We start from the raw sequence: 144,179 nt of genomic DNA on the forward strand, positions 1-144,179 counted from the left end.
TATTTGTAAGAACAAATCTCTTCATGTTCCAGGCAGCAGAAGGAAAAGAGAAACTATTGTAAAATACTTTCAGAGAATTCTCCTTAAAAAGTCACACTGCAATTTCTACTTCTTTGTCTAAGAAATGTCTGTTCATTTCAGATGCCCATTTTTGGATTGGGTCTTAAATTTGGGAGGTCTGATCTTTTTAAGTTCTTTATAGATTCAAGATAGTAGATCTAAAATGTACCAATGATTAGAATGAATAATTGATAATGTGAAATAGGAAGAAAAGGTCCAAAGGGGTAGGGGTAGTGGGAGGGGTAGGGGAAAGGAAAGAAAGGAAAGGAAAAATGATGAGAAATGGAAAACATGGAAATAATGTCTTTGTAAATAGGGAAGGGTGGAGGGGGTGAAGAGGGGGCTAGGAATGGGGAAAAAATAAGAACCAAGATATATCATGTAAAGGTATAAGTTCCCAATGAGAAATGCAAATGTGTTGTATACCTAAAATGCACCAATAAAAGAATTTAAGAAAAAAAAATGTCACACTGCAACAGAAAACAAAACAAAACAAAACAAACAACATGTGTTTTACTGTATCTTTGATTTAGGGGAATACTATTATGCTCTTCATTCTAGCTTTATGTAATCTTTCAGTTTCATATTCACAAAGAACATGACTTCAGGAAAATATATTTGGGTATTTGCATAAAGACAAGAGAGAACAAGGGAAAATATACACTTAAGGCACAACTTTGAGGTTAGATCATGAGATGAAGGGTCGTAAAAACTTGAAACTTAATAAAATTTCAGCCTCTATTTTTCCTTATGAGTACACCAATACGGCTCCAATATAAAAAAAATGATGATTATATTTTAAAAACCTATTCAGGAAGCTAAGAGCACATCAAGCAAAAATAAATAAGTACAAAGGATATGTTGCAAATCACAGTCATACTGCAAGAAACCAAAGAAAAATAAAACATATTGAAAGCAAATGGGAAAAAAAATTTTTAATTGTAACAGAATAACAATGAGGATAACAGTGGGCCACACAAAACAAAGAAATTTAGGGGTATATTTCAAATATTGACAAGACAAAATTTATGTTCTTACATTTCAAAATAACTAAAGAAAAACTTTAGAAAGATTTCATAAAAAAGAAAATTTTGAAGAGCTTAATATATTTCATTTGATTTAAACATTATAAATATGTATAGCACACTGAATATTTACATTGTACACTATTAATACACACGTTTTTGTTTTTTTGTCTGTTTTTTTTTTTTTTTGAAAGTAAACAGGCCTTAGTTTGGCCAGATGGTACACCCAAAGCAAAGTATCTTAGAGAGGCGACTAGCCCAGAGTGGGAGGCTCTTTTTATAGGGGGTTGCCGGGGAAGTTAACAGGCGAAATTTACAGAAGAGGAACAAAGGTTAGTGGTCAGCTGACACGTACTGATGGTCAGCAGATGTTTGTAGATTGTTCTATAGATAGCAGTGTCCGGAACATCAGTTTGGAACAAAGAGTTGAGTAATTTACTTGGGGACCTTATGGCTGATACAGATCTTATCTAGTGTCCGAGAGAGCTAACAAGCATCTTTATCTATTTACTCACATTCAATCACAGTTGGGGCTAGGGGAGTGTTATGATTACAGAGTTATGCAGTCCCACATTCCTCACTGATTTTACAACTTAAGTAATCTTACGTATAAATGTAGGCATCCATTGTATACAACAGCATGACAATAGTGAGCATATACACACAACTATAACAAGGAGAAAAAGTTGTTTTAACCATTGTAGGTTGGGCAACCATTTAGTTAGCCATTGGAACAAGTTCCAGCCATCTTCATTATGTACCCTTGAGCCAGATCTTCCAATTGTTTTACCTTTTCTTTGATTTTTGGACTATTGTCAGTAAGATTGAAACAACACATATTTCTAATTTTCTCACAACTTTGTTGATGGAAGAGCAACAAATAGTCTATTGCTGCCCTATTATCTAAGATTGCCTCTGTTCTTGTAACTCTTGGTTAATTAATGCCAAGGCTAATGAGGTAGCATTTAACCCTTTGACTACCTTGCATGCTAATTTCCGTACTGCCTTTTCAGCATGGACTCCTATAGAAGGCAAGGCAACAAAAGATGCTATCATAGTTATTACTTCAGCATCTGTCAACAGACCTACATCATCATCACATCCTGGCGCAGTATAGGGTGACCAACGTTTAGTTCTGTTTGGCATAATCAAATCAGTTCTATCGGTAGAACCACAGCTAGATGACTCAAGCAGCAACGGGTTTTGGTTAAGTTGGCTGGGATATAATTAAAAGTTATTCCTTCACAGGTATAAAACCATCCTATTGGCAGGGAGATATGGCAATTGTTATACACAATTTTTCGGGTTTTATATGGCAGGGCATCCCTTCTGACCATTTTATCCTCAGACACTTGGTTGTACAATTTTCATACATAGCACATTGGGTATTATTTGACATAATTACCCTGGGTGTATATAATTTGACAGCATTTTTAGTTCTACTCCATGAGGCATGTCCCCAATACACGATGGAAATTTACATCAACATTTAAACAGAATTCAGACAAATTAAGTGAGTTTGCCAATTGAATCCATACATTTTTTGTGTGATCTAGTCCTCTTGGGGGCAATACTGCCAGTGTCCCAGAGAATATTATCATGAAGGCGAAACATCTCCAACCCACTCCAATCTTAGCTTTTGGTCACCTGGTTGGCTGATAACCTTCCATTTGTCCTTTTTTGACGTCTGCAGGGGGTCCTGCTTTCAGATGGTTGTGATGTATCCAGGCAGAATGTCCAGCCACCTTCACCACCAAGGGAATTGACAGGACAACAGGAAATGGTCCCTTCCAATGAGGTTCCAGGGTCTTGGAATCAAACCTGTGAATAAAAACCAAATCTCTCGGCTTATAGGGTAAAGGATGTAAAGGTTTTTCATTGGGATTAGTCATTTCCTTTCGTAATGTCTCATGTAGCTCTGATTGAAGCTGATGAACTGCTTTTAAGGATTTAAGGAGTCGAAGGTGGGAAAACTTTTCCTTTAATTCTACATCTACTAATGGAATGATTGAGGGAGATCACCCATAAACAATCTGGAAGGGGGACAGATTGAAGGAAGGCTTGGGAGTGCACTTTGTTCCGAGGAGGGAAAAAGGGAGAAGCTCTACCCAACCTAGTTCAGTCTCCAAGCATAATTGAGTCAGAATCTCCTTTAAAGTTCAATTTGTTCTTTCTACCTATCCTGAACTTTGAGGCCTATGGGTACAGTGTAGATTCCACTTTATTCCAAGGATATTACTAATTAATTTAGATATCTTGGCCATGAAGGCTGGACCATTGTTGGACCCCAGAGCTAAGGGCAAACCAAAACAGGAACTATTTCTGTCAGGAGCTTTTTAACTGTTACTTCAGCTGTCTCCCTCTTAGTGGGGTATGCTTCTACCCATCCTGAAAATGTATCCACAAAAACTAGCAGGTATTTGTACCCATACATGCCAGGCTTCATTTCAGTAAAGTCCAATTCCCAATGTTCTCCTGGAATTAATCCTCTGTGTCGGACCCCAGGGGGCCTGGTTACCCGATTTGCATTTACCTTGAGGCAGGAGAGGCATCATCTCACCATGTCCTGGGCCTTTTGGGCTAATCCCTCGCTGACAAAATGGGGTCACAGGGCAGCCATCATCCTTTTCTCGTCGAGGTGGGTGGACTCATGGAGTTCGAGCAACAATGTCTCTGCTACAGCAGCGGGGAGCACCACCTTTCCATCCTTAGTCATCCACCATCCATGTTTTCCTTGAGTCCAGTGCTTCCCATTCATTTTTGCCACCTCTTTATCTGTGTATTCAGGTTTTTCTGGGAGTACTGGCATGGGTAGCAAAACCATTTGCTTCCCGACTGATTTTTGGGCAGCTTGCTTTGCTGCTTGATCTGCAGCATTATTACCAGTTATCTTGGGGCTAGACCCCTTTTGGTGCCCAAGGCAATGGATGATGGTAACTTCTCGGGGCATCCACATGGACTGTAGCAGGGTTAATATCTCAGTCTTGTTTTTAATTTCCTTTCCTTCGGAGGTCAACAGCCCTCTATTTTGATAAATCTCCCGATGTACATGGGCGGTGGCAAAAGCATAATGGCTATCAGTGAATATATTTATCCTTTTTCCTTTTCCCAGTTCCAGAGGCTTAGTCAAAGCAATCAGCTCAGCCCTCTGTGCTGATGTCCCTTGAGGTAGCCCCTGCTCCCATTCCACCTGTTGGTCCTGGTTGACCACCACTGCACCAGCATACTGTACACCATCACAAACAAAACTGCACCCATCAGTATAAAATGTTATCTCTGTGTGAGGGCGGGCCTGGTCCGTCAAGTCCAGAATCCTCCCCTCAAGTTTTCAAGAGTCTCGAGGCAATCATGGATGGGCATTTGTTTGTCAGATTCCAGGAGTATAGTAGCCAGATTGAGGCTAGCAGTGGTGGCAAACTTAATGCATGGCTGTTCTAACAAGAGTCCTTGATAATGTAACAGTCTGGCATTAGACAGCCATTTGATGGTGAGCTATTCAACAAGGGCTCAATAGCATGGGGAGTGATCAATGTCAAATCCTGTCCAAAGGTCAATTTGTCAGCCTCTTGGGTTAAAGCAGCTGCTGCTGCTACTGCCCTCAGACAAGTAGGCCATCCTTGGGCCACTGGGTTGAGCTTCTTTGAGAGGTACTCCACGGGTTGCTTCCATGGCCCCAAAAGCTGAGTAATCACTCCCTTGGCTACCCCATTTTTCTCTGCTACATACAGGGTGAAGGACTTGTTTAAGTCTGGCAATGCCAGGGCTGGTGCCGATGTAAGCTCAGTCTTAACCAATTGAAATGCCTGCTGGCAAGCCTTGGTCCATTTAAGGGGCATATTTCCTCCCACAGTGGCTTCAAGCAGGGGTTTGGCAATCTTAGAAAATCCAGGAATCCAAATTCTGCAATAGCCAAACACCCCTAGGAATTCTCGCACCTGTTTCTTTGAGCTCAGCTCTGGAATCTGGAGAATTGTGGATACCCTCGATTCTGCCAGCCTCCTCTTTCCCTTTTCAAGAATATAGCCCAAGTAGGTTACCTTGGTCCAGCAGAGCTGAGGTTTCTTCCAAGACACCTGATATCCCAGGTCTTGGAGAGCTTTCAGGAGGCCCTCAGTGGCTGCAAGACACTCTTTACCAGTTGATGTCGCCACCAGGAGGTCATCCACCTACTGAAGAATAGTCGCCTGGGGAAACACTTTTCTTACCTCGTGTAAATCCTTGCTGAGAGCTTCCCTGAACAGAGTGGGGGAGTTTTTGAAGCCAGGTCCATGTCAGCTGTCCGGTAGTTCCAGTGTCTGGGTCAGTCCATTCGAAGGCAAAGAGAGGCTGTCTCACAGGTGCTAGAGGCAAGATGAAAAACACATCTTTAAAGTCTAATACTGAGTACCACACATGAGCGGGAGGGATGAGACTCAACAGAGTATAGGGGTTTGGTACTGTTGGGTGAACAGTCTCCAAGGCTGTTTACCTCCCACAAATCCTGTACCAGTCTGAAGTCTGAGGTGTCAGGCTTTTTCATGGGAAGCAGGGGTGTATTCCAGGCTGACTGGCAAGGGATCAAGATGCCAGCTTCCTGGAGTCAGTGGATGTGTTTGGAGATCCCCACTTTGGCCTCATCAATCTTTTTTTATCTACCAAGAGAACTCCATCTCCTTCTTTCTTAGTCTCTTTCTCTCTCTTTCTTTTCAACTTTTTCACAATCCCTCTTATAATGGCCCTTCTTTTGCAATACATGCATTGGTCCTTCTCTAGTGAGGGCCACACCTTATTTTTATCCTTCTTTTTATTTTTTCTTTCTTTTTGGACAAAACCCCCATCTGTCAAGGCAGCAATGTTCACCTTTCCTATCTTTTTAGCCATTCTATCCTCAAAAGGATCCCTGTTGTTAAACACCTTCATTGCCACACTCATCAATTTTTCCCTTTTTTCTCCCTCAAATCCCTCCATCTGCTGTAATTTCTTTCTAATATCTGGGGCCAACTGAGTAACAAAAGCCAAATTAATCACCTGTTGATTTGCAGGGGCATCTGGGTCAATTGGAGTATATGTATGGTATGCTTCCAACAGATGCTCCAGAAAGGCAGAAGGGGATTTCTCAGGTCCTTGGAGGACCTCTCTTACCTTGCTCAAATCGGTAGACTTTCGAGCGGCTCCCCTCAAGCTGGCTAGGAGATGCTGACGGTAGTTTTGGAGAGCTTCTCTCCTGCCCAAGGAATTAACTTGCCACAGGAGATGGGTGGATGGAAGTTGTGCCTCAACACGGGCCCACTGTTGCTCATCGAGTGGGCCCTCTGTTCCTCCCAACACTGATTTTATCACTTGCCCTCAGATCCTTTCTCTCTCTCTCCTCAGAGGTGAAAAGGGCTTGAAGGAGTTGTTGACAATCATCCCAGGTAGGGTCATGGGTATGAAAAACAGATTCTAGGAGGGAGATCAAAGCCTGGGGCTTTTCTGAAAAAGGGGGATTTTAATGTTTTCAATTGTACAAGTCACTGGTAGAAAAAGGGATAGAGACATAATGACACTGTTCTATTTCCCTAAGAGGCAGAAGAGGACCTGAACTAGTCCTTTCAGTGGGAGCCCCACTGGGACCATAAGAGGCTCCTGTTTGCATATGGGAGGGGGAGGTTATAGAATCTGGAGATTTTTCTTCTTCAGGAAGAGGAGGGTAGAAAGGGTTTCGGGATCTGGGGCCGGTTTTATCAGAGGAGGAGGATGGCTCCACATAAGGTGGAGGTCTTATAAAGGGGTCTAAGGGATCAGGATCTTGTGAGAGCACCAGCTTGGGAGCCTGAGTTTTGACCTCTCGGGGTCCCCTTGGTGCCATAACCAGAATGTGAGTGTCTGTCCTCAGGGAACAGCACTGCAGCCAAGCTGGAGGCTCTTCACAAGCCTGGGCCCAAATATTTATATAAGGAAATTGGTCAGGGTGGCTGGGGTGACTGGTGACTTTTCCCCATACAGCCTGGCAGAGGCTCAGCTCAAAGGAGCCCTCAGCTGGCCATCCAACTCCAAAGGCTGGCCATTCCAATTGACACAGGGAGCAAAGTTTTCCATGAGAGAATTTAACCCCATATTCATCCTCCTTTCCCCTGTTCAGGGGAAAAAGCCAATTTAAAATTAGTAAGAAAACAATCCAATGGGGTATTCTTGGAGCAGGATCCTCCCATCTCTGCCCTGATGGTTTGGAAAGAAATACAAAATTAAACACACAACAGACAGGACACTAATGTATGAACAACAAGATGAACAGGCACCACAACAGAAATGAAACTAAATCTTCTCTTGTTCCTCGTCAGGAACCTTGGGGTCAGGGGAGGCTTATGGGTCCATCAGCCACCTCACTCCTGACTTAACAAATGGTTGCAACCAGCCAAAAGCTTACCTCTGGAGGTTTTCTGAGGTCTGTGCCTGAGAGTCTCCTACTGGATCCCACCACAGAGTCTTGGCTAAACTGGGGTTCCTGCCCAGGGATCTCACTGGGACCTCCAAAATGTAAGACTGAGGACCTTACCAAATGGTCTGAGGAGCTGACTGCAGTGAAGAACACCCGGGAAGGAACACACCGAACAAGTTGGAAAGTAAAACAGACCTTAGTCTGGCCAGCTGGCACTCCCAAAGGAAAGTAGCTTAGAGAGGGCCACAAGTTTTTGTTTATCAGCTAAAAATATCATACTAGAATTTTACAATGAGTCAAATTTTACTTCAAATGGAAGGACAAATTTAGATTTACTCCTGCAATTAAAAAGAATCAATTAGAAAGTTTCAAAGGCCAACCCTCCAAGATATACTAAAGCTCCTTCAGTAAGAAGGAAAATTACATGGAATAAAAATTTGAATCTATCTAGCTGAGAGAAAAGAGTCAGAGAAGGACTCTGTAAAGAGAAATTTTATTGTTATTTGACTAGGTAAATGGTATTCCTTAAAAGTAATAATAATAACAATGTATAGGATGACTCTGTGATGTAGACAAAATGAAATGAATGCTACATTGATGAGAGGGAGAGAAAGAAAATATTCCATAGTATGATCAACTACACAGCCTGTGAAACAGTGTTTATGAAAGAAGATTAGCTAAAATGTACATGGTAAACTTTAGAGAAATCAAAATGATTTTTGAAAGTAAATATACTTGTTAAGCTATGAGAGAAAACAGAATCATATCAATTTTCAGTTCAAATGAGAGAAAGTACATGAAAGGGGCAAATGCAAAGAATAAAAAGTCAGATTCTTGGATTTCAACCTATTAATAATTGCTTTAAAAGTGATAGTTCCAATTATACTAATTAAAAGTATAATTTTCAGATAAATTAATAATATGAATTATAAAGTTTATAAGAAGTTATCTTTTAATGCAAAAATTTAGAAATTCTTTAAAGGTTAAGGAAGATTTTTTCCATGTTAATATTATCAAAAGAAAGCTAGACTACCTTAATTAATTTCAAAAAGATTCTGTTATAATCCAAGGAATATTATTAGGGAGGATAAGGGCCATTGCTGAGTGAAAAAAAGTTCAGTTCTCTGAAAACACATACCCAAAATGCGTGTGCATTTGACAACAGAGTCAATATGCATGTGGTAAAACTGATAAAAATTAAATGAAAAATCTACTGTTTTTGATCTGTGAAAACTTCCAAAATACCTTGTCATTGCTTTACAGATTAAGCAGACAAATTTTAATGAAAATATTGATGTCTTGAACAGAAAATGAATCAACCTGATAAATGTATATCTATAGGATACTATAAGTCTTGGTTACTTTTCTCATTGCTGTTACAAAATACCCAACACCCAAAATTAAAGGAGGAAAGGTTTATTGTAACACAGTTTGTAGAGGGTTCAGTTTACAGTTGGTTGACTCTAAGGCAAGGTAGCATAGCAGGGTGGGTACCACAGACAAGAAAGAGTCCATGGCAAAGTAAGGCAGTCAGAAGGCAGTAAGCCACAAGTGATGATGTAGTAATAAGTGACTGAGTGCCTCATTCTATTTTAGGCAGGCCACCCATCCTTATACTCTTAATCCTAGCATCACACCATGAATCAATTCCAGCATTACATCCTTGATCCCAGCATCACACACTCTAGATCCAGCCACCTCAGAAAAGCTCCATTTATGACACAACGAGACTTTGGGGCAACATCTAGTTATGAGACAACACTACATAAACCAACAAAATAAATATATCCAGTAAACTACTCACATGGAATATTCATCATGATAGACTGCCACCTTTAAGGCCACAAAACACCCTTGGACAAATTTAAAAGAATAAGTCATAGTATGGTCTCAGACAACAAAGGAATTAAATTAAATACAAATAGCATATAGGTAAACTTTAAACTCTAAAGAGAAATTTATAATCTTTTTAAATGGAATAAAGTAAAAATGCAACATATCTAAATTTGAAGGATCCAGGATAATCAATGTGTAAAGAAAATTTCAGAAAAAAATGTATATTCAACTAGAATAAAATATTTTAAAATCAATAACTAAGTATTTACCTTAGAAAGACTATTTTTTCCAAGGGAAAAAAAATAAATGAATTATAGAGTAAAAATCAATGATAATGCAAATAATTTTTAAAACTCAGTGAAATCATTGCTGGTTATTTGAAATGAAGTTAAAATGATGAAATCTGGAATGACCAACAACATCAAAAGGAGATAAGACACAAATTAGCAATATCTGAGGTGAAAAGGATGCATCATGACTAACTGCATGGTCATTAAATGATCATAATGAGTGACTACAAACTAGCTTAGGTTTATGGATTTTTAAATTTAGGTTAAAGGGACCAGTATTTTAGATTACAGAACAAAAAACCTCACAGAAATTGAAGGATATAATGAGAATATCACTAATAAACAAAATAAATAAATAATAACCTTGTACTCAAAAAGCATAAATCCCATAAAATTTTGGTTGTGAAATATACCAAAAATTAAATAATGTACAATGTAAATACTTAGCAATCTCTTCCCAAAATAATAACAAAGGGAAAAACTTCCTAAATCTTTTTATTTGGCCAGTATTGCCCTAATACTAAAACAAGATATAGCATTATAATAAAGTGAAGCTACAAACCATTATATTTCATAAACAAAGGAAAAAATTCCTAGCAAATATTAATAATTGAGCCAAAATGTATATAAACAAGAATATGTCAACAAAAAAAGTGGAGAGCTGCTCCCAGCGCATAGGAGGAGGCTTCCAGGCTGCTATATCACCCCCCGAGTACAGAGGAGGTAAGCCAATGGGTGCCAGCAGCACCAACCTCCCTATCCCCGTTGAAATGAGAAGACATGTAAACAAGTCTCAAAACCAGACTTCCGGATCACCTAAAGCAAGCCCAAAGGCAAATGAGATAGAACAATCTGATACTCAACAGCCTGTACTCCCGGAACTAGTAACAAAAGACAATCTGCAAAAAATGAAATCAGAAATAATTTCTTGGATAACAGCAGAGATTGTGCCCAAGTGCAAGACATGATTAATAAATTTAGAGAAGACATAGATAAAAAAATAGAGGAGCTGAGGAACATGATGAAATCCCAACATAGGAAACAAATGGAATCCATAAAACAGACACAAACAGATTTCCAGGAGTTTAAAAACTCCATTGAAAGTCTACACAGCAGAATGAGTCAATGTGAGGATAGAATTTCAGATATAGAAGATAAGATTGCAATTAGTGACCAGGAAAAGAAAAATTGCTTTAAAATTGTAAGGGACCGTGAGAAATCAATCCAGCAGATGCTACACCATGCAAAGAAGAATAACATAAAACTGATTGGAGTCAATGAAGAAACAGGAAAGACTGCAGATGACATAAAAAAATTGTTCACAGAAATGATGGCAGAAAACTTCCCAAGGAGGGGAAAAGAACTTGACATACCGATAAGTGGGACATACAGGACTCTAACTAGCCTTGATCAAAAAAAATCTACACAGGCATATAATAGTTAGGATTCCAGAAACCCAACAGAAGAACAAAATTCTACAAGCAGTGAGAGAAAAGAAACAAATTACATACAAAGGAAAGCCCATCAGAATCACAGCAGACTTTAAGAAAATGCAAATCAAAATCATAATTAACATTCACTTCCACGATGAGAGTTATAATTAAAAAGACAGATTATAAATGTTGGTGAGGATTAGGAAAATTGGAGCATTTATGCTTTACTGATGAAAATATAAAATAAAAAATCTATATTGGAAAAGAGTTTAGCAGTTCTTCAAGTTGATAACTATCAAGTTAAAATAAGATCCAGCAATTATTCTCCTAGTTGTATATCAAAGAGAAACAAAAACTATTGGCATGTAAAAGTTTGTGCACTAATTTCAGGGAAGCTTATTTCCTAACAGCTAAGAAATAGAAATAATTCAAATGTTTATCAACTGAAGTATGAATAACAAATCATGGTACATTAGTATAATATGTTATTCAGTAATAAAATATTTAAATTCTGAGTTACTTTGTCATTGTTGGGAAAATTACCCAACACCCACAAGTTAGAAGCAGAAAGGTTTATTTTAGCTCACACTTTGCAGAGGGTTCAGTTTGTGGTCACCTGGCTCCAAGGTAGCATGAAGGAATAGATAGATAGATAGATAGATAGATAGATAGATAGATAGATAGATAAACAGACAGACAGACAGAGAGATAGATAGGTGGATAGATATAGAGCCATTCTCAAAAGGACCTACTTTTTCTCACCAGGCTTCACGTCCCAGTGTCACATCCAGCCAAAAACCTATCAGTGGACTAATCTGGTATCACACACTCATTATTCAGTCACTTTCCAAAAGCTCCACCTATGATGGCATGAGGCTTTAGAGGAACATCTACGTATAATTCATAACATTCTGCCTTAGGACCCAAAAACTCATGGACATCCCTTCATGCAAAAAGCATCTAGTCTATCTCAAAGAGCTGCCAAAATTCTAACAATTTCCCCATTGCTGGAAGCTCCATGTCCAAATATTCCTCTGAGATATAAGGAAAACTCTTATACAAATGAAAAGAAAGTTAATTCCAACATAGAATGGCACAAGATAATCATTTCCACTCCAAAACATGCAAATAAGAAGATAGAAAGGAATGGGACCAAAGCAAAACCAAAATTCAGTAGCACAAACATTAAGTCCTATAGTTTCATATCCACCATCTAGTGCAATTTGCAGCAAGATGGTAACTCCAAAGAGCTTGGGTGGCTCTCCCCCTATGGAACTACATATGATTGTAACTCCAATGACTTCTCTTTCTGGACAGCCTTGCTCACTCCTTGTAGCTTTCAACAGGAGATCCACATTGCTGGATTCTCCAACTTTCTGAAGTCTCCAGTGCATCTTGGCTTCACATTCACAGCTTCACATACTCCCCTGTCAGTGATACACTGCCTGGCCTCCTAGACCTTCCTCTAAAATCTGTGTTGAAGCCTTCCTGACTCCACAATTCTTGCATTCTGTATGCACATAAAACCAGCACCATGTGAGTGATGCCTAGGTCTTCTGCACAGCAATAGCCACACTTTCTTCTCTCAGTTGTAGGGGTTGAGTGCGTGGATTGCTAAGTGTTATGAACCCAATCCCAAGGAACAAATTCTCTGGGATTTCACCATTCTGAAACATGCGCTGCTTCTCAAACAAAGTCTTTCACCTTTGCAATTTTGAGGCTGTAAAAGGTAGAGTCCCACTGGATTCTTAAGAGAGATAGGTATTTAGTTTAAATTTCCTGCATGTAGATATGTAGTTTTTCCAGTATCATTTGTTAGAGAGTGTCTTTCCCCTAACATATGTTTTTGGTCCATTTGTGAAAAACCAAATGGGTGTAGGTATTCAGGTTTCTTTCTATTTCTGTATTCTATTTCATGAGTCAACTTATCTGTTTTTATACCAGTAGCATGATTTTGTTTTTTCCTCTTTGTTTTATATTTGACTTTAAAGTAGAACTTTAAGTCTGCTTTGGTGATGCCTCCAGCATTGCTCTTTTTGCTCAGGGTTGCTTCATCTATTGTGAGTCTTTTCTAATTCCAAATGAAATTCAGAGATTGATTTTTCTCATTCTGTGAAGAATAAGATTAGTATTTTACTATGGACTCCATTGAATTTTTAGATCTCTTCTGGTAATATGACCATTTTAACAAAATGAATTCTGCTGATCCAAGAAGAATGGATTTCTTCTTATTTGCAAATGTCCCCTCTCATTTCTTTCTCCAGAGTTTGACAATTTTCATTTTAAAGTTCTTTCCCTTAGTGACTTCTAGGTATTTATTCATTGATTGTTGCTATTGTAAATGATATTGTTTTCCTGATTTCTTTCTTACTAGCTTCACTTTTGGTGCACAGAAACATGGTTAATTTGGGGATGTTGATTTTGAATCATGCCATTTTTATCGTTTGTTTATTAGATCTAAAATTATTCTGGTCAACTTTTGGGGGTCTTCAATATAAAGAATCATGTCATCTGCAATGAATTTGACTTTTTTATTCAAATCATCTCACACTTTTTTCTTCCTTTTTTTTCTCTTGCACTATGGCCCTGACTTAAATTTTGAGTATTTTATAAAACAGGAGTGGATAAGTGTAGACACCCTTGTCTCACTCTTGACTTTGGAGGGATTTTTTTCCAGTTTTTCTATATTCAATGTGAGTTTTGCATATATGGCTTTTTCATTTGAAGATCAGATCATTTTACACCTACTTTCAGCAGGGTTTTATCATGCTGGGATTCTGGATTTTGCCAGACTTTTTATGCTAATATTGATATGATCACGTGAACTTTATTCTTGATTCTATTAATGTGGTATGTTGCATTAACTAACTTACATATGTTAAACCAACTTTGTATTCCTAGGATAAGAAAAATTGAACATGGTGTATGAGCTTCTTAATGTACTATTGAATTCTCTTTGCAAGGATCTTAATAAGCATTTTTCCACTTTTGTTCATCAAGGATACTAGTCTGTAGTTTTCCTTTTTTGCTGCATAATGAGGAGGCACATATGCACCTATGTTTTTAAAAAATAAGACCTAACTGGAAAAAAACCTTTAACTGTAATTAATAACTAGCCCTTACCATGGATGGCCAGTGACATGCAGATTATACCTCAGCATTGTATTAATATGTATTATGTACTATGTATTACATTGTATTACATATTACTTTGTAATGGCAGGTGAGGCAAGGGTAGGCTAATTGGGACTGGCATTTGTGATCTCTAGTTATGCTTTTTTTCACAGAAACATGGTAACACTGCAATTTATAATACCTAGTTGTGAAAAGAGCCTATATATCCATCAACAGATAAATTGATAAATAAAATGTGGTATATATACACAATGTTATACTACTCAGTTATAAAGGACAAAATAGTGTCATTGATGGAAACATTATGTAAAGTAAAATTAGTCTGACTCTGAAAATTAAATATCAAAGATTTTATCTATATGAGAAACCAAATAAATAAAAGAAGGACAGGAAACCAAGAAGAATACTTCTGGGAATGAGAAGGGATTAATTGGATGGGTAGTGGAAATGGAGAGGAGATTAATAGATTTGAAATTAAAATGTGAAATGCATGTACCAACTTCATAAAACAAAGTTCTTCATTATATACTACTAACATGCAATAATAAATGTATTTTGTAAAAGAAAGAATAGAATATAGAAGAACTCAATATTAAATATTTTGTATCAGTTTGGTCTCATCATTTCTTCAGTACTTATTGAGTTTGTCTTAGGAAAGTTCATAGATGTCTTTTGAATTCTGCTACATCAGTTGAGAATTTGCCAAAATACTTATTTCATCTTTTTTGTTTGAGGATAAGTAGTATTTAATGGTGATATAATCTTCCAAAATCTAAAGCATTTGCATCAATACTAAGACTAAAAGAGTGTAATCCATGAAACAGATCTCTGATTTCACTGGAAATCTATCAGATGTCATACAGTGACTTCAAGTTAAACATATCACATTTATTAATACTTTCTCACCTAAAATGACATCAGTTTGAACATAAACAGGTACTCAATAAAATGAGGCTCTTGTTTTTTAACATTTTAATCTTCAAATTTCAGGAACTGAATATTTGGATTCTAGAGAAACAATGTTTTTCTCTGAAGGGTTAACACGTGAATCTACAAATTTAATTTTGTAAATGATTTCATTATTTCAAAATTTTGTGTAGTATCTCATTTGAATTTAAGGGTTTTTTAAAAATTAAAATAATAGAAATTGAGACTACTGTGTCATTTTGACTTTATTTTATATTGATGCCAATGAAAACTCACAGAGAAATTAAAACATGCATGTAAATATTGTTTTTTCCTCCATAAATAACAATATCAACATCTTCCAAGTAATGAATTAAACCCAAAAGCTTAATTTTAAGCACATTATCAAAGCAAACTGCAGAATTTTAATACTGTCAAAAATGCTACCATCTGCTTTGTTGTCCTATAAGTGAGTGGCTGGCAGAAAGGGAACTTTACTCATTAAAATAAATTATTTTGCTTACAAAGATACCAGCATTTACCAATGTAGTGAGGTCTTTACCACTTCCTTTCATTCCTACAATCAATTTGAGAGTTGTGCTAAAAGCTGTATAAAGCGTGTTGTCTTCTGGCACAAAATCAGACAGCACATTTAAATTTGGCTGTGCTATAAAAATCATGTAAACAATAAATAATTTTACATGGAAATATCCCCAAAGTAAAATATGTTAATTGACTTCTATAGTGAATCAAGAAAAAATAAAATTTTAAAAATTATTTTTGAGTGAAACTTTCTGGAAAATGTACAACTTAAAATAGTGCATATGAATTATTGGCATTTATTTTATTAGTTAATAAATTTACATTTTTTCAAAAGTATAAATTAATAATATTTTCCAGCTTAAAGTTTGGACAATTGTCCCATTAAAATATTAGGTATATTTTTTCAGTTATTTCCCACCTTAATTTTTTGAAGTTAGGCCTCATGTTATATAAAAATACATATAAGAAACATTATTGTTCAATTAACTGTTTAACTTCACTAGGAGTAAATTATGGAGCAGAGATTCAAATTAAGAATTCTGAAGCCCAATATGAAATGAAAAAAATCCTCATGTTCACTTTGCAATTACTCATTTTTTTTCATTGTCAAAGTGGTGTGTTTAAAAAGAAGATAGGTTTTTTGATACATATTAATTTGATATTTTTCTGTTAGGCTCTCTCAAGTTGGAATACCCTATAGCAGTCTCTCTGAAAGAAACTTTTGTAACTGTACTAAAAGCTTTGTAATACATGGAAATAATGACCCAGAAATTATAATTCAGAAAAGTATGCATATCAATGGCTCATTTGGAGTAGAAAGTGATCTATGTAGATTACCTGAAGTGAAAGGAACTAGTTGCAGGTCTATTGAGAGAAAAGAATGCACACAAAGCATGCTTGAAAAATACAATGGCTGTTGAAATTAAATACATAACAATAAAAGAAGCTAGGTGAGGACACACTATAAGATTTCTACAAGCCTGCCTTTCTGTTGGATGGACTCAGCAGAAACATTTATGGAATTCTGGTCATACCTTATAAAGACTCTTAATGAGAAAGAAATTCCAGAATTGTTGTGGAAAGTCAAAAGTATCATGGGATACACATCTTGGTAGACGGGAACATTTTGGGGAGATTGATGGCAATATGTTCTTCTATTATAATTTTTTAAAGAAATTTAGGCACTATTTTTTTTTTATACTGGGGATCAAACTCAGTACCTTGCAATTGCAAGGCAGGCGTGGTGCCACTGAGCTAAATCTCCAGCCCTTAAGCACTCATTTTGTATTTTGATAGTCTTTGTACAAAGTTACATTTCATTGAACCCAAAAGACAAGAAGTACTGAGTGATGATGTGTTACAAATATTGTCTAAACTACAAACCAAAGCAAATTTGTTTTAAAGTTGGGGACACAACTATTTAGCTATGAAGCTTTCATAGAAGACTTCCAGACTAAGTCCCCATATTTAGAATTTGTTCCCATTATTTGAAACCAGGTAGTATAATAATCATACAGGATACCTACCTAATTCCCTGCTCCTTAGAGTGAAAACAGGTATAAACTTTCACTCATGGCAGGTTAACATCAATAATCCACTTCACTCAAAGAAGATAATTCAGTACATGCACCCTAGAGACCCTTTGGCCTTTAATTGGCAGGTCTGGATACCACATTGGAATTGATCCTATATAATCCTTTGGCTCTGGTCCTTCATTTCCATATGGGAGCATAGAATACAGATTGCCGGCAAGCTGCCAATTTATATTCTACAATATCAGCAAGAACTGTAGGGAAAAAGTAGGGAGATCTCAACTACTTTTACAATTAGTAAACATCTACTTGTCTTCTAATTTGAGAATGTTTTTATCTTCTCTTATCTCGGGAGCTGCCTAACCACATATCTAGACACAATATTCTTCATGTTTCATTGATCCAACTGGGCATGTACTCTCTTCAAGAGCCTTGAATTTGTTCTTTTCTCAGTCTGTGTTATCATTTTAATAATAAATGGGATTGCTTCCCTTAAACTTTTACTCTAATGTCAATTTTGTGTTGATATCGTTAGTGTACGTAAGTGTCTAAATTTCCTTGCATTCCCTTTTTTTTTTTTTTTTTGGTACCAGGGATTGAACTTGGGGCCTTGCTTGCGAGGTAGGTGCAGGAACCACTGAGCTAAATCCCCAGCTCCTTACATTCTTGAGTACAGAAAAAATCACAATATTCAGCCTAACTGGAAACTAAAAACTCATCATATCTAGTGAGAGGCATGAAAAAGCCTACAACCAATGGAGTCATAATTTACTTTGTTGTGAAAACCTTCTGGAAGAAGTTAGCATAGAGGGCTGCCACTTAATAAAATTAGCAGAGTTAATTTTGTTTTTACTCCAATTTACCCACCTGTATAATATGTTTTGGGAACATACAATTTAAAATTATCACTATTTAAATACATGCTCTTATTCCTACATCATTACATTTGTAATTTAGATATGCTGTACATTTTCTTTTTATTCTAATTTTCACCACCATAAACTGACTAAACTACAATCACAGAAGTACACGGATATTTATTTTTGTTGTTGTTGTTCTGTTCTTTTTTGTTACTATGTGGAGCCAAACTCAATATAATGGGGAGGATCCATAAGTCCTTTTAGAAAAACAGAATGTATGAATTAATTAAAGATTATATAATTGAATCAGGCTTACATAAGATTGACTAATAATTTTTCTACTCACATTTATTTCTTTTAGAAAGCATCATTTGTCTTTTGTATAATTTCCCATGGCTTGAGCAAATTCTGTCTAATTAGATGGTGCTCATAAATCAAGAGGTAATTCCACAGATCCTTTAAGTTATTACTACTGATATGAATACTATAATTATTGCAATTAAGTGTAATCTTAAGCTAATTTTAATTTTTCTTTCTTTGGATCTAATCCAAAACTCATAAACTTGCAGATTCATATATTTAATAGTGTTTAAAAATAGTTGATATTTGCACCAAAAGATGTTGAAAGTGGATAAAAATTCAATTTCCTTGAAAACATGCAAGTTCTGAGTGTAAAGAATTTCATATAACTTATTAACTCAATATTCATCTTTATTTTGTGCTCTTACTGATGATGTAATATATCATTTTTTGTTTCTATTTATAAAGATAGACTTTGCTAAGTATACTGTCTAAATTTGACCTATTCTTCATGAGCTATTGATAAAATTTTGAGAATTTTGGTGTATACCATGCACTAAATCTATATGAAAAGGAAAAAAATCAGAAAACAATATAAACTGATAAATTTGTTTATTCATTTATGGTATGTTTCAAAGAAGGAAATTACTTATTTAATAAACAATATTATTAGAAGGTTTACCTGATTTCCCAACTATTTTATTTTAGAGTTTGGAGAGTTCAGAGTGACAGTCAATACCATTTTAAACATTAATTTATCAATAATTAATATGCAGAAATGGAATGGAATTACCCACATGTTTATTGTATGAACAGTTTTTAATTTTAGAACCAGTACCTTAATCCATTATTTAATACCATCATTATGTCTTGATATTTCTCCACTTGCTACCTGTATCTTTTTGTGTCTTTCTATTATCGTGGGAAAGAAAATCAAAAGCTATTGGACAAATAACTTATTATCAAGATCCTACCTATCATTACTATATATGTGAAATAGATATTGTGTAATAATATATTACTTATTCTAAGAATACTTGGTAGTTTGATTTTAGAAAGAAATACCACTATTTGGGGGTTTAACATAAATATATAGATTAAAACATGCAATGATGGAAGACTGGCTCTATGATTATCAAAATTTATTTTTTCTGTTTTTCTCAAGGTCATTAAACATCTCAGTATATATTATTTACTGTACATAGATTAATAATTAGGTAATACTGGATCATTCTTTTTAAATGTCATATATTTACATAAAAATATTGTTTCATATGTTCAGTTCTACATTGAAAATTATACAGCTTGGCTTTTTTTAGTTAACTATAAAATACAACAGAATTATTTCTTTGAGTATAATAAATAATTTTTTATTTTGAAGAGACACTGTCACAGGGGAAATGTTTATTTGTTTAATTTCATGGGTAAACCTATTTTGTGTGTTCTCTCCTCATTATGAGCAAAATTGCTAATAATTGCACTCTCTGAAGCATGGCAGCACTTTAATCATTCATCCATGGAGCTGATTTCATATTATTCAGACTAAAAAGCACTGCTCCATGAATTTGATCACTCTTGAGTAATGTTTGTCTTTCCTATCTCTCCTGCAGAATTTTACTTGATTATTTACTCTCTGTTGGGATTGTCTTTAATCAGTTAGACTTAAAATTCAAGAACTAGAGTGGTAGGAATGAGATATTATTGAATTACTTAAAAGTACATGGAAAAATTCATTTAATACTCTGAGAATAATCAAAATCCTGGAGAATTTATTTTGTTAAAAATGCCAAAGGAGGAAATTGTCCAGGTAGTAGATGTAGTGTAGGGAAATAGTGTTAGAAATTAAGTGTTTTAAAATAAGGAGCTGTTAAAATACATAAATTAGTATGTCTTCTATATTAAATAATATATTACAAAGGAAAATTATTCATCTTCTAATATATTAATTGCAATTAATAGTGTTATTAGTGTAAAAGCAATAAAAGTATCTTTTCCTTATCTTAATTATTCCAAAAGCATAAGTTTTACAATTTTGACTTTTGAAACTATTGGTGTTGTACTAATCATGCAACAGATGAAGAAGTAATGTTTTTATGCTACATATAAGAGTAAGGTAATTATGATTGACAGGAATTAATTGTTTCAAAATAGATAGTAGAAAATATTTTGAATAATCTATACACAAAGATATGATAACTATTTGGAGTAAGGAATATGTACCAATTATCCTGTTCTGATTATTACTCATTGTATTTATGTATTGAAATTTCAAACTGTATCACATGAATATGTAAGACATGTCCAATTGTTAAGCATCAACTAAAACTACATCTATACATTTATTTGTTTTCTAAAAGATAAGAATGGAAATTTGCAAAGTTGAATAAAAACAAAAATTAAGAAAATAATATTTCAATAAATAACAAAAGCATTGTGAAATCAATAGAAGAGAATTAAGCCAAGTAATTCTTTTTTAAAAAATTAATTTTATTGGTACATTTTAGGGAAACAATATAATGACATTCATCATTGGAAATCTGCACCTTTACATAATCTCTTTTGGTTCTTATTTTTTCCCCATTCCCCTTCTCTCCCTTCAACCCTTCCATCCCTCCCTATTTACAAAGATTTTGTTTCCATTTTTTCATTTTCTCATATTAATTCCATTCCCTTCTTTTCTTTCCCCTACCCCTTCCACTTCCCCTTCCCCTAATCCAAGTAATTCTTAACATTTGTGTGATATATCCTCAGGCCAAACAAATGATTCTACTGAACTCGATAGGCTTATTTTTCAAGAAACATAGTTAGAAATTGAAAGATTGAATGATTATATAAGTATAGTTTGGATAACTGGAGCTTAAATTTTCACTGCAGAAATAGAAGTTGTAAACACAGAATAAAAAAAAATGAAATGAGCCACTGCTCTTGAGTTGGAATGAGGGTTGTCAGTGTGAGCTCAGATGTTTATATAGAAACACATACACGTACACATTCAAATACCTAAAATGTACCAATAAAAGAATTTAAGTAAAAAAAACCCAAACAAACAAAAACAAATAAACATGCATGTAGGCACAAATGTAGATATATGTTTAAATGTAAATACTATGTAAGCATAGATATATAGGCATTCAGTTTTAAGTATACTTTTAAATACAGATAATATATATTCTAAGTATAGATATATAGTATAGTTTTATTTTTATTTATTTTTATTTATTTCTTTTGTTTGGTACTGGAGATTGAACTCAGGTCCTTGTGATTGCGCAGCAGGCAGCGAAACCACTGAGCTAAATCCCCGGCCACATAGTATAGTTTTAAATATATAGACATATGTATATAGATACATACATATATGTATGCATATATTCACATATTAACCCCAGAACAACAATCTAGTGATTTTCCACTCATGTCCAAGCTATGGTTGATACATACAATTCTTTAGTAAAAAGAACTGGAATTCTCAGGGAAAAGGCCTAATTCAGGGTGAGGGCAGCAGAAACCAAGGTGAATCTGAAATATATGGTCTGGCAAATGACAAAGTACTGATAGAATAAAAACAACTAGCCAAAGGACATGAGAAAAAATTTGAAGGTCTTTCCTTCAATTTGAGGCAATTTTAAACAAATAAAGGGTTATGAACTTTTGAATAAATTAGAAGTTTTTGAGTCTAACCTGATATAAAGAAATAATGAGATTCTTTGTGCTAGTTCCTGTGCTACTGAGGGGTATCTTCCCAAAAGAATTAAAAGAATCATACCACAGAGATATATGTGCACCCATGTTTATAGCAGCACAGTTTGTAACAGCTAAAGTTTGGAAACAGTCCAAGTGCCCATCAACTGGAAACTGGATAAAAATGTGGGTGTTTTTTTTTTTTAATAAAATGGAGTACTACTCAGCCATAAAGAACAAGAAACTAGAGACATTTATAGATAAATGAATGCATAGTGAGGCCATACCCTTTTTTTGAGGGGGGACAGGCACTGGGGATAGAACTCAGGACCTTGTGCTTGCAAGGCAGGAGGCAGAACCACTGAGCTAAATCCCCAGTCTGAGGCCATACTTTTAAGTGAAGTAAATAGGACACACATGTGTAAATATTGAATAGTTTCTCTAGTGTGAGAAACTGAAAGTGTAAATACAAATTAAAATGATTTATAATGAATAATTGATAAGTTGAAATAGGAAGAAAAGGTCCAAAGGGGTAGGGGAAGTGGGAAGGGAAGGGGAAAGGAAAGAAGGTAAAGGAAAAATTATGAGAAAAGAAAAAATGGAAACAAAGTCTATGTAAATAGGGAAGGGTGGAGGGGGTGAAGGGTGCACAGGTAATGGGGAAAAATTGAACCAAGATACATCATGTATAGGTACAAGCACCCAATGATAAATGTAAATGTACTGTATACCTAAAATGTACCAATAAAAGAATTTAAGCAAAAAAAAAGAAAGAAAGAATGAGAAAGGAAAGCCCTTTTTTACAATAGAAAATAAGAAAATAAGAAATTCAAATGAAAATATTAAGAAATCAACACTTTGGAAACATTATTACCCTATTTAGAAAGCAATTCTCAAAATACTAAAGGTATTTAGTGAAAATTTGAAGAGTAAGTACACATTTGTATGAGATCAAAATATTTTCTCCAAAAATAATAATGAAGTAACAGGGGGTAACAAATAGTTACCTCTGGTAGAGAAACCTCCCTATTTACAAAATGTAAGTAAAATTCAATTCTATGAACTTTTCAAGATGCATGTTTGGAAGAATATACAATTACTCATGTATTATTCAAATAAAAAGAGTATAACCAGACTAATTTTCAGGTAAAGTTAGAAACCCCAACTTCAGACTTATTTTACAGAATACTTGACCACTATTCTGTAAAAATGTCAATATTAGGAAAAATGAAGGAATACTGAAGAACTCTTTCATTTTAAAATCAGTAGTGGGAGAGGAAAGCTAAATACATCCATGATTACATTTTGCATTTGGTATAATATACATTATTGGGTGTATTTGTAAGCGCTGAATAAGGTCTGTTAGAAAATAATTTTCAATCATTGTTAAATAATTTTAAATCATTACAATACAGTTGAGAACTTTAGAGAGACCATAAGTCTCCAATTTATTCTCAAATCGCTTAGTAAATAATATATATTCAATGTAACATATATAACCTACATATCTAAACATAAAGTGATAAATAGAAATAAATATAGGAATGCCTATTTGTGTGTATGTATATGTGCATATATATGCATGCACACATTCATATATTTATATGTGTATATGTAGGAAAAAATGGCCGTAATATTTTAGCATTTTAGGAAACTAAATGAAACATGTAATTTATACTTTTCTCAAAACTTTTGTATATGTGTAAAATTATTAAATAATTAAAACCAATACTGTCAAAGCAATCATAAATATGTCATATTAACAATTACATAGTACATTTACAAACCAGACTCAATTTTTAAGGTTTGTGTCTCTTTTGTTCTCTCTTTTGTTCTTTTTCTGTATTTCGATTTTTGTTATGATAGGAATATGCCAATAATTCACCACTACGATTGACTTTCTGACCAGAAGATAAGCCTGTCAATTAATTTTAATTCGTCTCATCTCTTTTTTAACATGGTTTGTAAATTAATTCAATATATTTGTGATATGATACTATTATCTTGAATTATGACTTTCTCCAAAAGCTATGGGATTTGTGTCAGATCATCAACTTCATATGTATCATAAAGCAATACTTTCACACCAAAATTTGCTACTTGCGTGTATTTGAACATCCTCTAATATTGAGCAATTTTTACATATTACTAGTCAATAGATATTAAAGAATACCACATATTTTAGATAATTTTTGTCAATAGCCTGTTAGTCCTAACAATAAGTATGCCCATATAGAGAGGCAACAAGTTATGTTTGGGGAAAAGTTTATGTTCTGTTCCCTATTTACATTAAGAAGTAAATACAAGGTAAAACGTTAATGACTTTGATTAACTGTTGTAATTCAGCTGGGCATAAAAAGTATTTTAGTATATACAAGATGAGCATGAATTTTGTAATTTAGCAGGTTCTACAATGGTTGTTTTGAATAATCATTAATTTGTATAAATTAAAATGAGTATGATTGATTTTTTTCCTGTTTTATTGTGATAAATACCATTTTCTTTACATTAGAAAGCAAACCTAATGAAGCATTACATTTATAAATATCCATATAAATCATAATGCATATCTTAATGATAGTACTTATGAAATTTTATACATGAGTACTCTCTGGATATTGCCAATAATTACTTTTGCTTATTTATAAATTATTGTTTACATTTGAATTTTTTATATTTTAAATATTATCTTTCAGTAAAAAATTAGCTTTCCAAGCTGTCATAACAAATACAATAGAGTGTGCTTTATTTAAACAACATAAATATTATCTCCTCACCATTCTGAGGCCTCTCTACATGAGCATAGATAGCCATTGTTATCTGTTGTCTTCACATAATCTTACCCTTGCATATGTGTGCCCTAATATCCCTTTATAAAGACAGTATGCAGATTAGAGGAAGGCCCCTCTTAAAACATTTAACTCAATTACATTTTCAAAGACTTGCCTCTAAACCTATCCATCATCCTCTTCTGAGACAGGGGATCAGGATGTCAATACACAAATTTGGAAGAGATACAATTCAGCTCATTTGGAGGTATTTTAAATTGTACAATAATAATGTCACAAAATTTTATTAGAATTATTCTTTTATTAAAGTAGTGCTGAGATATAAAAATTTTTCTAAGTCATGTCCATTACATTATGATTGTACTCTGATATGTGGATTTGTAATGAAGCAAATATATATAAATAAAAAATACCTATTTATTTACTTTGTCTTTTTGGCAATCATATTTCCCTCCTTCTCAACGTTGTGGATGGATGAATTACATCCAGTTTTAGGAACTACTCACATTTGTACCTCGTCCATTGATATAAGGTTTTGGAACATTGATAAATGTATACTTCAGGTCTATTGCTAGAGATAATGGTTGAGAAATTGAAATTAATTTTCCAGCAGGAAAAAAAAAACATGGAAATGAATCCAGTGGTAGAGAAATATCTTTCTTCTCTGACTGTGGAGATATTCCTTTTGATCCCAGATTATTTAACTTTAAATCTGTCCCAAGTTGGTTTCTCTGGAAAAAGAAAGCAGGATGGAAATTGGGATAAAGTAGGTTATTAGACTTCCTTTTTTTATTTGCTTTCTATGGCTTCTGTAAAAATTTACAACAAGCTGAGTTACTCAAAACAACAAAACTTAATTAATTCTCTCCCAGTGCTGAAAGTGAGAAGTCTGAAATTAAGCTGTAGATCAGGCTGTATTCCCTCCAGACACAGCACTAGGGGAAAACTTCTTTCCGCTTTTTGTTGGTCATTGGAATTCCGTGAATTACAACTGTGTCTCTTTACTTCCGTTTTCATGTCACATTCTCCTCTGAGTGTGTTCCTGTCTCCTTTGAGTGAATGTTCCCGTGTCACTACTTTCTTTTCCTCTTTCATTCAAATGTATTTGGGGCTGACCCAAATAATTTAAATTAAACTCCTCTCAGGAGTTTACATTCTTTTGTTTTTTTGGTACCTGGGATTGACCTGGGGACCTTGCACTTGCAAGGCATATGCTGGAACCACTGAGCTAAATCCCCGGCCCTCAAGATTTTAATTTAAGCCTAGTATGGTAACACCTGCCTGTAATCTTAACTCCCCTTGAGGGTGAGGAAGAAGGTTACAAATTCAAGGCCAGCCTGGGCAAACTAGCAAGACCTGGCCTCAAAATAAAATTTTAAAAAGTGTGAGTCTAGTGCTCTGGAAGGCTGAGGCAGGAGGGTTGCAAGTTCAAGCCCACCCTGGGCATTTACTTGAGCTTGTCATGAAATAAAATATAAAGAAAAGAATATGTATCCTCAGTATCTCACACACACACACACACACACACATGCACACACACACACATGCTGAGATGCAGATCAGTGGTAGAATGTTTTCTTAATATATGCAAAGCCTTGGATTCAATTCCAAACACTGCAAGTATCTTTAATTACATATTTACTTAAGTATGTATTTATATTTAATTACATATTTCTATATATATTATTTTGCTATATAAGGTTATATTTATAGATTCCATTGATTATAAAGTGAATATATGTTAAATGAGGGTTACATTTTTAGTTAAGCACAAAATGTATATTTGGAATCACATGTAGAATGAAGGAAAAAGGAGCAGGATTGAAGAGAAGGTGGGATTTGGTTGTCAGGAAATCTCAATGAAGACTTTAGTAAAACCTACAGGGACTGAAAAAGATAAAATGCACAAGGAAGTGTGAAGACAGATTGACTTTGCAGCACTGTCTTACCTTTGGCAACAAGATAGTAAATACAGCCTTTTCCAGGCAGTAGGCATTATATTGGGCAGATAATTCACTCCAGCTGAGGCAATCCTCAATGATGGATGAGGATTATTGATCAGTAGAACTTCCAACACATGATAGAGAACTTGCTTTATTACTGTGTGGGCAAATTGCTTGTGGTACATCACAGTGCTCACTGAAATGTAACTTTATAGGGAAATAATGCCTGGAAGACAGAGAGAAACAAATTCAAAGAAATTCAAATTTCAGATTTTCCAGACTCTAGATCCAAATGGTGACATTCTTGAAAGTTTTACTTTGATTTTTAAAATGACTCAAAAATTTTGCTTAGGGAACACATAAAATATGGTTATTTTACTTAATGTTGAAGCATCCAAAATAATATGAAAATATATATATTGCAAAGGTAAATAGTGAGAACTTAAAAAATATAAAAAAGTATTTCATTAATGTAGATATAAGAACAGTTGTGCACGTTGTACTTCAGTTTATTGCCTGAAATCCTACATTGACTAATACAGTATTTTCTTATTATTGTTACAGGCAATAAAATTCAAGGTTGACTCGATAAAAGCACTATACTACAACACTTTCAAATATTTTCCCAGGATAATAAACATCATTTTTTTATGAGTGTTTGTCAGATAATCACATTATTGGACTCTCAAGTAATATAATTTGTATTGAAATCTTAGGAAGTGAAACCCAAATGCTCTCAATTACCAAGCTGTCCATGATTTTCTTGCCAGAAGTTCATATTTTAGGTTTGGGTGTCTGTTATTATTACTTTTTAATAACCATACAATCATACCTAATTCTCATTTAATTTACATTCCCTAGTGTTTGAAAACAGTAATCATCATCTCATACTCTTATCTGGTAACATCTCCAGATCTATTGTTCATTTTTTGCTGAGTCATTTACACTCCAAATTGAAGTCACTTATCAGATACATCATTTGAACATACCTTCTCCCTGATTCTGAATTTTCAATCCTTAACTTTGGATTTGAAGAACTAGAGTATATTAAGTTTTATAAGGTCTATTTTACACACTTTTAGTGGTGCATCCCTTTAGTATCATTTGGAAGAAAATCTTCAATAACAAATAAGATTTCATCCTAAACTTCTACAAGTCATGTATTTTTACAGTAGGTCTGAAAGAATGTCTATTTTTTAATCTGTTGCAGCCTTATATTTAAGCAAGTTCTAATATTCTTGGTTTGCAAAAAAGTGTTTGTCTCAAAGATTCTGCCTCTCCCTCTTTCTGTTTTTATTCCTGACATTTCCAGGGGGTGAAGTCCTATTTTCTCTCTCTGTTCATTTTGTTTCTCCACTGGTGAAATATCTGTTTCTGTTCCCTGAGCTATCTAGGCTCTAAGGAGAAATGATCTCTCAGTTTGTCTTTTTCTTCTTTTCTTTCTTTCTTGGATTAGTTGTGATCTCCCTTCCACATTTTTGCTCCACAGAAGATGTTTTTCTCTGAACTTTCATAGAATTTTATTGTGCCTCTAAATCTTTTTTTATGGATCTATAATGAGCTCTCTGGAAAAGAATCACCTGGATGTAATTGCACCTGCACCTATTTTTCCAAAGATTATAAACTCTCATACCAGACTAAACTTTGCCCTTTTACATTTATTAAAACTTTTATTGAATTTTGTCACTGGATTGTAAGCATTTAGCAAGGTCTAAAGCTCAGCAGGCTCTCTATCTCATTCTTATGAAGAGGCAGCCATCATGGTTGTGTTTCAGGTGAATTTTCCTGTGATCTCAGTTGTCTAGGGGTCTCAAGAAAAGTTATGATTTTGCCTGTTATCCCAGATATATGATGTTCGTAGATGCAATTTTTCTTTTCACCTTTCTACATTACTTCTTAAAAGTGGAAGTTTGTGGAGTTTCAAAGCTGAAAAGTTATAACTAACTCTGTATGAACATAGTGTTTATTTTCTCAAATGGTTTATTAACTTATGATGGAATGAAACGAGTGTCATGTTTTACTTCCCATCTTCAACACTCAGAATTAGACATGTAGATGGTCTTTGTAGTCTTTTTAGTAGAGAATGTATAGTGAGAATCACTGGTGGTCATTGTCCTGACGTAGAAAATGTCAATGTTAATTATGATAGTGTGATGTAGCTATATCAGAAGTAAATGGCCCAAGACATAAATGAGAACTATGGGATTTTGAATATGAAGGATTTCATATCATGCCCTATACAGTAGTGTGATTAGAAATGATATATTAAAAAAGCAAAAAATTGAGCAAATGGCACTTCTGGTAGATGTAGAATTTAAAGTAGTCACAAATTATATTTATTTTTAATCAGCAGATATTGGTGTGAAAATTAATATCCTGATGATGTATTTTACCTTTTCAACTAGACACAGGTTATTTATTTGAGGTTGTAATATTGATATATTGTATATGCATTTGTGTATTATATCTATATGTTGTATATTTATCCCACTACTGTGATCATTGACAACAGCTAAAAGTCTGAATTGTAAATAGTCCTGTGTTCCCAGGTAAGCATTTAAATTGCTCAAATTGATTGTGTTTTATAAAATTGGGGTGTATATAACTGATACTCTGAAAATTTAATACTCCATGACTTTTCAGGCTATATTGAATGTGGGAGGCATTGAGAAGTATGCATATCAAACTTTTTTAAAACATCTTTAAATCCAGAAACCTATTTCAAAGCTTCCAAATTTCAATCATGTATTTGTTCATTTATTGAAGAATAAAACAAGAAAACACACATGAAAATAAATATGAAGATTGATATAAACTGATCTTTGTTTTCTTCCTTTAATTTTCTCCAAGGAAATATTATCCTTTACAATTTTGAAATCGGAAACTTTAATACATTTAATCCCCTTTTTTAGGACTTGTTTAATTTCATAACTCCACTGGTTTCTTCTCTGTCAATTAACACGACAAGGGCTGTTGTAGAAATGCTCCAGGTTCCTGCTGTCATCTAAAGCATTCTCCTGCGCATGGTGGTACATGCCTCTAATCCCAGGATTCGAGAGGCTGAGACAGGAGGATCACTGCAAGTTTAAGGTCAGCCTGGGCTACATAGGGAGTTCAAGGCCAGTTGGAACTACATAGCGAGACCCAGTCTCAAAAAACCCAATAAATAAATCAATAAATGTCATGCTTTTTTTCTTTGGCATAGATTTTACAGTGGTGACCAATCTATGGCAGGTGTGCTGGAGTGGGCGTGCAGAGCCCTCTGTCAGCATGTAAACCAAGTTGCCCCAGCACGGAGCATTGGATAACAGTTGTTTTTTCTAAATTAAAACCTCAGTATTCAGGTTGAATTGCAATGTTGGCACTTTGCAATAAGTAAGTAAATTTTGGGTTGCAGTTTGGGTACTTGGTCTCTAAAAGTTTCACAACTAGTGAAGACTGAAAAAGAAGGCCAAATCTGATTCTGGAATTGGTTCCTCCTCCTCCAATACTAATTTTTCCCCATTATTTTTTATTGCCCTGGAGTCCCAAGAATTAGTTCAAAATTTAATGAGAAAGTGAATTTTTGAGTCATTCTGATTTTGTTTTTCTCTTTTAAAGATTTCCTCGCTCTGCTCTGGTAGAGTGACAGACAGCTGAAAATTCTTAGGAAGCATCATCTATATGTAATACTACAGTTCCCTTTGTCACAGATGTCAGGAGCCTCATGAAAATTTGCCCAGCCCCATAAACCTACATCTCTTTACCCCTGTATCTTTATTTATTGTTATCATAAAGGTTTATGCAGAGAAAAAGAGGTTTAAAGAATATGTTTAATATTCCACACTGAGCCAGAAATCCCTACAGGTCGTGGAAGGCACTGGTTTCTGTTTTCATGAGGGAAATAAGTATTATCATGCAGGCACTTGATATTTTCAAAGAGTCCAGGGTGATAAACAAGTATTACAAGGCTTTGCTGTTCAGTGAGCCCTCTATCTGTCTTTATAGAATTTTAAATATTCTTCTTTGTCAATGATAGTAAGGTTAATACTGGTCCTGACAATAATTATGCTTAGATCAATGCAAGTGACCAAGAGTTTTTTGGCCTAAAGCAAATGCCTATTTTTTCTTTTTCTATTTTCTTTTAAAATATATAAATAATTTTTATTATTATTGTTTTATTATTTTTTGCTATAGAAGCCCATAGGTTGACTAATATAATAACAGAAAAAATAAAACAAGGCTTTTGATATTTTTGGAAAATTTTACTGCAGAGAGTGGTTTTTTTTAAAGAACAATTTACATTCTGATCAGAAATGTATGGGAGTACCTCATTTCTCTGCTTCTTCACCAAAGGATTATTATTACTGTGCACAAATCTTGCCTTAACAGAAGAAAGTTGTACTTCTTTTTGTTTGAATACTTCAACTTGAAAGTGAATGACTCAAAATCACTAGGTTCATTATATCAAGGTCTTGAAGGTAAAACATTCCATCAGGAAAGGAATTCTCCACTGACAATAACTCAGAGTATACTGCTTGGGAACAGAATTTATGTCCAGTATGAATCCACATATTTTAATGGAGTTGTGAATCCATCCTTTTCACCTATATTTCCCAGTGCTTTTTTAATGGTAGCTATATAATGTGAGGTTCTATGAGTATTTAGGTACATATTTTCAAATACAACTTTGTAAATATTGTTAAAAGATTGAAATCTGCTTTAGATATGACTTGTTATAAATATTAATAATAGTATATTAATTTCCCATATTTTGCTAACACTGCAAAATTACACAAATGTCTTTCTTTTTAACTAAATTTCAACCCCAGCTTCTGCTTTATGTATTTCTGATTACTTATTCACATAATTTTTAACCGTCTTGAAATTGTTAACCTTCCTTTGACAATGTATTGATGGGAAATGTGTATAGAATGTTAGAATTTCTAACTTCCTATTTCCAAAAGCACTTTCATCTGGATGTTGTGCCACATGCTTGTAATGCCAGCACTCTGGGATGCTGAGGCAGGAGGATCTCAACTCAAGTCTAGACCAGGAAATTTACTAACTTGGCAAGATATTGTTTCAAAATAAAAAGTTAAAAAGTGCTATAGATTTAACTCAGTATGAAAGTCCTGGAGGGGTCACCTTGACACTTAGATATATATTTCTAATATAATTGAACTGTCTTGAATTTATACATATATACATATATATGAATTTATATATCATTGCACTTGTTTTATCATTTGAAATAAGGTACATTTTCTTCTTTCAGAATCACACATTAGATATATTTAGCTATTGATAAAATTAAAAATTTTCACTAAAAGTAGGAGCAATTTTCTTTGAGTAAAAAGACAAATTCACGGTAAGTTTGAACAAATACTGGAAGCAGAAAAAGTCATGCACTTTACTTTAAAAGTTATAATTAAATTATGTGAATTCTAGATAATCAATTGATTGGTAGACTACATGGATCATCATGCCTTAGTTTTCTTCCTCCTACACAAGTAACTATTACTTTTAAAACAAAAACAGGACACTGCAATGATGATTTCAAATTTTATTTTATTGTTGAGGGATCTATTATTGCATAAAAGAAATGAACAAAGCCTGTAATTGAATTTGGATCATTTTCTTTATTGTACAGAAGCAGGTCCTAACATTTCCAAATAAAAAAGAAATAACATGTACTTCTCACATCTTTTGGTTGTAAAATATATACTTTCTTCTAAAATTAACTACTTTTGTAGCATTTCTTGATTATTAGCTGTTACTATTTTCTCAGCATTTATATGCACAGAATACTGCTTAATTGACACATATCACTAGGTTTTTCACCTTTATATTCTGGTATAATTTGGGTATGTATTGTTTAACTAGTAGTTTAGACACTGGAGATAATTTTATGTGGGCAATTATCTAAGTTGAATAAGCCACTGAAGCTAATGAGATCAAGTCTAAGTTCATTCAGAAACTGTCTTCCCTGAACCCTGACATGAAAATGTGTTTTGCTGTGCACAAAGGGGATAGACAGTGCAATGTATGTGTTTTCAAAACTAGTGTCTTACAGTAGAATAATTCTAATAAAAGTGAGGAAATTGTATCATTTTCAATGACTAAGAACATAGGAGTAGCTTGTACAGTCCTTGCTGAGCACATACAAGGTCCTGGGTTCTATCCCCAGCTCCCCAGAACAGAAAAAACAAAAGAAAACTAAAAACATAACGATCACATTTTACAAGTTTCTATAGCATAGGAATAGCATTAACTGAGTTTTTTCCCCCTTCAATTGTTTTGATTTTCTTATAAAGCTAATAATACATTCTGGCACTTTTTCTTGGCTCTAATTTGTGTATTTAGGACAAACTGAAGTTTTCATCGTATTTCCAAGACTCTAGGAAATTGTGTTGATCACCCTAGATTTGATTCCATAGATTTCATAGAATTGAAGGGGAATTTGAGAGGAATTTGAGGTATATAAAGAGAACAAATGTTTCTAAAAGTGAATGCAAAGCAAGACTAAGACATGTTAGAAGTCGTCGTGTCTGTATCTATCTATATCTACATATGCATTGGAGGGATTGCCTGATACACATTGGAAAACTGGTTTCTGGGCACTGAACATGGAGCCTAGGCACATATTTCCATTCACATTTTTTGTCATGAAAATGACAAAATAGATTAGATGTCAAGAGTATACCAGTTGCTACAGCATTCATCTAAGCACCAGACATGAAAGAACCCTATAATTATATTAAAAATATTTCAAGGATGTATCATGCATTTCAACACTAAGAAAAATGGACAACAATTTTCCACTGTCATCTTAAAGGGCTATGGACAGTAAAGAAATGAATCAGTAATTGTGTCCTGTATTAGAAGATAATGTCTTAAGGAGAAAAGAGCTAAAAGTATAGAATGAAAAGGAAGACACTGATGGGGGCTGAGCCTTTAACAGAATTACAGAGGAAAGTTTTTCTAAGGTAACTTGTGATAAAAGACTTGAAGGAAATGAGGAAGATTGTCATGCAGGCGTCAAGTGGGACCAGATGTTTCCAGGCAGAGAGCATATCAGGTACATATCTTGCTGACAGGGAATTTCCTGGGAAATTTGAGGATCAGGTAGAAGTCCTACTTGTCAAGATCTAAATAAGCAAGGAGAGAGTGAGAGAAGGTAATGTTGGGCTCCTAACCCAGCACCAATTTTTCTGGGGCTTTGCAACTGTCCCATGAGCTTCTGTTGCATCATTTAAAAGGAATGATGGTTCCAGTAATGATTCGAAGTGAATTTTTAATCAGCCAAGAATGAACACTTGGAAACTAAGATGGAGCTGAGTTTTTGGAAAAAAATAACGTAAAATAAAATCTTACAAACACTGTTTTTGTTCGTGCACATGGCTTCTTACTGGTATACCATTATATATCCTTCCCAAGAAGTAACCATTTCAAGAACTAAGATACATTTCTATTTAAAATATAATTACATTGATACATGTATCAATAATGGATTTATTTTCATTGATTAGGATTCCATTTTCTGAACTAATCATGGGTTACTTACCTATACTCTGGTTAGAGGCATTTTAGTTATTTCTGATTTTTTTTCCAAATCGAGTAAGGCTGGTATGGGCAATTTTAAATATTTTGCTATTATCTCCTTATTCACATGTTGCAAATACTTTTTAAAAGTATATATCTACAAGTGTAATTTTTGAATTTCAGGGATAAATTTACAAAGTACAATAATTTATTTCTATGTACACTTTAGTGACATCATCCACACACTTGGATATCTCTACTTTATCTTAGTCACTATATTCTTATAGGTTCAAGATTGCAGTTGGAAAAGGTCATATGTGCAATTCTTGAGCTGTCCTGTGCATGGCTGAAACATCACTTTGTGCGCTGGACCACTACATGAATACCAAATCCTCAATATGTCACCTTAACTCCTGTCTTAGTTATTTTTCTCTAATTGCTGAGACAAAATAATCCACACCCAAAGTTAAAGGTGGAAAGGTTTATTTAGCACACAGTTTGTAGAGGTTGTAGTCCATAATTGGTTGGCTCTAATGCAGGGTGGCAGAGGAACAACGGTAGATGTCAGACAGAAGGTAGCAAGGTACCTTAACAGTGTCTTCCTGCCCCTTTTAGCTTGTTGAGACTACTTAGGGCAGGTAGCAGTCAAGCCCTTAATCCTAGTGCCCTCGGGCCCAGCTCCAACAGGAATCAATCACACACTCTAGATTCAGCCACTTCTGCAAAAGCACAAGCCTTTGGGGAGACTTCTAAACACAAGCCATAATTATCTCCAAACCCAGAACCAATTCATCATATTTATAAACTGTTGAAAACAGGTAGTATTTTTATTTTTAAAAAATTTCCTCCCTTTTATTAGATCTCAGGTACTTATTTAATGAGTATGTCCTCTATCTGGGACTCCAGTATTTTATATCATGTACTCCAATTCATTGAAATTAGACTTGTGCCATGATTTATGGGGAATGCACAGGTTAGATGTATGTTTACACCACTCCAACACAGCTTTAAATATTGTCTCTCTCTACTGAACTTCTGAATATTTTGGCGAAAGGACTGTGTTTTATCAGTTTTCCTTTGCTAATTCTTAAATTTTTTCCCTTCATTGTCATTTATTTAATAAGACCACTTGTGTGTATTTAAAGACTAATAAGGATGGAAATGTTGTATATATGTAATATTTCTTTGAAGGATCAAAATGAGGACTATTTAAAATAATTTTATACCCAAAGAAAGGGATCAAATAGATCTACCTAGAAGATAACCTGAGAAAAAGATCGGAAAGTAGATAGATTTAAAGAAGTTGGTTAAATCACATTTAAAAGATAAGTAAATAATGGAAGTTAACATAACTCTAAAAAGAAGTTACTAGAAAAAAATCTTTAAATATTTAGCTTGCTTTACTTTCCTTTTAATAAGCATAGAACAATCAATTTTAATGAATAAAAAGAGTACAACCTAATAACATTTTCCAGAAAGTCCCTATCATCGTATTCAGAATTATTCTCATTTTTAATATTATTGTAGTGGTGGGAACTGAGATAAAGAATCTATTGTGGAAATTCCCATGAATATTTATAGTTTAGTATTAGATGGTCTGAGAATACTTTTTTCTGATACTCACCATTACTATAGTCAATATATTATAATGGGAGCTGCCTACTGAATGAGATATGCATATTTCATGTTATCATTTTTCTCCCTGGGTGTCAAGCAGAATACATTACATCTATTCCTGTGAAGAGTATAAGATGGTGTAAAAACCATCTGACAAAAAAGAGGACTTTCTTTCTTAATACGAACTAAAACCTAATCAAATAATAATCAATGCTTAGTAAATAGCTACTTTAGTTACAAATAGAAATTTGGAAATCAACAGATGAAACCAATAATGGTGAAAAGGAGATTTCTTTTACAAAATCTAGAGTTTTATTTTCTATCATTTTGTTCAAAGGCTGTTGATCTTTGGCATGCATTTAGCTAGTCCAGTCATAACAAGGGCATACAGGACTTTACATATATTTTTCTGTGCAAATCATTTCAAACATTTTTGAATCTCAGTATTCATAAAATAGAGCATTGCTGTCCAGAAAGACAATGCATTCATCTTAATTTTATTACTTTTATAATAATGCTTTCATAAAATGCACTGGAGACACAAGTCATGTATTTATCATATTACAGTTCTGGATGTCAAAAGCCTGAAATGAATCTTTTGGGACTGAAACCAAGTTTTCAAAGAGCTGTGTTCTTTACATAGGTTCCAGGGGAGTCATTTTCTTGTCTTTTTAAATTTTTAAAAAATACTTTTAAAGAAATTTTTAAAAAGGAATTCGGGGTTCACAAAAAGTTTAAGAGGAAAGAACAGAGATTTCTCATATTTTCCCTGCCACCACACCTCAGTATGCCCAATAATATACATCCTTCCCTAGAGTGGTTCATTTGTTATGACTGATGAACACTCCTGGACCTATTGTTTTCACTGAAATTCATTGTTTACATTGTGGTGCATTCTTGGTGTCATCAATTCCATTGATTTGGACAGATGATTAAGGACATGTGTCTGTCATTATAGTGTCATACAGAGAGTCTTCACTAGCCTAAAAATATCCTCTGGGCTCTACCTATTCAAATCCCTGCTCCCATACATTCTTGTGAAAAGTAGAACCTTTTCCTGTCTCCATAATACTGCCTTTTCCAGAATGCCGTATTATTGAAATCATAGAGTATGTAGCCTTTTCAGATTAGATTGTTTCGCTTATTAATATCATTTTAGGTACTTCCATATAATATTTGTGTTTAGATAGTTTCTTTTTAGCACTTAATTCCTTTATCTTAATGTATTTTTTCATCTATTTACCTACCAAAAAACATTTTGGTTTCTTCCAAGTCTTGACAATTATCACTAAAGCTTCTATAAATATCAGCATCCATGTGTTTCTTTGGACATATATTTTCAAATCCTTTGAATTATATTAAGGATCATGATTTTTGTGTCACACAATATCAGTATGATTAATTTTTGTTTTTCACTTTTATGATTTAATTTTATTTCTTAATGTTTTAGTAGCATATATTTGTGAAACATAATGGATATATTTACAATGGGGTATAGGTAGATAGGCATATCACATCCTGATCCTTTTTACTAGAAACAAATTTTTTTGTCTTTCAAAGTGGCCATACTATTTTGCCTTCCCACCAACTATGAATATAAATTTCTGCTGTTCTATATGCTCACCTGTGTTTGACTTTGTCAGTGTTCCAGATATTGGTCAAATAAGTGTATAGTGTCCTTGTCCACTTCAGTTTCTAAAGTCACCTATATCTCTTGACTGATTGTCTCTTCCTCCATCTTCAACCCCAGTCTCCCAAAATTTTGGTTCATTGATATTGTCTCCTTTTCTTTCCTCTTATACCCTAGTCTTTACTTACAAAACCTATTGTGATGACAAAGTTCACCCTGAGAATTCAGAATAATCCTACCATCTCACAAATTGAAAGGCTTTTTTTGTCATGGAAAATGACATATTCAATTAGAGAGATTAAATAGGTTTTTAGAGGGAGTTATTATTCTGTATAACACAGTTCTGAAGTCACTTCAATACTTTAATGACAATGGACAGCATCTATGTGTTTCTGTGTGTGCACATATGTACATAGGAGTTTGTGTGCATGTGCGTTTGTGAGCTTATATGTGTAGCAGAAACATTACATTCTATTTACCTTTGAGAAAATTGGCATGCATATCAAGGAGATCAAACATTTATAATCATAAGGCAGGTGCAACTTTTTTAAAAGAATGAAATGCCTACATCATATTTTGTGAAGGAGAGATTCATAATTTAGTAATATTTTTCCTGATTGTATTTTTGGTATATATTTTTGGTATTTTTTATGGTTCATCGTTATGCCTTTTAAATTTGCTTTTATTCATTTCAGGGTGTCAGTTTTCTGTCATTTTATTAAGACAAACAAATTTAGGGACATTTTTCCACTAATATATCTAAGAAAAAAAATCACTTCTAAAATTGTGCTGGCTCTTACTTCTGAACTGAAATTTCTTGGTTTGAATTTTTGTTCTTTTTAATTTTAGCACCTCAATGATTCTGCCTTAGAAAATACTAAAGGATTCTAATTTTGAAATTGGTACCTTGATTTTATTTTTTTCTGAGACCTTTGAAACTATCTACAAGGGGCTGCAGAGCAAACTTTGCAAATAATATTAACAGATTCTCTTAAGACTATCGGTTGCTTCTTAAGAAGTGCTTTCAAGAGTTTGCTGTGCGAACTCATGAGTCAGATTTCAAGACTACCTTACGGTTGTTTGTTATGATTTTTTTAAATGAGGTAAGCAAATTTCACTAAGGTTTACCCTTTAGTTTTATAACTATTTCTCTAACTATTTTATAACTTTAGTGTTCCGTGAACATATAAGTCCATATAGCGCAATATATACACATGCAAACATATTTAAAAACATTATATGACTATCAATGTTTTATAGCCATATATACAGGAAGAATAGACTTGGGAATTGAGGTAGAATGTGGAACTAAAATTAATTACTACATATAATAAATTCGTGTAGAGTAAATATTTCAGATAAACCTAGAAAATAGATTAAAATCTCCAATACTGTACTTTATCCAACATCTATGAAATAAAATAATGAAAATAAAATAAATATATTCAATTTGTTTTATGAATATTGACAATATTTATAATACAGTATTCATAACTATATACTAATAGTAACTTATAGTAGCTGCAAGTTATTTTAATTAATATTTACAGTTTGCTGCTCATATCAAGACTGTCGCTTGCATGTAATGTTTTAAATATGCTTGGATATTGAGGAGCCTGGAAAGAGTTCTGTGTTACCTTTTAGTTTTGTACGAATGAAACTGTAATTCCTTCTTTAATGGTTGGTTAGTTTCATCTTTTTTTTCAATTGAAAGTCAGATGAATATAGACTGTAAGACACTTTAGTTGACATTACGTGTGCATGCAAATTTATGGCGTTCACTGAATTTGACAAAGTAGTATAAGTATTTTGATAGAGAAGTAGAAAAAGCTTGAAAAAAGTAAGATGAAAAGAGGTACACTTGATTGACAGGAAGATTCAACTGCTAAATCATTTTCAAAATTCTTTTTAAGAAATTGGGCTATGAATAGTACAAAAGCAGATAGGAATTTAAGAAAAAATTGTAGGGGCTAAAAAGAAACAATGTGTGGAAGCTGCTTTTCTTTGGTTGGCTGACATTTAGTTTCTAATTTTAAAATATTGTATTTGTTTTCATTTGTTTCATTAATATTTTCAGTGATGAAAATATAAATCATGTTTAAATTGCAATTTGTTACAAAACAAGTAAGTTAAATCTTTGTGAATACTATGTATTCAAAACCAACAATTTATGAGTTCAGAAGAGTTATGATAGATTACTTGTTATTAGCACTACATGAAAAGGGGATTGAGTTTTCTAACATTAGAGATGATACAAAAGATTACGCAAAAAATTGAATTAACTGGTCTCTGGATCTCTTTCAAAAGTCTAAAATAAATGTGCAACAGCTCAAGAAACTGACCAGGTAATCACAGTGCCATTGCAATTGGAAAATTTTAGAATTTGTGCTGCTATAGCTGAAGCAACTGCTGATAACTCCATTCTGTCTCCCAGACAGTGGAGAGATCCATTGCTTCCTCCTCCAGCAGGTAAAATATGTTTAAATAATATATGTACAGAAACAAAGTTTATGTCTTTTTTTAAATCTTCAAATTAAGTCATTTTTAATAATCTCTGACCACTGGAGTGACCAACTGTGTAGGTTTGCCCAGGTTTTGTTTTTCAAATTTATGGTGTTAAATCATGAAAACTTCCCTAATTTCCAAGCAAATCTCTCTCCATATTTATAAAAATGCATTTTTTTCAGCATGAATCTCAATCATTATGAATAACAGAAGTCACATTAAAATTCTCTAAAGTATTAAATATAATTTTTGAAGACTACCAATATCTACTGATCAGCCCACCTTTCTGAAAGACATTTGCATTGCTGCCTTCCTCTTCCAAAATAATAAAAATGAGATTTGTTGATGTTTAATTACCTATACAAATATAATATATATGAAAAAAGTTCAAATGAGAAAGAAAGAGACAGAGAAACAGGCAGGATTGGGATTAATTAGCAAAACTCCATGTACCATAACAAAACAGCTATTGTGAGAAAGAAATTTTTTGATCTGTAGCATATTAGCCTGATTCATACCACTGTCATAACAGAAGAAGGTGACCTGGAGGCACATTTGTGATGTATTAGCTGTGCTAATTTGGAACTTCTTTGCCTAGCATGTAGTAATGATATACTGTTACAGGGACTTGGAGTTCCTTAGAGATCTCACTGTAGAAAAATGTAAAGCATTGGATTCTTGGATACATTCATCCAATTTCTCTATTGTTCATTAAGCAACACTGGTGGTGAATTATGGAAGGAAATTCTATAAATATTAATATGTTGTTAGATGTAGTAGTTTCTAGCTTATTATTCTCAAATATTTTCTAGAACTAGGATTCTTGTAAGGTTAAAATATTGTTCAGTTGTAAGAAAGTACTGGGAAAACAAATTAAGCCAAATTATTATCACTCTGACAACACAAGTTACATTGCAACTAATTTTGTTTCTGAGCTTTTTTTTCATTTAAGCTCTCACTGAATATCCTTGACAACTAAAGTACTATAACTTGTACAATAAGAAAGTCTCAAATTGAAAGAGTGATTCTCCAGTTTAACAGTTTTGCTTTATTAAACAGTTATGCAAATTTTTTAAGCCTCTACTTCATAAATTATAAAATTTGGTCACCTATTTTTTGTTATGAACTTTCAAAGATAATATATATGAACATAAAGTACATAGCAATGTTTATTTTATTGCCATTTAAATTTGTTCAAAAAATCACTAACCACAAGGACAAAAAGCATTAATTATTTTTTCCATATATGGATATTCTGAGGTTGTCAGATCTCTCTGGCTTAAGTGAAAATAGAAAGTATTCTTCTCTCAAACAAACAGCAAAAGAGTGAGACCGTGGGTAAAAGAAAGCGGGTTGCAGCATGCTTTTCCACTAGATGGTGACTGCTTGTCCTACATGGTCATAACTCTTTTCCTGACTGAAAAACTCATAACCATAGAGTCATAATATTTTTCTTCATTTTTTCAAAGCATTTTTCTAAATTTCCTGTATTATCATTTGTATGGATAATTGGGTGTACAATATGTACAATGTATTTCAATATGCATTGTAATGGATGCAAATAAGGATAGTATAAATACATTACAAATATAACAGTTGTTCACGTTGAATAACAAGTAATAACTATTTGCTGAGTTGCTAGTACCTGCAAACATCTTGAGAAGCATTATTGATTTTAATTACCCTCCCAAATTCTACCAAATTGATGTTACTGAAAATTATCCTATTCAGTCCAATTTTTGAAAAACTAATCCAGCCTCTTACAGTTGTAACACTAAAGTAAGTTCTTAAATTTCAAAGCTAAGTGACAATCTACATGACAGTGATGGTAACAATGTTGTGAGAATCAAATGAAATAAACACCAAATTCAAAAATCAGGAGAGTATTGGTATGAAAAGTGACCCATTATTAGTCTGAAAGTATTATTACTGGGAACAACTTTAGTAAGTAATAGTAATAGTAACTAGAAGTTACTGTTCATCTATAGGTATAAATAAAAATAGTATTCATAATATAAATAGAATATGTTCATTTTATTTTTAATATTCAAGTTTCATATTTTTGCAAAAATATTATCTATTTTAATTTTTCCTCTAGGGTTACCTGTAGCAATGTTGTTTGTTCTACAAGAATGTTCTCCATGTTGTAGTTAAATCTAATTCCATATTCCAATTCAGATTTCCTGTTTAAACTTACTGCCTCTATGATAATTTCTACAATACTCTCTTATCTGGAATTAGGGCAGTGTTTAGATATTTAAATGTTTTTATTAGAATACTATGATTTGCAGTTACATTTTAGAGTAAATGAAATCTTTGGACACATGAAAGCAGTTGTAGTTTATAATCTCTGATGTTCTTTAAATTCTTACCTACATATCTTACTCAAAAGGCATGTATGATTGGACTTCAAGTAACCAAACCTACATTTATCTTCAAATTTAGCTCAGATACTCTTGGCATTCATTCTTGGATATATTCTTTTGCTTCACTTTTTAGTGCCCACCCTATACAATGATACTGAGACATTCAGCACAGAAATGTTTGGACTCACTTATCACTTGTAATGAGAATTTCAGAAATGAAAATCAATACCAAAGAAAGGACAGATCAAAGTGGAAAAAAAAATCCCTATTTCTGCCATTTATAAATGCATTTTTACTTTTTTTATGTCCACATCAACTGACCATTGGAAAATAAAAACAAAAATCCTCAAGGAGCAGAAGTATATGTTTATATTGATCTTTCTCAGAATTATGTCTCCCATTTCAACACTGACTCACAAGCCTGAAATTTCCCCTTGGCACTCCTGTTTCATTTGCCTTAGGGTTTTCTTTTCTTCTGTCTCTTGCTGTTTCTTCAGCTTCTCCTCAAAAATATAGATAATTATTTTGTTAAACTGTATAAATATGGAATGTATTCTTTTAAAATTGTAAGAATTCAAATGGAAATGACAGCACTTGCTTTATGAATATTTCACTTTTGCCATCAACAGTTTTTAGTGCCTTTTATAAGTGGAAAATTCCACTAACAGGTTTTCAGTGTTTCTCAAGGCTTAGAGGAGACATGCTGCATTGAAAGCTACTTGAGATCTCAGTTGTAGTTTGGTTAAGGTGACTGAGTTAGTGTATTTAGGAGTGTGAATAGCAGACATCTAAATATTCAAATTTCAGAGTGAAGGCTAAGGAACATCTAATTCTCTACCCTCTTGAAACAATTTTCTTAATCAATTAAGTAATCTTTTTAGGGTATCACCACGCATGGAATGATGGGCCATATGCTTTCTTAAAAAAATCAATTAGCTAAAAGTATTAAATGTCTTTGACTGCCACTGTGTTATCAAGAGGTGATAAATGGCCAATACAGGATGTTTTATTTGACAATTACTATTCTTCATGATTTATCATGCTATTGACTTTGGGATATTTATTTTATTTACTTGTGAATCTATCTTGAAGAGGATTTGTTTTTCTGGAATAGTTTGTTTTTGCTGCCTCCCCATTCATGCCTTTATTTTTCTCTCCTGAAATATAGTCCAATGAATATTTCTTTTGACTGATTTGAAATTTATTTTTAAATACTGTAGTTTTAAAATTTCTTTAATAGTATAGTTTTCTTTAAATATGATAATTACTATTTTATAGCAACTCTTTTCAACAATTGCATATTTAATATGTCCCTGAAGTTGAATATCATGTAACATCCTAATCTTGACAAGAAAAGGTTACCAATTTTACAGGTCAAAATAAAACCAAATGTTTATGAATTTCTTCAATTGTCTTTTTTTTTCATTTTATTTTTTAATTTTAAGGAAAAAATAGAGAACAAATTCTTTCAAATCTCTAAATTATAAATACACTTCTAAATATATATTACTTGTGCAGTTACTATGTCACAAATATTCTAAGTAGGAGAAAAGTGGGGTACTCAGGTCGAAAATTACTTCACTCTCACAAAGCTTATAATAAATGAAATCAATGTGCTGACAAAATCTCTAGAAATTATTTTCACACAATATTCCAGCAATAATTATCTAAGATTATAGCACATCAATAAAGATGCACATTAAATTTGCATTCTCTTTGTCTTAGTTCATGGTGTTTTATTTATTCTAAATATGTCTCATAGCCTAATATTCTTCTCTTTATAGACCCCATAGTAAACACCTAAATATAACAGTGTAAATTTTCCTTATCTGTCCTTAATGTCTGATAACATGATACATATTATTTCATAAAAGTTTGAAAGACTATCTGATTGGAAGGAAACCAAAGTTAGGAATGTTCTATGTATATTAATACAGAAATGCCTCATTTACACTGGTTTAATTCAGGAATTTTTTGGTGCCATGAAATTAATATTCAGAGAGACTGAAATTTGAAGTTTGAATTTTTAAGTTATCCCTGATGATTGATATGCAGTATGGTGTTATTTAGATATCCTGGACAACAACGTTGAGCAAGAGCTCCTACATAGCCAGGTGATCAGGGTGGCAAGTGATCAATATTCTACAACGTGGTGTGAATACAAGATGTTGGATAAGTTAGAGGTATCAAATCCATTTGCATCTTGCAATATTTTCACTTTAAGCTGAGAAACTATGTAATTATTGGGATTAATAAAAGCTTAAAGTATAGATGGTTGAATTGATCTATCAATTATTAATCTGTTAATAATGAATCTGCATTTCTTTTCTTCTCAAAAGCAATGAACTGCAGAAACAAAACAAAACAAATTAAAATCTAGTCTTATGCTCTCTACTTGTTATTTCATGATATTATCAGTTTAGGAGTAAATCATTTAACAAAGGCGAGTCAATTGCATACTGTAATTAATTTGAATTTTAATTAAAGAATGCAATTTGATCTAACATATAAACAAACTAACACAACATTTCAAAAGAAAACAAAAGACAGTGATTCAAATAATATTGTTGAATATAAGAAAAGTTTAAAAAATTGCTAAAGTTCTCAAAGTAATTTCTATTTTTTATCAGTAAGTTTTGTACTTCTATAATACTGTAATTGTTATTTTTTGTTAAAATATTTATGAGATAAAATAATAGTAAATACATTTCTATTATGTTTTTGAAAGAGCTCAATTTTCTTTATTTTAATGACATTGTATATTTTCAAATTAAGCTATATGATTAGAAGATCATTTTATAGATTACTTACCAAATTAATTAAAGAAATTTCCTTCACACTTTTCCTTTCTGAAATATTTAATTGTATCAATTTGATTTCAAACTTTATGAGCCCAAGATGTGTATTCATTTTTTATAGACTTTTCAAGTTGTTTTTGGACAGTGTCTCACTATGTAATCCAAGCTAGACTTGAACTTGTTATCAATTCTGGCCTTGAACTCATAATCCTCCTGCCCAAGTGTCTTCAGTGGTGGGTGTACAGGCCTGGAAAACCATGTCCAGCTGACTTTTTATGAGTTAACTAATAGCCAATTCATAATAACATAGCTATTTAAAACCTATTTCTGTTTTTGAAATCTTAGTTTTGTGATTACTGTTTGTCTACCTTAGTTTTAGTACACTTTCACTTAATATAGTTACACAGAAAAACTGTAGTATGTAGTAATATTTCATATAGAACTCTCTTAAGACTTTTGTATATTATGTAAGATTTTCAGCAGTCCCTATGTTTTTGTAACAAAATATACTACAGTCTTTGCCTCAGGATTGTTTTCTATCATAGTGTCATATTCCTGACAATATCACTGACAAATAGCAATTTTTAGGGCTAAAGATCAAACCCAGGGTCTTGAACATGCTGGGTAGGTGTTCTAACACTGAACTATATATTCCTAGCTCTGAAATATATTTTCTAAAAATATTCTGTCACAATCAGAGCTCTTCTTACATCTTAATTATTTTTAATAACATTCAGGTGTTACCTTAGTTATTGTTGAAAATTAATCATATTAATTTTGTTTCACATTAATTTATATGTTGGTATAGTATGCTACAAGTTTTCATTATTGTGAACTAAAATTTGAGATCTGATTTTACTCTTTAGCTTAATATTTTTCTGTATGCCTTGTGTACAATTTTATATGTGGGCATTAAAATGAATATAAATATCTTATGCATCTGCAGATGATCAAATCACAAAGACCACATAAAAAAGTTAGAGTATATGTTTGATTTTTCAGAATCATTTTAATAAAAGTTACTAAAAGCAGGGGATACTGGAGTGATGTCTATCAAGTGCTCATCTCACTTTTCTTTTTGTCTTTATTCTCACAGAACAAATTTAGATATAAGAACATTATGAGAAATAAACTTTCCAGTCAACATCAGCAAAGCAGAAATATTAAATAATTTTATACATACTTTAAGCATTTGATATTTAAAATTTGCATGGAGCTGGAGAATACTTATCATTGTCTCATATATGAGCATAATTAACTAACACTTTCATTTTTATTTAAGGCAAAATGGTCTGGAGGTAAAAGTGCATATTAATTAGGATATATCTGACTTGAACAGTTCTGAAGATGTTCTGTATTATTTTATTTTTAAAGCATTTTAGTTTATAAATCAAATTTTAAAACTTTTAAGGATGACACTTTTCCTAGATACTTACTTTATAAATGTACTATTTATATGATAGATGCATATTTATGTTTAATATATGCTGATGATTCTGATATAAATTCCCCCTTGGGAAAATGAAATAATAACATTGGCAATTTGGATAAACGGTAGTAATGAAATCTTCATTTTGACTGTTATCTGGAAAGTTCACTGTATATGAAGTTTTGCAGAACAGAAATTTAAAGTAGAATCTCAGTATATTAATATTGCCACTTCTGAAACAAAATCCATTTTTGTTATCCCATCTCTCCTAAGATAAAATAATATTATATATCAGTTTAGTCATTTTGTCCCATAAATCTGACTGAATTGATTTTAAATTTGAGAAGATAACCTGTAAATATTTTTTACTTATATGATCTGAAATTAATATTGACTTAGCTATGAATATGTCATTTGCTATCAAAAAATTTATTTTGACATTTTTTCTAAAATAAGTGCATGTACACACACCCACACACAAATTTTAAAAAAACACTGAAACCATGCACTTAAAATTTTTGCAGAAAAAAATGAAGGACTTGCAAAATTGATTATAAATCATCAATTTTACAAGCTCAAAATTGATGTTTGTATCAATAACGCTTACTGGCATTATTTATTGATATGTACATGACCATTAAAAATAATAAAAATAAACAAGAAATATGACAAGCTCTCAAGACCAAATCAGCCATGTTGTATTAGTTATTTTACCTTTGCTGGAAACAATAGTCAATATCTATATCTTAAAGGAGGAGAGATTTAGTTTGGCTCATTGTAACAATCCATGGTTATGTCTATGGCAGATACAGGATGGCAGAGGTATGATGGAAAAAAGGATGCTGACTTCATGGTCACCTGAAAGCAGAGAGAAAAGTGAAGAGACAGGAACAAGAATCAGTTCCCCCCAGGTTACATTCCCAGTGACCCACATCTTCTGACCAGGCCCCACCTCATTTACCTTTGAACTCAAAGCTAACTCATTAGCATGAACTCATTTAGTATATTTAGCTTTGAACTCAACAAAGGACCAATAAAATGATGAATATAGGGCCACCATGATCCAGTCACCTTCTAAAATGCCATCTCTGAACATATGAGACGTTTTGCTGGACATTTTAGATCTAAACCATAATATTGTGATTCCATTGCCTAAAAGATTCATGTCCCCCTCTTTATGCAAAATACATTTAGTTCATCTCTAAAGTCATCAAAATCTTAACAGTTCCACCATTGCTGGAACATACAAGTATAAATTCTCTTTGGAGACTCAAGACAAACTCTTAACTGTAAGTCCCTGTGAAAATCAAAAAGAAAGCTAAAAAATATCAACATACAATAGCACAGATTAAACTTGGAGAAATAGGGAGGTTATAATAAAATGGATGAAAGTAACACCTAAACCCAGGAGGGTAAACATTAAATCCTGTAGTTCCATGGGACAGCATCTATATGTTGTAGCAAGAAGTCAGCACCAAAGGGCTTAGGATATCCCACCCTCAGCAATTCCTATTGCAGCACACATGGCATCTCTCTTGGCATGACTCTGCTCACTGCCTATAGTTTTCCTCTGCATCCATTGCATATTTTTGTCTTGCAACTTCCTGGAATCTCCATTGCACTTTCAGCTTCATTCTCATAGCTTTATGCACCTGTCTCAAAGTTATTCTGCCTAGCCTCCCAGGCATTCTGAAACTAAGTGGAATCCTCCATTACCCTATATCTCTTTCATTCTACATGCCTGTAAAAGTAGCATCATGTGCATGATGTGAAGATCTGCTGCCAGGTCCAGAAGTAGCTAGGACATCTTGGACAATGGCTAAAACAGTCTCTGAGTCCTTAGATGGCCAAGCACTTTGAAGTGACTACCAGGGAAACAATTCCTTAAGTGGGCCTTATCAAGTACAGTCCTAAGGGCTCTCTTTTCAAATGATTGTGTTATAGTTTTGCAGCCTTGAGGCTGTGAAGTGAGAAGTATTGCTCATTCCTGATATGCCCTCAAGTCACTTTTTTCTGTCTTCCTGATGCAAATTTCTTGAATTCTTTTTTTTTTTTTTTTTACTTCTTTTTAATGCTAATCTTTTCAGCAACTGTTCTCTTTTTGTCCCAATTTTTCATGTACTTCTTTTCCGGCAAAATTGAAAACTTTAAAATTACTCATCTTTGTTCTTGATTTTTCTCTGTAAATCTGTCTAAAAGCAGCCAGCAGTGCCTATGCCAAAGCCTTACTATTAGGCTGACTTGAAATTTTCTCTGAGAGCCAGCCATGGTGGTGCATACCTGTAATTCCAGCATTCAGGAGTCTGAGGCATAAAAAGCACCATGAGATCAAGGTCAGTCTGGGAAACATAGTGATTTGAAGGCCAGCCTGAGCTACTTAGTGAGACACTGGCTCAAAAAACCAAAAATATGAAACAATAATAGTAAAAATTTAAAAAAGAAATTTTCTCTGACAGGGTAGACTGCTCTAAGTTACTCTTCTACCCTTAATCTCAATTTCTTGCAAATTCTCAGAACATGGGAAAAATGTAGATAAATTTTCTTTCAGAGATTAACACACATGGTCTCCAGTCCAGTGGAGTCTTTATTCCCAATTGACATCTCCTGCCCATTACAGTCTGTATTTTTATGAGCATCATAGCCTTCAAACAGAATCTCCCATCAATCATAGTTTTCAACATTCTAAGATTTTTCTATCCAGCATCTCCAAACCTTTAGAAATTCTTCTTGTAAATCATTTCTGAAGGTTTCTAAACCACGTGACCAGGTACAATTATAGCAGTGACCTCAGTTTCTGATAACCAGTTTTTATTTTAGCTCTTTTCCCATCACTGCCTGTGATACCCAACACTCACAATTTAAGGAGAAGGGATTTAATTTGATTCAGATTTTCAATATATGGTCATCTGATTCCAAGGTAGAAACAGTGAGTAGAGAGATATGGCACAGAAAAATGAGCTCAATGCATGGCAGTCAGAAAGCAGAGAAAGAAGGGAGCAGTCAGGAAAAAGAATACACCCTCTGAAGTCACACACCCCAGTGACTCACCTCTTCTGACCAGGCCCCATCTCCTTACAGCACATTTCCCTACAAATTCATGAGTGGACCAATGATGAGTACAACATACTTATGATCCAATGACCTTAGCAATCCCGATCTCTGACAATGTGAGGGTACTGGGAGACATTACTGATGTAAACACTAATACACATCTCCATTTACCTGGATTTTTTGGTCCTGTTTACAATAATCCCAAGTTTAACATAGCCAATACTAAACCACACTTCTCTCCCCAAAACCACCTTCTTTTCTTAATTCTTTGTTTCTCTTCATCTATATTTTGATTTTCAGTGTCTATAGATACTTTTGAATCCTTACTTTCTGAGATTCAATTGGTTTTCAACGTCTGTGCAGTCTTAACTTACATACTTTTCGTACATGCAAATTCTTACTCTGTTTTTATGGAACACATCTTGAACTGTACACTCAGAAATTTTTGAATACCAATACTCACTCTTTTTCTCCACCAGACTGTACTCTATATCAGTATCAAATTCATCTCCCAGAAATGATGTTTTGGTTGTAACACTTTCCAGTTTATTTTATAGAATCTTCACTTACCTCTCAATAAAATCTAAACCATTTAAGTAGCATTCACACCTCCTTCCAGCTTTTTTGCTAGTTGCTAATGTCATTCATTCAAATCTTAAAATGCCACCTCATATGTCAACTCTTTGCTGATTTTTTTCTGATATTCATAAGTCATCTATCATTATTCTTGAGCCTTTGTTTTTGATATTTAGATTTTGACTTGTGTGATGAATTATACATTTTATTTATTTATCATTTTTAAGAAGTAGGAAATCTTTCCTAGATACATAAACATCTCTCAGTGTTTACTCAAAAACTATGCATATAGTTATGTAAAATTTTCTTAGAGAGTGACAAGATTTTAGAAAAATTATTAAGGCCAAGAAATCAAAAAATAAAAATAAAAATTACTTACTGAATTTGTGCTGACATTTAAATCTATAAATTGTTATATGTAGTATATATATGTGTATATATATACACACACACACACACATATATATATATATATAATGTACTGTTGCTGTTAAAATGATAAAAACAAGTGATAAAAGCCAAATTATAGATGGTATCTGTGTTAGTTTTCTGATTGCAGACACCAAAAGTTAAAGGAGGAAAGGTTTATTGTAGCCCATAAGTTATAGATCTTTCAGTGCATAGTTGGTTGGCTCCAGGGCAGCATGTAATGGCAGATGGGCATTGCAAAGGACAAGCAGTTCATCATAGCCAGAAGGCAGCAAAAGCAGTGAAGAAGGAAGAGACCACAGCAGCCCTCTTTCTATCTGTCATATTCTATCCAGGATTCCTGCCCTTAGGGCAGGCAACATTCACTCCCATTGTGGGGCAGCCTTAATCCTACACAGAACCATACCAAACCAATCAGTAGAGTGATTTAGTAATCATACATCCTTGATCCAGGCCTCACATAATTATTCCCAGCATCACAAACTTTAAATCCAGCCTCTTCTGATTAACCCCCCATGTATGACCTCATGAAGATTTCAGGGTCCATCCAGACACAAGCCATAACATTCTTCCCTACCCCTCAAAGCCTTATGCACATAGCTTTATGCAAAAGACATTTAGTCAATCTCTAAGAGTTGCCAAAGTCCTAATAATTTCAGCATTGCTGAAAAGTCCAAGTTCCAAGTCTCTTCTGAGATTTAAGGCAAACTCTTAGCTGCCAGCCCAAGACACAAGATAAACATTTTCTTTCCAAAAGGTGCAAAGAGGGGGATAGAAATGAGTAGGAACAAACCAAGACAAAAATCCAGCAGACCAAATATTAAATCCCATAGTCCATATATTACATATATTTAGTATCAATCTTGATGTTCTAAAAATTAGTATCATTGATTATTTCTTTGAGACCACAATATAAACATTGCATATAACACAAATCTCTATGCTGTAGCATAACTGTTAGCTTATATTCAAAACTGAAATAATTTCTTGTGGAATATTGCATGTCAAATAAGGAAAAAAATTTAAGCCTAGAAATCTAACATGAGTGTAAGAAAGCACAAATTTTTCTTCACATCCTTATTCTGTAAGTAGAATAAAAACCTGTTGGTTTAACTATTTGATAAGTTACTGGTAACCAAAAATCCCAGAGGTAATTGCTATCAGTTTGGTGGCTATTGTTGCAAGCAACATACATATTTAAAATATGTATGGGGCCGGGGTTTAGCTAAGTGGTTCCTGCACCTGCCTCGCAAGCACAGGTCCTGAGTTTGATCCCCAGTATCAATAAATAAATAAATAAATAAAATCTGTATATATAAAATAATGTTTGTATACCTTATAATAACAAGTTGTATGTAAATTTAGCATATATATATATATATATATGTATATCTTTACCATATTGCTATGAGTATAAATGTTTGGAACAAGCATATACTAGTATATTCAGTATGAAAATCTTTTTGAAAATGTTAATATTTACCTTTTTTGCTTCTTCATACACACATATATTGGATAGTAGTGAAAATAAAACATCTCAGATTAATTTGTAATATATATACATATGTTGCATATTAAATATATAATACATAACTGTATGTACACAGAATAGGAGTTTTTTCTTTGGACTTTGGGTGTTTCAGTGCCTCAAAAGAAAGTCAGAACCTTGATAAAGTAGAAAACTCATTCTTTAAGTATTAACAACTCACTTCCATTGATTTGTCAGGTAGAGAGTATTCTCATCTTACAACCTACTGTAGGATATAAATAGATCTTTTTTCTCCATATAAAACTTTATTACTTTCATATAAATAAAAATTTGTAAAACATATGGATATTCCCACATATTATTCACCTTGAAATTTCATAAATCTCCCAAAAAGATTAAGAAAATTATTTCTTAATATGTATATCTAAGTATAAATAAGTATTTAAATAAGAATACATTAAATTCAATTCATTTTATATATTAAAAATATAACACAGTAATATAGTAATACAAAAAGAACAACTATGAACAGAACCAAAATTTTCATGTGTACTACTCATGCACACTGCTCTGTGTCGGAAAAAATGTGTTTGAAGCCCAGGGAGTCAAGTCATTGGTATTGTTATCAGTTATTAGTACTTTGAAAAGCTTAGCACAAAGATAAATGCCAATTTTCATCATTTAGTTTCAGAAAATTAATAATTTCTAATTATCATTTGCTGAAAAGGTAAAACAATAATAAATTAGTGAACATGGTGTGAGAATTGAAAAGGAAATATTTTATATAGGATGACAGCTATTTAAAAGTTACTGAGGACACAAATTTTATTTAATAGATATACATGTATAATGCATATTATATACAAAAACATAATATGTAAAAATAACTCAGTAAATCCATTCTTGGTGAAAATTATACAACCACAAAAATTACACATAAATCTTTCTAAAAAATAGGATCCAAACTTTTCTCACTCTTTGTTTTGTTCATTGTTTTTAGCTCATTGAAAGTGTCTATATTCCACTGCAATTTTCCAATACACTGTGGATGTGTTTGAAATATGTTGTGAAGTACAAATTTATTTTTATGCATTGAAATTCAGTATATTTTAAGCTGTGTCCAATTTTAAGAACCATAATCAGATTTGTAAAATTCTATGTTGTAGAGGTTACTTTGCTCAGAATTCAAAGTTTAAATTATATTTTGTATTGTTAATGTTGAGTATGAAAAGGTGTCAGTCAGTGTCCAGTCCATTCTCTGAAATTGTACTATGAATTAGAATAGGAAATTTCTGGTTTGGTTTTGTTTTGTAGGCAGGATCTCATTAAACTTCCCAGGTTGGCCTGGAAATTGTTATTCTCCTTCCTCTGCCTCTAGAATTCTGGGATTTAAGGTGCTTGCCATCACAGAAGGTCTGAATGGGAAATTTTTAATTATTTTTTTAAATTTTATTTTATTGGTACATTTTAGGTATACAATATAATGACATTCATCATTGGAAATTTGCACCTTTACATAATCTCTCTTGGTTCTTATTTTTCCCCCTTCCCCTGCCCTCCCTTCAACTCCTCCATCCCTCCCTATTTACAAAGACTTTGTTTCCATTTTTTCATTTTCTCATATTAATTCCATTCCCTTCTTTCCTTTCCCCCACCCCTCCCACTTCCCCTTCTCCTTTGCCCCTTTTCTTCCATTTCACATTATCTATAATACCTTTGGGAAATTTTTTTAATGGAATAAATTATTATCTAATAACAGAAGATAAGCTCCCAAGGAGCTAAGAGTAGAGCTATAGTAGATATAGGAAGCAGTCACAATCTCTAGATTTGTAGGTACTTAGATTTGTACTAAAGAAAGAAACATATTTGAAAATAGTGGCTACACACACATGCACCCTATATTGGAGAGGATGGGATATTTATTCACTGGGTGGGGATATGATTTCACAAGGTGCTTTGAGTTCTGGCATGCCTTTCACAGGGCTGCCCATGGGATTTGTTGGAATAACTACAAATGGTGTCACATTGTAGAAGAAACCAGGAAACATCTCATTATAGGGAGAAACTTCCCTGTAATATCCTGCATTGACAGAACAAAATAATGTCAGGTGACAACAGAAAAGGATGTAAGGGGTTCAGTTCCACTTTCATAGGGAAAGGTAAAAATAAGGGAAGGTTTGGAACTGGGATGCAGCTGATTATTGTTGCAAAAGACAAAATGGAACATAAACAATTTATTGGCATGAACTAGGGGGAATTCAATGATTGTTTTTGTTTGTGTTTGTATTGGGGCATTTACTTTGGGTTTCATTATTCTCTCTTGGTCTTTGACTTAAAGGAATCTTCAATGTGTAAAAATGGTAAATTATTTGCAATATATTTATTTTCAATTAAAATTAAATCACATACTGCTGTTATATACTTTAGGATCACAGTGTACTTTCTATATTTGTTCTCATAAAAACATATATGTAGAATACATTCAAATCCTTGTTACCTTCAAGAAAGGACACAGTTCATGGAAGTAAAATGATCATCTAGGAAATTATAGTTTATTAGAAACAGAGTAATTATTTGGAAAACAAACAAATATTTCCTTCTGATTGTAAGGCGCTTGCTGTTTGTCTTGCACCATCATGATGTTTTGTTTCATGCATGAAGTCCCTATGACTAATGACTTTCTTATGTTCAACCAACTCTTACAGGAAGATGCATTAGTATTACAGCAGAGATTTCCTTATTTAGGTCTTTGCTTTCACCTTGTCCTCTGTTCCAAATGTACTATTCATGATGTTTGTGATGTAAAAGAGGAAGAAGGGGGATGAAAGCCAATGTGAAATACTCTCCTAATTTTTTTCAATATAGAGCTTTTCAAAGCCATTAGTGTCCCACATGTATTGGGTTAACTGTAAAAGCTGTAATACAGAGCTTACATTTATGTAAATAACATTCCTTGCCAAAGGTTTAAACTTTTTAAACCACATCTGACCTACCTACTTCATATTAAAATAAATAGTAGACTAAGAGCATTAGCTCCAAACAGAAGCTGCTAGAATATTTATATGTTTTGATTCAGGGTAAAATAAGATCTATTAATGTTGATTGCTGGCTAGAATTCAAGTTGATATTTATAGTTCTTAAAAATAGTCACTACTCTAATAATAAAATGAAAAAAAACTTGCTGTCTGTTTTTAAATCTTGACAAATTAGAAAAACACTTCAATGTCTGTACTATGGAGAACGAAAAAAGACAAGGACCCACTGGAATTTGTAGCAAATGTAGTTGTGGAAGAAGTCAACTAATTTTTCACTTCTGCTCTGTGTATGTTACTAGGGAATAAAATTGTTGGTCTGGGGGTTTAGCTCAGTGGTGCCACTGCCTGCCTCACAAGTGCAAAGTCCTGAGTTTGATTCCCAGTACCAAAAAAAAAAATTCATATATGTTGCTTTCTTTCTTTTTATTGTCTCTCAATCTCTTTCCATCATTTTATCATATTGTAAAACCCATTATCCCATGTTAACATAACTTTATCAGTCACTGGATTTTCTTTTAATGGAAATGGAATCTGAAATTATTTTCTTTTGAAAAATAATATATTTAAATTGTATCTTAAATTTCATATTTTTATTTTCAGACATTTTACTTTGAACTTCATTATTTCTCTTCATCATCTTAGATTCCTATTACTCACACATTCTTAGTTTCAGCCAAAAATACTCTTTTTCTATTCTCCAACATAAAGATGGGTAGAAGGATGTAGAATTTTTCTCTTTTGGAATAATTTTAGTCTTACACAGCATGTGGTTGGATCGTTCTCATATTTGAGGTGTCAGAATAAACACAATTTCCTTACAAAGTGGTTGCTTAGTACTGTGAGATTAAAAAAACGATTAAAAACAAAACAAACAATAACAAAAACACATCATTCCCCTCCACCTTGAAATTTTGTCTATTTTCAGCATTCAATTTTTTTAAAGACAAAAATAATTTTCTTTTTTATCTCAAATATAAAATGAAATAGTACTGAATCTAATTAGGATCTAACATGACCAAAGAAAGTAGACCAATGATATACACACATATATACACAAACACATGTTTGTGTGTGTTGAGATGATTTTTAAAACTTTATTATTATCAATTCAGTGACTGGTAGAAACAGATGTGCCATTGTATAGCTAACTTTCTCTGTGTCATTATAAAGGGGTCATCCAATTGCTGATATGAGTTGGTTCAAGGATTGCCAAAGCTGCTCCCTGCTTTTCATCAGTAGTCACTTTTACAAAATCCATATTAATTTTTAAATTATTGTCATTTTTGTATAAAAGAAGCATGATGTGAGTAGTTTCAATAACATGGCTGTTTGGGGCTGTTGAATTTCGAATGCCTTTCTTAATATCTAGAAGCCTATTTTTTGCAACACTGTCTAACCCCTAATGAATTCAAAACAGTAAACATTTTAAACCTTCTATGCATCTGCCGACACAGAATTTTTCGTTCATTGTATTTACTTTATCCTTGGAAATATTTCTGTCTACTTTCCCCTGGTATTGTTAAGAATGTAGTCTTTTTCAAATTTGAAAATTTAAAATAATTCTTAATAAAAAAGTCTCTATTTATAGCCATAGCCTAGCGGCAATCAGAAAAAAGTGATCATGGTTAATGTGCTCTTAGTTATTTTATAGGTATTATGTGTACAATCTCATTGATCTTATTATTAACCAAAACTGAAAGATAAATTAGTAAAGAGAAAGAAAGAATAAAGTGGAGACTACAAATGGCAATAAAGAAAATTATTTTCAGGTCTAATCTAGATTTATGGTTGGTTCGTATACTGAATAAATAGCTAGATAAACGACCAAACATTTGTTTCTATGGGTTCTCTTTTTTTTTCAAGTATGAGTAATTGAATCCACTGGAACAGACTTTAATACACTCTGTACACCACTGTGTAAAGCGTGGTAGCTCTAGGCTTTGCTTAAAGGAACTGAAGCTGCCATGTAAGATTATTAGTCTTTTAACCAATCACAAAATAAACTAAGAGAATAATTGTTACACTTGATTGCTCTTATATTAGCTGGATATATCCCAGCTTACCTTTTATAGATTTTTTTCTAATACTTTTGCACAAATGTTTGTTGTTGCTTCTCAAGGGAAATAATTGAGAAAATGATAGCAGTACTGCCTTCTACTCTGTGAATAGCTCATGAGTCATGCTTTGCAAATTAGTAACCAAGATTAGTTGGAATTTCTACATTATATAATTCAAATTCACAAATCTATCACCAAACTTATTGGTATTTAAGACCTACTGAGCTCTGAGAATGAAATTGGTGCTTTTTTGTGGGTTCTGTAATTTAACAAATTTCATTTTAATTTATTTTTTGTGAGGAAGAGGTTTGAAACAAGGCCTTGCTATGTACTTCAGGCTGGCCTCAAATTCATTATATATACCCCAAGTTATCCTTGAATTCTGGGTAATTCTTCTGCCTCAGCTTCCAGCATGCTGGGTTTACAGGCATTCACCACCATGCCTGGCTGTGCTTTCCCAGAATTATCATTCAAATAGAGCTGTGTAGTTCTATGAATTTTAACCATAGATTGACTTAATTATTACCACAAGGAGAATATAGAACAGATCTGTCACCTCAGAAAACTCCTCCTGCTAAACTTTGGCAGTCACATCCTCCACATGTGGTAAATACTAGTCTTTTTGCTTTAACTCTATTTTCATCCATTCAAGAATGTAATACAGATGAAATCATACAAAGGCATCTTGGAAAAACATTTCTTTGGACTTGGGGGATAAGTTATTAAACATGACACAGCACAATAAAGAAAAAAAAATTATAAATCAAGATTCCTGAGATTTTTTTTTTAAATTCCTATGTAAGATTGTTAAAAGAATAAAGATAATTTTTAGACTAGGAAATATTTATACATCATACACATCACAAAATATTTCCATCAAGAATGTTTTGAACACTTCTTAACTTCAAAGTTAGAAATAAACAACTCACATGAAAATGGGAAAAAGTCAATGAATATATGTTTATTTCTTAAAAATATTTCATGGCCCAATATTTGAATACAATTCACAGTGTAGATTTTAATTTGTTAAGTTTTCTTCCCCATCTTTCAGTTTTCGAGTATTAACTTTCCCAACAGTTGTATGTATTTGACTTTTATTGTTACATCAAATAAGTTCTTTTATTATTTTGAGCCCATATTAGAGTAATTCAATAAGAGATTGCACACACTTTTCAGGCTTCTGAAAAGCAAGTTACAATATTTGATAAATTAAAATCACAAACCTAGAGAGTGGATACAGAAGACCAGTATTCTTTACATCAGTTCTGAAAAAATGTATACATTGCACTACTACATCCTTTATTATCACATCTAATATCTTCAGAAAATCCTAATCTATTTCTATTATAATTATTATATGATTTTAAATATCACAAATACTTCTTGTTGGAAAACAGTATTTGCATAAAGAGCTAAGATTGCTGCAACAAAATGTCACAAGCTAGGTGTCTTAAAGAACAGGCATGTATTATCTCATAGTTCTGGAAGCTGGACATACATGATCAGAGTGCTGGAAGGTTTGATATTCCCTGGAATATCTTTCTTTACTCTTGCTGCCTAGTCACTTAGTCATCCTTGTGTGCGGAGAGCTGGGGTCTCTGAGTCCTAGTTTCCTCTCAGAAAGAGACACATCAGAATGCTCTAATGGCTAACCTCATTTCCCCTCTACAGACTCTACCCCCAGGGTAACCCTCTGAGGTTTAATGTATGAATCTGGAGGGAGGAATTCAGCACATAACAGCAGGAGTAATCTATGCATGAGTTACTGTTCATGCTAATACATTATAGAGAAATTCTGAAATACTTATTTCATAGTCATTTCCATTAAGATAATTTGCTTGTTTAGTCTATTTACTGTGGCTATCTTGCATCATATAAAAATATTTAACCTTGCTGTTAGTTAATTGCATATAGAATATTAAATTAATACTATTTTTTTTTCTTTTTTGGAGAAAAAATTCTCACTATGTATTTCAGGGGGGTAAGCCTCAAACTCGAGGAGAACCTCTTGCCTCAATCTCCTGGATTCTAGGATAACAGGCATGCAATATCATGCCCAGCAAATTAATACTAGTTTTTACCATATATATATATGGTATATAACATATATATGTATATACCATATATATATACATATATATACAGTCTAAATGAAATTTTATTATACATTAGCTGTAATATTATAGTACAGTGATAGTAATGTACTAGTAATGTATTTTGTAGCTATTAAACTTTCATAATCTGGCTTTTCAGACTTTTTAACCTTTCTCTCAAACCTTAATCCTACAAATAATTAAGCAATCACTCTATTTAGGTGAATTTTAAAAAATCAAATGTATATGCATTTAATAATCAGTTTCAAATAACAGCTATGGAACTTTTATCAGCTGTTTCAAAAGATTATTTGTCCCTGAGTATATAAATTTAATTAAGAAAATATTAGTGATAAAATTGAAATATAAATTAGATCAAACTAGTGTACTTCACAGTGTGAAAAATTAGTAGTGTATGACTTTGAGTATAATATTTTCTCCAAAAACTTATCTGCATGTCCATGGCTAAGAGCACAGAATCATACTTTGTCCACCTGTGTTAATGATCTATGATATTCTATAATTCCACCTCTAATACAATAGCCAAAATAATTATAATATATATACATTGAATATTGTAACTAACTCACAACTAAATTTAAACTGACAACTGTGATTAAGTAAGCACATCGTTAATTAAGTAAATTTTAAGAAATATGTTTTCAACCAAGCATCTAGTAAATGTATGTGTGTAAACTGTAGGCACCAGTAGGGTGTTGCAAGTCTTGGGAAGATAGGACTATAAGAATACACACATTTGACAGGAATAGAAACTCCCTGGCCTACCAGAGCAGAAACAGGGAGAGGATATTGTCCTCTTAAAATTCATATTAAGCATACTGTAAGACCTTCTCTCTAGATAATTCATCATCAAAGAATGAGCTGTCTTGAAAAGAATATACAACATACGTTTTTCAGCCTGGATCAATCAGCCTCCATGATTTAGCTTTTAGTAAAGGTAATTTTTTTAAAGAGGATCTTACTATGTAGTTCAGGCTGACCTGGAACTCAAAGCAATCTTCCTGCCTCAGCCTACGCATGCTGGGATTAAGGGCATGCATGACCATGCTTGGCTCATAAAGCTTTTTTGAAAATTGCTGAATGTAGAAGAAGGGCCCAAAAAGAGAGTGATTTGCTAAGATGGCTGCAATTTGTGGTCAAGGCCTACAGAAGAAAGCATAACAGAGAAAGAGTTCTGATAATTCCTTTAGGGGCTCTTGGCAAGTGAAGTTCTGAACTGCACAAGTTCAAGAACAAATTGCATATTTCTAAAGATAGACTCTGAAAAGAACTGCAAGGAATAGCTACTGGTGGTTGAAGAAGAAACAATGATTTTAGAGATTAAGTCCTGCTAATGAGACACTTGCTTTCTAACTTTGTCAGAGTGGATATTTCTCCAAAGGTATTATTTAAGATAGTATCTCATAATGAGAATCAATAACAATAAGACATATTTTGGGAATTTCACAGAAATTGAAATTTAAACTGAATATAAATTGTTAAGGAACTTTTGTACACATTAGGTGAGAAAATTATACTGTGGTTAACTAAGTCTTTTTATTAAGATACATGGAGGAGAGGCCTGGAAGACACCAGCACGAACAAGTTGAAATCATCTCAGAAGGATAAAGTTTGACAGTTTTTGATCTTCACACAATCTAGTGAAAAAACTGCAGTAAGTTGTCTTTCTCAAAATGACTGGAAGTTAAATGTTGCAACAGATAATTTTTTCCAAAATCCTGAACTGTGTATATGGGAGAGTGTAAAGGGATCATTAGATAGGAAGAAGTTAGAGAAATTATGCAATAGATACAAAGATCCTCAAGATGAAATTAAAATTGGAATAGATGGTATACAGCAATTCTGTGATGACCTGGCACTTGATCCAGCCAGCTTTAGTGTTTTGATCATTCCATGGAAGTTCACAGCAGCAACATAGTGTGAGTTCTCCAAGCAGGAGTTCATGGATGGCATGACAGAATTAGGATGTGACAACACTGAAAAGCTAAAGGGTCAAATACCCAAGATGGAACAAGAATTGAAAGAACCAGGACAATTTAAGGATTTTTACCAGTTTATTTTTAATTTTGCAAAGAATCCAGGATAAAAAGGATTAGATCTAGAAATGGCCATTGCCTACTGAAACTTAGTGCTTAATGGAAGATTTAAATTCTGAGACTTATGGAAAAAAATTTTGTTGGAACATCATAAATGATCAATACCAAAAGATACTTGGAATCGTCTTTTAGACTTCAGTACAATGATTGCAGGTGATATGTCTAATCATGATAAAGGAGGAGCATGCTCTGTTCTCATTGATGACTTTGTGGAATTTGCACCCCCTCAAATTGCTGGGACAAGAAGTACAACAGTGTAACACTAAAAGAGCCTTCTAGAATGTACATAGTCTGTACAATAAATACACCGGAAAATTGCACGGTCAATTTCTGCTGGCTGGACTGAACTGAAGATCAATCTTCACTGTTCAGACTAAGAGACAAAACTTTAAGGACACATTTTGGACCATATCATATTTCATTCTTCAAATGGTGGTTTGGGCTTGTCTTCTAGTCTGCGCCACTCTAAACATTTATAATTCCAACGTTGTGGATTTCATCTTGATATTTGTGAACCATCCTAGTTTATTCTCCCATAAGTCTTAGAAGCTTTATGGTGATTATTTTGAGGTTTCCATTCTTGCATTAAGCACAATACTGTCTTCTAGTTTGGCATTAAGAATTAAACATAATGAAATTCACAAACAATTTATAAAAACTTCTTAAATATATGCTTTGGGCTAGTTGCAAAGACTATGCTGGTAGCACTTCCAATGAGAGTGACATATTTAAGTGTATGCGATCTGGAATGGTGTTTTGGTTTGGAAGGATTTTTTTTTCCTGGCAAATCACATGTATTGTTGACGTAAGTATAATATCTGATGAGAGAAATGTCAAAACAACCATGGTGAAAATTTTTTAGGATAACTTGGTGCCTACTTGAAAAATGTATTGTGTTTTAGACTCTCAGTTTCAAAAAGGTTCCACAGAAGTAGTCTGCACTCACCAATGGTCCTACAGGGAGCTTTTATTTAGCAGATGTCTGCGTGATGTTAGATTCTTCTCTTGTCTACATTATGCACCACATAATTGGATTTCATTATGCTTTTGAAATGCTCATTTGCCTATCAAATAAATTAAACTATTTAATTTGTTTTGAATGTTTTTAATTGCTATACAATACAATATCCTAAATTTAGGCATGAGGATTTATTTTTGTTTTTATTTTTTTTTCTTCCTTTTTGGTCATTGCACTATGGAACACAAATGAAATTCTCTTAATTTATGAAAGGATAGTATGAATTAAATTTTGGAAATGGTTGTGATGAGCCATGAAGTTCAATCTATATAATATAGGTACTGCTCTTTCAGACAAGTAGTCCATTTTTGATGATTTATTATTTTGTTGAAATTGCTTTAACTGCTAATCACTGTGGTTGCCAAATATTTACTTCAGGATCAAAGATTTTCAAACAAGCATATACTTGATAAAAGAATACCAATCTGGCTTCTATTTTTGTAAATTATTTAGTCTCTACTGTTTTTGTTTTACTCACATTAGCTATGTTTTCACATCAAAGCAGAATCCTGTCTTGCACGGAACTCCTCCCCCACCGTTTTTGGTTTTTTGATTTTATTTTTTTGGTTAGGGGACCCATGAACAGCTTTCTTGCCTAAATTGCTCATTTTTGTTTACTTACTGTCATGTGAAGAAGGGTTAATTGCTTTCTTACACATTTCTGTAAGGCAAGTTTAAAAATGCTGAACTTCAAGTTTTGGATGACCATGATCTTTACTAGGAACAGCTTTTGCCTGGTATATCCAGGTACTCTTTAGGGTCTAGTATTGATATCAATAAAGGACTGCACTTCAGAATAACAGTTCATTTTATGCTGATGCAGAAATGATTTCAAGAAACAATGACTTATTAAAATTGCTTTTTATTTACATAATTTTGAAATTGATGAGATATTTTATTAATATTCCAGTCATAACTTGTAATTCAAGAATGAAATTTTACCAAAAGAAAAATTTGAAAATTTCTATTCAGGTTATTAGAATTAGTTATTGAAAGAAAACAAAAAGAGAAGAATCCTGCTCTTTTCAGTATTTCCTGATTTCATTTTTGTACATATGAAGAGGAATTTCAACTACGAAAAATTTTAAAAAGATATAAAAATATATGTACTTTTATTTCCTGTCTTGAAGATTTTGAGTTACAATATCATTTTCAGATTATTTCAAGTATGCTGTGTTTTGAAATGAGACCCTATTTTTTCTCCATTATAAATTGTTTTCATAAAATTCTGATATTGGTTGTGGCCTAGTGCCTTGGGTTTTACAGATTTTTCTTTTAAAGGCAAAATCTTAAAGAAAAAGATAATAGAAAGGTACCTGCTAAAGTATTTTCAAATTTTCAAAAGTAATTTTTAGTTCTTATGTGTGTAGTTTGTAATTCAGAGACAACCTTGTTAGTAAAAAAATACAAGACATATTTATATGGTCTAAGATACAAAAATTTAAGCACATTAAGGTTAGAAAAGTGCTCACTACATTTGACATTTTATTTATTCACCATGTAGTGCAGAGAGAATAATGTTCTTTTTTTTCTCTCTTTTTGCACAAACTGTTGATCCTAGAAAAATGAACTGTCAACAGCAGAGAACTCTGTCAGGCAGATAGAAATATTAAAATGAAGTGTCTCTGGAAGTTATTTATTGTGACAGAGACTGTCTTTTGAAAATTAATATCATATTGCTAGGAAAAATAAATTGTTGACCTAACTCAAATAATTATGTGGTTATATAGGGAAACATTACTTGTAATTGAGTATTAATGTACCATAAATAGGAGTTTGAAATATATTTAAATATTCTGGTATGGCCCAATTTTGCAGCAATTCAAGATTTCCCAGGAACAAAAATAATTCTATATTGATCATAATTATGTATCTTCTAGACTTTTCAGTTGTGCTACAAAATAGGCAATTGAGTGTGTGTGAATAGCATTTAGGTCAGGAGACAGCAATAGTAACTAATTACATTAGCAACTCAGAGGTATGACAAGTTTAGTTTGTTATTGGGCTTTTCTCTACAACATGTAGTTAGTCCTTAGAACATTCATATTGGGCCGGGGATTTAACTGTGTGGTTCCGGTGCTTGCCGCACAAGTGGAAGGTCCCGAGTTCAATCCCCGGTACCAAAAAAAAAGAACACTCATATTGGCATGTTGGTATTTACCTTTTGAAACACAACATTCAAGGAAGATTTAAAAGATATTTTTCAAAAGTTTTGTGTTAATAGCAGTTATTTCTCCTGACCATCATCTCTGTTATGAATGTACCATGTCATCTTTTTAAAATTACTTTATTTGGATATAAGTATTCATTCATAAAAAGTTACAAATATAGTACAGAGGGATCTCCTGTGTATGTTACCAGTTTCCCCCAGTGGCTTCGTCTTAAATGATTTTGGTATAATATAAACACGAAGAAATTAATATCAGTACACTGTGCATAGTTATGTATTCAGTTTGAGATTTTTCTGGATCTAGACATGAGGAGTGATTTTCAATTGAAAACTGAACTTTTAGGATATCATATTTTGAAATCCTGGTTTTATTTGAATCATTTTTTTAGCTGTGCTTTTCTGACATCATGACAGCAATGAAAGAGGACATGACCTGGTAACTGAGGTGGATGCAGATGTCTTGGATCCCCACAAAGAACTGGTTGACATTTGGAGTAGAATCTCTTTGTTACTGTCACATAGAGGTGAGATTTGGGGCCCTCTATAAGGCCTTCCTTGATAACTTTCTGGCTTCAAAGGATATGGAAAATTTATTACTGAACCCATCTGGTACACCCCAACAGGGGAGTGCATGACGGAACACTACCACACAGTGGCGAAAGTTCTGAATCTCTGGTAGGGTTCTTGGACAACAGCCCAGTGGAAAAGGGAAGAATAAATTATCCATGTGATTTTTTTACTGATATGAAAAACCCAAGTGTCCCAGGACCTTTAAAACAACTCTCAGAGGGGCCGGAGTTGTGGAGTGAGCTTGTTACAGCTGTAGCTAAGGTGGACCTGTAAACTCCTCACTCTTATCTTTGCTGGTGAAAGTAGGAGTGGTGACCAAATTTTTTCTGTTGAGTTAGGTCAGTGATTACTTAAATATTCTTCATCTTGATAGACCAGTATAGACTGTACCTTCCCTGGTCAGTTGAATGGAGAGAATGATTGTTTTTGTTTATTTCCTTGTTTATTTTTGTCAGTTCTCATTGCTAATTCTAGGTTGATTCCTTCCCCCAATCCAAGTCTGATATATGGAAGGCATGAAGGAAATAGGGGAAACTCACCTCCATGTTTTCACTGAACTCCAAGGAATCGCCACAGTCTTACTTTATCCTTCTATCCTCACTTTTTAAGATTTTTCTTTAATATCCAGGTTTTAAATTTATCCTTCATTCCAAAAGTAAGTAAAATTAAGTGGAATCACTATTCCTGGAAGTGAAAGCCTTTGCTATAATTAAGAATATTAAGAAAAATTTAAACTTATAAATAAAAACTTTAAAATTGTACATGTTTATAGAATATCATGTGAATTTTCAATACATGTATACATGACAAAGTTTACATCAGGGTGAATAAGTCTATATCCTTGAACATTTATTATTTCTTTATGATGAAAACTTTCAAAATCCTTTCTCTTAGCTTTTTAAGATATACAGTGTATAACTGTTTGTAACAGTCACCCTGGAGGAAAATAGCATGGCAGACTTTACTCGTATCTTGCTGGGTTTTTGGTTTTGTTTTGGTATTTTTTGGTATTGAGGATTGAACTCAGGACCTTGCATTTGTGAGGCAGGTGGCAGAACCACTGAGCTAAATCCCTGGCCCTATATAGCTGTAATTTAAAACCCACTGGACCACATTTCTCCATCCCTCCCAAACCTTCTAATTCTAGCCTGCGCTACCATCATTCTTCTCTCAACTTGTGTGAGATCAAAATTTTTAGATTTCACATATGAGAAAGATAATGTGGCACTTATTTCTCTGTACCTGACTTATTTCACTTAAGATAATGTTCTCCTATTACATACACACTGTTGCAAGTAAGAGGATTTTATTCTTTTTAATGCCTAAAAAGCATTAAGTTCTATATAATGTCTACATTTTCTTTATCCATTCAACAAATGAATGACACATACACACATAGGATTTTTTTTCCATGGTCTTTGCCAAAAATGCTGAAATGAACTTGGTAGTAGAGATGCCTTTTTGAGATACTGATTTCGTTTATTTTGGATATGTATCCCATTTAGGACTGCTAGATCATCAGAAAGTTCTACTTTTAATATTTTCAAAGAAAGGTTTGTTTTGTATAACTCACCAAAACTGTTCATGGGTTGTACTTTCTTAATATTTCTTATTACTTTTAAGTATTTTTGCTTACATAGATGAAAACTGAGAAAATTATAGTAATTTAAGTATCAAGTGAAATTTTTTGAAGGTATACTTTAATCGTGTCTCATGCAATTTGTTAAAAAACTTGAAGTTGAGCACCAAGGAGGTGAGCCTCTTGGGCCACCATATCATCATCCTGGGTGCCAAGGAGGTGAGCCAAGAGAGCACCAGCACACAACCCCTACCCCGGCTGTGCCGAGCCATTACCACACTGCAGAGTTGCAGGTTCATAAAGGACATTATTCTGAGCTTGAGAGATAGAGCAGAAGTGAACAACAGAAAGAGGGCCTCTTTGAGGCCCATTGATGAAAATTAACCCCACTGGAAAAGTGAAGAATATCTCTGCAATAAAGGCACGCCAATCCACCTTAGTTGGGGGAACAGCAGTGTGGACTAGAGCAGTGTGGCTGCAATCAGATCCCAGTCAGGGCTCTCCCCTGAACCCAGAAGCTGGGGTACACTAGCCCAAGTCAAGGCCCCAGCTGGAAAAGAGCTGCATAGGCACAGAAGCAACAGCCAGAAGTTTGCTCCAGTACCATCAGTAAGTGTGTGTGACCCGAGCCAGAATCTTGCTCACACAACAGGATCTGGGGTGCACGGCCCCCAGCCAAATGCCCTCCCAGACATCAGCTACATAGGGGCCCTAGCCAGTGCCACACCTAGATACCATCCCAAGTGTGCACAGACCCCATCCAGAAGCCTACTCAGACAACAGGTCAGCTCAGGGATCCAAAAGGCCACCTTTCTGAGCTCAGCAATTAGTGTACTGGTGAGCAGCAGAGAAAAGACAGCTCTGTGGCTTGCTGAGAATTAAAGACCACTGAGTGAGCAAAAAGTTGCCTCAACAAAGGCACAGCAGGCTGCATCTGTTGAAATGAGAAGACACATAAACAAGTCTCAAAACCAGACTTCCAGATCACCTAAGGCAACTTCAAAGTGAAACGAGATGGAACAATCTGATACTTAACCACCTGGACTCCCAGAACTGGTAACAAAAGAGGATCTGGAAAAAATGAAATCAGAAATAATTTCTCAGATAACAGCAGAGATTGTCCCCATAGTGCAAGAAATGGTTAATAAATCTAGAGTGGACACACATTAAAAAAATAGAGGAGCTGAGGAACATGATGGAATGCCAACATAGGAAACAAATGGAATTCATTAAACAGATACAAACAGATTTCCAGGAGATTAAAATTTCCATTGAAAGTATACACAGCAGAATGAGCCAATGTGAGGACAGAATTTCAGATATAGAAGATAAGATCGCAATTAGGGACCAGGAAAAGAAAAATTTCTTTAAAATAGTAAGGGACAACAAGAAATCAATTCAACACCTGCTACACTATGCAAAGAATAATGTAAGACTGATCAGAGTCAATGAAGAAACAGGAGAGAGTGCAGATGACATTAAAAAAAAACTTTTCACAGAACTGATGGCAAAAAACTTCCCAAGCAGGGGGAAAGAACTTGATGTGCAGATAAGTGAGGCATATAGGACTCCAATTAGCCATGATCAAAAAAAAATCTACACATAGACATATAATTGTTAAGATTCCAGAAACCCAACAGAAGAACAAAATTCTACAAGCAGTTAGAGAAAAGAAATAAATCACATAAAAAGGAAAGCCCATCAGAATCATAGCAGCCTTCTCAATACAAACCCTCTAGGCAAGAAGAGCTTGGAGTGACATATTTCAAGCCCTAAAGGAAAACAGCCTCCAACCCAGATTGATGTACCCGGCAAAATTATCTTTCAAAATTGATCGAGAAATAAGATACTTTCATGACAAAGAGCACCTTAGGAATTTCATGAATACCAAACCAGCACTCCAAAAAATTTTAGACAATATACTAGGAAAATACAACCTAGATCACAACCCCAGGAAGCCCAGCAGAATGAATCCATTGGGCATAACAAGAAATTAAATGAAAAGGTAGAGAATCTAACAAAAAGAAAAAGTCATGACAATGATAAGTCAACATGTATCAGTTATAACCATCAATGTTAATAGTCTCAATTCACCAATCAAAAGAAATAGATTGGGAGAATGGGTCAAGAAGTAAGATCCAACTATATTCTCCATACAAGAAACACACTTAATTTAAAAAGAAACTCATAGACTGAAAGTTAAAGGGTAGAAAACAACATTCCATGCCATAGGAACCTGAAAAAGAGCAGGGGTAGCTATCCTCTTGGCAGATCAAGTGGATTTCAACCCAAAATCTGAAGCACTTCTGATCCCAAGAATTTCAGGTAAGGGACAGTCAGCCTGTATGTACAAATCTATTATGGGTCAGTTCTGGGATCCTGAGATCCAGAGAAGCTGGGGACTGAGCAGCTTCTCAAGAGTTACTGATAAATGGCAGAGAATGGAAAAAAAATGTGACCAGAGACATGTAGCAATGAACAAAGACCAACACAATGGAAATTTCACAGACCCCTCTTCAGTGAATGAAAAGAAGAGGAGGGTTCAGGAAGAAAGACAAAATATTGTCCTGTGGAGACAACCTTTCATTACCTTGCAGAATTTTTCTGTGGAAATCCTTGTAGTCTTAAAAGAATGAACCTCAAAACTATGGCATCATCAAACATTGTGGTGTCTTTTTTACTGCTGCTTACTGTGCTTGTAGCTACATATTATGTTGAAGGGGCACATCAACAGTATCTGCAACATATAAAGAAACGATTTCTTCTATATGCCTACTGGATAGGCTTGGGAATTTTGTCTTCTGTGGGGCTTGGAACAGGGCTGCAAACTTTTCTACTTTATTTGGTCCCACATATAGCTTCAGTTACAGTAGCTGTTTATGAATGCAATTCAGTTAATTTCCCTGAACCACCCTATGCTGATAAGATTATTTGTCCAGATGAAGAGGGCACAGAGGAAACCATTTCCTTGTGGAGTATCATCTCGAAAGTTAGGATTGAGGCCTGCATGTGTGGTATTGTTATAGTAATCAGAGAGCTGCCTCTGTATTTCATGGCCAGCTCACCTGGCCTGTATCAGGAATTTGAAGAGATGCTGGAAAAAGCAGAGTCTGCACAAGACTTTCCCTCATGAGTTAAACTGGCGGTTCAGAGACTCATACAGAAGGTTGGATTTTTTTGGAATATTGGCCTGTGCTGCTATTCCAAATCCTCTATTTGATCTTCCTGGAATAACGTGGACATTTTCTTGTACCTTTTTGGACCTTCTATGATGCAACCCTGATTGGAAAAGCAATAATTAAAATGCAAATCCAGAAAATCTTTGTTATTACAACGTTTAGCAAGCACATCATGGAGCATATGGTGGCTTTCATTGGTGCTGTCCCCAGCATAGGTCCATCTCTGCAGAAGACCTTCCAGGAATACCTTGATGCCCAGTGGCAAAAGCTGCACCACAGGAGTGAGGAGGGTGCGCCCCAGGGAAAAACCTGGCTGTCCTGGATATTTGAGAAGTTGATGGTTGTGATGGGGTGTTACTTTGTCCTGTCTATCATTAACTCCATTGCACAGAGTTATGCCAAACGAATTCAGCAGCGGTTGAACTCAGAAGAGAAGACTAAGTGAAAAGCTTTTTTTAGCTGCAGCAGTTGTAATTGATGGGTTCTGCCTTAAATTCAGAGGACTCCACATCAGGAAGGAAAATTCCCTTTTCCAACCGAAATCATTTTTAAAGATGTCCCAAAAGCAGTTTAGTTCCCCTTTTGCACTGACACGCCTTTCCTGCACGTGTTAAGGTGAGGTGTCCACCTTGGTTAAACCCACCCTGTGTTTCATGAGGCTGGAGTGTGATGTTCAGCCACAAACTTACTAGGAACTGGCCTTCTGTTACTTACAAAAGGCCTATACGGTACAATTAGACAATTCCTGCCACACCAAATGTTCCTAAGTATGTTAAATATGTCAAGTTTTTTAGGCTTGTCACAAATGATTGCTTTGTTTGCTAAGTCATCAAAATCTATATAAATTCTATAGATTGGATAACAGTCTTGCATGTCTATCATGGTACAATTTAATATGCCATCCTGCCCAGTCCTTCCCCTTCCACCCTCAGAAAAACGCCATTTTATGATGCATTGCACACCCTCTGGGGAAATTTATCTTTAAATTCTGAGACAGTATAGGGAAAAAAATGGAAACAAAGTCTTTGTAAATAAGGAGGGGTAGAGGGGGTGAATGGAGGGCAGGGGAAGGGAAAAAAATAGAACAAAGATACATCATGTAAAGGTACAAGAGTCCAATGATGAATGTAACTCTATTTTATACCTAAAATATACCAATAAACTTAAAGGAAAAAAAAACACCTTGAAGTCTCCTTATTGAAGACAGATTATTTTAAACATAACTTGAATAGCCCTTGGTTCTAGTAACTTGCTTTACGTTTTGTTTATCAATAAAATAGGTCTTAATAAAAGAAGTTTGCAAATGAGAAATCTTTGGGATTTTTGTGGAAGTTATCTAGCTAAAACAATACAACATCTACTTTCTTGTTTCTTTTTCCATTGTTGATTTCATTGCAATTACCTCCTCTTGTACCACTACATTTTCAATACCAGAACCAGCAGCAGTCTGTCTTCAGTAATTATCAATATAATTAGTCTAAAGCTAATGTCCAAAGACTTTTATGTTACTTAAACAAACACAAAACATGTATTAAATTTTTAAAAAGCATATCTATTTTAAATGTGTGTATATGTGTCTATATACACAATAAAACGTTTTATATATTTACAATATGGGTTTCTCCCAGGTGGATTTGGACAAAGGAGAACTTACAGAAAATATATTGTAGAATTTCAGAAATTTTAAATGAAACATGGTTTGAGTTTACAGGAAATATAGAAAAATGATAAATTCTAAAGAGGAAAATAAAAGGCCATATTTTACCTTTTCAGGAATGACCAAGGATGAAGACATTTACTACTATTTTAAGAATACCAGCCAGGAAATATCTCAGTAGGAAACATTAAAAGTCAATAAAAGTAAATGAACTACTGAAATGACTCTCTGTGACAATCTGGAGAGATCTAGATTTTACTTTCACCCCTAGAAATAAAACTGTCTTATAAAAAATAGAAAAAAAACATTTTAGTACATACTACACACTCAGAGATGAAGAGGAAAATAAATTAATCTGGTGTGTTTGCCTTTGTCTGAAAATACTTTCTATGTAGAAATGTAAGTGAGAAGATAATTTAAACAGACTTAAACAGCTGCATTTCCCCTCATTTTGTGTAAAATTTTTATTTTGCTGAAAAATTAACACTTTTATTTTTTATTTCTATGTGACTGAGGTGAATTAAATAATAAAATACATTCAAAATCCCTTTAATTGCCACCAGAGAATTTATGACCATTTCCTTCATGCAACCATAAGTGAAGTGAAACACATCACAGAAGTCTTTTTTTTTTGGTACTGGGGATCAAACTAAGGACCTTGTGCTTGCAAGGCAAGCGGTGGCACCATTGAGCTAAATCTCTGGTCACACAGAAGTTTTAGATATTACACATTTTATAATTTTTTAGTTTTTAATTTTTCTATGAACTATTTATAGTCTCAGAAATCCTAACAAATAATTTATATTAATAAATGACAGTTTTGAACATTTGTAAATTTTTAAGGAACATAAGAAGAGAAAACATAATAAGATCATTTACACAAAGAAATATTAAAAACTTTGTTCTCTACAATCCCTGATTTCACTAAAAGTGCTATTACTATTGCAATACATAATTTATTAGAAACAAGAAGCAAATAATTTCACAATTAACATGTAATCTGATAGATCTGGAATCTGACAAATGCAAATTCAAATTCTGGCTCCATCTTACAATCTATGAAACTGTCAACAAATTCCTTTACCAAAGTATTGCATGTTGTGTCTAAATCTATAGACATTTTTTGGTGTTTGGTTTCACTCTCATGCAAAATAACTCAAAAATGTTTGAATTTTATTATCATTATATTTAATAGATTTAATACTATTTACAATTGTAGTAGTATCTAATTTCTGAACTTAAAGTATTTGCAGTTGTTTTCTTTAACTTATAATTTACATTAGAAAACTTACATTACATAAAATAGGAACTAAATGTACATCATGAAATACATTGTTTTAAGTTATTCCATATACTTCCTATTGAAATTATAGCTCAATTAGAATAATAATATAATAGAGAATTTTTAAAAATTAAAGGAATATTTTTACTTACAAATACAGAGATTTGCCAATGTTATCAGTCTGTAGTTTCGCTTTTCACCTATATAAAACAGAAATACACTCATTTTTATATTTATCCAACCAAATTTAGTTGTTAGTATTTATTGTTAATGTCTGAACTTAGCTTCCCAACAATGTCAAAACACCTGAAATATAGTATATTTTCCTTCTAAACAAAATGGAAAGGTTAATCATCACAAAAAGAAGTATTTTACATAAGAAAATTCTATAATGCCTGTTTCAATTTGAAATAATATCTTAGTCTCCTGGCAGTTTTGAAATGTCTAGAATTAGATAAATAAAACCAAAATGTGTAATAGCTATTAGTAAAATTTAACTAAAAACAGCATTAGTACAATAATGAAGGAAAAATATGCAGCAAGTGATGTGGAAGTTGAAGAAATATAAATAAACATTTCTTTTGTGGTGCTTACGCATGTATATTTTTGAAATTAATTATATTGGTACATTTTAGATATACACAATGATCATATTCATCAGAAGGGATTTATACCTGTGCATAATATGTCTTGATTCTTTGTTTTCCCCAATCCCTTCCCCTCCCTTCAACCCTTCTTCCCCTCCTTTTTTTACAAAAGCTTGGTTTCCATCTTCTCCTTTTTTTTTCTTTTCCTTTACTTTCAATCCCCCCTCCCCCCTTCCTGGTTCCCCTTCACTATTGAACACATTCTTTCAATTTCCCAATATCTATTATACATTTTGGTCTTTATTTGCCCTTTCAATTTCTCACACCAGAGAAATAATACAATATTTAAACATGCACATGTATATTGTATGACTGAAATAAAACGGTTGAGTTCAGAGTGGGTTTTTATATTTCATCTATTTTATTCTCCCAAATGTCAACAATAAGGATAAACTCTTGTTTGTAAAAGTTGTACAATTAACTTAGACAGTTGCTTCTTCTCTGTTCTTTCATACTTTTTTATTTTATGAAAAGAATAATACAAAATTTTATAACAAAATACGAGCCAAACAATAGTTAATACATTATCATTACTTTGAAAGTACTCAGAGTGCAAGTCACAAATCAAAAAAGATTCTTACAAATAAAAAAAGCAGATAATAACACATAAATTTCATTTTTTTGTATATCCTTTTATCGGTATATTTTAGGTGTACAAGATAATAACATTCATCATTGAAAATATGCACCTTTACATAATCTCTCTTGGTTCTTATTTTTTCCCTCTTCCCTGCCTTCCCTTCAATCTCTCCATTCTTCCCTATTTACAAAGACTTTGTTTCCTTTTTTCATTTTCTCATATTAATTCTATTCCCTTCTTTCCTTTCCCCTACCCCTCCCACTTCCCCTTCCCCTTTGCCCCTTTTCTTCTTATTTCACATGATCTATTATACCTTTTAGTACTTATTTACAATTTCATTTTCTCACCCTAGAGAAACTATTTGGTATTTACACATGTGTCCTATTTATTTCAATTGACAGTATCACCTCAATGTGCATCCATTTAGCAATAAATGTCTCTACTTTCTAATTTTTGATGGCTGAGTAGTACTCCATTTTATTAAAAAACCACATTTTCTTTATCAAGTCTCCAGTTGATGGGCATTTGGGCTGCTTCCAAGTTTTAGCTATCACAAACTGTGCTGCTATGAACATGGATGCACATATATCACTGTGGTATGATACTTTTCATTTTGGGGGGAAGATAGCCAGCACGAGAATAGCTGGGTCAAATGGGACTTCCAGTCCTAGTTCTTTGAGGTATCTCCATACTGATTTCCACAGTGGTTGCACCAGTCTACACTCCCACAGGCAGTGGAGCAGAGTTCCTCTTTCCCCACAGCCACGCCAGCATTTTTTATTGGTTGATTTCATGATAGCAGCCATTTTTCTGGAGTGAAGTGGAATCTCAGTGTTGTTTTCATTTGCATCTCTTGAATGACCAGAGGAGTTGAACATTTTTTCATATGTTTATTTGCCATTTCTACTTCTTTGTGTAAGAAATGTCTGTTCATTTCAGATGGCCATTTTTGAATTGGGTCTTTAAATTTGGGAGGTCTGATTTTTTAAGGTTCTTTATAGATTTGAGATAGTGGGCCTTTGTCTGAGGAAAAGCACCTGAAATTTTTTTCCCACATTGTGGGTTGTCTCTTCACACTGCTGGTGGTTGCTCTTGCTGTGCAGAAGCTTTTCAGTAAGAGGATATCCCACTTGTTGATTGTTTGTGCTAGTTCATGGGCAACTGAGGATTTGTTCATAAAGTCTTTTCCTACACCACTGTCTCCAAGAGTTCTACCTAACCCCTGTTCCAGCTGGTTTAGTGTTTCTGTTCTAATATTTGGATCTTTAATCTATTTTGAATTTAGTTTAGTGCATGGTGAGAGGTATAGGTCCAGTTTTAGTCTTTGGCAAGTTGAAACCAAATTTCTCCTGCACCATTTATTAAAGAGGCTATCTTTCCTCCATCAAGGGTGTCTGGCTCCTTTGTCAAAACTGAGGTGGCTGAGTGTGTCTGGCATTGTTTCTGCAACTTCTAATCTGTTCCACTGGTCCTCAGGTCTGTTTCTTTGCCAATACCATGCTGTTTTTGTCACAGTAGCTTTGTAGTATAGTTTCAAGTTGGGGGTTGTGATACTCCCTACCTTGTCTTTATTGCCTAGAATTGCTTTTACTATTCTGGGTCTCTTCTTGTTCCAAATGAATTACAAAAATTTTATTTCAACAATCTGAGATAAATTAGTTTTATAAATGTATAACCATTATAGAAATCAGTGTGGAGATTCCTCAAAAAACTGAAAATAGAAATTCTATGTTCCATCTCTCTCTCTCTCTCTCCCTCTCTCTCTTGCTGTCTCTCTCTTATTGATTCCAGTGACTTGAAAACAATGACCACAACATAATCTACCACTGAACTAAACCACTAGTCTCTGTACTATTTTATATGAACTGAGAAGGCATATGTGTATATAATTAAGTAATACTAACTAATTCTCTTATATTGACCTTGCCTCCATCTTTCTGTATTACATAGCATGACTAAGAAGAAAAATACAGCTATGAAGACAAATTGTACACATATTAGTTGTGATAATTAACTGATTATGTCAATTTGAGTAAGAATCACCCAAATAAATTGGATCAGCATAGTTCTGAGTGTGGCTGAAGTAATTTCCTGAAGACTGCAGACCCATCCTGGGTATGAGTGACACCAACCAATAGGCTTGCCACCTGAATAAAATAAAAGGGAAATAAAGAAGGAAGGCCTCACTTCTCTTTCTTTGGAAGAGCTCCAGTCTTCACCTTCACCTTGGATGTCCCCTCCTGGTTTGCAGTCCAGAACATTCAGCTTTCCATCATCAAAGACCCTTCAGCTTCCTGAAACAGACTTGCAAGGTACACTAAAGTGATCTCCAGGCCTTTCACTTTGGATCCTCAGTGGGTAGACAGATCTTTTGTGCTCTTCCACACCTGACTCTGCAGAACAACAGTGTGCCTATCTTTTAAATCCTTAAATATTTTTACATTTTTTGATACAGAATCTTGCTATGTAGTTTAAGCTGTCCTTGAACTCACTATATAGCCCAGGCTGGCCTGGAACTTGCAGCAATCCTCATGCCTCAGCCTCCCGAGTGCTGGGATTATAGTCGTGTGCCACCATGTCTGGCAACATCTTGCATTAAATCTGTTTTACTAGTAAGCACTGACTGATAAGGTATCCGCATTGATCCAGTTTATGGTTTGAAGAGTAATAACCATGTTTTACAAATATTTGAGATTATAAATGTCTATGCATGAATTTAGAAACTGTATTAAAACAAAACCATGTAATTGCATCAAATTATAGATTCTGATTAACACTAAATTATGCTGTTGAACAATATCTGGTAGTCTTTTTACTTTTCTATAAACACATAAGGAATGCCATGTTATCTCACAAAGTGGTAGAGAGCCACAATGACCTGTTCAAGCCCTGTCACCTTCTTAGTATTTTTCCTTTCTTAGGCTTGAAGTGTGTTTATTTGTTTGTTTGAAGCATGTATGTTATATGGACTTCCAATCTCTGTATATTGGTCCCCATCAGGGAGATGCCGAAGCCTTTCCTGCACCTGTGTTTTGGGGCTGCATATAGATCTTTGGACTAAATAGGATATTGTTGCTCTTCATTGTCTTTGGGGAACTGACAGCCACGATTGAAGCTGATCTTGCTATTTGTCTCCATCAAGCAAATAAAATAGTATTCTATTCCATTCATGCCTGTGTGAGTCAGGGCCTTGAGCTTGCCAGGTTACAACCCTGGCCCTAAGTGAGTCATACCTTGACAACTGTGAACCAAGGAGTGAAGTGATATCCTGGGACTGTTGCTTGGTGGAGTAGAACTGTCATACACATAACAGATGTCTCTTGCTGTACTATAAAAACATGGTACTATAAATAAAAACTATGAAATAAATGATAAAAAATAAAAACTATAAAAATACTATAAATATGTATGGTAATTAAAAGGAACGCTAGGAAAATGCCAAGATGTTTCTCTCTTTACATTTCTAAGAAAATTATAACTTGATCATTTTAGAATGTGGGAAAAAAGATTTATAATTTGATTTAGTTCCACTCATTTTTGCTATGGTTAGCCATGTTCTGGGTGTCATATTCAAAAGCTAATTGTCAAGACAAATGTAAAGGAGCATTTCTGAATGTTGGACCTTCACTTTGCATTAAATTTTTGTGTAGCATAAGGATACATTTAATATTTTTGTTTGTGGATGTCCAATCTTTCCAGCACCATTTATTAAAAATACCACCCCATCACCATTGTATATTCTTGGCACCTTTGTCAAAGATTGATTGACAGTATATATGTGGATTTATTTATGGTGTGTTAAATATAATACAGTGATGTATATTTTTGTGTCAGTGTCATTCTATTTTTGTTATTGCTTTGTAATACAATTAGAAATCAAGAATTTTGGTGCTTCCAGCTCTGATCTTACAGGAGATTGTTTTAACTCTGAAGTCCTTCGTGGTTCCATATGAATTATAGCACTTCTTATTATTGTAGGAAAGCCCATTGAAATTTTGATAGGTACTGGATAGGTTCTACAGATCACTTTTCATAAAATGAACATAACAAACCATGAGTATGAGATATCTTTTCATTTCTGTTCTTTTTAAATTCTTTCTACAATGCTTTATTGTGTTCGGTGTATAGATTTTTTATTTCCTTTTCTAAATTTACTCATAAGCATTTCATTAATTTTGATGCTGACACAAATGTGATGTTTTTTCTGATTTTTAAGTAATTTATCAACAATGTATAGAAATAAAGTTTATTTTCATTTATTGATTCTTTTCATTGTTCTACTTTTCTGAATTTGTTTTTCATTCTAAAAATTCTTGGTGACACCTTTGGAATTTTCTTTGTACTAGAATATGTCATCCACGAGAAGACACAATTTTGCTTCTTTCTTGATTTTAGTATTGATCGATTGATTGTTCTGACTAGGACTTCCAGGATCATATTAAGTAAAAGAGGCAAGAATGAGCATCCTTGACTTACTGTGTATCTAAGGGAAAAAGATTTCAATTTTTTACTATTGAATAAGATATTAGCAATGAGATTTTCATATATGACTTCTATTATGTTAAGGTACATTGTTTTTATACTTAAATTGTCAATAATCAGGCATATGCAAATAAAAACCACAATAAGATGCAACTTCACACCTGAAAGAAAGCCTATCATCAAAAAGACATTAGTTTCTGGTGAGGATATAAAGAAAAGGAGACCTCCACATTGGTGGAGAAAATGTACATTGGCACAGCTATTGTAGAAATCATTATGGAAATTCCTCACAATGTTAAAAATGGACTTACCATATGATCTTGCATTTCATTTCTAAGTATATTTTCAAAAGAAATGAAATTAGTATGTCAATAAAATATTTGCATTCCTATGTCCATTGTAGTATTATTCACCACAGCCAAGACATAGAAACAAACTGATGGTTTGTTGGTGGAAGAATGGATGAAGAAAATGTTATATATACAATGAAATATTATTCCACAATAAATAAAAAGTTCATCATTTGTGAAAAAATGGATATATGTGGAGGTCTCTATACTAAGTGAAACAAGTAGACTCAGAAAAAGAAATATCATATAATCTCACATGTATAGAGAATCTAAAAATATCAAATTTATAGAAACAGATTAAAATGGTTATCAATAGTTAGGGGAGAGGAGGAAATGGAAAGCTATTGGAAAAATTGCTCAAACTTTCTCTCATGAGATGTATGAACTCCAAACATCTAATACAATATGCAGTATGAAACTATAGATAGTAGTAAGGAAAGATGTTCTTGATATTTCCTGAGAGATCTTTTGTGTGATTACTATGTACACACAAAGGAATGTATGTGTAGTAATCTAAAAACTATTTAGCCGGACTATAATCATTTCACAATGTGTACACCATAAGCTTACTAAAGCATCATGCTGTACTCATTAAATTTATGATTTTATTTGCAATTATACATAAATAAAGCTCAGTGACAGTAGGACATAGGCCTTGTGAGGGGTGAAAAGAGGTTCACTGGCGATCAGCATTTACAGGATGTTGACCTAATCTTCTCATTTAAAAAATTCATTTATTTACAATGTATCACTAAGTAAACACTGGAAATCATAAATTTCTGAGAACACTTGGTGTGAATACAGATTGTTCACATGCTCTTAGGTAGTTTTTCCAAATCATAGAGTAATTAGAAATAGATTTTTAACTTAGATTATAGAAAAGTAAATTATTATTATTATTGCATATCCACTTTCTACATATTAAACATGGTGTAATATTAAATCTCATAGAAGTCCAATCAGAAAGTTTTTAGTTCTAATTTACTGATCTTACGACTGATGCAGAAGAAAAATAGTTTTTCATCATTTTAGTTTGTTGAGGGCTATTGATTTTTCATGTTCTTACATTACACCATAAATGCCAGAAAAAAATATTTACTTCACATAATTTCTTTAATTAAATTATAGCATTACATTCTCATTCTGTAAAAAACATTGATTTATAAGTCATATTAGCCTTCAAAAATTCACTATATCATAAGTACATACACTTACATATGTGCCTACACACTGGTTCTAGAATTAAACTAATGTTCATGTTACCTGTAAGTCTGGATACTGTTCAGATTACATTTATCAAATTACTGAAATCTTCCAATGTGACAATAATACTTTCCACTACAGTAACATGATCAATATATATTTCTTCAATCTATAACTAAGGAAGAGCACTACAGTGTTGATGATGTTAAGATTTAACAAAAAAAGTGAGTAATGGCTACATTTATTGCACATATTCATGCTTATGTATTCATTCAATTATTTATCCCAAAATATTCTTCAAGTAGTTATGTTGGTTTGTATGCTAGAATGATGTGCTTATAGTAAATTGGTGATTAATCAGATAAGATGGTTTGTCCTTATATACTTAAAATTAATATATCTTAAGATGATGAAAATTATAAAAAAGTAGTGGATAAATAGAACAAATCAAGTCACCTCTTGGTAGTCTATGTCGCAACTGACATTAAACTTCAAAAATAAATTAATGAGTAGTAGGTAGGAAATATTTTTAAATTTTATTAGCACATGTTTGGAGTTTACAATTATCTTGGGGAATGGTTACATGTACATACCACAGCCTGTTTCTTTTCTTTTTTTTAAATTCCCTTACCTCCCTCCTCCTCCAAATCCCATATTCCATTTTTTATTTTTGCTGATTTTATTAATCTTAGCTCATATTATGGCATATATTGTTTACATTAATTGACATTATTAGGGTTCTGTACTTTACTTACTTCCCCTTACCCTCTTCATCCCTCACACTTTTTCTCTTGGACCAATTCTTTTTTTTTTTTTTTTATTGTATTTGTGGATTAGAAGACTCAATATTTTTTTTTGTTAACTTCTTTTATTGGTACATTTTAGGTATATAACACAATCACATTGGGAACTTGTACCTTTACATGATGCATCTTGGTTCTTATTTTTTCCCCATTCCTAGCCCTCCTTTCACACCCTCCACCCTTCCCTATTTACAAAGACTTTATTTCCATTTTTTCCATTTCTCATCATTTTTCCTTTCCTTTCTTTCCTTTCCCCTGCCCCTCCCACTACCCCTACCCCTTTGGACCTTTTCTTCCTATTTTGCATTATTGATTATTCATTCTAATCATTGGTACATTTTAGGTATACAATGACACTCATCATTGGAAATTTGCACCTTTCCATAGTCTCTCTTGGTTGTTATTTTTCACCCTTGCCCAGCCCGAGAAGATACCTAGCAGAGGAATTGCTAGGTCACATGGAATTTCTAATTTTGTTTTTTGTTAAATCTCCATACTGATTTCCATAGTGGTTGTAGTAGTTTACATTACCCTTTCTCCATAGCCTCACCAGCATTTGTCACTGTTTGGCTTCTTAAGATTGTCATTCATTCGAGAGTAAGATGGAATCTCAACATTGTTTTAATTTGCATTTCTGTAATGGCCAGAGACATCAAGGAATTGTTTTTATATATTTGGTGACCATTTGTATTTCTTCCTTTATGAAGTACCTGTTCATGTCTCTTGAACATTTCTTAACTGGATCTTTAATTTTAAGTGGTTTAATTTTTTGAGTTCTTTATATATTCTAGTTATTGATCTTTTATCTGAGGAGTAGCTAGAATGTTTTTTCTCATTTTGTAGGCTATCTCTTCATGCTAGTGATTGATTCTTTTGCTGTACACAAGTTTTTAGTCTGATATAATCCCAATTATTGATGTTTGCTGTTATTTATCATGCAATTGAGATTCTATTTAGAAAATACTTTCCTACAATTATGTTTTCAAGTGTTTTACCTATTTTGTGTTCTAGTAGGTTTAATATTTCTGTTTTAATGTTTGGATCTTAATTCCATTTTGATTTAATTTAGTATATGGTGAGAGATAAGGGTCCAGTTTCAATCTTCTGCACACAGATAACCAGTTTTTCCAGCATCACTAGTTGAATAGGATATCTTTCCTCCAACATATGCTTTTGGCCCCTTTGTTGGAGATCAAATAGCTGAATGTATGTTTCTATTCTCAGCTTTGTTCCATTGATCCACATGTCGGTTTTTTTTTCCAGTACTATACCATTTTTATCACTATTGCTTTGTAGTAGAGCTTGAAGTCAGATATTGTTATGCCTGCTGCTTTGCTCTTGTTGCACAAACTTTATTTTACTATACTGGGTCTCTTCTCATTCCATATGAACTTTAGGATTTTTTTCTGCATTTATAAAGTATGGTGTTGATATTTTGATTGGGACCATGTAGAATCTGTGCAATAGTTTTGGGAGTAAGGCCATTTTGACAATATTGATTTATCCTATACGGGAGTAGGAGATATTTTTCAATTTTCTGATGTGTTCTTCAATCTCCATTATCAGGGCACTATAATTTTCTTTGTAGAGGTTTTTCACTTTCTTGGTTAACTTAATTCCTAGGTATTTCATTTTTCTTTAAGCTAATGTGAATGATATTATTTTTATAATTTGCAACTCATCCCATTCATTGTTTTTACATACAAATATTAATGATTTTTGGGTGTTGATCTTGAATCTTGCTGCATTGCTGAAGTTTATTATTAATTCTAAGAGTTTTTTAGTGGAGCTCTTTGGATTTTCTAGGTAGGGTATCATGTCATCTGCAAATAGGTAATTGAAATTCATCCTTTCCTATATTAATCCCTTTTATTTATTTCTTTTGCCTAATGACTCTGGCTAATGTTCCAAGTACTATGTTAAATTGAAGAAGAGATAGTGGACATCTTTATCTTGTTCCTGATTTTAGGGGGACTGCTTTTAGTTTTTCATCATTTAATATGATGCTGGCTATTGGTTTGTCATGTATAGCTTTTATCTTATTCAACTATGTTCCTTCCATAACTATTTTCTTCAAGGTTTTTATCATGAAGCTGTGTTGGATTTTGTTGAAAGCCTTCTTTGCATCTATTGAAAAGATCTTATTGTTTTTTACTTTGCTTCTGTTTATGTGATGTATTACATTTATTGATTTGCAAGTGTTGAACCATTTCTGGGATGAAATGGTCTTGATCATGATGCATGATCTTTTTGATAAAGTGGTGCATTTTATTTGCTAATATCTTTTTTATTATGTTTGCATCTTTGTTCATCAAGGAAATTGGCATATAGTTTTATTCTTTAGTTGGGTCTTTATCCAGCTTTGGGATCAAAGTGGTACTGGTTTTCATAAATTAGTTTGGGAGCACTCCATCCCTTTCAATTTCTATGAAAAGTTTGAAGAGTATTAGTGATATAACTTCCTTAGAGATTTTGTAGACTTCAGGATTGAATCTATGAGGCTTTGGGATATTTTTAGTTGGTAGATTCTTTTATTACTATGTCAATTTCATTGCTTGTTATTGTATTGTTAAGTTTATCTATGTCTTCTTGGATGAGTTTTGGTGGTTTTTATGTGTTTAAGAATCTATGCATTTCTTCAAAATTTGATATTTTGTTGGAATATAACTTTTGAATTAGCTACTATCTTCTTGACTTCCAGTGTCTTCTGTGATTTCACCTTTTTCATTTCTAAATGGATTAATGTGATGCTTTTCTCTTTCTCTCTCTTCTTTTTTTTTCTTGGTACCAGGGATCGAACTCCGGTCCTTGGGCTTGCACAGCAGGTGGCAAAACCACTGAGCTAAATCCCTGGCCCTTCTCATTCTCTTGATAAAGCCGGCTAGGGGTTTATTAATTTTATTTTTAAAGAGCAGCCTTTTTGATTTGTTGATTCTTTTTACTGGGTTTTTTTTTTTTTTTTTGGTCTCAATTTCATTGGTTTCCACTCTCATCTTTATAATTTTCCTCCTTGACTTCAGTTTGGGGTTGGATTTTTGTTTCATAAGTATTCTAAGAGTTCTTATGAGGTTATCTATTTCAGCTTGCTCAGTTTTCCTAAAGTGAGGATTTATTGTGATGAATTTTTCTCTTAGAACTACTTCTGTAATATCTCAGAGGTTTCAGAGAGTTGTAGTATCATTGCCATTAACTTCCAAAAATTTTTAAATTTCTCTTTTGATTTCCTCTGTGGCCCATTGGTTTATAAGGAGTTACATTAGTTACTTTTCTCTCATTGATGAGACAAATACATGACAAAGTTAAAGGGGTAAGGGTTTATTTACCTTACAATTTATAGAGATTTCAGTCCATGATCAGCTAACTAGAGGCAGAGTGGCACATGGCAGAGGGGTATCACAGAGGAGAAACAGTTCATAGCACCCACAGTGTAGCAAAAGCAACAAGTGGCCTTAACAGCATCTTTCTACCCCTTTTATCCCATGCAGACTACCAGAATTATGGCAGTGCCAAACCAATCATGTGTAGTGGGTTAGTAATCACATACCCTTAATTCCAGCATCACACATTCCAGATTCAGCCACCTCTGAAGAAGAAAGCCCTACCTCATTTGAATGAGGCTTTGGGGAACCATCTAAACACAAGCCATAACAGAAGTATATTATTAATTTTTCAGAAGCTTTTGCCTTTTATGGAAATTTCTTCTATTGTTGATTTCTATTTTCATTGCACAGCAGTTGGTTGTAAGGATGGGGTAATTTCTATTATTTTATATTTACTTAAGCAGGCTTTGTAGACTACTATGTGATCTATTTTGGAAAAAGTACCATGTTCTGCTGAAAAGAATGTATATTCTGATGTAGAGGGATGGAATACTCAATATATATCTGATAGAGTTCTCTACCAGAAAAAAAAAAAAAAATGGCTCCAATGGTCCTACATTCTAAAATGGCTCCTGTTCCTAAAATGGTTCCCCACTTATGGAAATGAGCCACTTGGCAGGGGTGGGGGGAGGTGGGGTGGGTGGTGAAACCTACCCCTCTGGAGAAGCAAAACCTATCTTGTTGCTCCACTCTGCTACCCATGTGATCCAGTTTCTCAACTCTCATGATATTCTCCCCACTGAACCACCCTATATAAACCTCACCCTCAGTCTCGCCCTCTCTCACCATTGTTTGCAGCAGCCAGCAGCTCCTTCCGCAATAAAGCCCTGCCTTGGGTGCTCCTGTTTTGGCTCATTTTCTTTCAGTATCCATTAGGTCTATGTGTTCAAGGGTGTGGTTCAGTGCTGATATTTATTTATATTTTTGTTTAGCTGATCTCTCTATTTGCAAAAGTGGGGTGTTAAAAATCTCCTACTATGAATATGTTAGTGTTTATTTTATCTTTTAAGTTCAGCAATTTTTGTTTTATGAAGATTGGTGCTCCAGTTTTCAGTTTATATATATTTATTAATGTTACCTCTTCTTCCTGGATTATCTTTACTAGCATGTACTGACATTCTTAGTCTCTTCTAATCAATGTTAGCTTGAACTTTACCATATCTGACATTAGAATTGTTACCCCTGGGTCCCAGCACCTGGAAGGAAGCTCCCCTGCCTCCATCCCAGGCTCTGAGGGCAGAAAAGCTCAGTTGGTCCTAGCACCCAGAAGGAAGCTCCCCACCTCCATAACAGGCTCCTAGGGTAGAGAAGCTCAGCCAGTCCCGGAACCCGGAAGGAAGATCCCCTGCTGCCATCCCAAGCTCCTAGGGCAGAGAAGGTGAGCCGCACTGGTGCCAGAAGAACCCCCTGTCCCTGTGGAAATGAGAAGACACATAAACAAGTCTCAAAAACAGACTTCTGGATCACCTACAGCAACCCCAAAGGGAAATGAGAAGGAACACTCTGATACTTAACCACCTGAACTCTCTGAAGTGGCAACAAAAGAGGATCTGGGAAAAATGAAATCATAAATAATTACTCAGATAACAGCAAAGATTGTGCTCATGGTGCAAAAAAAATGATTAATAAATCTAGAGAGGACATAGATAAAAAAATAGAGGATCTGAAGAACATGATGGAATCCCAACATAGGAAACAAATGGAATCCATAAAACAGATACAAATATTTCCAAGACATTAAAAACTCTATTGAAAGTCTGCACAGCAGAATGAACCAATGTGAGGATAGAATTTCACATATAGAAGATAAGATTGCAATTAGTGAAGAGGAAAAGAAAAATTGCTTTAAAATTGTAAGGAAACACAAGAAATCAATCCAGCAGCTTCTAGACAATGCAAAGAAGAATAACATAAGACTGATTGGAGTTAATGAAGAAAGAGGAGAGAGTGGAGATGACATTAAAAAAAACTATTCACAGAAGTCATGGCAGAAAACATCCCAAGAAGGGGAAAAGAACTTGACATACAGATAAGTGAGGCATATAAGACTCCAGCTAGCCTTAATCAAAAATATCTACACATAGGCATATAATAGTTAGGATTCCAGAAATCCAACAGAAGAACAAAATTCTACAAGCAGTGAGAGAAAGAAACAAATCACATACAAGGGAAAGTCCATCAGAATCACAGCAGACTTCTCAATACAAACCCTCAAGGCAAGAAGAGCTTGGAGTGATGTATTTCAAGCCCTAAAAGAAAACAGCCTCCAACCCAGATTGATACACCCTGCAAAACTATCTTTCAAAATTGATGGAGAAATAAGATACTTTGATCATAAAGAGCACCTCAGGAACTTCATGAATACCAAACTGGCACTCCAAAAACTTTTAGACAATACCCTAGGAAAAGACAATGAGGATCACAACCCCAGGAAACCCAGCAGAATGAATCCAGTGGGCATGACAAATTAAATGCAAAGGGGGAGAATCCAACAAAAAGAAAGAGTCATGACAAGGATTTTAAAACTTTTAACTTCATCTCCCTAATGAGTGTATAGTTGAATCTTATTATTGTACTGATTAGTATTTTTCTGATTCTAGAGTTGCACACCATTCCTTGTGCTGTACTGACTATTTATGTCTACATTTTAATTGGGTTGTCTATTAATGAGCTCTAAGAATTCTTTATATATTCTGGTCATAGGTTATATGCATTGTAAATATGGTCTGTTTAAGGACTACTTTTCATTTTAATGATGTCATTTAAAGTTTTAAATTTTGATGGAATCTCATTTATCAATTTTTTTCTTTTATACATCATGTTTTTTGTATCCTAGATAGTTCTTGCCTACACTGAATTCACAAGTGTTTTCCCTTATAATTTCTTCTTAAAGTTTTATATTTTCAGGCTTTCTTATTTAGCTTCATAGATCCCTTCAAGTTATTTTCATGTATGGAAATAAAGTGTTGAGGTTAATTTTTTATATATGGATACCAAGTGTTCTAGTGCCATTTGCTGTAAACACTGTCTCTTCCTTGGCTCTTGAATTGGGGTTATATTCTATAAAATCCTAATGTTAAATAATCTTTCAAAACTCAGTGGACTCTATATGTGTGGTTCTATTTCCAGATTCTCTGTTTTATTCAAGTGATCTATATGTCTTTCCTTACAGCAACACTGCCTTGATTACTGTAGCTTTAGAAGAAGTCTTAAAATTAGGTACTAAACATCTTCCAACACTGGTTTTGTTTTTTGTTTTTAACTTTTCTACGTCCTTTGTACTCCTACATAACTTTTAAATTTCAATATCCAATTCTTCATTTATAGCAATTATACACAGACCTGAATTTTTATATATACTTTGTGTTTTCTAATCCTGCTAAATTCAAGTACAAGTTCTAGGGGCTCCTAGAGATTTCTTAGTATTTTCTCTGTAGATGATCATTTCATCTACATATAAAGATTTTCCTTCTGCCATGTCAATCCTATCCTAGTTGTGTCATTTTATTGCCCGACTATTGTGGTGGGGACTAGGTCTCAAAGTTTAATGGACAGTTAAAGAGTAAACATATCTGCCCTTGTTCCCTACCTGAAGGAGAAAGCATTGTATTTTTTCCATTTATATTAGGCATTTTGACTGGAAGTATGGAGTACATGTCTTTAATCTGTTGAGAAGTTTCGGGTCTACTTCTAGGCTCCTGATAGCTTCTACCATGAACAGCTGTAGAATTTAGTCCAGTACTTTTTCTCCAACTAGTGACAGGATCATATGGCTTTTTCCTTTCCTCTGTTTAAATGATGACTTGGGATGGATCTTCCAATGCTGAACTAACACTGCCATCTCTATAACAAAAGCACTTTCTACATCCTGCCAGATCTGACTTCCAATAGTTTGTTTTGTTAAACAAATTTCTATCTATATTCATATTTTTTCTTCTATTATCTTTATCCAGTTTTAGGATTAGTACAATGTTGAGTTCCTAAAATGAGGGGAGAAGTGTTTCTTCTTTATTCTGCTTTAATTTTTTGATATAATTTATCAGTTAAAATGTTTATTAGCCTGTTGTTGTCATATAGGTAGGTTTTCAAGCTAAGAATATACTTTCTTTAATAGGTGCTATTCAAATTTTATATTTCCTCCAGAGTTAGTTTCATTAATTTGTCTTCCAAGGTACTTCTTATAAATTGTCAAATTTATTTCAAAACAGATTTTTATAATATGCTTTCTATATCCTTTTAAATTCTGTAAAATCTGTGGTAATGTCTCCTAGATCTTAATATTGTAATTTAAAGAATGTATAACTGATACTGTGTAACAGGAAGAAAAGGTCTAAAAGAGCAGGGGAACTGTGAGGGGTAGGGGAAGGGAAAAAAGGGAAAGGAAAAATATGAGAAGAGGAAAAAAATGGAAACAAGGTCTTTGAAAATAGGGAAGGGTGGAGGGGATGAAGGGAGGGCAAGGGAAGGGGAAAAAAATAAGAACCAAGATACTCATGGAAAGGTACAAGATCCCAATGATGAATGTAACTGTATTTTATACCAAAAATGTACCAATAAACTTAATGGGGGGGGGAAGAATTGTTACCCTTGCTTGTTTCCAGGGCCCTGGTGTGTGGAATGTTTTTTGCTATCCTTTATTTTTAGTTTATGAATATTGTTTTGGATTGGATGAGTTCTTGAAAGCCACAGATTTTTGGATTCTATTTTTTGAACCAGTCAGCTAGTCTGTGTCTTTTAATTGTAGAGTTGAGGCCATTAACATTAACAGATGTTACCAAGATGTGCTGGTTATTTACTGTCATTGCCTTATCTGTTAGTGTACCCTTTGTTTTTCTTTTTCAGATTTTTTGTTGTTGTTGTTCTGTTTATCCTTTGACCTCACTAGTTTCCTCTTGGTCTTTAGCTGTGTCCAATTCATTATCTCTGTCAAGAATATTCTTAACTATTTTCATTAGAGCTGTTTTAGCACTAATATGTCTTCTTAGCTGGTCTTTTTCATGGAAACATCTTATTTCTCTATTTTGAAGGATAGCTTTGCTGGATAAGTTATTCTGGGTTGAAAGTTATTTGCTCTTAGGGATGGAAATACTTCACTCCATGCCTTTAAGGTTTGTATTGAGAAGTCTGCTGTGTTTTTAATTGGTTTATCTTTATAAGTGATTTTTTTGTTTGTTTGCTTTCCTTTGACTGCTTGTTGGTAGGAAATATTTGGGAGATATTTAAAAAAGAGAATATGCGAGACCACTGGGAATGGATATTTACAAGAAAGAACAAATCTCATCTTTCCACAATATTATTGAATGTGTACATATTACATCCTGGTCAACAGGCAGAAGGTATATGATGTCACAGAGAAAATAATAAAACCCTCGACATTAAAATGCACAGGGGTCTCACAATGAGGTTGTGACTTTTTTTTTAGTCTGTTTATACTGTTCATAAACTGATAAATGGTGTTAGAAGGACATCCATATCTTTAAATGTTAACATTTGACAAGATTTTATAATCCAATGTATGTGTTTATATCCTGTTTCATTTCTACCTGTTGCAAATTTTCAGTATATTAAAAATAGCTCTCTAGTACATTTGAAGAGTGAACAATTTCTCTTAGATTCTTATAACTTATAGAAACAGGTGTTATTTTTTGTTTTAAAAAATTTCTGAATGAGTATGTATTCAAAGTATCTTTAAGTATATTTACTTTACCAGTACCTTCATGTAATTGGAATATGTTTGAATTTATCCATATTTATGTTTCTGTGATAGTCTCATGATTCATGTGATACATATCTCTGCTATCACATGAGTAGTACTGATCATTTTATACACTTTTATAGGTTCCAGAATTCTATGCTTATTAAGGTACTAACAAACCCTAAACTGCTACAAAATTCAAAATTCTTATATTTTACTTTATCAAAGTTTGCATGTTTGACATAACAAGCTCCATTTCTAAATCTTCTTTGATAACATGAATAGCCCTGCCCTTGAATTTCTTTTTAATTCCATTTACATTTAGGAGAACCATTTAAGTGTTAGCACAAAAAGATATTCAAAGGCATAAAAGAGAAACAGTAAAAATAATCATGTTGAGTTGCATTTTAAAGTTGTTGTCCAAGCTGAGTCAGTCACATCACTAAATAAATGTTAATTCCCACACAGTAGCCTTCTAATAAAAACTAAAAACAAACAAACAAACAAAAAACCCAAAAATAGGCCCTGAGGATATGATGAGTACAATGATGGAGTACATGTTTAGTGTGTAGGAGTCCCTGAATTCAATCTTTAGCATCAGAAGAAAAAACAACAGAAAAACACACATATCAGTGAATTTGGAATCCCTTGCAGGTACATAAAACAGAAAATACTAATGCACATTTCCTCCATATCTATGATATTTTATATATTTGACTTCGTTCAGAATAATTGGTTTCATGATATTTGAATGTGCTGAATTTTTATGATAGTTTATAAATTTCTCATTGTACAGAATGAATGTCATATTTTACTCCCTAATACTTTTCAAAACTATTTTATTATATCAAAAGATCCTTTAGATGTATCTTTTTCTTTGATTCACAAATAAATCACATATCATCAAGTACTTGATGAATAAGGAAACAAATGATTGTGCACTTCAAGACTTCTTCATAATTATAGTAGAGTAAACCTTGTAAATAACCATAATCTGAAACAGGAATTTTACAAGTTCCTTTTTTTTAAGTGTTTTAATAATGCAACCACTGTTCTTTTCTTGGACTATTATTGAAATATTGCTTGTGTAATGATAAGCAAAACAGAATACCTGATCTATTTTGTACTGAAAAACCTAAAGTTCTATGTGTCTGCTTTAAACTTCTAGATTTACATTCTTATCAAACTAGTCCAACTTTATATTAACTTTGGCAAATTTGGTTTCAAATAATTGTCAGAATGTTATACTCACAATATTTCAAAATAACGTGACAAATGGTCCTGTATTTTGGAAATCAATGTTATTGAGTCATAATTATATCTCTTAACAGAATATATTCAAAACTCATGGTAGTAATTATTTTCCTGCTGCTTTACATAAAAATGGATTGATTACAAAATAAGTAGATAGGCCAATTTTTCTCCAAAAGACTGTCATTAACGCATCCAACATTTTTCTGTTTAGATCATGAATAGTCCTGTGAGAACTAACTAACTCCATTTTAAAGTTTGACTCCATCTTAAAATAAGACAGTGAGGTGGCCTTGACATAAATTCCACTTCACTGAAGTCAACTATTCCCCTAGTCTCCTTTGTGCCCATAAAATAATGACAAAATGTCCTTGCTGTGGGACAACAGATAAAAAGACACAGCTCCTAACTCAATCCTCTGTCTGCCCAGAAAACAGATGCTCCCGGGCCCATTATCTATAGAACATTCTGTCAATGTGCTGATTGTTCCTTTTTCCCATAAACTCTACATGCAGCCACCCCTCAACTCCCCATGCTTGCTAAATATCAACCAATCATGTAACTGCTAAATGGAACATCCCCAAACCTTGCAGTAGACGCAATAAAAACCCTGCTGATTTGGAATTTGGGGCTCTCAATCCTGATCTGCTGCATCGGTGATGATTGAGTGCCCCTGCTCAAGCTTGAATAAACAACCCTAGTGTGTTTACATCTGAATCTGCTCCTTGATGGTCTTTGGGGACTTCGCAATCTGGGCACAACAGTCCCACACTTTGGCTTTGTCTAAGAATAAAGGGAGAGAACAATTTATAAATTTAGGTAAAGAAAGTGATGACCAGTAACTATTCTGTAGGGGCCTCAAAATATTCCTGAAACACATAATAAATACACACACACACATTTATTTACCAATATATTCAACAGATATTTCCTAGGCAGTGTTGTCCTTCTGTCTTGAGATCATTGATTTTCTACTGTTTTCTTTTTCATTTTAATAATAGCTAAATTCTATACAAAAAAAAAAGATAAAGGCTGTTAAATGTCAAGTGGCTCTACACAGGCATCTTTGTGTTAGTCCTGGGAGATAGAATCATGGCCAAAGGTGTACCTATTTCCTCCCTTCACCTTTCTAAAGGATACAATATAAGTCCTAATGAAAACCAAACAAAAGAAACAGAAAGCAGCCAACTAAACAAATACCAGGTTTTTAATTGCACCGTCTGATCAGTGTTGCTCTAGGTTTCTGTTGAGAAATGTGAGAGTGTCTGCTGTTAGCTTGTGTGGAAGGCCAATGCCATTTTCATTGTTGTTGTGTAGACTACACATAAAGGGCTCTTTTCTTCAAAAAGAGATGTTTGAAATTCAGATACTAATAACGTGATGAATTTTCACACATTTGCAGTAAGTGATAATTACAACACAAAAGGAATCAAGAGACTGTTTAAATGTTACATATTTTAAGTGAAGCTTTAAATATTTTCTAAGGTTGAGATTCTTATTCAAATGCACAAATCAAAGCTTTGTGCCAAGAAACACTTATATCTAAGACAGATTTATTTAAAAATCCACACCTTTGAAAATGTGACAACAAAAGTATAAACTGACTTCTTCAGATTGAATTAAAGTTTTATATGCCAAATCAAGGGCATCACATGTAGTTAGGAGGGCCAGAGAAAAAGCAATTAGTGTTAGACTATCAGATGATATATGTGACCCCTCACATAGATCAGAAGATTCAAAAATTAGTATATTTTCAGGATTCTGTATTAAAACACTCCTGGTAATTTTTATTGAAGCATATATTTTTATTTTTTGTGTTAATTTATTTTATTGTGGTATTAGGAATTGAACTAAAAGCCTTTTGCACATCTTTAGTTAGTTTGTTTGTTTGTTTGAGACAAAATCTCCTGTAAGGTGTTAAATTACCCAAGCAAGGCTGAACATGCAATCATCCTTCTCCAGGCTTGCAGAGTGCTGACATTGTAGCTATTTTCCATAACATTCCATTTACTGAAAGCATTATGAAACATAGTAATTCTGCTGTAATATATAGGAAGAAAAAACAAGGAAAGGAAGAAAGGGAAATGAGAGACATAGAAATCAGTTTTATTGTCCCTGAGGCACAATACCTGTGGACTTTGGTTTAAAGGAGAGGGTTATTTTGGGTCATCATTTTAGAGGGTTCAGTCCATGGTTAGTGGCTCCGAGGCAGAAATGGCATAGTAGAAAAGAATGGTGAAGAAAAGTTACACAGTGGCAGCCAGGCAGCTAAGAGAAAGGAAGAGCCTGGAAGGGAGATATACCTTCCCAAGTCTTGTCCCCAGTGACACACCTTTCCCAACAAGTCCTTACCTCCAAACAACACATTTATACTTGAACTCATCAATGAATCAACCAACCCACTGCTGAGTATTACCAACAACATCCCCCAAATCCCTCACCTCTGAAAACACAACTATTAGGGAAATTTTTAAATCTAAAACATAAAAAGAGTGAAAAACTGGGTACAAGTATATTTTACAGTAAGGGAAAATATATTCAACTGTGATCTGTGTCTTCAAGTAAGGTGAAAGAAAGACACTAGCAGGAGACTGGGAATGATGGTAAACACAAAATGCAGATGAAGAGGTTTTCTTCAACCAGAAATTGAAGGCAGAAAAGAACAGCCACATATTACTGCCCTTCTGTTTTTTTCTTTGGCAATTGACTCTCTAGATTTGTGGAGGTCCAGACTATAATGGTGGAACAATGACTAAAATTCTACCAACCATTCATCAGAGGATATTATATTCATTCAGTTGCATATAACTATCTTATCTTTCTTCTAAATTGCCTACCTCAATTTCTGGAAACATCAGCAGTTTAGCTGATCTCTGTTTTTCATCTTGTTTTTCCAATTCTTTGACACTCTCTCCTAATGCCAATCTTAGGTGCTTATCCTATAGTTTAGCACTAGGTTGCAGTCCTTGGCAATGGATGTACACTGGATTCAGGCGTGATGCTATATAACACTTAAATAAATCAGAATCTCACTATTCATCTCTTCAATTCCACCTTCCAGGACTCTCCATTGTCTTCTATGAAAATATTTTCAAACTTCAGTCTAACCTCAAATGCTTCATTTGAACTTGAGTTCCAACATTATTTAATGAAGAACCCCACATCTTCTAATTTTCCCATGTTTCCTGGATTGTCAGTTTTCCCTTCTTACTGGATCTTCTCCATGACATGCTCGGTTCCTAAACTGGTGATTAGGAATAATCCAGGCAGAGAATGCTCCATAACTTGATTAAATCCTGTACAGTATAGAAATGTTAGTGATAGCAACTAAGCTTTTTGATGACTAGGTCAGTATTTTATTTACTATAATTGACCCTATAACTCGTTAGCTCATTATTTTAGTAATATGTAAATATGTAACAGGAAATTTTCCTTTTATCAAATTGAATAGAAGTATAGTGTAGGATTGTTAAAATCTGTTGGAACTTATTTATATGTATCAATCTTTTCCATTCTCTATTTAAAATAAAAGTATTATAAGAAGATTTTAGTTTTCATTGACTTATAGATACAGAAAGGTAAATGTTAAATGTAAATGTTAAATGCTGTACTTAAAAATTTACATTTAGCTCTCTTTGGTTATTTTTTGTGGTCATATATTAAATTTAGAATATGGAAAATTGAAGTCATTAGCCATTTTTTATAGAAGAAAAATATATTTTATATAATTGTGGTAAAGTTTATAACTATATTTATTCCAATCTGAGAAGAAGAAATATCTATGGTGGCATTTTTATGCCTACTAAAAATTAAAATTGTGGAACAATTTTAGAAATATTATGATATTGACTTTATTTGTTAGAAATTTTCAAAAATTACTTTTTCATGTCATTTGATTATCTTTATAGTTGATATTATAAAACAAAGTACTTTTCATTAAATTAAGTTACAAGAAATTATGAACTATAAAATTTTCTAAGATTTTAATAGGAAAAACTGAAGTATAGAAACAAATTCATAATTTTTAATGAGAGCAAACTTTCAATGCCAGGCAAAATTTAGATTGATATATGGCAAACAATTCTATTATTATGACTTTAATTTCAAGTTTAACATAAGCTTTTCTAAAAATTTCATTTAGAATAAATTCTTCTTTTCAATACTCCACAAATAACATTGATATTTGTTTTTTTCCTCTAAAAATTATTATGTGAAAATAAGTGGAAAATGACATGGGAAAGTTGTATCTACTTTATAACCATATGAGTTTGAATTCTTGCTGTGCAATTTTATATTTGGGCAAGTTATTTCTTTTTTCACAGCTCCATTTTTATTTAAACTGTAAAACATACATAGGGTATTTCCCAAAATAATTCTTTGTAAATTAAACTGGAAAATATATTTAATGTATTAAATTAATAAAGAGAACCTAAGGAGAATTGACTGTACTAGTAAATTGGTTAATTTCTTTTAATTTAAAAACTTTAGATAACTTCATTTTATAATCATATAACTTTTCTTCTCACTTCGTTTCATGTATATAATCTCTCTGAATATTTCAAATTGTCTTCTTGCTGAAGTGCAGTCTTTATTTAGCATTCTTTTATTTAAAAAAAACCAAAAGTTCTTTACTGCCTCTGGCCTTCAGACCTTCCCAGAGTGCCTCAGCGGCTGGGCCTGACAAAGCAAGCACAATGATCCCGTGGCTTTTCTGTTTGAATAAATGGGTAGCCACAGGAGCCCTCACGGTCCATCCCACAGTGTTCCCACCAACCTTTTGTGAAACAGTTTAGATAGTTTATTGATCATGAAAACAGGTGAAGCACAGAAGAAATAAAAACATACTTGTTGATTCTTTACAGAAACAAATTACAGTTAATGTGACCAGGGACATGACAAAGTATGTCTATTTGCATTTACCTATATGTATAAAGCAAATGAATAAAAATGTTTTAAATTTCTGAATTCAAAGAGAATGCATACATAGAATGTCTTTGAATGTTCATTTGGGTGAAATATTCAAAATTTAAGTAAAGTCAAATAGAAATTTAAGGTAAAAAATTGTCAATAAAAGATTGCTGAAATATTTAAAGGAAAACTTTACTCATATTCCAAGTTCATTATAATTAAAAGACTCTTTTAGAAAAGGAAACAATAAATGAAAATATTAATTATGGTGAAGGTAGACCTAGTGGAGCATGCCTGTATTCTCAGCACTTTTAGATTGAGACAGGAGGATCACTACAAATTCAAAGCCAGCCAGGGCTACATAGTGAGCTCAAGATCAGCCTGAACTATAAGACTCAGTCTCAAAAACAAAAACAAACAAACAAACAAAAAACTGGTGAAAAATAATAAGATATAGTTAAAGTATTAACTAAAATGTAACTTTAATTATATTATCAAAACTACATTATAAGTATTTTATATTATTTGAAATAACCATGAATGTGTTTAAAAACTAAACAGAAAAATAGTTCAATTCCAGCCTGAGTCAAGGCTCAAAAACTTAAGTGAAAGAAAATGTTATAAAATCCTGAAATAATTTAGCAAGAATTAAATGTTGCTGATATCTTCCTTTCATCAGAAAAGCCAATCTATTATTTCATAATGAAATTGTATTGCTTTCCATCCCTCTTAATCTAACATGACAATATAGACATAACAGAAAATAATCCTTCTAGGTGGAGAAAAAGAAAAAGCAATTAAAAGTAGATTACTGCCATAAAAGCAAAATTACTTATCATGAAAATAAGCATTTGTTAAATTCATGACAAAGTGGGTCCTGGTGGCTTCACTGCTGAATTCTACAAGACATTTAGAGAGGAATTATTGCCACCACTGTTTAAACTCTTCAATGAAATTGAAAGGGAATCAATACTCCCAAATTCATTCCTGGAAACAAACATCACCTTCATCCCTAAAGAAGAGAAAGACCCAACCGAAAAAAGAGAATTATAGGCCAATCTCACTAGTGAACATAGATGCAAAAATCCTTAATAAGATATTGGTAAACAGAATGCAGAAGTTCATCAAGAAGATCACACACAATGACCAAGCGGGTTTCATTGGAGGGAGGCAGGGATGGTTCAACATATGCAAATCAATAAATATAATACACTATATCAGTAGAACCAAGGATAAAAACCATATGATCATCGTAATAGATGCAGAAAAAGCATTTGACACAATCCAACACACATTCTTGATTAAAACTCTAAAAAAATTGGAATAGGCGGTCTCTACCTCAATCTGATAAAAGCCATCTATGAAAAACCAACACCAATATCATAACAAATGGTCACAAACCAAAATCCTTCACACTACAATCAGCAACAAGACAAAGATGTCCACTATGACCATTCCTGTTCAATACAGTTTTGAAAACGTCAGCCACAGCAATTAGATAAAAGAAAGAAAAAAAAGGAATAAAGATAGTGAATGAAGAAGTCAAATTGACATTATTTGCAGATGACATGATACTCTATATAGAAGACCCCAAGAACTCCACCAAAAGTCTGGTAGGCTTAATAACCAAATTCAGTAGAGCAGCTGGATACAAAGTCAACACAATGATCAATAGCTTTCCTCTACACAAACAACAGACTCACTGAGACAGAAATAAGACAAACAATTTCTTTCACAATAGCATCCAAAAAACTGAAATACCTAGGAATCAACTTAATGAAAGAAATCAAACACTTCTTCTCTGAAAACTATAGCACTCTGACAAGAGAGAATGAAGATGATATCAGAAAATGGAAAGACACCCCTTGCTCCTGGGTAGGAAAGATCAACATAGTGAAAATGGCCATACTTCCAAACTGCTATATAGATTCAATGCAATCCCAATTGAAATTCCAGCAGCATGCTTCACAGACCTCAAGAAAACAATCCAAAAGTTCATTTGGAAGAAGAAGAGACCTAGAATAGCAAAAGCAATTCTAGACAACAGAGAAATGGCAGGGGGTATCACAACCCCCCAATTGAAACTATACTACAAAGCTACTGTGATTAAAACAGCATGGTACTGGCAAAGAAACACAGCTGAAGACCAGTGGAACAGATTAGAGGATGCCATAACAGCTCCAGACACAGCCATCTCATCTTTGGCAAAGGAGCCAAACACCCTCACTGGAGGAAACATAGTCTCTTTAATAATTGGTGCTGGAAAAATTGGGTTTCAAGTTGTCAAAGATTAAAACTAGACCTATATCTCTCACCATGCACTAAACTAAATTCAAAATGGATTAGAGATCTAAATATTAAAAGATAATTGCTGAACTGGCTGGAGCAGAGGTTAGGTAGAACTCTTGAAAAAGATTTTATGAACAAAACCTCAATTGCCCATAAACTAGCACAAAAAATCAAGTGGGATCTCTTCCTATTAAAAAGCTTCTGCACAGCAAGAGAAACTACCAACAGTGTGAAGAGACAATCCACAATGTGGGGAAAATTTTTCATCTGATATCCCTCAGACAAAAGTCTGCTATCTAGAATCTACAAAGACCTTTAAAAAATCAGACCTCCCAAATTTAAAGACCCAATCCAAAAATGGCCATCTGAAATGAACAGACATTTCTTGCACAAAGAAGTAGAAATGACAAATAAACATATGAAAAAACGTTCAACATCACTGGTCCTTTGAGAGATGCAAATGAAAACAATGCTGAGATTCCACCTTACCCCAGAAAGAATGGCTGCTATCATGAAATCAACCAATAACAAATGCTGGCAGGGCTGTGGGGAAAGAGGAACACTGCTCCACTGCTGGTTGGAATGTAGACTGTTAAAACCTCTGTGGAAATCAGTATGGAGATACCTCAAAGAACTAGGACTGGAAGTCTCATTTGACCCCACTATTCTCCTGCTTGGTATTTTTCCCAAAGAATTAAAAGAATCATATCATAGTGATATATGTGCACCCATGTTCATATATCAGCACAATTTGTAATAGCAAAAACTTGAAAGTAGTTCAATTGCCCATCAACTGAAGACTTGATAAAGAAAATATGGGTTGTTTAAATCTTTGTAAATAGGGAAGAATGGAGGGGTTGAAGGGAGGGCTGGGCAAAAGTGAAAAATAAGAACCAAGAGAGATTATGGAAAGGTGCAAATTTCTAATGATGAATGTTATTATATTGTATACCTAAAATGTACCAATGATTAGAATGAATAATTGATAATGCAAAATAGGAAGAAAAGGTCCAAAGGGGTAGGGGTAGTGGGAGGGGCAGGGGAAAGGAAAGGAAAAATGATGAGAAATGGAAAACATGGAAATAACGTCTTTGTAAATAGGGAAGGGTGGAGGGGGTGAAGGGAGGGCTAGGAATGGAGAAAAAATAAGAACCAAGATGCATCATGTAAAGGTACAAATTCCCAATAAGAAATGTAAATGTGTTGTATACCTAAAAGGTACCAATAAAAGAATTTTTTTTAAAAAAGAAAATACAGGTTGTTGGGTTTTTTTGTTTTTTTGTTTGTTTTTTAATAAAATGGAGTACTGCTCAGCTTTGAAGAGTGAGAAACTAGAAACATTTATACCTAAATGGATGCACATTGTGGCAACATTCTTAAATGAAATAAATAGGATACACATATGTAAATACCAAAAGTTTCTCTAGTGTGAGAAACTGAAAGTTTAAATAAGGACTAAAAGTTATAATAGATAATGTGAAACATGAAGAAAAGGGCCAAAAGGGAAGGGGAAGTTGGAGTGGTGAGGGAAAGGAAAGAAGAGAATGGAATTAATATGAGAAAATGAAAACTGGAAAAAAAGAGTCTGTGTAAATAGGTAGGGGTGGAGGGGTTGAAGAGAGGGCAGGGGAATGGTGAAAAAATAACCAAGAGAGATTATGTAAAGGTTTAAATTTCCAACAATGAATGTCATTATATTGTATACCTAAAATGTACCAATAAAAATAATTTTAAATAATTCATGACAAAGTCAGTTTACTGTATAATGGAAAGGATTCTCAAACTAAAATGTATTAAATATATGATGAAATTTTAAGAATGAATGTTTTGCTGATACAAAAACTTTTAACAATGTATAGAATATGAATATGGCATATATATATATATATATATATATATATATATATCACTATAGTTGATGCCCTTAGTAATAATGAAAACATATCTGTAAAATTTTAAAGGGTATTTTATATATCAAAAGTTTAGCTCTCAATATCACATAGTTCCATATTACCATGATTAGCTGGCTTCATCTTGGGGTTTTCAATCCACTTAACTACAGTATTAAATCTAATCTAATTGAGGAGACATATTTACAAACTGAAATATATCCTATTTTCTAAATTTTACAGGTAAAATTCACTTAATCTTATTGCAAGCTAACTGTCTTGCATATGTTTTTCTCTCAGGTTTGGATAATTCTGTTCCAAACAGTCTTCCAGAGTTACAGCTATTCAAAACAAACTGTCTAATAATGCATTTTAAATTTATTTCTTTATCTCCACTTTCTAAAGGTTCTACTTCCTTACTAGATTTTGTTTACCCCACTAACTACTAGATTCTTTTTTCAAGGTCAATTTCTGGTGGAAAATAAATAGAAACATTGGGTTTCAAATAAAAGCAAAAAAAAAAATAAAAAAACCTATGATGTTGCTCCAAAAGTCAGCATTTTGGGTATATTTTAAGACTAAATCAATATTAGTTATTGTCAAAAAAGTAAAGTTTTCTAATGTCTTATAAATGCAATCATAATGATTATAAGGGAAATACAAAATCTTTAAAATGTCAAGGGAAATGAAATATTAAAATAAAGTTTAAAATTACATTTACTGTCTTTTGGTACTAGGTACCCATACAAAAAGACCACTTGCTGAGTAAGCAACTACTTTAAAATTGCTGATAGTGGCTGTTGGAAATCATTTAAATAAAACTGGGTGACATGTACAATATCAAAATTCACTTTGACAGCAAACTGAAATAAAACTTTGGGCAAAAAATATGATTAGTACTCCAATCAAATCTCCCTGATATTCCTTCAGTTGTAGGTTTATATATATATATATATGATGAAAAATTTCAGTTGCATTTAGTCAGGGATTATGCTATGCTGATGATTGGCCTTTCTTGTTTATGTAAGCTTATTTTTATTCCAAAAACTTTAATTGAGAATTATAAATCAAATGAGATTGTTGTGTATTTTTTTCAAACAGAACCCTCAATATAATGTTAAAGATCTGTTTTATAAATGCTATTACAGCAAAATTAAATATATTCAGACACTTTAGCGTAAGTTCATTTTTACCAAATTATTAAGTTATATAATTTTCAAAATTAGAATCAAAACAGAATATTTAAATTCAGACACATTTACAGATGTATAAATTTTTGTTATCTTCAAATTTGAGCACAATGAGATGTTTCTTTATATCCAAAAGTAGCATATTAAAAACTCACAAGTGTCAGGGATTTAGCTCAGTGGTTTCATTGTCTGCTGCACAAGTGCAAGGACTCAAATTCAATCCCAGGTATCAAAACACCAAACAAACAAAACTCACAAGCATTCTCTTCTGCTTAATTCCACTTAAGTTAAATATAAATTGCCATTATGACTGTTCATGAGGTTTTATGTTTTATTTGGAAATAATACTGTTAAAATGATTTTGGTATTTTCCTACATGAACTTACATTGGTTTTTTTCCAGCTGTAAGCTTGGTTTTATGTACAAATATACAGCTACCATCTTATTTTTGGTGTATACCCTGGAAGGGTAGAAAACCAACCAAAAAGTCATGTTTTGTCAATATGGTATAAGATTTCATGCATTCTCATGAGATGATGTCAATAAGCAACTATACTAAACCAACTGTAACAATGTAGTACATGCTTTACTTATCCAATAACGAATACACTGGAGGGCAGGGCCAAGTGGAGCCAAGCAGTTGCAGGCTGACTGGGACCTACTTGCTCCAGCTTGCTCCATCAGCTTGCCACCAGGACAGGGTGAGGAGGACTCCCCCACAGGTTGGCCCACCAACTGACTGCTTGGCTGAACAGAGCTGGGCGGGGCCGAGTGGGGCCCAGCAGCTGCAGGCTGACTGGGACCTGCTTCCTGCTTGCTCCAGCTTGCTCCACAAGCTTGCCACCAGGACAGGGTAAGGAAGATCTCCCCAGGCAGACCCACAAGCTGATGGCTTACACTTCCCCCTTCTGGCCTCTGGCCTTTTGGCTGTGCAGCTACTTGGTTACACACTGCAGAGGCACAAGGGGATATAAAAGCCATTGTCTTGAGCTCCAGAAGTGAACAACAAAGAGAGCACTTGTCTCAGGCTCTCTGATGAAAACAAGCCCACTGGAAAGTGAAGGGAATCTCTGCAATAAAGGCACACCAGACCACTGTGACTGGTAAGTTGGAGGGATCATCAGCTCCCATTGGAACCTGGACTTTGTTCAAGGGAAAAGCAGCTGAAACCTGCAGTAGAAACTTGCAGAGCACAACCCTGCAGGAAGACAAGGAGCTCAACTTGGGACTTGAAACCAGAAATCTGCCTGAATCTCATAGGTCTAGGACTAGGTTACCGAGACTCGTTGATTTATAACAGCACACTGCTGCCTACATTGTCTATTGTGACAGCAAAGACATACCCTAAAGGAGGCCCTTTACTTTTTAAAGGTGATAGATTAATAACTACCACAAATTGTCATTCTCTAAGAGGTATTTGATCCTAAGGTGTTGCTGATTGTATGACTTGGGCTAAGGTGTTTTGATTGATCTAAACAGTTTTCCTTCCTGGTATAAGGAAAATAAGAAAGCCTCAGAGTCATTAGAGACTCAAAACCTAAAGACCAGCTATATCTGGTAGACACCTCTGAGAAGCAATCATTCCATACGGGTTTTAAGTTCATCAACAAAGATACTTACAATAAACAACTTCAAAATATCAACCAAGGAAATAAACCAAGGACAGTACCAAAAATAAAAATGAGAAGGTATTTAATCAAGTCACAAACCCAGACTTCCACCCCACAAAAGGCAAATTCAGGGGGAAGTGAGGAGGAAAAGTCTAATAATCAACCACCTGGACACCCTGAACTGATAGCACAGGAAGTAAAAGCACAGATGAATGAGGCTCTAGAAAAAGTCAAAGCAGAAATAATCTCCCAGATAACTAGAGACATGGTGAGCAGAGTGAAAGACATGATTGGAGGCTCTAGAACAGAAACTGGTAAAAAAATAGATGAACTCAGAAATGCTGGAAGCCAGGAATGTCTAGCATAAGAAAGAAATGGAAACCATGATTGCCCAAAATAAGAAAGAAATGGAATCCATGAAACAGATTCAAACAGATATTCAGGAGATGAAAAACTCCATTGAAAGTATGCAGAGCACATTAAGAGAATCTGAAGACAGAATATCAGATATAGAATACAGGATCACAGTTAAGGAACATGAAAACAGAGATTTCTTAAAGATAGTAAGGGACTATGAGAAATCAATCCAACAGCTGCTAGATGATGCAAAGAAGAATAATGTAAGACTGAAACGAGTCCACGGTAAAACAGGAGAAAGGACAATAGACATAAAAAAACTGTTCACAGAAGTAAGAGTAGAAAAGTTCCCAGACAGAGGTTGAGAATAGGACATACAGATAAGTGAAGCATATAGAACTCCAACTAGCCATGATCAAAAAACATCTACACCTACACATATGATAGTCAAGATCCCAGAAAACCAACAGAAGAACAAAATCCTACAGGCAGTTAGAAAAAAGAAATAAATCACCTATAAAGGAAAGCCCATCAGAATCACAGCAGATTTGTCAATACAAACCCTCAAATCAAGGAGAGCCTGGACTGACGTATTTCAAGCCCTAAAAGAAAATAACTTCCAACCTAGACTGTTGTATCCTGCAAAATTATCTTTCAAAATGAATGGGGAAATTATATACTTCCATGACAAAGAACAGCTGAGAAATTTCATAAACACCAAACCAGCACTCCAAACAATTCTGAGCAATATCCTAGAAAAAGGCAAAGAAGATCAAAACTCCATGAGGCTCAACAGAGGGAAGCCACCAGGCAAGATTAGAAACTAAAGGGAAAGGGGGAAAAAGAAATAAGAGCCAACAACAGTAAAACATCATGACAAGGATGAGTCAATATATATCAATTATAACTATCAATGTTAATGGCCTCAAATGACCAATCAAAAGAAGTAGACTGATAGAATGGATTAAGAAGCAAAATCCAGCAATATGCTGTATACAAGAAACACACCTAACTCAAAAAGAAACTCATAGACTGAGAGTAAAAGGATGGAAAACATCTATCCACATGACAGGAACCCAGAAAAAAGCAGGGGAAGCAATCTTATTTGCAGACAAAGTAGATTTCAAACCAAAAATAATTAAGAGAGACAAAGATGGTCATTACATCCTTGTGAAGGGAACTATCCAAGAGAAAGAGATGACAATCCTAAATATATATGCACCAAATACGAATGCCCTCAACTATACAAAACAAATATTAATGGACATGAAAAGCCAAATAAGCACTAATACAGTTGTAGTGGGGGACCTTAATACCTCACTATCACAGATAGGCAGATCATCTAGACAAAAAATTAACAACAAAATTCTAGAACTGAAACAAGTTATTGAACAAATGGACTTAATAGATATTTACAAAGTGTTCCACTCCACAAAATTAGAATACAAAATCAGAATTCTTTTCAGCTGCACATGGGTCATTCTCCAAAATAGACCACTTGCTAAATCACAGGACATATTTAAGTCAATGTAAAATAATTGAAATTACCCCCTGTATATTATCAGACCATAGTGCAATAAAATTGGAGATCAATAACATGAGAAACTGCAAAATTCCCACAAAAACCTGGAAATTGAATAACACCCTCCTGAACAACCAAAGAGTCATACAGGAAATTAAAGAAGAAATTAGACAGTTTCTACAAGTAAACGTTAATGCCAGTACAATATACAGGAATCTATGAGACACAATGAAAGCAGTTCTATGCGGGAAATTCATAGCAGTGAATGCCCATATTAGGAAAACAGAGAGAACTCAGATAAATAACCATAAGCAGAACCTCAAACTCCTAGAAAAAGAAGGAATAATAAACCCAAAGCCCACACAAGAGAAGACATTATAAAGATCAGAGCAGAAATCAATACAATGGAGACTAAGAGAATGATACAAAAAATTAATGAATCAAAGAGTTGGTTTTTTGAAAGAATAAATAAAATTGATAAAGGAAGCTGAATCAGACCCAGCACCCAGAAGGAAGCTCCACCACCACCATCCCAAGGTCCTAAGGCAGAGAAGCTGCGGTGGTCCCAGCACACGGAGGGAAGCTCCCCCGCTGCCATCCCATGCTCCCAGGGCAGAGAAGGTGAGCTAGTCCCAGCACCTGGAAGGAATCTCCCCCGCAGCCATCTCATGCTCATAGGGCAGAGGGGCTGAGCCAGTCCCAGCACCCAGAAGGAAGCTCCCTTACTGTCATCCCAGGCTCCTAGGCAGAGAGGCTGAGCCATACAGGCACCAGAAGCCTTCCCTCACCCCTGTGGAAATGTGAAAACACATAAACAAGTCTCATTAACAAACTTCGTGATCACCTACAGCAACCCCGAAGGGAAACAAGATGAAACAATCTGATACTCAACCACATGCCCTCCCTGAACTGGCAACATAAGAGTATCTGGGAAAAATGAAATCACAAATAATTATTCAGATAACATCAAAGACTGTGCTCATGGTGCAAGGAATGATTAATAAATCTAGAGAGGACACAGATAAAAACATAGAGGACCTGAGGAACATGATGGAATCCCAACATAGGAAACAAATGGAATCCATAAAACAGGTGCAAACAGATTTCCAGGAGATTAAAAACTCCATCGAAAGTCTGTGCAGCAGAATGAACCAATGTGAGGATAAAATTTCAGATATAGAAGATAAGATTGCAATTAGTGACCAGGAAAAGAAAAATAGCTTTAAAATTGTAAAGGAACATGAGAAATCAATCCAGCAGCTTCCAGACGTTGCAAAGAAGAATAACATAAGAGGAGTCAATAAAGAAAGAGGAGAGAATGCAGATGACATAAAAAAACTGTTCACAGAAGTCATGGCAGAAAACTTCCCAAGGAGGGGAAAAGAACTTGACATAACAGATAAATGAGGCATATAGGACTCCAGCTAGCCTTGATCAAAAAAAAATCTACACATAGGCATGTAATAGTTAGGATTCCAGAAATCCAACAGAAGAACAAAATTCTACAAGCAGTGAGAGAAAAGAAACAAATCACATACAAAGGAAAGTCCATTAGAATCACAGCAGACTTCTCAATGCAAACTTTCAAGGCAAGAAGAGCTTGGAGTGATGTATTTCAAGCCCTAAAGGAAAACAACCTCCAACCCAGATTGATGTACCCTGCAAAACTATCTTTCAAAATTGATGGAGAAATAAGATACTTTCATCATAAAGAGCACCTCAGGAACTTCATGAATTCTAAACTGGCACTCCAAAAAATTTCAGACAATACCCTAGGAAAAGACAATGAGGATCACAACCCCAGGAAACCCAGCAGAATGAATCCACTGGGCATGATAAATTAAATGCAGAGGGGGAGAATCCAACAGAAAGAAAAAGTCATGACAAGACTTTGAAAACTTTTAACTTCATCTCCCTAATGAGTGCATAATTCAATATTGTTATTGTACTGATTAGTATTTTTCTGATTCTAGAGTTGCACAACTTTCTTTGTGCTATACTGGCTATTTATCATCTTCTTATGTCTATTTTTTAATTGGGTTGTCAATTAATGAGCTCTAAGAGTTCTTTATATATTTTGGTCTTAGGTTATATGCATTGTAATATGGGCTGTTTAAGGACTACTTTTCATTTTAATGATGTCATTTAATGTTCTACATTTTGATGGAATCTCATTTATCAATGTTTTTCTTTTATACATCATGTTTTTTGCCTCCTAGGTAGTTCTTGCCTACCCTTAATTCATAAACATTTTCCCTTATAATTTCTTCTTAACGTTTTATACTTTTAGGCTTTCATATTTAGGTTCATAGATCCCTTCAAGTTATTTTCATGTATGGAAATAAATGGTTGAGGTTAATTTTTTATATACAGATACCAGTTGCACTACTGCCATTTGCTGAAAACACTGTCTCTTCCTCAGCTCTTGAATTGAGTTTATATTCTATAAGAGGCTAATGTTAAATAATCTTTCAAAACTCAGTGGACCATATATGTGTGGTTCTATTTCTAGATTCTCTGTTTTATTCAAATGATCTATATATTTTTCCTTACATCAACACTGTCTTGATTACCGTAGCTTTAGAAGAAGTCTTAAAATTAGGTACTGTCTTCCAACACTGTTTTTGTTTTTGTTTTATAACTTTTCTAGGTCCTTCATACTCCTACATAACTTTTAAATTTCAATATCCAATTCTTTCTTTATAGCAAGTATACACAGACCTGAATTTTCATATATACCTTGTGTTTCTAATCAAGCTAAATTCAAATACAAGTTCTGGGGGCTCCTAGAGATTTCTTAGTATTTTCTCTGTAGGTGATCACTTCATCTACATATAAAGATTTTACTTCTACCTTGCCAATCCTATCCTAATTGTGTCATTTTATTGCCAGACTATTGTGGTAGGGCCTAGGTTTCAAATTTAATGGACAAATAAAGAGTGAGCATATCTGCCCTTGTTCCTCACCTTAAGAAGAAAGCATTCTATCTTCTCCATTCATATAAGGCATTCTCGCTGGAAGTGTGGAGTACATGTCTTTAACCTGTTGAGAAGATTCTGTTCTACTTGTAGACTCCTGATAATTTTTACTATGAACAGTTGTAGAATTCAAACCATTGCTTTTTCTCCAACTAGTGACAGGATCATATGGTTTTTTCCTTTCCTCTGTTAAAATGATGACTTTTAGGGGTGGATCTTCCAATACTGAACCAACACTGTCATTCCTATAAAAAAAAAAAAAAAAACACTTTCTACATACTACCAGATCTGACTTCTAACAGTTTGTTTTGTTAAACAAATTTCTACCTATGTTCATACATTTTGTCTATTATCTTTATCCAATTTTAGGATTAGCACAATATTGATTTTCTAAAATGAGGGGAGAAGTGTTCCTTCTTTTCCTGCTTTAATTTTTTGATATAATTTATCAGTTAAAATGTATATGAGCCAGCTGTTGTCTTATAAGTAAATTTTCAAGCTAAGATTATACTTTCTTTAATGGGTGGTATTCAAATTTTATATTTCCTCCAGAGATAGTTTCATTAATTTGTCTTCCAAGGTACTTCTTAGTAGTTTTCAAATTTATTTCAAAAAAGATTTTTGAAATATGCTTTCTTTATCCTTTTAGATTCTGTAAAATCTGTGGCAATGTCTCCTAGATCTTGATATTGTAATTTAAAAAAATGTATAATTGATATTGTGCAACAGGAAGAAAAGGTCTAAAGGAGCAGGGCAAGTGGGAGGGGTAGAGGAAAGGAAAAAAGGGAAAAGAAAAAATATGAGAAAAGGAAAAAAATGGAAACAAAAACTTTGCAAATAGTGAAGGGTCGAGGAGGTGAAGGGAGGGCAAGGGAAGGGGAAAAAAAGAAGAGAAAAGATACTCATGTAATGGTACAAGATCACCATGATGAATGTAACTGTATTTTATACCTAAAATGTATCAATAAACTTAATGGAAAAAAATAAAATAAAATCGATAAGCCTTTAACAAATCTTATCAAAAAAAGGAAAGAAAAGACTCAAGTCCATGCAATTAAGAACGAAAAAAGGGAAGTCACAACAGAACCAACTGAAATCCAGAGGATCATCATTACCTAATTTGAGAAACTGTACTCTAATAAAATGGAATACACAGAAGAAATGGACAGATTTCTAGATACATATGAATTGTCAAACTTAAATGAAGAAGATATATAAATTCTTAACACCCCAGTTACAAACAATGAAATTGAAAATGTAATAAAAAACCTTACAAACAAAAATATATTCAGGTCTTAATGGCTTCACTGCTGAATTCTACAAGGCATTTAAAGAAGAACTAATGCCATTACTCTTTAAACTCATCAAGGAAATTGAAAGGGAAGCAAAGCTTCCAAACTCATTCCTAGAAGCAAGTGTTACTTTTATTCCAAAAGCAGGGAAAGACCCAACCCAAAATGAGAACTACAGGCCAATCTCCCTAATGAACAGAGAGGCAAAAATCCTCAACAAGTTACTGGGAAACAGAATACAGAAGGTCATCAAGAATATCATACACCCTGACCAATTCGGATTCATCCCAGGGATGCAAGGATGGTTCAACATCCATAAATCAATAAATGTAACACACTATATTAACAGAGTCAAGGACAAAAACCATATGATCATCTCAATAGATGCAGAAAAGACATTTGACAAAATCCAGCACTGATTCATGATAAAAACTCTACAGAAAATTTGAATACAAGGTCTTTATCTCAACCTGATTAAGGCTATGTATGAAAAACCAACAACCAACATCATACTAAATGGTCAAAAACTGAATATTTACACACTAAAATCAGGAACAAGACAAGGATGCCCACTCTCACCACTCTTGTTCAATATTGTTCTGGAAACATTAGCCACAGAAATTAGAAGAGAGAAAGACATAAAAGGAATAAAGATAAGAAAGGAAGAAGTGAAACTCTCATTATGTGATGACAATATGATACTTTACATAGAAGACCCAAAGGACTTATGGACTTAGTTGACAGATTCCGTAGAGTAGCTGGATATAAGGTCAACACTCAAAAAACAATAGCCTTCTTATACACAAATAGCAGACTCACTGAGAGAGAAATTTGTGAAACAATTCTTTTTATAATAGTATCCAAAAAAATTAGATATCTAGGAATCAAAATAACAAAGGAAGCAAAAGACCTCTACACTGAAACCTACAGCACCCTGAAAAAGGAGATCAAGGAGGATATAAGAAAATAGAAAGACATCCCTTGTTCCTGGGTAGGAAGAATCAATTTAGTGAAAATGGCCATACTTCCAAAACTGCTATATAGATTTAATGCAATGCCGAGTGAAACCCCAGCAGCATATTTCACAGACCTCGAGAAAACAATCCAAAAATTCATTTGGAACAAGAGACCCAGAATAGCAAAAGCAATTCTAGGTAACAGAGACATGGCAGGGGGGATCACAATCCCCAACTTGAAGCTATACTACAAAGCTATTGTGATAAAAACAACATGGTACTGGCAAAGAAACAGACCCAATGATCAGTGGAATAGATTAAAAGATGCAGAAACAACTCCAGGCACACTCAGCCACCTCATTTTTAACAAATTAGCCAAATACCCTCATTGGAGGAAAGATAGCCTATTTAATAAATGGTGTTGGAAAAACTGGATTTCAACCTCTCAGAGATTAAAACTAGACCCATATCTATCACCATGCACTAAACTGAGATATAAGTGGATTAAAGAAATAAATATTAAGACAGAAACACTAAACTTGCTGGAAGATAAGTTAGGTAGATCTCTTGAATAAATTGGCATAGGAAAAACTTTGTGAACAAAACCTCAGTAGCATGGGAACTAGGAGGAAGAATCAACAACTGGGATTTCATCATATTGAAAAGTTTCTGCACTGCAAGAGAAACCACCAACAGACCTAAGAGACAACATACAATATCGGAAAAAAATTTTAGCAGCTATAACTCAGACAAAGGGCTACTATCTAGAATATATAAAGAACTGAAAACAATCAGACCCCCCAAATTCAAAGACCCAATTTAAAAATGGTCATCTGAAATGAACAGACATTTCTCAGACAAAGAAGTAAAAGTATCAAATAAACGTATGAAAAAATGTTCAACATCACTGGTCATTCGAGAGATGCAGATGAATACAACACTGAGATTCCACCTCACCCCAGAAAGAATGGCTGCTATCAAGAAATCCACCAATAATAAATGCTGGCAGGGGTGTGGAAAGAAAGAAACCCTTCCCCATTGTTGTTGGGAGTGCAGACTGGTGCGACCACTATGGAAATCAGTGTGGAGCTACCTCAAAGAACTAGGGCTGGAGGTCTCATTTGACTCAGCTATTTCCCTGCTGGGTATTTTCCCAAAAGAATTAAAAGAATCATACTACAGAGATATATGTGCACCCATGTTTATTGCAGCACAATTGGTAATAGCTAAAGCTTGGAAACAGCCCAAGTGCCCATCAATTGGAAACTGGATAAAGAAGAAGTGTTTTGTTTTGTTTTTTTATAAAATGGAATACTACTCAGCCATAAAGAATGAGAAACTAGAGACATTTATAGCTAAATGGATGCATAGTGAGGCCATGCTCTTAAGTGAAATAAATAAGACACACGTGTAAATACTGAACAGTTTCTCTAGTGTGAGAAATTGAGAGTGTAAATAAGGACTAAAAGGATTAATAACTAATAATTGATACTTTGAAATAGGAAAAGGTTCAAAGGGGTAGGGGTGGTGGGAGGAGATGGGGAAAGGAAAGAATGGAAAGGAAAAGTTATGAGAAAAGAAAAGAAATGGAAGCAAAGAATAAATACAGAAAAGTGGAGGGGTGAAGGGTGCACAGTTAATGGAGAAAAAATAAGAACCAAGATACATCATGTCCAGGTACAAGCACCCAATTATAAATAAACATATTATATACCTAAAATGTACCAATAAAAGAATTTAAGCAAAAAAAAAAATACACTGCAGACAACATCTCAGTGGCAAGGAACTGTACTGGTATCACATTGGACCTATGTGGTAGCAATCCAGGAGACTAAACACATTATTATTCAAATTAAAACTTAAAAAGAATAAAGGTATAGATTTTCAGCTCTAGTTTACAGAATATTTGTCTCTGAGGAAATTACAAAATAGATTTGGGTTTTAAGGAATTTTTAATACACAACAAGTCATTTCTAGTAGTGATTTGAAAAAGTATGAGAACCTAGTGCTTTAAGATTACTTTTGTGAAAGCATGTTGACCAATATTAAATGTTTTATGAGATAGGCTCTTATTATATCCTACAGGCTGGCCTTGAACTCACTATGTAGCCAAAGACAGCCCTCCCTGAACTCCAGGAAATCCTCCTAATGCAGCCTCTTGAGTGCTTGGATTACAGGGGTACACTTCCATGCCTGACTCTTCTGTAATTATTTTTTTACACTGTAGGAATCTATGGTTTAGCCTCCATAAAGTACAAATTTAAAATTAGATTGTGAATAGTATCTGTGCAATGCTAAGTACAATCATAGAAAAAATAAAGTAGGAACATAATGAGACACAACACGTTTTGTAAACATTATTTTTATCCATTTATTTAAAAAATTTTATTAGTGTACATTTGTGATATATAACAAATACCTTAATTGTAGAGAATTGGAACATATACAACAAAATAATTTAGTACTCTTAAGAAAGTTATGAAGATGTTACACAGTTTCCATACACTCATTTCTATTCACTGATATGTTTTCCTTCTTTTTATGTTTTTTTTTTTGTTAATTCATTTTTGTAGTACATAATGTTTGCATTCTTTGTAGGGAATGCATTTGGTACATGTACGTAATATATCTTAGTTATTTTTCATAATATTTTTGTTATATTTATCACAACAAATGAGCTGATAATGATGCATTAATAGTAACAAAACTCATGTTATTGATATTGCTTAAGTTTTGTTTTTTTGTTTTTGAGGTACCAGGGATTGAACTCAGGACCTTGCACCTTCCAGGCAGGAACAGCATCACTGAGCTAAATCCCTGGCCCAATAATGCTTAAGTTTTTAAACAGTGTTCTTTTTGTTTGTTTAGGGTGTTTTGGTGTTTTTTTGTTTTTTTGTTTTTCTGAGACAGGGTCTCACTATGTAGTTCAAGCTGGCCTTGAACTCACTATGTAGGCCAGGCTGGTTTCAAACGCATGATGATCCTCCTGCCTCAACCTTCCAAATGCTGGAATTATAGTCAAGCACCACCACAATTGGCTTACATGATGTTGTTTGTGTATTCCAGATTTCCATCCAATATATTATATTACACTAATTTGTCATATCTTCTCAGACTCCAATTTGATGTGAAAGTTCTCTTGTTTTTGATGAATTAAAGGCTTGAGTAATGTTTAGTTCAGAAATTTGTAGAATATGCTGCAATTGAAATTTGTCTTTTTTTAAATGATTAGACTGGAAATACAGGTCTTTGGGCTAGATAGAGATAAAATTCTATGCTTATCATATTCTATTATCATGACTTACTACTGTTAACCTAAACTTTGATCAACAGGCAGAGATAGTGTTTGTCCTTTTCCTCATTCATTTTACATACATATATATATATATGTAATTATTAAATTTATTGTTATTTAATTCTCTTGCAAATAAAGATTTAACTTTCACTTATACTGTCTCCACCAATATTCACTAATATAACTCCACATTTTTTTTTTAAATTAAAGTTACTTATTTCACTGATTTATTAAAGGATAAAAATATATTTATTCATGGGATTACAGGTATATTGTATAATGAGGTTAAATATATCTATGTCCTCAAACCTTTATCACTTCATTACAGCAAAAATGTTCAAAACAATTTCTTCTACCTTTTTGATATACAGGATGCATAATAATTATTTTAGTCAACTATTTTGCACATCAGAACTCCCTACTTTTATCTAACTACAACTGTGTTTCCATTGATCATTTATCTCTTCCTTCTACTGTCCCCAGCCTTTAGAATACATATTTTTACTTTACTTTCTGAGATCCACTTTCTTAAATTATATGTGAATGCAATCATGTGATATTTGCTTTCTATTCCTGGCTTATTTCACTTAATGTAATGATCTCTAGTTCCAAATTGTTGAAAATGACAAGATTTTATTTATTTTCAGGACCAAATATTATTTCAGTGTTTACATGTAACAGATTTCCTTTCACATTTATCAAACAATAGACATTTTGATTTGTTTTTGTTTGTTTTCATTTCTGGGCTATTATGAATGAACTTTTGAGTACAGATGGCTCTTTAACATTACTGATTTTATTTCATTTGAATACATATAAAATATACACCTTAAAGGACACTAAATAAAAAGATGGTAGCTCATTGTTTTGATTTGCGTTTCCTTTATAATGAATGATTTTGAGCATTTTTTTTCTTATACTTGATGGCTATTTTTATGTATGCTTTTGTGAAATGTCTCTTTAGGCCTACTGTCTATTTTAAAAGTTGATAATTTTTTTGTTTTTTTTATTTCTTTTGAAATTTTGATGTTCTTTCTATTTCTAGATACTAGCCCACTTTCAGATAGCTTACAAATATGTTTTTCAATACTGTATATACTTTCTTCACTGTGATTATTCATTGTATTCATTAACAAGTGTGCATATTTTATTGTCTTCATTTTATACATCAAACAAATATTTTCATATTTTCAAGTTTATGTAGAGATTCAAGTATGAGAAAATAGAAAAAATTACTCACATAAGCAAATTATACATTTTTACTTTTAAAAGGTCATGTGAATTTTGTCTGAAATTTTAAAAAAGTAAATAAAATCAAAAGAATGTAAATCTTACCTTATTATCAAAAATATTAGTTTCTAAGATAAGAAAAACAGATAAGAACTAATAATATAATTGGATTTTTTTCTTTAAAATATTATTTTGCTATAATAGTCTCCAGGCTATGAAATTTTATAAGCAATTTAAAGATTTTTTTTTCTTTTTCTGGTACCAGGGATCAAACTCAGGACCTTGCACTTGTGAGGCAGAGGGAGGAACCACTGACCTGAATCCTCAGCCCTAAAGATTCTTACTAATGTCAAGATTTGTCATATCTCTATTATCTCCATCATCATAATTTCTATTTAGGAGCATTTAAATCTTGTCCATACTGGTAACTTTTCATGTTGTTTTAGTTCTTTCAACTTTCAACATGCTTTAAAAGTTTAAGAGTGCTGTGTTCTTTACATACATACTTGAGAAGTTTATTCTTTTGAGTTAAAAACCAAATTGGAAGGCTACAAATTTTAAAGCACTTCTATTTTCTGGATAAAGTTAAGGATGTGTTACACCTTCATCATATTCCAATCTCTACACATGTTAAAATTAATTTCAATAAATAAATAAATACATAACAGTGCCCAAATATAGAAAGATGAACATTCGCAAGATCCTAAGTAATAGAGATCTTTGTAAAGAGCCAAGTAGAATATTACTGAAATAGGAAATAGGAAATAGGAAAAATCATGGACCATGTCAAATGACAAATAAGAAACTGCAGGAAAGGGTAGCAGAACAAGAAACCTGAGGGCATCTGGAAGCATCGTATGATCCTTTTGAATGATACTTGGAGGACTGTAAAGTGAAACAGCCCACCCTTGGCAAAATCCCCCAAACTCAGTAAAAGACACTGGATGAGAAGACATTGGATTCTGGCAAGGAGAAGGGCTATTTAATTTTGGATTGGTATGATAAGCTAGCGTCCCAATTCACTGTCTCACTGAGTATGAAATAAGAGTATTTTTAGCGAGACTCTGTCAAATGGCATGTCTTGACTCTCTATGTGTGTATTCCAATGCTCATGAAATAAGCTTGAGGAAAAGAGTAAAAATTGTTGCTCAAAACAGTGCATCTTTCCTGGCAGACTGGGTAAGCTAATGAGACAGAGGAGGCAAGAAGATTCAAATAAAAACAATAGGAAAATAAGGTAGAGTCCAAAATCACAAAATATTTGAGGGAATTATACACTAAGAGAAAGTACAACAGCCTGAAATAACGGAAGCCTTTTTACACATCATTAATACTCCAAAAATAAGTAGGAAACAGGTTAAATAAATGACATGTGGAATAAGTAAAATATCCTTAGTTTTAATTTTGTGACTCTCCAACTTTGAAAAAAAAATTTTTTCTAACCAGAGGAAATAAGAAATTGCTCTAGTTAACTATACCTGTCAAAAGTATATAGAATTTTTTCTTTGTGATTTTTAAATACATATGGAATGGATTTATTTGATTATTTACTCTTATTAAAGTACATTATTTCTCACCACTCAATTTCACTATGAAGTCTCAAGTTGCCTTATTGTAGTTCTAGGTTTGATTTTTGGTTTTAGCTTATGAACATCTGATTTCATGATTTTCAAAAAGTAAGAGCCCTGAAAATTGAGGTATAATGTCCTTCTTAACAATATGGATTAATAAAAATCCAAAATGAACTCAGGCCAAAGTAAGCACGGTTGTGACTTCTTTCTTTCACAGTGGCTCTTTACAGTCATATATATTAAATGTAAGTCCAATCTTTCAAGAATGGAAATTAGGAAGGTTCTGGCTTAATGCTTACATTGTGAACTCTGACAGATTTTTTTGGTTCATATTTTATATGATAAATGTCCATAATTGGAAAGCAGCTGGTTTTCCTTAACTGCTGTTTAATTGTCTAATCTGAGCAAATGATGACATTGTTTCACAAATTTCTAGCAACAGTGCTGATTCATTTGATAGCTCGATTTGAGATAAAGGAGTTTTAAAGCTAGCTGAGTTTGCAAAACAGTAGGGAGTCAATAGATGTTGTATCATCAACTGAAGAACCAAAAAACAGAAAATTGAATGAATAATATCCTTGGCCTTCCACTGTAACATCTTTCTGATGTTTTTAATGTAGGGAAAAGTCATTATTTTAATTAAAAATGCATTTCCCCAGATGTTGTGACACATGCCTGATATCTCATCTACTCTAGAGGGTGAGGGAGGAGGATTGCACAAACAAGACCAACCAGAGTGACTTAGAAAGATCCTTAGAAAGATCCTGCATCACAAAAATAGACAAATGAATTAATAAATGAATGAATGAATTAATTAATTAATAAATAAATTGAGGTTGTGGCTTACTGACAGAGCCCAAGCTTAGCATGAGTGAGATCCTGGGTTCAATGTGGAACCCCACAAGAAAGTCATATTATGTGAGTAAAAATAAAAGCAAAGAAACAAATATCCTCTGGGATAATCCAGAATAGTAAATATCTAGAGTTGGTTGTTTTATTTCTTTCATTATTTTTTGTGTGGTTGAGGCAGGAGATTAAAGCATGCCAAACCAGTAGGGCAATTGGGCATGACCTGTCAATTATGGAGATCTGTCTATCACCACCTGGATGTGTGCTCAGAACATCTTCAGAACCCTGTGTGGGACAGTCCCAATCTAATGGCAGAAGGATATTAAAGGGTGGCCATTGGCCTCAGGGCCATTGTCTTCTTGCTCTTATAATGCCCACTCTGGGTGTATTTTCTCTTCACACTCCCTTGTTTTCAAAGCACTTCTTTTTCTTTTACCTTTAATAAACTTTGAACTTTTACATATTCAGGTTGTCCCACCCAATTATTTTAATGGCACAGTAAGAGCTTGGAAAAGAACACTGGGCACCCTACAGGCTTGTAATGCGGAATGTTAAAAATATTAATGATAGGGCCAGGGATTTAGTTCAGTGGTGTCACCACCTGCATCCTAAGAGCAAGGTCCTGAGTCCCAACCCCCATTACCAAAAAAAAAAAAAAAGATATGTTTAGTGATATAACTAGTTATGTCAAAATGAACTTAGAGAAAACTCAATTGTTTCTTAAAACAAAAACTAACAATCGACTTAAAATTAATTTTAAATGTAGCTCAGGTGAAGTCAAACAAAATACTTTAAAAAACATACCAATTTTTAAAACTAGAAGTGTGTCTTTGGCTAGTCAATGTAATAGCTATATTTCTAAGTTTCCTTGGCTTTAGAATCAAAAATTTGGATTAGCCTTATATATACCACATACAGTACATATTTTTAAGTCTGTGTAAAATGAGTGAGAGATCTGTAAATTATATCTGAAACATAGGACACTGTGAATCAAATTGGTTATACATTCTGAATTAGTCTGCATAGTGCTAATATTTTTTATTGTTCTCTCTTCTCCTCCTTTTAAATCTCTTTTAAAAATCTGTTGATTGTAAAGGTAATCACAAACAGAATTATTCTTTTCCTCATTTTTAAAAACTGAAGATTTATTTATGGGGGAATGAACCCAAGAAGGACATGAAAGACTATTTTTGTTTTGGTTTTCTTGACTGATCATCCCATAAAACATGAAAATATTAGGAAAATAAGTCTTCCTTATGTTTGTTATAAAATGAATATTCTGATATGTCATAAATTATAACTTCAAACTTGAAAATAAAAGTTCTACTTATATATAGGAATATATATATATATATATATATTCCTATTTATATATAGTAGAGATGAAGAAAGGCAAAGTGTTACACAAATCGTTATAAATGTCAAAAGAATCTATTTGTCCTCACACTAACAAAATCCAAGAGAATTACATCAGAAAAAAACAGGCTACTTTGCAAAACCATAGATACTAAGAAGTCATGTGACACTTGACTTTAATGTGATTTGGAAGTTATAAAGATTAGTCTACAACTCAGATTAAAACTTAACAATCTGTAAATATTAGTAAAAGAATTTGCAGTGTCCTATCAACATTAATATCTGACATACTTTCCTGGAGCCTGTAAATTTGGCATGAGGTTCTCATTATAAAGGAGCCTGAAAATCAAATCACTTTTTGTTCCTATAGAAGCTACAGGTGGTAAATCATGAAGGATATTCAGGTCTACACAGGTTATACTATTTATTTTGTTCCTTGATAAATTAAAACAAATAAATGTTGTTGTTTTTTTTGTTAAGAGTTAATCAGAGGGCCGGAATTTACCTCAGTGGTTCCACTAGAGTCTGCCTCACAAGCACAAGGTCCCAAGTTTGATCCTCAGTACAAAAAAAAAAAAAAGATTTAATCAGAGATAATCTTTTAATAGGAGTTAGAAGTGTTTCTATCCTTCAGTACAGGTTCAAATATGTGCTGTATTTTCATTTCTAAAGGCATCACTGATTCAAATTGTAGTAGATAATGTAAAGTCACTTTGTGGAAAAAATAAGGATACTCTAAGTTAACTCAAAAATAAAAACTTAGACATGATGCAAATAGCTGTCCTAAAATACCATCTTGACTCAAGGATGTCATATAAGAACTAAATATAAGGAAACATTAATTTGGGACGGGGGATTTAGCTCAGTGGTTCCAACGCCTGCCTCACAAGTGCAAGGTCTCCAGTACAACAACAACAAAAAAACACACATTAACTTAAAAAATAATTTTATTATTTGGTAACTGGCTATAAAATAAATATTTCTGTTTGGGTTAGGGTAAGCGTTAGGGTTAGGATAGAAAAATAATGTTATTTGAAAATTGATCACTGACTTTGACTTCAAATGCATCTAAGGAAAATAACGGTTGTTTTGAAATAAAAATGTCATAATGACATTAAAGCCACATGAAAATACATGAGAAGTTTAAATTGAAAAATGAATTGATCATATGGTAAAAATGTAGTTTAAATCTATTCAAATCGAACCTTGTGTAGACTTAAAAATATGCAAGATTCCTGCATTCAAAAAATTGGGCTAGTTTGACATTTTATTTTTTTATATTAAAATATGAATTTTTCATATATAGATAACTTTAAAATTATGGTAACCTGATATTTTCTTTGAGATTTTACTCTTAAATATGACTAAATTTGGCCGGGGATTTAGCTCAGTGGTTTTGCTGCCTGCTGCACAAGCTCACAAGGACCGAAGTTTGATCCCCGATACCAAACAAACAAACAAGCAAAAATATGATTAAATTCTTTTTCAAACTATTTATTCCTACAACTTTTCCTATACACATACATTTTCCTAATTAATTTTTATAGAAAAATGGTATATACTTTCCAATTGCCAGGCAAAATTACACTCTATTCCTCCCTATAAGTTTGTCTTCCTAAAAGGTTACACAAATTATTTTCTAAAACCTTGTCTCAATGTCATTCTTTCCATTACATATAAAATTCTTCATGTTACTTGTTTTTACTATTATTTTGCTCCCGCCCCCCATTAAGTTCATTGGTACATTTTAGGTACAAAATACAGTTACATTCATCATTGAGAACTTGTACCTTTACATAAGTATCTTGGTTCTTATTTTTTCCCCTTCCCCTGCCCTCCCTTCACTCCCCCACCCTTTCCTATTTGCAAAGACTTTATTTCCATTTTGTTCCTTTTCTCATATTTTTTCTTTTCCCTTTTTTCCTTTCATCTACCCCTCCCACTTCCCCTGCTCCTTTAGACATTTTCTTCCTGTTACACAATATCAATTATACATTTTTAAAATTGCAATATCAAGATCTAGGAGACATTACCACAGATTTTATAGAATTTAAAAGGATGTAGAAAGCATATTACAAAAATCTTTTTTGAAATAGATTTTACAACTTCTAAGAAGTACCTTGGAAGACAAATTAATGAAGCTAACTCTGGAGGAAATATAAAATTTGAATAGCACCTATTAAAGAAAGTATATTTTTAGCTTGAAAACCTACCTATATGACAACAGCAGTCTCATATACATTTTAACTGATAAATTATATCAAACAATTAAAGCAGAAAAAAGAAGAAACACTTCTCCCCTCATTTTAGGTAATCAATACTGTGCTAATCCTAAAATTGGATAAAGATAATAGAAGAAAAAAGTATGAACATAGATAGAAATTTGTCTAACAAAGCAAACTATTAGAAGTCAGATCTGGTAGTATGTAGAAAGTGGTTTTGTTATAGGGATGGCAGTGTTGGTTCAGCATTGGAAGATCCACCCCAAAAGTCATCATTTTAACAGAGGAAAGCAAAAAGCCATATGATCCTGTCACTAGTTGGTTAAAAAGTATTTGACTAAATTCTACAGCTGTTCATGGTAAAAGCTATCAGGAGACTGGAAGTAGAACAGAACCTTCTCAACAGATTAAAGACATGTACTCCATACTTCCAGTGAGAACACCTTATATGAATGGAGAAGATACAATGCTTTCTCCTTAAGGTTGGGAACAAGGGCAGATATGCTCACTCTTTATTTGTCCATTAAATTTGAAACCTAGGCCCCACCATAACAGTCTGGCAATAAAATGACACAATTAGGATAGGATTGGCACAGCAGAAGCAAAATCTTTATACATAGATGAAATGATCACCTACAGAGAAAATACTAAGAAATCTCTATTAGCCCCTAGAGCTTGTATTTGAATTTAGCAGGATTAGAAAACACAAGGTATATATAAAAATGCAGGTCTGTGTATACTTGCTATAAATGAAGAATTGGATATTGAAATTTAAAAGTTATGTAGGAGTACAAAGGACCTAGAAAAGTTAAAAAACAAAAACAAAAACAGTGTTGGAAGACATTTAGTACCTAATTTTAAGGCTTCTTCTAAAGCTACAGTAATCAAGGCAGTGTTGGTGTAAGGAAAGATATATAGATCATTTGAATAAAACAGAGAATCTAGAAATAGAACCACACATATATGGTCCACTGAGTTTTGAAAGATTATTTAACATTAGCCTCTTATAGAATATAAACTCAATTCAAGAACTGAGGAAGAGATAATGTTTTCAGCAAATGGCACTAGACCACCTGGTATTCATATACAAAAAATTAACCTCAACTATTTATTTCCATACATGAAAATAACTTGAAGGGATCTATGAACCTAAATATGAAAGCCTAAAAGTATAAAACTTTAAGAAGTAATTATAAGGGAAAATATTTATGAATTTAGGGTAGGCAAGAACTACCTAGGATACAAAAGGCATGATGTATAAAAGAAAAAAATTGATAAATGTGATTCCATCCAAATTTAGAACTTTCAATGATGTCATTAAAATGAAAAGTAGTTCTTAAATAGACCATATTTACAATGCATATAACCTATGACCAGACTACATAAAGAACTATTAGAGCTCATTTATAGACAACCCAGTTAAAAAGTAGACATAAGAAGATGATAAATAGCTAGTATAGCACAAGGAAAGGTGTGCAACTCTAGAATCAGAAAAATACTAATCAGTACAATAATAAGATTGAATTATACACTCATTAGGGAGATGAATTTAAAAGAGTTTTTTTTGTTTTTTTTTTTAAGTCAAAAGTTTTAAAAGCCTTGTCAAGACTTTTTCTTTTTGCTGGATTCTCCCCCCTTTGTGTTTAATTTGTCATCCCCAATGGATTCACTATGCTGGGTTTCCTGGGGTTGTGATCCTCATTGTCTTTTCCTAGAGTATTGTCTAAAAGTTTTTGGAGTGCCAGTTTGATATTCATGAAGTTCCTGAGGTGTTCTTTATCATGAAAGTATCTTATTTCTCCATCAATTTTGAAAGATAGTTTTGCAGGGTACATCAATCTGGGTTGGAAGTTGTTTTCCTTTAGGGTTTGAAAGGAAACCACTCCAAGCTCTTCTTGCCTTGAGGGCTTGTATTGAGAAGTCTGCTGTGATTCTGATGGGCTCTCCTTTGTGTGTGATTTGTTTCTTTTCTCTCACTGCTTGTAAAATTTTGTTCTTCTGTTGGATTTCTGGAATCCTAACTATTATATACCTATGTGTAGATATTTTTTGATCAAGGCTAGCTGGAGTCCTATATGCCTCACTTATCTGTATGTCAAGTTCTTTTCCCCTCCTTGGGAAGTTTTCTGCCATCACATCTGTGAAGTTTTTTTTTTTTGTTTTTTTTTTTAATATCATCTGCACTCTCTCCTCTTTCTTCATTGACTCCAATTAATCTTATGTTATTCTTCTTTGCATCATCTAGAAGCTGCTGGACTGATTTCTTGTGTTCCTTTACAATTTTAAAGCAATTTTTCTTTTCCTGGTCACTAATTGCAATCTTATCTTCTATATATGAAACTGTATCCTCACATTAGTTCATTTTGCTGCACAGACTTTCAATGGAGTTTTTAATCTCCTGGAAATCTGTTTGTATCTGTTTTATGGATTCCATTTGTTTCCTATGTTGGGATTCCATCATGTTCCTCAGGTCCTCTATTTTTTTATCTGTGTCCTCTCTAGATTTATTAATCATGTCTTGTACCATGAGCACAATCTTTGCTGTTATCTGAATAATGTTTCCTGATTTCATTTTTCCCAGATCCTTTTTTGTTGACAGTTCAGAGAGTCCAGGTGGTTGATTGTTCCATCTCATTTCCCTTTGGGGTTGCTGTAGGTGATCCAGAAGTCTGTTTTTGAGGCTTTTTTATGTGTCTTCTCATTTCCATGGGGTGGAGGGTGCTTCTGGTGCCCGTGCAGCTCAGTTTCTCTGCCCTAGGAGCTTGGGATGGTGGCAGGGGAGCTTCCTTCCAGGTACTGGGACTGGCTCAGCTTCTCTGCCCTAGGAACATGGGATAGCGAAAGGGGAGCTTCCTTCGGGTCACTATTATTTTTCTTGAGCCAAATTGTCTAATAATTATTTTAAGGCAAGTAGAAAAAATTTGGAGATAAAATATGAATTTTAATAATATCTACAGTTTGAAAATTATTTATTAAAAAAATTCAAAATAAAATTGTACCTTTATAACATCCCAACATTCCACACAATTATTTTCTGCAGTCTATAATTGCAGGGTAGAAATAGTATTATGATTATGACAAGCCATAGAAAAATATATTAACATTTGAAAGAACAAATTTTTGGCAATCATGTCATACACTACATATAATTTTTAATTCCTTCTTCCTTTCTCATTTTTCCTTAAACATAAATTCTGACTACACTCTATTCATAACTGGTGCTTACTTTTCCTTTCTTACATTTATTACAACCAAATTCTTCTATTATGGTAGGTTATTATGCCCTTGGTTGCTCAAGTACATTCTTGTGGCTCTTGACAATACAATATGGGAGACAAAGTGCCCATCTGCTTTCTGTTATTTCTTGTGCATGCACTACATTTAGCAATCCAGATGGCTATACAACATCTATTATCATTTCTGCTGTCAGTGTTTCTGCTATATATATTATCCCATAGAGAAATTTTGCAATTCCAGTGTTTAACTTTTCTTTATGTGACTTATGATCACTTCTTTTTAGCTAAATTTATCATCTAGTACTATATTCACACCATATCTGATAGTATGGATACTGGTATTAAATCTCTTTCTTTCCTTTCTTTAAGCACCTTCATTCTACAAAAAAAAAATATTGTTGGTGATAAAATTGTTGTATTTGAGTCATATTTTTCATTAAAATTATGTACTAAATTACAAAGCACAATGACCTGGAAATCAGTGGACTCATATGGAAGTTAGAATTTCTCAACTAACTTGCTATGTGAAATTGCACAAAATCATTAACTTATGTAAATCTCTAATTTCCCACTCACAAACTAAATGCTTGATTTTGAGAGGGGAAAGTTCTCTCTCTCTCTCTCTCTCTCTCATTCTCTGAGTTTAATCTTCTCAGTAAAGTAAATTCACTTCAAATTATAGATGTCTTGATTTAAATACAATATAAATGCTAATATAATAAATTGTACTTAACTATTTTATGTGTATTATTTTATTAATGAAGTTACAGAATCAGCAGAGCAGTATTTGTTGAATATATCAAGGAAGCTAAAATTTCAAGGACAATATAAATCAATCTGATTGAAGTAAAGAAAGAAGGGCAAAGAAGGTGGGCCACTACCAGCACCCAAGAAGAGGGTTCTGGGCCACCATACAACCACCACCCCAGTGCAGGCGAGGTGAGCCACTCCCAGTGCCCAAGAGGGGGCTTCCAGGCTGCTGTACCACCACCACACCCATTGCAGAGGAGGTGAGCCATGTGGGCACCAGCAGCAACCACCCCACCCCTGTAGAAATAGAAGACATGTAAACAAATCTCAAAACCAGACTTCCAGTTCACCTAAAGCAACCCCAAAGGGAAATGAGATGAACAACCTGATACTCAAAGACCTGGACTCCCTAAAATGGCAAAAAAAGAGGATTTGGAAAAAATGAAATTGGAAATAAATTCTCAGATAACAGCAGAGATTGTGCCCAAGTGCAAGACATGATTAATAAATGTAGAGAGGACACAAATAAAAAAAATACAGGAACTGAGGAGCATGATAGAAGCCCAACAAAGGAAACAAATGGAAATCCTAAAACAGATAAAAACAGATTTCCAGAAGATTAAAAACACCATTGAAAGTTTACACAGAAAAATAACCCAGTGTGAGGACAGAACCTCAGCTATAGAAGATAAGATTGCAATTAGTGACCAGGAAAAGAAAAATTTCTTTAAAATTGTAAGGGACAATGAGAAATCAATCCAGCAGCTGCTAGATGTTGCAAAGAAGAATAACATAAGACTGATTGGAGTCAATAAATAAATAAGAGTGTAGAAGACATAAAAAAACTGTTCACAGAAATGATGGCTGAAAACTTCTCAAGGAGGGGAAAAGACCTTGACATACAGATAAGCAAGGCATATAGGACTCCAGCTAGCCTTGATCAAAACAAATCTACACATAGCCATATAATACTTAAGATTCCAGAAACCCACCAGAAGAATAAAATCCTGCAAGCAGTTAGAGAAAAGAAACAAATCACATACAAAGAAAAGCCCATGAGAATCACAGCAGACTTCTCAATGCAAACCCTCAAGGAAAGAAGAGCTTGGAGTGATGTATTCCAAGCCCTAAAGGAAAACAGCCTCCAACCCAGATTGATGTATCCTGCAAAACTATCTTTAAAAATTGGAGGAGAAATAAGATATTTTCTTGACAAAGAACAACTTAGGAAGTTCATGAATATCAAATCAGCATTCCAAAAAATTTTAGACAATATCCCAGGAACAGGCAATGAGGATCACAACCCCAGGAAACCCAGCAGAATGAACCCATCAGGCACGACAAGAAATTAAATACAAAGGTGCAGAATCCAACAAAAAGAAAAAGTCATGACAATGACAAGTCAATACATATCAGTTATAACAATCTATAACAATCAATGTTAATGGTTGCAATTCACCAATCAAAAGAAATAGACTGGCTGAATGGGTCAAGAACCAAGATCCACCAATATGCTGCATATGAGAAACACATTTAATTCAAAAAGAAACTCATAGACAGAAAGTTAAAGGATGATAAACAATACTCCATGTGACAGGAACCCAAAAAAAAGCAGGAGTAGCTATCCTCTTTTCAGATGAAGTGGATTTCAAACCAACATCTGAAACACTTCTGGTCCCAAGAATTTCAGATAAGTGATAGTCAACTTGTATGTACAAACCTATTGTGAACATGTGTTTTCATTCCTCTTCAATAAAGACTTAAGAACAGAACTGTTGGTTCTTAACAGTAATACAAGAAATTTCTCTATTGTTTTCCAAAATGATTTTATCATTTTACATTCACAATAGCGGTATTAGAAAGTTCTAGCTGATTCACACCTAAGCTGATATTTGTCTTTTAAAACTTTTATCTTCATCTCTGTAATGAATGTGTAATATGATCTAGTTATTGTAGTTTAGTCTTTTTTTGATTCTAGTGTTGCACAACTTTCCTTGTGCTATACTAGCCATTTATCATCTTCTTGTGTCTACTTTTTAATTGAGTTATCTATTAATGAACTGTAAGAGTTCTCTATATATTCTGGTCTTAGGTTATATGTATTATAAATATGTTTTTTAACAACTACTTTTAATTTTCTTAATGATAACACTTAAAGTTCTAAATTTTGATGGAATCTGATTTATCAATTTTTTCTTTTAATTTTTTAAATTTATTTTTTTTCTTAAATTCTTTTATTGGTACATTTTATATATACAATATGTTTACATTTATCATTGGGTGCTTGTACCTGTACATGATGTATCTTAGTTCTTAATTTTTCCACTCTTTCCATTTACATAGACTTTGTTTCCTTTTTCTTTTCTTTTCTCATAATTTTTCCTTTCCATTCTTACCTGTCCCCATCTCCTCCAATCACCCCACCCACTTTGGAGCTTTTCCTGTTTCAAAGTATTAATTATTAGTAATTACTCCTTTTAACCCTTATTTACACTCTCAGTTTCTCACACTAGAGAAACTATTGCTATTGACACATGTGTGTCCTTTTTACTTCACTTAATAGTATGGCCTCAATATGCATCCATTTAGCTATAAATGACTCTAGTTTCTCATTCTTTATGGCTGAGTAGTACTCCATTTTATAAAAAAAAACCACATCATCTTTATCCAGTTTCCACTTGATGGGCATTTGGGCTGTTTCTAAACTTAGCTATTACAAACTGTGCCACTATAAACATGGGTGCACATATATCACTGTGGTATGATTCTTTTAATTCTTTTAGGAAAATACCCAGCAGGGAATAGCTGGGTCAAATGAGACCTCCGGCCATAGTTCTTTGAGATATCTCCACATTGATTTCCATAGTGGTTGCAACAGTATGCACTCCCACCAAAAATGAAGAAGGGTTCCTTTCTCTCCACACCCCAACCAGCATTTATTATTGGTTGATTTCTTGATAGCAGCCATTCTTTGTGGGGTGAGGTGGAATCTCAGTTTTGTTTGCATCTGCATCTCTTGAATGGCCAATGTTGTTGAATAATTTTTCATATGTTTCTTTGCTGCTTTTATTTCTTTGTCTAAGAAATGTTTGTTCATTTCAGAAGCCCATTTTTGAATTGGGTATTTGAATTTGGGGAGTCTGATTTTTTTCAATACTTTATATATTCTAGATAGTAGTCCTTTGTCTGAGGTGCAGCTGCTAAAATATTTTCCCACATTGTAGGTTGTCTCTTACCTCTGTTGGTGGTTTCTTTTGCACTGCAGAAGCTTCTTAATAAGATGAGATCCCAGTTGTTGATTCTTTGTGCTAGTTCCCATGATACTGAGGTTTTGTTCATAAAGTATTTTCCTAAGTCAGTGACTTCAAGAGTTCTACCTAACATCTTCCAGCCAGTTTAGTGTTTCTGTTTTAATATTTAGATCTTTAATCTACTTTGATCTTAGATTAGTGAATGGTGATAGGTATGGGTCTACTTTTAATCTCAGGTTGAAATCCAGTTTTTCCAGCACTATTTATTAAATAGGCTATCTTCCTCCAATGAGGGTGGTTGGCTCCTTTGTCAAAGATGAGGTGGCTGAGTATGTCTGGAGTTGTTTCTACATCTTCTAATCTATTCCCCTGATCCTCAGGTCTGTTTCTTTGCCAGTATCATGCTGTTTTTATCACAGTAGCTTTGCAGCATAGCTTCAAGTTTGGTATTGTGAAACCCCAGCAAGTTTCTGCTGCCTAAAATTTCTTTTGCTATTCTAGGTCTCTTCTAGTTCCAAATGAATTTTTGGATTGTTTTCTCTAGCTCTGTGAAGTATATTGTTGGAATTTCAATCAGCATTACATAAATTCTATATAGTAGTTTTGGAAGTATGGCCATTTTCACTATATTGGTTCTTCCTACCTGGGAACAAGGGATGTCTTTCCATTTTCTTATATCCTCCTCAATCTCCTTTTGCAGGGTGCTGTAATTTTCAGTGTAGAGGACTTTTGCTTCCTTTGTTAAGTTGATTCCTAGATATTTCATTTTCTTGGATGCTATTGTAAAAGGAATTATTTCCCTAATTTCTCTCTCAGGGAGTCTGCTATTTGTGTATAAGAAGGCTATTGTTTTTTGAGTGTTGATCTTATATCCAGCTACTCTACAGAATCTGTCAATTAAGTCCAGAAGTCTTTTGGTAGAGTTTTTTGGGTCTTCTATGTAAAGTATCATATCATCAGCACATAATGAGAGTTTAACTTCTTCCTTTCTGATCTTTACTCCTTTTATGTCTTTCTCTTTTCTAATTGCTGTGGCTAATGTTTCCAAAACTATATTGAACAAGAGTGGTGATAGTGGGCATCCTTGTCTTGTTCCTGATTTTAGCATGAAAGTGTTCAGTTTTTGACCATTTAATATGATGTTGGCTATTGGTTTTTCATAGATAGCATTAATCAGATTGAAATAAAAACCTTCTATTCCAATTTTCTGTAGCGTTTTTATCATGAATGGGTGTTCAATTTTGTCAAATGCCTCTTCTGCATCTATTGAGGTGATCATATGGTTTTTGTTCTTGACTCTGTTAATATAGCGTATTACATTTTCTGATTTATGAATATTGAAACATCCTTGCGTCCCTGGGATAAATCGGACTTGGTCAGGGTGTGTAATATACTTGATGAAGCTCCTCATTCTGTTTCCCAGTATCTTGTTGAGGATTTTTGCCTCTCTGTTCATTAGGGAGATTGACCTGTAGTTCTCATTTTGGGTTGGGTCTTTCCCTGGTTTTGGAATCAAAGTAACACTTGCTTCCAGGAAAGAATTTGGAAGTCTTGCTTCCCTGTCAATTTCCTTGATGAGTTTAAAGAGTAATGGTGATAGTTCTTCTTTAACATCTTGTAGAATTCAGCAGTGAAGCCATAAGGACCTGGGCTTTTCTTTATTGATAAATATATTATTATATTTTCAATTTCACTCATTGTAATTGGGGTGTTTAGAATTTCGTTTTCTTCTTCATTTAACTTTAGCAATTCATCTGTATCTAGGAATCTGTCCATTTCTTCTGTGTTTTCCATTTTATTAGAGGATAGTTTCTTGAAGTAGGTATTGATGATCCTGTGGATTTCTGCTGGGTCTGTTGTGACTGCCCCTTTTTCGGGTTTTTTTTGTTGTTGTTGCTGTTTACCATGTTTATTACTTAGCGCACATAAGAGTTCTTTTGCACTTTTGAACCTCATTTTGAGAAACACTATCTTCAAGATATTCTTTTGTCTTCCATTTAAATACTAGAAAGTGTGTTCATGGTATAATATTTTAAGATGTGACAAGCAGAAATTTACAACTTTATGAACATTTTTGAACAAATTTTACATGTATGACTTCATTAGATACCTTCCTTGTTCCCCTCAACAAAATCTTATCAGTTTTCTGCCAATGATATCCAAGTGATGAGCATTTTTCTTTTTTGAGGTTTTCACTATTATTCACGGTGGTCTTTGCTTTTTAGTTTTTTAATTTATATATTAATTGGTACATTTTAGGTATACCATACATTTACATTTATCATTGGGTGTTTGTACCTGAACATGACATATCTTAGTTCTTATTTTTTCCTCCATTTCTATGCACCATTCACCCCCACCACCCTTCCCTATTTATATAGACTTTGTTTCCAGTTTTTCCTTTCTCAAAAATTTTCCTATTGCTTCTTCCCTTTCCCCTTCCCCTCCCACCACCCCTACCCCTTTGGGCCTTATTCTATTTCAAATTATCAATTATTCATTTTTATCATTTTTATCCTTATGTACACTTTCAGTTTCTCACACTAAAGATACTATTCGGTATTTACACTTGTGTGTCCTATTTACTTCACTTAAGAGTATGGCCTCAATATGCATCCATTTAGCTATAAATGACTCTAGTTTCTCCTTCTTTATGGCTGAGTAGTACTCCATTTTATAAAAAAAAACACAACTTCTTTATTCAGTGTCCAGTTAATGGGCACTTGGGTTGTTTCCAAACTTTAGCTTTTACAAACTGTGCTGCTATAAATATAGGTGGATATATATCTCTGTGGTATGATTCTTTTAATTCTTTGGGGAAGATACCCAGTATGGGAATAGCTGGGTCAAATGGGACCTTTAGTCCTAGTTCTTAGAGGTATCTCCATACTGATTTCCACAGTGGTTGCACCAGTCTGCACTCCCACCAACAATATAGAAGGGTTGCTTTCTCTCCACACTCCCACCAGCATTTGTTATTTGTTGATTTCTTGATAAAGGCCATTTCTTGTGGGGTGAGGTGAAATCTCAGTGTTGTTTTCATCTGGATCTCTTGAATGACCAGTGGTGTTAAACATTTTTTCATATATTTATTTGCTGGTTTACTTCTCTGTCTGGGAAGTGTCTGTTCATTTCAGATGCCCATTTTTGAATTTGGCCTTTGAATTTGGGGGGGGTCTGATTGTTTTCAGTTCTTTATATATTCTAGATAGTAGCCATTTGTCTGAGTTATAGATGCTCAAAATTTCTTCCCATATTGTAGGTTGTCTTTTAGCTCTGTTCATAGTTTCTCTTGCAGTGCAGAAGCTTTTTAATAAGATGAGATCCCAGTTATTCATTTTTTGTGTTAGCTCCCATGCTACTGAAGATTTGTTCATAAAGTCTTTTCCTATGCCAATGTCTTTGAGAGTTCTATATAACTTATCTTCCAGAAAGTTTACTGTTTCTGTCTTGATATTTAGCTCTTTAATCCACTTTGATCTTAGTTCAGTGCATGGTGATAGGTATGGGTCCAGTTTTAATCTTTGGCACATTCAAATCCAGTTTTTCCAACACCATTTATGGAACAGGCTATCTTTTCTCCAATGAAGGTGGTTGGCTGCTTTGTCAAAGATGAGGTGGGTGAGTATGTCTGAAGTTGTTGCTGCATCTTCTAATCTATTCCACTGATCTTTGGGTCTGTTTCTTTGCCAGTACTGTGCTGTTTTGATCACAGTAGCTTTGTAGTATAGTTTCAAGTTGGGGATTATGATATCCCCAGCCATGTCTCTGTTGGCTAGAATTGCTTTTGCTATTCTAGGTTTCTTCTGATTCCAAACGAATTTTTGGATTGTTTTCTCTATTTCTGTGAATTATATTGTTGGAATTTCAATTGTATTGCATTAAATCTATATAGTAGTTTTGCAAGTATGGCCATTTTCACTATATTGATTCTTCCTACCCAGGAACAAGGGATATCTTTCAAATTTCTTATATCCTTTTCGATCTCCTTCTTCAGAGTGCTGTAGTTTTCAGTGTAGAGGTCTTTTGCTTCCTTTGTTAGTTTGATTGCTTGATGTTTCATTTTTTGGATGTTATTGTAAAAGGAATTATTTCCCGTATTTCTCTCTCAATAGGTCTGCTATTTGAGTATAAGAAGGCTATTGTTTTTTGAGTGTTGACCTTATATCCAGCTACTATACTGAATCTATCAATTAGGTCTAGAAGAATTTGACCAAGTTTTTTGGGTGTTCTATGTAAAGTATCATATCAGTAAATAATGACAGTTTTTCTTCTTCCTTTCCTATTTTTATTCCTTTTATTTCTTTCTCTTGTCTAATTGCTATGACTAATGTTTCCGGAACTATATTGAACAGGATTGGTGATAGTTGGCATTCTTGTCTTATTCCTCATTTTAGCACAAAAGTTTTCAGTTTTTTACCATTTAGTGTGATGTTGGCTGTTGGTTTCTCATAGATAGCCTTAATCAGGTTGAGATAAAGACCTTCTATTCCAATTTTCTGTAGTGTTTTTTATCATGAATGGGTGCTGGATTTTGTTGAATGCCTTTTCTGCATCTATTGAGATGATCATATGGTTTTTGTCCATGACTCTGTTAATATAGTGCATTAAATTTATTGATTTATGGATGTTGAACCATCCTTGCATTCCTGGGATAAATCCAATTTAGTCAGGGTGTATGATCATCTTGATGACACTCTATATTCTGTTTGCCAGTATCTTGTTGAGGATTTTTGCATCTATATTCATTAGGGAGATTGGTCTGTAGTTCTATTTTGGGGTTGGTTCTTTCCCTGGTTTTGGAATCAAAGTAACACTTGCTTCCAGGAAAGAATTTGAAAGCCTTACTTACCTTTCAATTTCCTTGATGAGTTTAAAGAGTAACGGCAATAGTTCTTCATTAAATGATTTTCAGAATTCAGCAGTGAAGTCATCAGGACCTGGACTTTTCTTTGTTGGTAAAATTTATTACATTTTTAATTTCACTCATTGTTATTGGGGTGTTTAGAATTTCTATATCTTCTTCATTTAACTTTGTCAATTTGTATGTATCTAGAAATCTGTCCATTTCTTCTGTTTTTCATTTTATTAGAGTACAGGTTCTCAAAGTAGGTATTGATGATCCTCTGAATTTCTGGTGGATCTGTTGTGGCTTCACCTTTCTCATTCTTAATTACATGGATTTGAGCCCTTTCTTTCCTTTTTTTGATAAGATTGGCTAAATGTTCATCAATTTTATTTATTCATTAAATATCCAGCTCTTCAATTTATTGATTTTTTTTGTATTATTCTCTTACTCTCCATTGCATTGATTTCTGCTCAGATCTTTATAATTTCCTTTCTTGTATGAGCTTTGGGTTTGCTATGCTCTTCTTTTTCTAGGAGCTTGAGGTTCTACATTAGGTTATTTAACTGGGTTCTCCCTGTTGTCCTAATATGTGTGTTCACTACTATGAATTTCCCACATAGAACTGCTTTCATTGTGTTCCACAGATTCCTGTATGGTTTACTGGCATTATCATTCATGTGTAGAAACTGTCTAATTTCTTCAATTTCTCTGTGAGCCATTGGTTGTTCAGGAGGGTGTTATTCAACTTCCAGGTGTTTGTGGGTGTTTGGCAATTTCTTATGTTATTGATCTCCAATTTTATTGCACTATGGTCTGATAATATACAGGGGATAACTTCAATTATTTTACATTTACTTAGATTTGCCCTATGAGCTAGCCTGTGATCTATTTTGGAGAATGACCTGGGTGTAACTGAAAATAATTTGTATTCTGATTTTGTGGGGTGGAACACTCTATAAACATCTATTAAGTCCATTTGTTCAATAGCTTCTTTCAGTTCTAGAATTTTGTTAATTTTTTCCTACGTGATCTGTCTATTTGTGATAGAGGGGTGTTGAGTTTCCCCACTACAATTATGTTAATGTTTCTTTGGTTTATCTTGTCCATTAATATTTGTTTTGTATAGTTGGGGGCATTTGTATTTGGTGCATAAATATTTAGGATTGTCATCTCTTCCTCTTGGATTGTTCCTTCCACAAGGATTTAGTGACCATCTTTGTCTCTCTTAGTTTTAGTTTGAAATCTACTTTGTCTGCAAATAAGATTGCTACCGCTGTTTTTTTCTGGGTTCCTGTCACATGGAGAACTGTTTTCCATCCTTTTACTTTCAGTCTATGAATTTCCTTTTGAGTTAGGAGTGTTTCATGTGTACAGCATGTTGCTGGGTTTTGCTTCTTAATCTATTCTGTCAGTATGTTTCTTTTGATTGTTGAATTGAGGCCATTAACAAAGATAGTTATAATTGAGAGATATTGACTCATTCTTGCCATGATGTTTTATTGTTGTTGACTCTTTTCTTATTTTTCCCCCTTTCCCTTATTGCCTTACCTCACGTGGTGTCTTCTCTCTGTTGGGCCTCATGGAGTTGTGACCTTCATTGTCTTTTTCTAGGATATTGCATAAAATTGTTTGGAGTGCTGGTTTGGTGTTCATGAAATTTCTCAGGTGTTCTTTGTCATGAAAGTATCTAATTTCCCCATCCATTTTGAAAGATAATTTTTCCAGATACAACATTCTAGATTGGAAGTTTTTTTTTTTCAGGGCTTGAAATACTTTACTCCAGGCTCTCCTTGAGTTGAGAGTTTGTGTTGAGAAATCTGCCATGATTCTGATGGGCTTTCCTTTGTAGGTGATTTATTTCTTTTTTGTTACTGCCTGTAGGATTTTGTTCTTCTGTTGGTTTTCTGGGATCTTGACTATCATATGTGTAGGTGTAGATGTTTTTTGATCATGGCTAGTTGGAGTTCTATATGCTTCACTTATCTGTATGTCCTATTCTCAACCTATGTCTGGGAACTTTTCTACTATTACTTCTGTGAACAGTTTTTTTATGTCTATTGTCCTTTCTCCTGTTTTACCGTGGACTTGCTTCAGTTATTCTTCTTTGCATCATCTAGCAGCTGTTGGATTGATTTCTCATGGTCCCTTACTATCTTTAAGAAATCTCTGTTTTCATGTTCCTTAACTGTGATCCTGTATTCTATATCTGATATTCTGTCTTCAGATTCTCTTAATCTGCTCTGCATACTTTCAGTGGAGTTTTTCATCTCCTGAATATCTGTTTGAATCTGTTTCATGGATTCCATTTCTTTCTTATTTTGGGCAATCATGGTTTCCATTTCTTTCTTATGCTAGACATTCCTGGCTTCCAGCATTTCTGAGTTCATCTATTTTTTTTACCAGTTTCTGTTCTAGAGCCTCCAATCATGTCTTTCACTCTGCTCACCATGTCTCTAGTTATCTGGGAGATTATTTCTGCTTTGACTTTTTCTAGAGCCTCATTCATCTGTGTTTTTACTTCCTGTGCTATCAGTTCAGGGTGTCCAGGTGGTTGATTATTAGACTTTTCCTCCTCACTTCCCCCTGAATTTGCCTTTTGTGGGGTGGAAGTCTGGGTTTGTGACTTGATTAAATACCTTCTCATTTTTATTTTTGGTTTATTAATTTGGTTTATTTATTTGGTTTATTTATTTATTTGGTTTATTTATTTTTGGTTTATTATTTTTATTTTTGGTTTATTTATATATCCTTGGTTTATTTCCTTGGTTGATATTTTTAAGTTGTTTATTGTAAGTATCTTTGTTGATGTACTTAAAACCCTTATGGAATGATTTCTTCTCAGAGGTGTCTTCCAGACATAGTTGTTCTTTAGGTTTTGAGTCTCTAATGACTCTGAGGCTTTCTTATTTTCCTTATACCAGGAAGGAAAACTGTTTAGATCAATCAAAACACCTTAGCCCAAGTCATACAATCAGCAACACCATAGCATCAAACGCAGCTAAAAAAATGACAATTTATGATAGTTATTGATCTATCACATTTAACTATGTGAAGTATAATACCTTGTGCCTCTGTAGTGTGGGACCATGTAGCAGAAGAGCTGGACGGGGGGGAGTGGAACTGTGCCTTGTAGGTGCCCATGTATCTAAGTGGCACACCAGATGGAGGCTGGGCTCCAAGCTGTTCCTGGGACCTCACTGTGGCATGGGCAGGAACTGGGATGCAGGCAAAGGGCTTCACCCCCTTTTTTGTTCTTAATTGTATGGATTTGAGCCTTTTATTTACTTTTTTGATAAGGTTGTCTAAAGGTTTATCAATTTTATTTATTCTTTGAAATAACCAACTCTTTAATTCATTAATTTTTTGTATTGTTCTCTTAGTCTCCATTGCATTGATTTCTGCTCTGATCTTTACAATTTCCTCTCTTGTGCCAGGCTTGGGTTTGTTATTCTCTTCTTTTTCTAGGAGTTTTAGGTTCAGCATTAGTTTGTTTATTTGAGCTCTCTCTGTTTTCCTAATATGGGCATTCACTGCTATGAATTTCCCATATAGAACTGCTTTCATTGTGTCCAATAGATTCCTGTATGTTGTACTGGCATTATCATTTACTTGTAGTAACTGTTTAATTTCTTCTTTAATTTCCTCTATGACCCTTTAAATGTTCAGGAGGGTGTTATTCAATTTCCATGTGTTGGTGGTAGTTTTGCAGTTTCTCATGTTATTGATCTCCAATTTTATTGCACTATGATCTGATAATATATGGGGTAATTTCAGTTCTTTTACACTGACTTAGACATGTCCTATGAGCTAGCATGTGGTCTATTTTGGGGAATGACCCATGTGCAGCTCAAAAGAATGTGTATTCTGATTTTGTGGGGTGGGACACTCTGTAAATATCTATGAAGTCCATTTGTTCAATCGCTTGGTTCAGTTCTTGAATTTCATTGTTAATTTTTTGTCTAGATGACCTATCTATTTGTGTTAGTGGGGTATTGAGGTCCCCTACTACACTTGTATTAGTGCTTATTTGGTTTTTCATGTCCATTAATATTTGTTTTTATAGTGGGGGCATTCATATTTGGTGCATATATATTTAGGATTGTCATCTCTTCCTCTTGGATTGTTCCCTTCACAAGGATGTAGTGACCATCTTTGTCACTCAAATAATTTTGGTTTGAAATCTACTTTGTCTGCAAATAAGATTGCTACCCCTGCTTTTTTCTGGGTTCCTGTTGCATGGAGAGCCATTTTCCATCCTTTTGCTTTCAGTCTATGAATTTCTTTTTGAGTTAGGTGTGTTTCTTGTATACAACATATTGCTGGATTTTGCTTCTTAATCCATTCTGTCTGTCTGCTTCTTTTGATAGTTGAATTGAGGCCATTAACAGTGATAGTTTTAAGTGAGAGATATTGACTCATCCTTGTCATGATGTTTTGCTGTTGTTGGCTCTTATTTCTTTTCCCCTTTTCCCTTTAGTTTCTTACCATGCCTGGTGGCTTCCCTCTGTTGAGACTCATGGAATTGTGACCATCATTGCCTTTTTCTAGAATATTGCTTAGAATTGTTTGGAGTGCTGGTTTGATGTTCATGAAGTTTCTCAGGTGTTCTTTGTCATGGAAGTATCTAATTTCCCCATTCATTTTGAAAGATAATTTTGCAGGGTACAACAGTCTAGGTTGGAAGTTATTTTCTTTTAGGGCTTGAAATACTTGACTTGGGGCACTCCTTGAGTTGAGGGTTTGTGTTGAGAAATGTGCCGTGATTCTGATGCCTTGATTCTGATGGGCTTTCCTTTATAGGTGATTTGTTTCTTTTTTGTAACTGCCTGTAGGATTTTGTTCTTCTGTTGGGATTCTGGGGTCTTTACTTTTGTATGTCTAGTTGCAGATCAATTTTGATCGTGGCTAGTTAGAGTTCTATGTGCCTCACTTTTCTGTTTGTCCAACTCTGCACCTCTGTCTGGGAAGTTTTCTATTATTACTTCTGTGAACAGTTTTTTTTATGATAATTGTACTTTCTCCTTTTTTTTTTGAACTCCTATCAGTCTAATGTTGCTCTTCTTTGTATCATCTAGCAGCTGCTGGATTGATTTCTCATGGTCCCTTACTATTTTTAAGAAATCTCTGTTTTCATGGTCCTTCACCACAATCCTGCCTTCTATATCTGATATTCTGTCTTCAGATTCTCTTAATCTGCTCTGCATACTTTCAGTAGAGTTTTAAATCTCATGAATATCTGTTTGAATCTGTTTCATGGATTCCACTTCTTTCTTATTTTGGGCAATCATGGTTTCCATTTCGTTCTTATGCTGGGCATTCATGGCTTCCAGCATGATTGTGAGCTCATCTACTTTTTTTATCAGTTTCTGTTCTAGAGCCTCTAATCATGTCTTTCACTCTGCTCACCATGTCTCTAGTTATCTGGGAGATTATTTCTGCTTTGAATTTTCCTAGAGCCTCTTCCATCCGTTTTGTTACTTCCTGTGCTATCAGTTCAGGGTGTCCAGATGATTGATTATCAGACTTTTCCACCTAATTTCCCCCTGAATTTAATTAGCCTTTTGGTGGGTGGAAGTCTGAGTTTCATACTTGCTTAAATGTCTTCTCATTTTTGTTTTTGGTACTGCCCCTGGTTTCCTTCCTGGGTTGCTATTTTGAAAGTGCTTATTGTAAGTATCTTTGTTTATGTATTTAGAACCCTTATGGAATGATTTCTTCTCAGAGGTGTCTTCCAGTTATAGCTGGTCTTTAGGTTTGAGTCTATAATGGCTCAGATGCTATCTTATTTTCATTATAACAGAATGGACAACTGATTAGATCAATCACAACACCTTAGCCCAAGTGATACAATCAGCATCACCATAGCATCAAATACATCATTAGAGAATGACAATTAGTGGTAGTTATTAATCTATCACCTTTAAAAATGAATGGCCTCCTTCTGTATATATCTCTTCTATCTCAATAGACAACATGGGCAGCAGTGTGCAGTTATAAGTCTATGAGTCTCAGTAGGTTAGTCCCAGACCCGTAAGATTCAGGCAGATTTCTGGTTGCAAGTCCCAAGTTGAGCTCCCTGTCCATCTGCAGCATTGCACTCTGCAAAGTTCTATTGCAGGTTTCAGCTTCCTTTCTCCTGAAGAAAGTCCAGGTTCCAATGGGAGCTGATGATCCCTTCAACTTACCAAGCATGGTGGTCTGGTGTGCCTTTATTGCAGAGATTCTCTTCATTTTTCCAGTGGGCTTGTTTTCATCATGGACCCTGAGAGTGGCCCTCTCTCTGTTGTTCACTTCTGCAGCTCAGGACAATGGCTTTTATGTCCCCCCATGGCTCCTGTCTTGGTCTCAAGCCTGTCCTGGTCTCATCCTGGTGTAGCAAGCCAGAGGAAGCAGGCCACAGTCAGGCTGCAACTGCTAGGCCCCACTTGGCCCTGCTTGGCCCTGCCCGGCCCCGCTAGGCCATGTTGGGGCTTGTAGGCATGACCAGGGTGGTCCTCCTCACCCTGTCTTGGTCCCAAGCCTGTCCTCTTCACAAGCTCTTTTTTTCTTTAAAACATCATTTTTTTTGTATCCTAGGTAATTCTTGTCTACTCTAGATTTATGAACACTTTCTTTTATAATTTCTTCTTAAAGTTTTATAGTTATAGGCTTTCATATTTAGCTTCATAGATCCTTTCAACTTATTTTTATGTATGGAAATAAAGGATTGAGGTTAATTTTTTACATTTGGAAACCAGGTGCTCTAGTACCATTTCTGGAAAACACTATCTTTTCCTCTATTCTTGAATTGAGTTTATGTTCTATAAAATGTTAATGTTAAATAATCTTGCAAAACTCAGTGGACCATATATGTGTTTCTATTTTTAGATTCTCTGTTTTATTTCAATGATCTGTATGTCTTTCCTTATGATAACATTGCCTTGATTACTGTAGCTTTAGAGGAAATGTTAAAATTATGTAATAAATGTCTGCCAACACTGTGGGTTTTTTTGTTTTTATTTTTCTAGGTCCTTTTTACTCCTACATAACTTTTAAATTTCAATATCCAATTCTTCATTTATAGTAAGTATACATAGACCTGAATTTTTATATATACCTTGTGTTTTCTAATTCTGCTAAATTTAAATACAAGTTCTAGGGGCTCCTAGAGATTTCTTAGTATTTTTTCTGAAGATGATCATTTCATCTACATATAAAGATTTTACTTCTACCTTGCCAATCCCATGATAATTGTGTCTTTTTATTGCCAGACTATTGTGGTGGGGCCTAGGTTTCAAAGTTTAATGGACAGATGAAGAGTAGGCATATCTTCCCTTGTTCCCCACCTTAGGGAGAAAGCATTGTATCTTCTCCATTCATATAAGGCACTTTTGCTCAAAGTATGGAGTACATGTCTTTGATCTATTGAGAAGGTTCTGTTGTACTTCTAGTCTCCTGATAGCTTTTACCGTGAACAGCTGTGGAATTTAGTCGAATACTCTTTATGGAACTACTGAAAGGACCATACGGCTTTTAGCTTACCTCTGTTAAAATGATGACTTTTAGGGGAGAATCTTCCAATGCTGAACCAACACTGTCATCCCTGTAATAAAACCACTTTCTACATACTGCCTGATCTGACTTCTAATAGTTTGTTTTGTTAAACAAAATTTTATCTATGTTCATACTTTTCTATTATCTTTATCCAGTTTTAGCATTAGCACAATGTTGATTTCCTAAAATGAGGGGAGATGTGTTTCTTCTTTCTTTTGCTTTAAATGTTTGATATAATTTATCAGTTAAAATGTATAAGAGCCTGTTGTTATCATATAGGTAAGTTTTCAAGCTAGGAATATACTTTCTTTAATAGGTGCTATTCAAATTTTATATTTCCTCCAGAGATAGTTTCATTAATTTGTCTTCCAAGGTACTTTTTAGAAGTTGTTAAATTTATTTCAAAAAAGATTTTTGTAACATGCTTTCTATATCCTTTGAAATTTTGTAAAATCTGTGGTAATGTCTTCTAGATCTTGATATTGTAATTTTAAAAATGTACAATTGATATTGCATAATAGGAAGTAAAGTTCTAAAGAAGCAGAGGTAGTGGGAAGGGTAGGGGAAAGGAAAGAAGGGAAAAGAAAAAATATGAGAAAAGGAAAGAAAAGGAAACAAACTCTGTAAATAGGGAAGGGTGGAGGGGGTGAAAGGAAGGTAGGGGAAGGGGAAAAAATAAGAATCAAGATACTCATGTAATGGTACAAGATCCTAATGATGTGTGTAATTGTATTTTATACCTAAAATGTACCAATAAATGTAATGGAATAAAAAAAAGAAAGACAATGTTTGTTAATTGACAAAACATGTCATAGTGAAATGTAAACTTCCAACTATTCAGAAGAAATGGTGAACAGTTTGAGGCTGAGTAATTTGAGACAAATAATAATAAAGAACTTTAAAGTAGCTTCATGTGAATTGAAGAAAATTTATGTTATTCTTTAATGTTATTGCATTTATATTTGCACTGATTAAAGTGATTAATGAGATTAAATCATTAGCAGTTACCTGAAAAGTGTCTTTCGTCAAGTGATTTTTGAAATTTTGTTCGTTTCTCTTTCAGTGATGTATCTATAATCAGGCAACATTCCCTTTGATTTTGGAGATAACCTTTCAGATTTTCTGTAAGTATTCTAGAAGTAACTTCCTAAATTGTACAAAAATATGAACATTTTATCTATATGTCAGGAAACTGATTATTACCATTTTTTTTCATATTCATTCATCACCTTAAGAATTAAAGCCAATGTTTTAAAACAATGGTAACTTTATTGATTGACTGTGCTGAAGTTCTAAGCCAGGTCCTTGTGCATGCTAGGCAAGCACTCTGCCTCTGAGCTGTATCCCAGTCATGTATGTTATTATATTGAACTACACATAGCTAAAATATGTATGTGGAAAAGTAATATGTTCACTAACTTAAGAAAATAAAGTGTTTTTAAGTTAAATGAATGCAGATTTCAGTCATCCTATAAACATCTATAAAGCAGTAATAATTAAATTTAGCAATCCATGTTATAAAAAGATCAACCTTGCTTGTTTTTTTTTGTTTGTTTGTTTGTTTGTACCAGGGATCAAACTCAGGTCCTTGTGCCTGTGCAGCAGGCAGCAAAACCACTGAGCTAAATCCCCAGCCCCAAGATCAACCTTGTTTTAAAGTAAAAATTTCTATCAAGTTATATCTATGATCCTTGGAAAATAGCTACTCTGAGAATATGTGATCTTCCAAAAAATGAGAATTTTTATTTTGTGTTTAAACGCATTAATGTAAGTAATTTTATTACTCTGAAAATTGTTAATATTTAACTACCATTGCCACAAGCTTTATCATATTAAGTTTATGGAAAATAGATAAATATAATATAAAGCATCCTCTTTCCTTCAAAATTTGATAACTAAGGCTAGAAGTATGTAAATTTTGGAATATGAAGAAATAGATTATTTTCTTGGAAACTAAATTCCCTAATAATACTGAGAAATAATTCAGAGTAGACAATGAAAGAAATAGTCTAAAATCTCTTCTATTGCTTATATATTTAAATATCATAATTATTTAAATATGTATAATTCAAGGATATATAAAAGGGACAAGTGATTAAATTATGTAGGAAAAAAAAAGAGTTTTGCTTTTCCAAATGGTAACTAGTGTATTTCCATGGATAAGACATTTTTGCATTAATTTGAAAAGCAATGAGAGGAGGGTGGATGCTTTACTTAGAGAATGTTGAAATTAATTTTTGTTTTGTGAAAAATGCTCAAGTAAAATCAATAATAGAAAATTATTGATAATTATGTTAAGGTGTCCTGGGCACAAAGAAACTGAGGATGATTCAAGAGTTTGTCAGAACTGTGAATGACCAGACTAGAGCATGCAAATTAATGAAAAGGTTTAGGTAAGCATATTCAACCACATGTGAATTTAATTAGTGGTATTATATGAAAATTCTTAGAAAATTAAAATATTGACACCTATAATTTAACCATTATACACTAAGTAATATATACATACTAATGTTTTAATACAAATTTGAGAAGCTATAATTGAAAAATGCAAATGACTGTTAAAAAGGAAAGAATTTCTGGTTTCTTAAAAAGATAATGTATACTGTAACACACATCAACTAGTATCTCAAAGTATTCAGCAATGTCAGAAACTTTTTATTTAAATGGCATCTGAAATACATATACCTGTATAAACCAACACATAGTCTTCATTTATTTCAACCCTACTTTTATTTTTTGGATTAGCAATTGAGAAAATAATGATCTGCTGTTCAAGCTTATGGTGACTGGCTTTCAGTCCACTTCACTAGAGTGCATGTTTTAAAAATTAAACCCAAATTGATGATTCATTCATAATGGCTTTTCTTTAATATATTAGCTATTGCTATCATTGTAGTGATTGCAAGTCAATCTACAAATAAAGTAAGAGCAAGCATTTTTGTGTTTAACTGATGGATTAAAATAAAATATACACTTTCATTTTAATTTTATAATATAATTTTACACAATATAATCAATGAAAAGAGAATACAGAATTAAGAAAATGATTTCAGTTTAGTTGTAGCACAGGAGAATCCTGATGTGCACAATATGATACTCAATCACTTGTCATTACTGGGCTTTACATGTTTGAATTTGAAATCTGCTTAATAGGAAGTCAATCACAAAACAGTAGGTATTTTATGGATATTTATGGAGAAATTACTTTTAGACCCATGAAAAGTAGTCAGGAGATTAGATATCTATCTTTATGCATGGAGATGTTCAGTCTATCTGCTTAGCTAGGCCAAGGTTTTGCTCCAGATTGGATCTGGATTGTTAATGATGGCATCTATAGCATCTATTCTCTCTTTTTTTTCCCAGTGCTTAGCCAATACAGAAAGAGAAGAAAGGACATCCAAAGAATAATGACACATCGATATGGACACCTGTGTCAGTCCATGTTCATACACCTGAAGTCACAGATGATGTAATCTACATGGAAGGATGAGACAAAAATTCAGAAGAGTACTCAGTGACTGTTCCATATAACAGCATCAGTTTGAGAAAGAAATCAAACTTACTTTTTATTCATATGATATAGGGAAAGGGATGTTACCAGATATCCCTGCAGTGATCTTGGTCTCCTGCAAGCCAGTAGGATCTCCATGAGACAGGAGAGTGGGAAATAGAAAAAACACATAGAGACTTGAGAGAAACTGTCTTGGGCTGATCTAAGCTGCTCTGAGCAGCAGAGACAAAGAACTCCCAGGAC

At 33.7% G+C, this 144,179-nt stretch overlaps 2 pseudogenes; both read left to right on the top strand.

The window, feature by feature from the left end:
* Positions 1 to 10,228: 10,228 nt before the first annotated feature.
* LOC106009600 (DCN1-like protein 1) lies at positions 10,229 to 61,703 on the top strand (annotated as a pseudogene).
* A 7,508-nt stretch (positions 61,704 to 69,211) lies between these two features.
* Positions 69,212 to 70,404, top strand: LOC101710839 (vacuole membrane protein 1-like; annotated as a pseudogene).
* Positions 70,405 to 144,179: the final 73,775 nt, after the last annotated feature.

The sequence above is a fragment of the Heterocephalus glaber genome, unplaced genomic scaffold (assembly GCF_053883595.1).
Source record: "Heterocephalus glaber isolate CG9 unplaced genomic scaffold, H.glaber_assembly_v1.0 deba00001504, whole genome shotgun sequence".
NCBI classification, from domain to species: Eukaryota; Metazoa; Chordata; class Mammalia; order Rodentia; family Bathyergidae; genus Heterocephalus; species Heterocephalus glaber.